At 49.6% G+C, this 126,786-nt stretch overlaps 3 protein-coding genes across 10 annotated transcripts; 2 read left to right on the top strand and 1 right to left on the bottom strand.

The window, feature by feature from the left end:
• The first annotated feature begins 16,288 nt into the window (after positions 1–16,288).
• On the top strand, positions 16,289–18,079 carry LOC306643864 (heterogeneous nuclear ribonucleoproteins C1/C2-like). Of its 2 annotated transcripts, none has more exons than XM_079110166.1 (2): positions 16,289–16,401; positions 16,448–18,079. In XM_079110166.1, the coding sequence occupies exon 2, from the start codon at positions 16,509–16,511 to the stop codon at positions 17,340–17,342; it is 834 nt and encodes a 277-aa protein (XP_078966292.1). In that variant the 5' UTR covers positions 16,289–16,401; positions 16,448–16,508; the 3' UTR covers positions 17,343–18,079. The 2 variants fall into 2 exon arrangements, with proteins under 2 accessions (XP_078966292.1, XP_078966293.1); XM_079110167.1 differs by having other exon boundaries at positions 16,295–16,825; positions 16,865–18,079.
• A 12,836-nt stretch (positions 18,080–30,915) lies between these two features.
• Positions 30,916–80,010, top strand: ATP6V1C2 (ATPase H+ transporting V1 subunit C2). 7 transcript variants are annotated; one of them, XM_079111561.1, is made up of 14 exons: positions 31,450–31,735; positions 32,784–32,938; positions 35,140–35,207; positions 55,712–55,797; positions 61,916–62,010; positions 64,943–65,034; positions 68,037–68,135; positions 68,732–68,800; positions 70,718–70,810; positions 70,919–71,012; positions 73,246–73,305; positions 74,199–74,296; positions 78,604–78,736; positions 78,998–80,010. In XM_079111561.1, coding segments are annotated over exons 1-14 (1,233 nt in total). In that variant the 5' UTR covers positions 31,450–31,734; the 3' UTR covers positions 79,088–80,010. The 7 variants fall into 7 exon arrangements, with proteins under 7 accessions (XP_078967683.1, XP_078967684.1, XP_078967686.1 ...); XM_079111559.1 differs by having other exon boundaries at positions 31,453–31,735; positions 73,246–73,383; XM_079111557.1 differs by lacking the exons at positions 31,450–31,735; positions 78,604–78,736; positions 78,998–80,010 and adding exons at positions 30,916–31,406; positions 75,528–77,527 and having other exon boundaries at positions 73,246–73,383.
• Positions 79,675–100,653, bottom strand: PDIA6 (protein disulfide isomerase family A member 6). Its single transcript, XM_079111563.1, has 13 exons — positions 100,514–100,653; positions 95,183–95,324; positions 91,935–91,992; positions 91,216–91,342; positions 88,050–88,156; positions 86,667–86,797; positions 86,175–86,289; positions 85,526–85,666; positions 84,740–84,824; positions 84,552–84,624; positions 83,397–83,555; positions 80,923–81,019; positions 79,675–80,144 (listed from the first exon to the last, which is right to left on the bottom strand). Exons 1-13 carry the CDS (start codon positions 100,530–100,532, stop codon positions 80,076–80,078), a joined length of 1,323 nt encoding a protein of 440 aa, XP_078967689.1. The 5' UTR covers positions 100,533–100,653; the 3' UTR covers positions 79,675–80,075.
• Between the last annotated feature and the right edge of the window lie 26,133 nt (positions 100,654–126,786).

Here is a 126,786-nt window from a genome sequence, read left to right as displayed (position 1 = left end):
TGGTCCAGCGCGGAGGCGCCCGCCAGTGGTCCCGGCTGCTCGGGAGACTGGGGCAGGGGGATCGTGGTTCGTGACCAGTCTCTGCAGCTTGGCGAGGCCCTGTCTCAAACTAAAATGGAGGGTGGGGGAAGGCCGGGGCGCAGCTCACTGGCAGAGGTTCATCCCCTGCACCGGGGGCGGGGCGAGTTAGATGTTCCTGTCGGTACTTAACATTCATCTACGGATGAAGCAAATAAAAGAAGAAAGCAAACAAAAAAGAAAATAGTAAAAAAAAAAAAAAAAAAAAAAAATTGGGGGGGGGGAAGTGTGTTTGAACCTGATGTCTTTTGAGGCGGTGAGCTAGCCCAACAGCACAACTCCTCAGTACCATATTTCTCATTTTCTGAAAGTGTTCACAAGCTTCTATGCTGATTGTTACTACATAGGGAACTGCCTCTTCTGTTGTCTAAATAGGAGGACTTGAGAATTCTTAGCTAGATGAAAACTGCAGGGGCAAGTGCAGGCTAGCATTAGGCCTTTTGAAAGTAGAACGGTACCCACTTACCTTATTAAGCAGGGTTAGCATTCTTCCAAATCATAGATTGGAGAAATGAGTGAATTCAAGGTTCAGTGTCCCAAAAATGCATGGTAGCCCTACTATTATATTGCTAGATTAGCCCTCACTTCAAGGAAAAAAGCATTGCTTATAAAAACTTGGTATGTCCAGATCCCAGTCAGCCCAACACCTAACCTGTCCAACTACCTTCCTCAGCTGAGCTCTCAACCTTCTACTGTGCTCTCTCTTGGTTAATTGTATTAGCAGTGTCTTCACTCCTGTCTCTGGTCCCCACACTCAGTATCTAAACGTGTCATTTTTAATTCTGAAATAGTCCTTCAAAACTCAATTCTGTTTTCACTCCTCCTGCCCAAGTTCAAATATCCGTCATTTTTGGATTATCACATTTCCAACTGATCTCCCTACATCCTTCTTTGAAAATCCTTTCACTAACATATTTCATAAAACCCAAGTATATCATTTCATCCCCCTTGCACCAGTATTAGAGTTTTGAATGAACTGTATGTCCTTTGTCCACATTCTCTACCCTGCCCATCCACCACCACCCAGTACCTGGCAATGTCTGGTCTTTATTAGGCATTATCAAATATTTACATTTAGCATAAGTAAGGATAAGTTTCTAATCTCTGTCCTTTTTACACAAATCCAAGACCCTCATAGTTAAGTGAATGTCGTTGGAAAAGGCAACATAATAGAAATGTGAACCCTCATCTGTTGCTAGTAGGAATGTAAAGTGCAGTCACTATAAAAGAACAATTTGGTTGTTCCATAAAGACCTAAATGTGAAATTACTATAATAGAACACTGAAGATCTGACTCTGGAACCAGTCTGGCAGGGTTCAAATCCTGACTGCCATTTTTAGTTGAATGACCTTAAGTAACCTCTGGGTGCCTCTGTGCCTGTGTAAAATGGAGATAACAGTATCCACTTCACAGTGTTATTATGAGGATGAAATATATTCTTTTGTAAAGTGCTTAGAGTCCAGTGCATGGCACATAATAATCATGGAAGTGTTTGTAAAATAAAGCTGAAAATAAATGCTATATAACTAAATAAATACAAAATCCATCCAAATGCCACTAGCATTTCCTTTTTTAACATGAAAATAATCTATTTAAAGCATACAGAACTGGGGATGTAGCTCTGTAATAGAGCTCTTCCCTGGCATGCAGATTCAATCTCCAGCAACACACACAAAAGGTATACAAAGTAATGAACTCTTGTATCCTCAGAGTTGTGCAACCATCACCACAATCAATTTTAGAACATGCCATATTCTATTGACACATAGCAGGGTAAGGACTTCTGGGCTGAGCGACTGACTGGTGATTAATGGGGCTGCCATCTGCTTTCTTCAGCAATCACTGACCTCACAGATTAACCTACATGCTCGCTCCATGTCACTCAAAAAAGTTTTTTTTTCCCCCTGTTATAACCATCTCTGAAGTTCCCATCCAAATTCTACCTTCTGCCTGAGACTTTCTTTGAGGAAGTCCCCAGGCATGCCCTCCATGGGGAGTCAGAGTGCCTTGACAGACCGAAGGCTCTGCAGGGATAAAATGGGCCTGTCAAACAAGGTGTAACGATAGAAAACACGTGTTTTCCAAAATATGCAGGATGACTTTAAAGAAAGCTTGAATAATTTTACACACGATTTTATTACTCAAGAATGTGTTGTAAAAGCCCACGGGACTACGAAGCACTTAGAATTGTGTTACTAAGTGCTTGCAAGTGTTGTAGGTGAGATTTCTAGGTACATCCTACTCCTGATTTTGATAATCAAGGGCCCCAGACCACCTGGCCTTACTTGATTCAATCCTATTTCCAAATCCATGGATGGGCCTGCTGCTTCATTCGTGGTAGTATCATCATTCAGGCTTTGAATCTTTGCTGATCTGGACCCTATAATGCCTCCCAGATGCTCCTACCCAAGCCCCACCTGTTCCTCGAAACTCGTCTTCTAAATATTTTACTTGTTATCTTATGCTTCCCTCCATAAATACCTTTATAGCAATTACGATTTTCCTGACTGATACGCTTTTATTACCGAGTACACCCTGCAAATGCACTAATAGTGAACTTGAAAGTAGCACTGTATTAAATGTCTACACTGGGTAGTTGCCTTCAGACACAAATGTTTTCTCAGGCCACCAGATCACCTCAAGGCAAATAAAAGTGTCATTTTTAAAGAGCCTGTAAATCTTTATTAGTCTTGGGATGGACTCCTTGAATGTGTCTGTCACTCTGTCACTTCCTTTCTCCAGCCTTTTGGTAACTATGGGAATGTAGGATGGTATCCCGCGCTCACACGTACCATCCGGGCTTCTGCAATCCACGCAGGACCCATCTTGTTTAAGAGGTTCCCTCACTACTCCCTTGTCCTTGGATTTTTTTGTTTCTTGTGGTACTGCAGGCATCCTACCATTGAGCCCCCAGCCCTTTTTATTTTGAGACAGGGTCTCACTGTTTCCCAAGCTGGTCTCAAACTTGCTATCCTCCTGCCTCAGACCCTGCCCACTCATCCCCACTCCCACCAGTCGCTGGGATGACAGGCATGGACCACATGCCCGGCCTCGCTCTTGGATTATTCTAGGTGATTTTGAAGCAAATCTGTGGCAGTTATCTTCGTGGATTACAATGTGACCTCTCTCCTTCATACAGAGTTGATGACAGGACTGGGCCTGTTCACTTCTGTGTGCCCAGTGCCTGGCATATGGGGCACTCTTAGTAAATATGAACCAGTGGTCGCCTTGTCTTAGTCCATTCTGGTTGCTATAAGAGGACACCTGCACGGTTTAAAACAACAGAAACTTCTCCATTCTGGAGGCAAGGAAGATCAAGATGCCTCAGTTCTGGTGTCTGACAAGGACCTGCTTCCTTCATAGACATCTTCTCACCCTGACCTCAGGGCAGAGGGGATGAGAAGCGCCCTTGGACCCATTTTATGAGAGCCATTCCCATTGTAAGGGCCCACCCCCAATACAATCATCCCCTGGGTTTCAAGACCTTGACACGCCTCATCCCAACCCTGCCTCACATTCCGTGTAGTCCAGCCTCGGTGATATTGAAAACAGCATGGCTCGGGGCCCATGGTTCCTTGTGGTGTCAAACACTTCTACTCTTGTCTCTCCAAGAGTGGCACAGGAACCACATCCCAGGGAACATAGAATTTTCTCCAAGATAAAATGAGTTGTTCTGGGTCCGAGAGCCAGAGCAGCTTCCTCTCCCAACGACTGGCCTGAGGGTTTGCTGCTGGGTTGCTTCCATCAAGGACAAGGCTGTAATGCAGATGTAATGTGTCTAGTACCATGTCTAACACAGCATCTGGTCCCCAGGTAGCAATGAACTTGACCATAGTGCGGACTAGATGATGCTCTTGGGGCAAGGTGCACCACACTGCCTGGCTCTGAGCACTGGCCTTGCCTCCTGTTACCTGTGAGAACACGTTAACCCAACTCTCTCTGCCTCTGCATCCTCATTTCTTAGATGAGGATGCTAAAAATACCCTCTTCAGAGGGTTGCTGTGAAAATCTAGAGTTTATGCTGCTAATTGCTGGGTCCAGGCTGTTTTTAACAAGCCAGAAATTAGGATGTGTCCTGTGTACCAGTATGTTTAATTGGCTGTGTTTTTTCCTCTAGTGGTATAGGAAGTAAGGGTCCATATTATAGTTAATGAACTTTTACTTTATTACTATTTTTAAAAGAGAATCATCTCACTGTGTTGCCCATGCTGGACCTGAACTCCAGGCTCAAGTGACTTCCCTGCCTCATTCTCCTGAGTAACTGGGACTACAGACACTGTCACTGCACCTCAGATTTTTAAATTTAGCAAAATACAGTACATTTAAAAAGACAGCATGAACACTATGCACACCTTGGTTAGTAAGGAACCAAAAGAAAAGAAAAAATTAGTAGTTTATAGATTCTAACCAACCCAAAATGTTCTGGTATTAGTTGCCCTTCCAGAAACCTTCAAATAACATTTAGGATTCCTCTGCGAGTTCTTTACCTCTGTGGACAGTGGGTCTTCAGATTCCGTTAACTTCAGACATCAGATTCGTTTCCTCTGCTCCCACTGCCACTGGAGATCTGGTGTGATCCCTTTTCCTGGACTTCTGTCACGAGAGTATCTCTATCAGGCAAGTCTGATCGTGGCACACTGCTACTCAAAACTCTTCAATTCTCCTACAGGCAAAAGAACACATATGAAGACTGGTGGCTCCAGATCCTTTAGCACATGGCCCCATCTTCCTTTCCCAGCCTGTGTCTCATGCTGCCACCTACCTCCTGCCACTCACCACACTCTTCCCAAATCAGAGTTACAACTTGGAAAACACGAGAGCTGGGCCTTGTGGAGCACACCTGTAATTCCAGCAACTTGGGAGGCTGAGGCAGGAGGATCACATGTTTGAGGCCAGCCTCAGCAATTTAGCAAGTCCCTAAGCAACTTAGCAAGACCGTCTCAAAAAAAAAAAAAAAAAAAAAAAAAAAAAAAAAAGACTGGTGCTATAGCTCAGTGGTAGAGCATGCCTGGGTTCCATCTCAAGTACCAAAAGAAAAGAAAGGAAAACCTTGAAACTCTTCCTCACACCCTTCCTGCCTTTCCTCCTGCTCTTCTGGCTACTATGAACACCCTCCCTGGCCAGGTGAGGTGGCATGTACATGCAGCCCCAGCTACTGGGAAGGTTGAGGCAGGAGGATCTCCTGAGTCCAAGAGTTCAAGACCAGCCTGGGTAGCATCTCATAACTAAACAAGAGACAGAGAAAACTCCCCCCCACCCACTTTACACACCTGGGTAACGCTCAGGCACCCTCCTTCCCCTCCAGGACCCCCAGTTGTCAGGGTCTCCCCATGTGTGATCTTACACCAGAGTTTTATAGATACATTCCCCAAATAACTTTCAGGGGTGTTTTTTTATTTTGATGTTCTTTTTTAGTAATTGAGATGTGCGAATCTGATTCTCTGCTCAGCCTTGTTCTGAGAAATGCTGCTGCTCGAATTCAGTGCCAAGCTCATATTTAAGGTTCCAGGTCACAGGTGTCACGTGCCACTACTTTTACCGTCTTGGCCCAATGGGAGAGGGTGATGGTAGGAACTAATGTCACAGGGATAAGTTTGAGCCAAGGGAAGTCAAATGATGTCACACCCCACTGTGCAAAAGAAGGTCTTGCAGTTGGCAGGGATGGGGTGGCAAGAATGGAATCATGAGCAGAACCCGAGCATGTAGGGACAGAGAAAGCGACTGCCTCTTGTCATAGCAGTGCCGCTTACTCATTTAGCAAAGAGGCAGCTGACCTTCATCAAAACAAGCCTGGACTCAGGGTGCTTCTGTGATGGAGCGCTTGCCCAGCGGTTGGGAGACCCTGGGTTCAGTCCCCCATACTGAAAAAAAAAAAGTGAATCCTTATATCAAATTAATTTGAATGATATCAGTTTGAAGTTTTAAAGTTTTGCTTTAAAAAAATCAATAAAGATTTTCTAGAAAATAATGTGTAATTTTGTTTAGGTTTTTATTAATGCAAGTGCTAAATTCATAGTAAGTTGTCTAGTGAAGTTTATATTTATTCATTTGTACGGGCGCTAGGAATTGCACCCAGGCTACGTGCACGCTAAGCACTGCTCTACCCCTGAGCTACACCCCCTAGCCCACATTTACACATCTTTAACAAATTACAAACCATCAAGTCTTTTTTTATTTTATTTGGTACTGGGGATTGAAACCCGGGACATTTCACTACTGAGCTACATCCCCAGTTATTTTATTTATTTCTTTCTTTTTCGAGACAGGATTTCCCTAAGTTGTTTATGGCCTCGCTAAGTTGGTGAGGCTGGTCTCAAACATGTGATCCTACTCCTTCATCCTCCTGAGTTGTTGGGATTACAGGCATACACAATTCAAACAATTAAGTCTTAAATGCAACATAGTGTCCTCTATTGGATCTCAGAACAGATAAAAGACATTAGCAGGAAAACTGGTAACCTTGGAAAACCTACACTTTAGTTACTAGAATTATGCCAGTGTTAATTTCTTATTTGTTTTGCTTTGGTACTAGGGATTGAAATCAGAGGCACTTTATCACCAAGGTATATCTTCATTCCTTTTTAGTTTTTGAGACACGATCCTACTAAATTGTTGAGGTTGGCCTTGAATTTGCAATCCTCCTGACTCAGCCTCTGGGTTGCAAGCATGAGACTGCAGGCATGTGCCACCGTGCCCAGCAAAGTTCTTTGTTTGGATAAATAATGCCATCTGACTTATTATGTTAACAATAGGGGGAGCGGAAGGAGGACAAAAGGAACTCTCTGCAGTATTTTTGCCAACTTTCATCTACATCTGCAATTATTCCAAAATAATTTTAAAGAAAGAGTTTAAAGAAAGAGTTAAGTCAACACTGACAGTCTAAGTTTTCTACTTACAAGACTGAACACTATTCAAGTCTGAAGAACACTATCTCATATTGTAATCTTTTATTTACTATCCTGCCCGTGGATACCCAAACCATTAGATCTGTCATCAGATTTCTGAAGCTGGCAATGCCTCACCCTGAGTGTATGTTAAGAGACTTAATAACACTAATAAAATAATCAGAGTTCATCGTGTGCACAGAGGCATCCTGAGTCAAATGTTACACAAGTTACCTCACGTAACCCGCAGCCCGGTCTCATGAGGGAGGTGATTTTAATTTTCCAATTTTGCCGATTAGGGAAATGAGACATGGGTTGGCAAATTAGAAACTCACCCAAAAACATTAAGCTTGTTAGGTCCAATAGGAAATACTATTTTCTCAAATTTTCCATAGGTTTGAAAGGTCACAGAGAGACACACTCATCCAAGTGTCCCCCAGACAGGCAGATATCCAAGGCCGGCCAGGTGACGTGGGCCCTTGCTCCTCCCCTCTCCCTGTCTCCTCCTCTTCCTTCTCTTGCCCTCCTTCTATCCTACGGTTACATCCCTGGCCAGTCACAGTGGTTGATTCAAAAGGAAGAAAGGAAGGTGTGGAAGGCATGCCGAGTGTCCCACGGACCCTCCGGGGAGGCTGAGAGGCCAGCTCAGAAACCGTGTAGAAACCAGGAGGCGGGGCTGCAGGATCTGATCTGCTGCCATCACCAAGACCCCAGCCTCCAAGACCCCGGCTTCAGGACAGCGCTGTCTTCTTCACCTGCCTTACTCCCACTGACACCCACGGAACATCCCTCCACCTCGCCCAGGTCACTGCCCCGCCTGCTGCATGGCAGCTGAGAAGCGAGAACCGTGTTTGCAGCATTTGCACTGAGATTCTTCTGTGGACCTTGGACAAGAGGGGTTCAAATGCTGGGCAGTCACAGGTGACAGTGTCCACTACACAAACATTCTGGGCTGTGGTCAGTGCACATGAGTGCTTTTGGCTCCCTTGCTTGTTCGGCACACTGTCCCTGGAGCTGCAGCTGCCTCCAGGGATTGGCTTCCTGGCCCAGCACTGATGAGCAGAGCTGGACCTGTGCCCTTTCCTGGAAAAGAGGTGGCGCTCTCATCAGATTCTTCAAGGGGTGGGGACCCAGATAGAGTCAGCACCCGCTGCCTGGCTTGTGGGCCTCAGGAACACGCCCTAGCCCACTCCAGAGGCCACACCAGCCAAGCAACACGGCTCACACGGAGTCCAGTCAGGCTGTCACCCAGTCCATGGATCTCCTTTGTCTCTTCTAGAACCTGCTTGCTTGCTTTATTTATTTTTGGATTGAACGCAGGGGTGCTTAAACACTGAGCAACATCCACAGCCCCTTTTAATCTTTTATTTTGAGACAGGGTCTAAGTTGCTTAGGGCTTTGCTAAGTTGCTGAGGCTGGTTTTGAACTTGCCATCCTCCTGCCTCAGCTCCCAGAGCCGCTGGGATTCAGGTGCGCACCACCACATCCGGCTAGAAACTTCCTTACCAGGCAGTATTACAAGAAGCTTATGGAAAGGTCACCCAGCTCATCCTTCACAGACCCTGGATCTTTCCTCTCCCTGATCTTCTCCATCCCATTAAATGGGATCATCAAACCTACTCACCTGTTCACCCTCCATGTCAGATCCACCAGAGTGCTACCTGCTTTATCTCCGAAGTAGACTTTCTGGATTTCCACATCACCACTGCCACCCTCTGGTCCAAGCCACCCACCTGCTGCCTGGCGGCTACCAGAGCCGGCTGGTTGGTCTTCAGCATTCACTCCTCCCAGTGGCCGTCAGGTCTCACCTCAGCCCTCAGAGCAAGCTTTTAAAAATAGTGCATCATGCTGGGTACGTGGCTCGGTAGTATAGCACCCACCTAGCATGTGTGAGGAACTGGGTTCCATCTGACATAAAAGGAAGAGATACAAATAATGCCCCGGAGCACTGGCCTTTAAATCTAAATCCCTCCCAGCACTGGCGTGAACCTACCCGGCCTGGCTTCAGCCTATCCGGCTGGCCTCATCCTGGTGGCTCCCTCCACCGTTTGCTAGCTTTCCATGCCACTTGCTGTTCTTTCTGCCCAGCAGCCTCTGACCCCAACTTTTCCATGGCTGGACACTATGCACAGTCCAGATCCCAGCTGAAATGTAGCCCCTCAGAGATGCCTTCGAGGACCAAAGCGTCCCCTCCCCCTCACGCAGCCTCTGTCATGTGGTGGGTTCTCTTGTCTTCCCCGCACTATTGATTGGAGATGACCTTGCTCTTTGCCACCTGCATCCTCTGCTCAGAGTCCTCGCCAGCCCTGTGCACAGGCACTTGGTCCATGTGAGTGCTGCCTGGGCAGGGCTGGGAGCAGAGCAAAGAGAAGTATTTATTGAGTGAATGCAAGACTGATGCTAATCGAGGTGGTCACCAAAGACCTGGTTCCTGTCCTTCAGACTCTTGCTGATCTCAGTCTTCTCCGTGCAGCTCAGACCCCGTCCCTCTGTCTGCTGTGTCTGATTGTCCTTGGAGTGCTGGAATGTCTGAGAGAACTGGCCAAGGCCTGCCCATCTAGGATACCAGGCCCACCCACCTCCATTTCCCTGAATCATCGCCTAACTCTGCTCGAACCTAAATGTTTCCCATTTCTTAAGATACTGTGCGCAGGGGGCTGGGCATGGAGCTCAGTGGTAAAGCACTTGCTTCTCATGGGTGAGGCCCTGAGTTCAATCCCCAGCACTGCAAAAAAACAAAAACGAAGAACACCCTGAGCGACTGGATTAGTTTTCTATTGCCGTGTAACAAATGACCACAAAGAGTAGCTAAAAACAACACCCATTGACTAGCTCACAGTTCTGTAGGCCAGAGCCCTGGCACCGCGCAGCTGGAGTCTCTTCTAGGGTACCGCACACAGACAAGCCAAGGTGCCAGCCAGGTGAGATCTTATCTGGAGAAAAATCAGCTCCCCAGCTCACTCTTGTTGGCAGAATGTATTCTTTCACGATTACAGGATGAAGGTCCCACTTTCTGGCCACTGTCAACTGGAGCCATGTGCAGCGCCCAGAGGCCGTCCTCTCATCCTTCCCACATGACATTCTTTCAGGTCAGCTAGAATGTGTCTCCGCCTCTCTTCCACACCCGGCAGGAAGCCCTGCTGCTGTGTTTGCGTGCAGTCCTGAGGAGTGAGCCCATTCTCAGTTCTCCCCATCCTTTTGTTGTGTTTTGAGAAAGGGCCTCGCTAAGTTGCTCAGGCTGGCCTCAAATGCGTGACCTTCCTGCCTCTGCCTCATGAGTTGCTGGGGTCAGGGTGTGCGCCACCAGGTCTGGTGCTGATTTTATTTTGGAGACCTGGTCTGAGCGTGTGGACCAGGCTTTCCTCCAGCTCCTGGTAGCCGGACCACAGGCCTCTACCCGCAGGCCCAGCTTAGTTCTCTCGTTTTCACAGGACGGTAGACAACGACCTCACGATCTACTTCTTTCCTTCCCTGACACTTGTACTTTCTCTTTCTTTTAAAGAACCAAACGTAGACTTTGCACGTATTGGAATAAAAGGCTGGAGAGAACACAGACCAGTCCACAGAGTTCTGGAGAGAGAGAAATTAGGCCAGGAAACGTGGCAATAAGTCAGCCAGAAGACCCCTTAGACTTGACAGTGAAGACTCCTCGATCCTGGGCCCCAAACCAAACCACAGTAAACACCTAACCCAGCCACAACAGAGGACGCCACCACATTCTAATTTCCTCCTTAATCACACATCTGTCAGCTGAATAAATAAAACCAAGTGCAGACATGTGCGTCTTTCCTGTCTACGAGGGGGAAGACATTGGGTTGTTTAACATACAGAATCCTTTGAATAAGAACATTGTCCGATATTTGCTGAGAATGAGCACGTGCTAACTGTCCCCTATGGCATACACACTGGCCACAAGGAGACAGCGCAGTCCCCAGGGACCCTTCTGCGGCCGCACGCTCTTCACAGCCTCTACCTCGTGAGGACGTTGCTGGTTAAGCTGTGTCTCCTTGTCGTCACTGGTTTTCACCACTGGATAATGGACTGTGACAGTAGTGAATGTTCAACCTCTCAGAGCATTTGTCGTGAGCGGGTTATAGCAAAAGACAAAAGCCATTGATTCCAGAAGAAAGCAAGTTGCTTCACAGGTGACTTGGCTGGGGCCTCCCATGCTGTTGGCTCCATGGAAACAGGCGATAACCAGCGTGTGAGGTGCCCAGGCCCCGTGACGGCACGGGCCTCTGCTCAGAGGGGCCCACACCTGGGCGAACACTCTGCCGTCACCATGGCCGTAAAGAGAAACAACATGAATGGCCTTCAAGAGGCATGGTTAAGAAAACAACTGGGGGACACACACACACACACAGAGATGGGAGAAAACAAAATATCCACCTGAGGAAGGACTAGTAGTCAGGATACACAAAGAACTCGGAGAACTCAGTAATAAGAACACGAATCCAATAGAAATACACTCGTGTACCAATAACCAACAAGCACAGGGAAATGTCCTCCATATGATCAGTCACCAGGAACATGCAAACTAGACCCACACAAGCTGTCCTCACACACACAGGAGAAGGGCTAAGATTTAAAATGGTGGGTATATAAAGAATGATAAAATTATGGCATTTGCAGGCAAATGGATGAAACTGGAGAATATCATGCTAAGTGAGATAAGCCAATCTCAAAAAACTAAAGGATGAATGATCTCGCTGATAAGCGGATGAGGGCATATAATGGGGGGAGGGAGGGGTTAGCATTAGGTTTGGGGTTAGGGTTAAGGAGGGTGGTAAGAATGGAGGAAGGAAGGACTGTATAGAGGGAAAAGAGGGGTGGAAGGGGTGGGGGGAAGGGAAAAAAATAACAGAATGAATCAAACATTACCCTATGCAAATTTATGATTACACAAATGGTATGCCTTGACTCCATATACAAACAGAAAAACAACATGTATCTCATTTGTTTACAATAAAAAAAATTAAATAAATAAATAAATAAAATGGCGGTATGCGACTGAGCACGATCACTCTGGAAGACTTCGGAATGATCTACATAAGCCGAGCAGCGTGTGCCCCACGACCCAGCAGGCTCCCTCCTCAATACATACAACAGGAACGTGTACGTGTGTTCTCCAAAAGGCGCGTACAGCAGCGTTATTCATCATGGCCCAACACTGGAAAGAGAAGCCCACCAAAATATGGTACAGTGCATCAGATGATGACAATAAAAGTGACTGTCACACCCAAGACCATGGGACCTCCCAGGCACAATGCTGGACAGAAGGAGCCAGGTCCTGAAGAGGAGATGCTGTGAGATTCTTTTGGGACAGGCAGAACTAATCGATGGTGGAGGTCAGGATGGTGATTTCCCTGGAGAGTGGGGAGGGAAGAGTGGCTGGAAGAGGGCAGAGGGGCTTCTGGCCTCTCGTAGTGCTCCATTCTTGACGAGAGTGATGATGGCTCAGCTAGGTGTGGTGCACATGCTTGTAATCTCAGCTACTAGGGAGGCTGAGGCAGGAGGATCACAAGTTGGAGGCCAGCCTCAGTAACTTAGTGAGACCTTGTCTGAAAAATTAAAAATATATAGGGCTGGGGTTGTACAGCATTTTGCTAGCATGTGCCCTGGTTTCAATTCTTAGTATTCCAAAAAAGAAAAGGGGTTCACAGCAAAATGGAGAAGGTGGTACAGGCTATTCCTATGTCCCCTCCCTCCCCAACTGTTGACTCCACCATTAGCACCTTTGTCACCATGAGAGACTTAGCTGACTTGTATGGTCACCCAAAGTCCATGCCTTCCATCGGGGCTCCCCTGGGGTGATGTGTTCTGGGGCTTCTGAGCACCGTGCAGCGGCGCCTGCCCACCACATGGAGTCACAGGAGCAGTTTCGCTGCCCTAACCTTCTGTGCTCTGCCGATGCACCCCTCCAGCTTTGGAAGTTAGACACAGTTCCGTGGGAGCAGACAGGCGCTCCCTGGAACATGCACAGAACACAGGCTTCTTCTTCTTCTTCTTCTTCTTCTTTTTTTTTTTTTTTGTGGTGCTGGGGATCAAACCCAGGGCCTTGTGCATGGGAGGCAAGCACTCTACCAACTGAGCTATATCCCCAGCCCCAACACAGGCTTCTTAATTTGGAGTTCATGACATGGCACAGTGGGGGGACCCCAACCAACCTCCCTTGATAATGTTGTATGAAAAAATCATACGTGTGTAATGTGCACTTTTTTTGGGGGGCGGTGAGAGATCAGAAGAGAATCAAAGGAATCTTAGGCGCCCCTCCAAAAGGTCTAAACCTCCAGTGTAGAGTAAGAGGGCAGCAGGGACACCAGGGACAGCAACATGTTAAAGGATAGAACACCCAGGAGGAGCCAGGGTGGTGACCACAGACACAGGAGGACGAGCGGATCTGGAGCCTCGGGAGTCACAGAAGGGAGCAGGCGGACTGGTAACAGGGACCCACCTCTCTGGGCTCACACATGGCAAGAGTGTCGTGAGCAAGGGCACAGAGAGGGCGAAGGGGAGGTGGGCCGAGGGAGACTCGCCCAGGCTGCTTCCCAGCCCTGCAGCCTCCGCACCTCTGGCCCCACATGGTCCCCCCCGTCCCTCTTCTGTCTGGGTCACTCTGAACGGCCTCCTCGGGAGAGAACCCTCATTGTTGGTGATTCCCCCGGCTGACACCGCCCTGCGATGCCCCTGTCTTCAAGCACCTTAGAGGAACGCGAGCCTTCGTCCTTCTTGTTTAACCTGCCCACTGGCCTCCTTGCTGCCTTCCACACCAGACCACCAGCTTCAGGAGGTCAGCGGCCTGGTCTGTGGGCCTGTGCCTGGCCAGCTGGGTGGAGACAGTGACCCAGGGCCTCCAAGGAGATGTGATGGGAGGGGAGGGGAGAGATTGGCTGGCAGCCAGCAGGGGTCTCAGGACCAAGCAGTAGTTAAGCTTATCTCCAGCTGGACAAGGGTCAGAAGAAGACCAAGGAAGTAAGCCAGGAACTGGGGGGATGGCAAGGATTCCGGGCCAGCTGCATGGTAGGGAGGGCCTGAGCATCCTTTGAGATAAGAAAAAGGGGAGGTTGGGGCACAGCTCGGAGATAGTGTGCTCACCAGCATGTGTGAGGCCGTGGATTCCAGCCCCAGCACTGTACCAAAAATTAATCAATCAATTAATCAATAAAAAGAGGTGATACGAACCAGCTCGGCTTGGTGGCGCATGCCTGTAATGCCAGCAGCTCAGGAGGCCGAAGCAGGAGGACTGCAAGTTCAAAGCCAGCCTCAGCAACTTAGCAAGGCACTGAACAGCTCAGTGAGACCCTGTCTCTAAATAGAAAACAAAAAGGGGCTGGGGATGTGACTCAGTGGTTAAGGGCCCCACTTCAATCCCCAGTACCAAAAGTAAAATAAAATAAAATAAAATAATAAAAAAGAAGTGATACAGAGTCTGATGCAATAAGCCATATGCATATCTGGCCTTTGTCCCTGGCTCCTGGCACAGGTTCCTCAGTGACAGGAGCATCTTTGGTTATGTTGCTCTTGGCCTTCGGTTCCCGACTCCAGTGCTTGTAAGATCTTAGAATCTCTTGGACGAGATGATCTTTGGTATGCTAACAAGATGACTTTGGGGGCCGCGAGACAGCTTCAGGATGGGCCTCTCACCAAAAAGATCCGCACTGGTCCTCCCTCTGCCAGAAGTGGGTGCCCCTCCTCGCCTCTGGGCGGGAGAGGTCGGAGCTCATTGCCTGTGGTCAGTGATGTAACCCATCAAGCTCTCACAGTAAAGCCTCCACAAAACCCTTCCAGGAAGGGGCACAGACAGCTTCCTGCGGGGTGGGCACAGAGAGGTTCTGGGAAGGCGGCGTGCCCTGAGAGGGAACGGAAGAGGTACGGCCCATCCCCCATGCATCTCTTCCATTCTTTTTTTTTAAATTTTTTATTTTTACAGACTGCATTTTGATTCATTGTACACAAATGGGGTACAACTTTTCCTTTCTATGGTTGTGCACGATGTAGAGTCACACCCTTCATGTTCCCTTTCATTCTTGACAGTGAAATGGTAACAGAAAGTAATCCGGGTTTTTTGTTGTTGCTGTTGTTTGTTTGTTTTCTGAGTTCTATAAACCATTCTAGCAAACTAGCCAGGCTGAGGAAGCTTCTACCGCTAACTACTTGGTTAGGAACCGGGGGAAACCTGGGGTCTCTGGCTGGCATCTGACAGGGGCCGTCTGTGAACTGCGCCCAGGGCGATGTTTTATCATCTTTTTCGCTACTGAGACCGAAAGACCCAAGCAAAACAAAAGTTTATGTGCTCACGGTTTCAGAGGTCTCAATCCATAGACAGTAGGCTCCATTCCCTGGGGCTCACAGAGCGTCATGGCAGAAGAGTGTGGCAGAGGGAAGCAGCTCACACGGTGACCAGAAAGCAGAGAGAGGTCTCCCCTCTCCAGATACCAACTATATACCCGAAGCCACGCTCCCAATGCCCCACCTCCTCCAGCCACACCCCCACCGCCTCCAGACACCTCAGTTAATCCCATCAGGGATTAATCCACTCATTAGGTTATGGTCGTGACCCAATCACTTCTCCGAACCTTCTAGCATGTGGGGGACACCACATCTAACCGATAACAGGCGAGTGCTTGGGGAGGTAAGAGCATTGACCAGGGGAGTCCTAACAGCAAAGGGGCGGGGCGTCACCTCCTGCGAAGACTGCACAAGTCCAAAGGAGTTCTAGAACTCAGACATGCTAATGATCATGTTAGGAAAAAATCGTAGGAGGCCCTTGTTCTTTTTTGTTCCTTGTTTTTCCATTGCAGGGCCCTCACACAGCCAGGCAAGCACTCTGCATGAGCTGCACCCCAAGCCAGAGAGGCCTCCATCTGAAGGAAGCTCCTGCACTGGGCACCAACAACCAGGCTTAAAGTCAGATGGAGTCCCTCAGGCTAAGGTTGCTGTCACCAAACCGAAACTAAACTGTTCATCCGACAGGGAAGCCAGGAAATGAGAGCAGCCAGCTTTCCCAAGCAGGCCTGTTTCAAAGGCCGTGATAGGAATTGCCCTCAAGCCTTACAAAAAATAACCTGAAGTAAACTGAAATCAACCAATCAGTTCTTTTTCTATTGTTCATCCCGCCTTACACAGAAAGTCACTTTGCAAGGACCATGGCTTTTGCTGTTTCTTCTCTGTCGGCCTTGGCTCGGAGAGGCTCAGTTGGGCCTATCCGAGCACAGACTCGATTCCATGGAATGCAGCGTTGCCTGGTTCTCGAATGGAAAATAAAGTCAATTAAGACCAATAAACTAGTTTGTTCTTTTTGTCTTTAGAACATTAAACCACCTTGGAAGGCTGAGCGGTTGCGGCCGCCTTGCTGACCTCGAGCAGCGGTCGGCTTCTTCACAGAGAATCTGGGAGTAGGAGATTCAGAATCGAATCTCTTCTCCCTCCCCGCTCCTGGTTACAAATCACTTGAAATATATAAGTTAGTGGAACTTTGCTTGAGTGAGATTTTTTTGATCTTCAGCTACATTCTTGCACCTTTGTGAAAAACCTTATCAATCACGATGGCTAGCAACGTTACCAACAAGACTGATCCACACTCCATGAATTCCCGTGTATTCATTGGGAATCTGAACACTCTGGTGGTCAAGAAGTCTGATGTGGAGGCAATCTTCTCGAAGTATGGCAAAATTGTGGGTTGCTCTGTCCATAAGGGCTTTGCCTTCGTCCAGTATGTTAATGAGAGAAATGCCCGGGCTGCTGTAGCCGGAGAGGATGGAAGAATGATTGCTGGCCAGGTTTTAGATATTAATCTGGCTGCAGAGCCAAAAGTGAACAGAGGAAAAGCAGGTGTGAAACGATCTGCAGCGGAGATGTACGGGTCAGTACCAGAACACCCTTCTCCGTCCCCTCTACTCAGCTCCTCTTTTGACTTGGACTATGATTTTCAACGTGATTATTATGACAGGATGTGCAGTTACCCAGCACGTGTTCCTCCTCCTCCTCCTATTGCTAGGGCTGCAGTGCCCTCTAAACGCCAGCGTGTATCAGGAAACACCCCTCGAAGGGGCAAAAGTGGCTTCAATTCTAAGAGTGGACAGCGGGGATCTTCTTCTAAGTCTGGAAAGTTGAAAGGAGATGACCTTCAGGCCATTAAGAAGGAGCTGACCCAAAAAAAACAAAAAGTGGACTCTCTCCTGGAAAGCCTGGAAAAAATTGAAAAGGAGCAGAGTAAACAAGCAGTAGAGACGAAGAATGATAAATCAGAAGAGGAGCAGAGCAGCAGCTCCCTGAAGAAAGATGAAACTAATGTGAAGATGGAGTCTGAGGGGGGTGCAGATGACTCTGCTGAGGAGGGGGACCTACTGGATGATGATGATAATGAAGATGGGGGATGACCAGCTGGAGTTGATCAAGGATGATGAAAAAGAGGCAGAGGAAGGAGAGGATGACAGAGACAGCGCCAATGGCGAGGATGACTCTTGAGCACATAGTGGGGTTTAGAAATCTTATCCCATTATTTCTTTACCTAGGCGCTTGTCTAAGATCAAAATTTCACCAGATCCTCTCCCCTAGTATCTTCAGCACATGCTCACTGTTCTCCCTATCTTTGTCCTTCCCATGTTCATTAATTCATATTGCCCTGCACCTAGTCCCATTTTCACTTCCTTTGACGCTCCTAGTAGTTTTGTTAAGTCTTACCCTGTAATTTTTGCTTTCAATTTTGATACCTCTTTATGACTTAACAATAAAAAGGATGTATGGTTTTTATCAACTGCCTCCATAATAATCTCTTGTTATGCAGGGAGTACAGTTCTTTCCATTTATACATGATTTCAGTAGTTGCTTCCCTAACTGCAAAGGCAATCTCATTTAGTTGTAGCACCTGAGAGCAGCTTTGAGTTAGAGGTATGTGTGTTATCCCCCACATAATAGTCCAGTGTGGGGCTGTTCAACACAAATGTAACAATGTATTTTTGTGAATGAGAGTTGGCATGTTAAATGCATCCTCTAGAAGAATAATTAGTGTAATGGTCTTTATTTGTTTTCTAAAGTTGATACTGTGGGTTATTTTTGTGAACAGCCTGATGTTTGGGACCTTTTTTCTCAAAATAAACAAGTCCTTATTAAACCAGGAATTTGGAGGAAAAAAAAAAAAAAAAAAGAACATTAAACCACCTTGTTTTCTATTTTCGGTGCTGGGGATTGAACCCGAGGCCTGGAGCACACTCTACTACTGAGCTACACCCCCAATTTTGTCTTTTGACAAGGATCATTTACCCATTTACTGTCTCCCCCACTAGTAGGAAAGTCCCCTTGTACAGGGACTGGGTTGTCTTTATGATGACTCATTCCCACAGCCTTGGACCGTCCTGGGTTGCGGTTGGTGCTCAGTGTGTGTTTGTCGATGGTGTGAATGGGTGAGTGGCTGAAGGAAGGGGAGGAGACTGCAGTGGTCAGCGCTGCTGCCGGGTCTTTCCCAGCTCTGCTCAGCCCAGAGTGAAAGCAAAAAGGCGCTCCACGTCTGACCTCAGGGAGGGCAGGATTGGCGGGGGAGAAGGGGATTCAGCAGCCCAAGATCCTGGGCAGAGGGAGGTGCAGACCATTATGGAGGCTCAGGCTTGGCCAGAAAAGAGCAGGAAGAGATGACATCCAGGGAAAGCAGAGGCAGGTATACAAACTTTTGAGAAGGAAGCCAATTAGGGGGTGGGAAGTACAGCAGGCTGTGGCGAGAGAGGGACACTGGAATTCAAGATTTCAGAGGTGGAGTAGTTTCAGGCAATGACAAGGTGCAGGGTGTGGCCCCAGGAATGGGCAACTGGAAGGACAAAAAGGAAAGGTCCTCTGGGAGCAGTGGCACACACCTGTAATCCCGGTGGCTCCGGAGGCTGGGACAGGAGGATTGCAAGTTTGAGGCCAGCCTCAGCAACTTAGCAAGGCTCTCAAAAACTTAGTGAGATCCTGTCTCGAAATATAAAATAAAAGGGCCAGGGCTGGGGGCTGGGGTTGTGGCTCAGTGGTAGAGCACTTGCCTCACACATGTGAGGCACTGGGTTCAATCCTCAGCACCACAAAAAAATAAAGAAGTAAATAAAGATATTGTATCCATCTACAACAAAAAAGTTTTTTTTTTTTTTTTTTTTTTTTTTTTTTTTAAGGGCTGGGGGGCTGGGGAGATAGCTCAGTTGGTAGAGTGCTCACCTTGCAAGCACAAGGCCCTGGGTTCGATCCCCTGCACCACGAAAAAAAAAAAAAAATGACTGGGGATGTGGCTCAGTGGTTAAGCATCTCTGAGAAATCCCTGGTACTAAGAAAAAGAAAAAAAAGAAAGAAAAGGTCCTTGGGGATGGAGCCCAGAGGCAGAGGTTGGGTACTGTCCACAGGACACTGAAGCACCCTTTCTTGGGCTAATGAAATACTGACCAGTCAGACGCCAGGGTCTTCACTGGGCGAGGGGAGAGAGCAGATGATAACTTTCATTCATTCGCTCACGATTCACGTGTTCAGTCGGGAAACACTTGCTGTGCATCAGCTGCGATGAGCCAGGCAGCCCCAGACCCTCCCCTGATGGCAAGTCATGTCCTGGGGACCTGACATCACACACCCGGGCTGCAGCTTTCATTTGTCCCTTTCTAGCAGGTGCAGATGGGTTGGCAGGAGGGCAGGACCCTTGGGAAACAGGGGCTTCTGGCCGGCCTGGAGGAGTCATAGTCAGGTGCAGAGGTGAGAGGGATCCAGGATTTGCGGTCCCTCGTGGTGTCCTCGGGCACAAGTCAGGGCTAGTGGAGGCCAGTGGTTGACGGTGAGTGTGCAGGTGGTGAGTTTGCCTCACTGGAGGCTGGTCCAGGGAGTCCTGGGGATCTAGGATGGGTGGAGGATCCAGCTCTGGGGCAGGCCCCACCCCCCAGAGCCACAAACACATTTTTCTTCCTGGAGAGATCTCACCGGTCTTCTAACATCTCAAAGTTCCATTTTGTGTGTTTGGAGCTGCTTCACTCTGCCAGTAGACTCAGCTAGCTCCCAGGAAGCAGCATAACTGCAGGAAGTGGGTGTATGGCTCCATGGTTAATTATCATTATTGTTTTTAATTTTTAAATTTATTTTATTTGTCCTAATTAGTTGTACTTAACAGTAGAATGCATTTATACATTTTGATAGATCATACATAAATACAGTGTAATCTCCCATTTTTCTGATTATACATATTGCAGGATCACATCGGTCATGCAGTCATAATGTTCATGAGATAATAATGTCTGTTTCACTCTACTATCCTTTCTAACCCCAGACCCCTTCCCATCCCTTCATTCCCCTCTACCTAGTATAAAGTAACTCTATTCTTCCCTATCCCCTGCCACCTTTTTGTGAATTAGCTTCTGCATATCAGAGAAAACTTTCTTTGGTTTTTTTGGTTTGGCTTATTTCACTTATCATGATATTCTCTAACTCCATCCATTTACCAGCAAATGCCAGAATTTGATTCTTTTTTAAAGCTGAGTGATATTCCTGTGTGTGTGTGTGTGTGTGTGTGTGTGTGTGTGTGTATCACATTTTCCTTATCCATTCATCTGTTGAAGAGCATCTAGATTGGTTCCATAGTTCAGCTATTGTGAGTTGAGCTGCTATAAACATTGATGTGGCTGCGTCACTGTAGTGTGCTTATTTTAAGTCCTTTGGGTATAAACTGAGGAATGGGATAACTGGGTCAAATGGTGGTTCCATTCCAAGTTTTCTGAGGAATGTCCATACTGCTTTCCATAATGGTTGCACCAATTTGCAGTCCCACCAGCAATGTATGAGTGTCCCTTTTTCCCACATCCTCGACAACATTTATTGTTGCCTGTATTCTTGATAATTGCCATTTGATTGGAGTGAGATAAAATCTTAGAGTAGTTTTGATTTGTATTTCTCTAATTGCCAGAGAGGTTGAACATTTTCTCATTATATTTGTTGATCAACTGTATTTCTTCTTGGTGAAGTGTCTGTTCAGTTCCTTAGCCCATTTGTTGATTGGGTTACTTGTTTTCTTATTCTGATGTTGCTATTTTGCTGCACTGAGGCTCAAGCCCAGGGTCTTGCACATGCTAGGCACGCACTCTACCACTGAGCTGCATGCTCCTTGGCTTTTACGTAGGTTCCTTTCTCATGTTTGTATCTAAAATTCTCCATTATCATACAATTTACAAATAGGTACACCTGAAAAATGATGCTGCAAAGGAAAGATGCTGTCTGTTCGTTACAGCCACGCCCACTCATCGGCGTGTAGTTCCATCAACAAATGCACTCACATTGGCGCAGATGTTCACGGTGGCTGCCGCGGTTCTAAAAGGGATCTTGGAGATCTCTTTAAGGAAATGGTGACTAGGAGCCGCCTACCTGGGCTGTCCTCCCAAGGTGCTGGAGTGAAGGGGGCGTGGCCTCTCCCTCAGCTGGCAGGAAGCTTTCAGTCGGGTAAAGGACAGGGATGACAGGATCCAACACATCCTCACGCCCCTGTCCTTGGCCTCTGCCAGCTCGTTTCCTCCCACTGGCCAGGTGGCTCAACCCACAGTGAGCCTTTCCCAAGGGCCCGTTTTGTGTGGGACATTGTGCCAATACTGGGGCACAGAGATGATTCAGAGACAGGACTGGATTTGCTGGATCGTCATCAGAGCTGGCTGCAGGCTGAGGACCCAGGGAGTGCACCAGAAGCTGGGCTGGGGGTCCAGTCCAGCGACTCTAGCCACCCACATGGTGGCTCGCTCCCCAGAAATGCTGGCTGCTCAGTGTTGTGCTCAGAGGTCAAATATTTGGAGATTCCCACACTCCTGACCTCTGAAGCTGTAATCAGGGTCTTCTCAGAACCTCAGTTTCAGCGATCAGTTGCTGGTGAGTTGAAGATACATTATTAGGATAGTAAGCAACATATTTATCAAATGAACACTTGACATATTTATTAAATTATTAAATATCATGTCTCTCAAAATAATTATGAGAATCCACTCATTATCAAGTGTATGCTGGCTACCTACTTTGCATCACACGCAGAACTGAGCCTGAATACAGAGAAGACTGTGCGACTTTTCCCTGCAGTAGCTCAGGGTGGGGCCCCAGGTCTGCACCAACAGCCTTGATAAGGACATGCCCAGGAATATGGTGTCAAAGGTAGGTCATTCTTGAGCTGGTTTGCTTTCTTTGTTTTCAGTAGAGAGCATTTATTGTTGCTTTCATTTTCCAGTTATTTAAAAAAAAAAAAAATTCAGTGCTGGAGAGCAAACCCAGGGTCTCACACGTGTTAGGCAAGTGATCTACCACTAAGCTATACCCCCAACCCTTCTCTCTCCCCTCTCTCTCTGTATTGGTGATTGAATCCAGGGGTGCTTTACATCTGAGCTACCTCCCTAGACCTTTTTTATTTTTAATTTTGAGACAGGGATCATGCTAAGTTACTGAGGCTGGCCTTGAACTTGCCATCCTCCTGCCTCAGCCTCCAGAGTCTCTGGGATTACAGGGGTGTGCCACCACATATGGCTGTATTTTTTTTTTTTTATAAAATAGCTTTACAGAGATATAATTCACATACTGTACAATTTACTAATTCAATGGTACAATTTAATGCTTGTTAAGTATATTGACAGAATATGTAACTGATCTAATTTTAGAACATATTCGAAACTCAAAAAGGAAACCCTGTACTTACTAGCTGTCACTCTCTGTGTTTCCCAGTGGTCTCCACCTTCAGGCAGCCACTAGTCTGCTCTGTCTCTGTGGATCTGCCTGTTCCCATTGTTCCATATAAAGGGGATCATGCACTCTGCTCTTCCCTTCACTTAGCACACACTGTTTTTTCTGTTCATTCATGTTAAAGAATGTATCGATATTCTATTCCTTTTTATTGCTGAATAATATTTTATTACAGGGATATGCTACATTTTATTTATCTCTTCATCTACTGATGGGTATTCGGGTGTTTTCACTTTGGGGCCATTTTGAATAATTTGCTGGGGTATGCCGCAGCTGTCAAGACTATCTTTAGCAAGTAAGGACTTGGGTACAATTCCCAGCCCATACACAACAAATTTCTGGATCTATGATTTGCAAAAAAAAAGTCCCATTCTGTGGACTAGCTTTTCACTTTACTAATGGCAACTTTTTAAGCACAAACTTTTTTTTTAAATTTTTTTTATGGTACTGGATATTGAACTCAGGGCCTCACACATGCAGGGCAAGTGCTCTACCACTGAGCTACATTCTCAGCCCTTTTTATTTTGAGACAGGGTCTCACTGAGTTAGAGGCTGGCCTTGAACTTGTGATCCTCCTGCCTCTGCCTCCTGAGTGGTTGGGATTACATGTTCATGCCACCAGGTCCAGCTCACACAGATTTTTTTTTTTTTTTTTTAATGAAGTGCACTTTATTTTCCTTTGTCCTTTGTGACTTTTGGTATCATATCTAAGAATTGTTCTCTATTGCTGGGTCACAAAGATTTGCTCCTACATTTTCTTCTAAGAGTTGCATCATCTCACCTCTTACATTGAGGCCTGCCATTCACTTTAAGTTAATTTTTGTAAATGGTAATGGAAGTTCATGGAGGTTTTCTGTGACTTAATTTTCTTGGGGAATTGAGAAGAAAAGTCCTCTGCTGAGGGGAAGCTGCAGGGAGAGCCATTGGATGGTTGAGGAGAGAAAGAGCAGACTGAGAGGCCGGGAGAGGGAATGGACCAGGGAAATGCTGTATAGCCTGGTTATTGGACTGTGTCAAAGGCTAAATTTAGGTTCTGAGTCATAAACAGGGCTTGTGAACTGTCAGTGTTGAGTTATGCTTTACCCAGCCCCTGCAGCTGCATGATGTGGGCACGGGGCAGCAGAGAGTTGGGTTTTACCAGGACTGGTTGTTTGCCATTGAGTCAAACAAAGAAAGTTCAGGTAAGAGAGTTGAGAGGACCATGCATCATGAGGAAGGGAGGGAAGGCATGAGGGGTGACAGACGGAGGAAGATGGATGGATTTTGATCCTGGTGGGTTGGAAACGTAGAGTACTACAGAAGGTAGAAAATGGATGTGTAGTGTTGGGAAAAAAATTAAAAATGAAATTCTCCTAACCCAGAAAACTCTCCCTAGAGAAAAGAAAGAAAGCAGTTTTATTTGGTGTATTTGTTTATGTATGTATGTATTGATTGATAAATACTGGGATTGAACCCAGGGGTGGTCTACCACTGAACTACACCCCCAGTCTTTTTTATCTTTATTTTTTTTAAATATTGAGACAGGATCTTGCTAAGTTGTCCAGGTAGGCCTCTAACTTGTGATCCTCCTGCCTCAGCCTCCGGAATCACTGGGACTACAGGTGTGCACCCACATGCCTGTCTCCATTTTATTATTTAATCATCATTAAGCCACACTGTAATGCACATCACAGGTGATTGCTGCTGAGCTTACAGACAGAAATGTCACCCTTTGGATGGTCAAGCAGAGAGAATCTATTACGCACATGTTTTCCGGGTAAACAAGCCCGGTCCTCGTGAAGAAGGACTTCCTTTGTATGTACTGCATGTGTTTTCATGGTTCACAGTGGCCATCTATGTTGGTTAATTGTCTTTATCTGAAGAATAAATGGAAGTTCTCTTCCTCTGTGGCTCTCAGGGACGAGGGGGAACAGGGTGTTGTCTTCCTGAAGTTTATATTTCTAAGCAGTGGCCCCAGACCCTTGAGTGAAATGTCTGTGGACTGTAGTGTTGGCTGAAGGTCTAGCTGGCTTTTTGAAAGATTTTAAAGGAGACAGTGGTGGAATCCACAAACACACACTTCTCCAGCCAATGCTCTCAGAGAAGGAAGGCCTCCTTCTCTTCTGGCAACAAGGACAGTTCCATTTATTCCATTATTTGTCCCGACATGATACACATACAAGGAGACAAGAGACGGGGTGTGGCCAGAGTCCTTGCAGTGTGCCTGACATCATCAAGCATAAGACGTGAGTTGGGATGGCAAGGGGGGTGCGCTAGGAGGAAAGGGAGCGGCTAGGGGGTCTGCAGGTTGTCATGAAAAGAGATGGCATGGCCGAGCTGCACTGTCTAGTGTGGCAGCCAGCACATGTGACGATGTACTTTTACATAAATAAAAATTAAATGAAATGTCGTGCTCCACTCCTTAGCTTCACTAGCCTCAGTGAAGTGCCCAATAGCCACAGGAGGCTAAGGGCTTCCTATTGGGTGGTGCAGCTGTAAAACCTTCCCACCATCCCAGAAATTTCTGTTGACCAAACTGGACTCTGCACTGCAGACTCACAGCTGGGTGGAGTGGCTGGTTAGGGTGAGTGAGGAGAAAGACCTGGAAATGACAAGAAGAAATTCCGACCAGTACTGGCAGGCAAGGGGTGGAGACGCCCCTTTACAGGGTCCTGAGCAATGGTTTCCAGCACACTGCATGCACCAGTGATCTGGGCATTGTTTTCTAAACATCACTGACCAAAATGGAAAGAGGACACCTTGGAGAAATGGGCGGTTCCACGGCCAGACCTGGGTGGAGTAAAGGCACAGGATGTCTTCAACTCACTCTTGAAAGGTTCGAAACAATAATACTGTAAGTACATAGAATGTAGCACACATGATAATTATGTTATTGGATGTTATACACACACATTTGTACACATAAATATATACCTACATCTTTCTCTTTATATACATGGTCCTACCATAGATCTATGTGTCTATGGGAGTTCTTAATACTAGTCTTGCAAATTTTCCATGAGGTGAAATGATATTAAAATAAAAAGTTGCCAGTCAACAGGAGGAGAATCTCCTTCTGCAGGCCTCCATTGGCAACTTCTTATAAAGCCTTCAATATCAATCTGATCCCCCTGCCTCGGCCTCCCAAGTTGCTGAAATTATAGGCGTGCACCACCAGACCCAGCTCTAACCAGATCTTGAAGTCCCCATTTTTATAGACCAGGGTAGTGGGGCGCTGAGAGATTGAGTAACTAATAAATGGCAAAAATGCGATTTGAGGTCAGATCCTCTGACTCCGAAGCCAGAGCTCAAAGTCAATGAGGTGGGGGTAACTCTTTGCGTAGTCCAAAGACTCTTCCAAAACACTGGTTGCACTTGACTTCCTTATTTTGCAGTTCTCTGCAGCTCAAGACTCTGATCTTGAGGCAGTGGTCCCTCCCAGCGTGGTTAACCTTCCAGGTTAGTGACATCAAGGTGCGTTTGAAGTGACTGCATGAGTGACAAGAGTGCCATATGTTTACAGGAGGAAAGAATCAGTACCTCCCTAAAGAACCCAGGCAGGAGAAAACAGAATTTGGAAATGAATAAAAGGAGGAAAGAGGCAGACATGGTGGAACCTTTAAAGGTAGCTTTTACTAAAGCACACCTTTGCTTATTGCTGAATTTAATTCCTAGGAAAACAGAAGACAGAAACTTTTATTTCCACATTTTAGAGCTAAAAGACTGTGTATGTTTCCTCAGTAAATGAAATAAAAGGCCCAGGAACCTAACTGCAGGCAGAGAAGTAGTGACTAGCTTTAGACAGGCTGAGAGGAATGGCTTAAATCTTTTTTAATTTTTTTTTTTTTTGTAGTTGTTGATGGACATTTATTTATTTATTTATTTATTTTCATTTATTTACATGCAGTGCTGAGAATCGAACCCAGTGCCTCACATATGCTAGGCAAGTGCTATACCACTGAGCCCCAGCCCCAGCCCCAGCCCCAGCCCCGAGTGGTTTAAATTTTTAGGGCAGCGGGCACTTGAAGTTCAAGTCCCAGGTCTACCACCAACTGTGTTCCTGATCAGATCCCTTAATCTCCCTGAACCTGTTTCCTCATCTGTGAAATGAGGATCGTGGCATTTTGTGAATGTTTATTCCTCATTCTTATGCAGGTATCACATTCTGCTGGTGTTTTGTACTCAGACCTTAGTGAGTTGGGGCTGCTCCTTGCTCTCCTGTTTACCAGACTTCCTTTGCTCTACTCTAGTCTGGAAATGGATTTATTTTTCTATGACCTTTTGTGCCTTTCAGATGCTAGGGAAAGAAAAAAAAAAACCTTGCTAAATGAGGGAACGAACAGAGGAGGTTTTCCCTGAAGTATCTCCATTTCCCCTGGCATTATTTTCTCCCATGTAAAAGTAACAACCAAGCTAGGCACAGTGGCCTGTAATCCCAGCTACCCAGGAGACTTAGGCAGAGGATTGCAAGTTCAATGTCAGCCTCAGCAATTCAGTGAGACCCTAAGCAACTTAATGAGCCCCTGTCTCTAAATAAATAGATAGATAGGTAGATAGATAGATAGATAAAGGGCTGGGGGTGGCTTAGTGATTAAGGACCCCTGGATTCAATCCCCAGAACAACAACAAAAACAAAATTAAAAATAAAAAGTGACAAGTGTCATGTTGGCTTTCCTAAAACCATAAGCATTTTGGGCTAAAAGAAAACAGAACACAGTACTTTGAACCCTTGAGAAAAATGATGTTTTTTCAAGGCATGACCATAGCATGTCACCCATGATGTGTAAAGTCCTACGCACGTCTGCAAAGGTGGGAAAATGAGAGGTGAGGGGAACTCGGACTTAGGCGCCCTCGCTGGGGGGGCTGTTCTGTCTCCTCCTAGCAGGGCTACAAAGTGAGCACAGATGTGTCCTTCTCAGATGGGAAACCTGAAACTCAGCAAGGGTAAGCAGCTTATCCGATTGTCTGATTCCAAAGCCTAATCTGTCCCTAGAACACCATATCAACTCTCATGGGACAATTCCACTTGCATTTCCCCCAGTGCAGAGCTGTCCCTCCAGAAAAACTTACTGGGTTCTTCTCAGCAAAACCTAGACAACTCCCTTGAAGCTGCATTTGGAAACGCACTGGAAATTCCACAAGCCCTTACGGTTGTGCGCGTCTGGAAAGAGCACCCTCGTATGGCTGGATGGCTGGCTGAACGAGGAAAGGAAGTCCAGGGGACGCCATTTGGGAGCGGCGGGAGAGCAGCAGACCGACGGGGCCAGCCTGGTCCTTCTGGTTCCCAAACCTGACAGGACTGTTCGCTCTTGCGCAGACTTCAGCCGGCTCAATGTGTGACCTGAGCCAACTGCAGAAACTTTTGGGGACTATCTAACCAGAGCCAAGCTCCAAAGAGACAGCGATGACTCAAGGCAGATTTGCTTCCCAGCCTTTATTCCAGGAAGACAGTATTCATTACACCCAGGCCCTTTATTTTTTTTTATACCCTGGGGAGTATAAAAGCAGTGACAAAGGTACATAAACTTTTAGTCTTTTAGCAGCAGATGTCAAAGACTGAGGTGTGGGAGGAGGGACAGAAAGTGGACAGTTTAATGCCATTTCAGGCCTATGTATGGAGAAGTGCCTGCCTCACAGTGTGGAAATGACACACCAAGGGAGCAGGCGCCACAGCTTTTGGTGGATTTCTCCTGATTCCTCTGTGTCACACTCTGATCTCACTTTATAGGGAAGCTTGAGACAAAAACCTCCAGTCAGTGCATAACTCTTAAACACATATGTGTTTCACTTTCAGAACAGCGAATCAAAAACCTCTTGGAGCCAAGGTGGCCCGTGCCTGTAATCCCAGCTACTTAGGAAGCTGAGGCAGGAGGATCACAAATTTGAGACCAGCCTCAGCAACTTAGTAAAATCCTGTCTCAAAATAAAAAATAAAAAATTCTGGGAATGTAGTAGCTCCATAGTAAAGCGCCCTTGGGTTCAATCCTGGGTACCTCAAAACAAAACAAAAAAACCCAAATCTCTGGGATAAGATATTCTCTCTCAAGATGTAAATTGCTCAAAAAGGTGTCTTTATTCGACTTTGAAATCTGATTCAAGTTCAGGGCTGCAATAAATTGCTGATGACACGGAATTATCCTTTACTGATAATATACATTTGGTAATTTTTAGTCTTTAAAAAGCAACCCAGGAGCTGGGTGGTGGCCCCGTGGTAGAGTGCTTGCCTGGCGTGTGTGAGGCCCTGGGTTCGATCCTCAGCACCACATGTAAATAAATGAATAAAATAAAGGTCTATCAACATCTAAAAAACTTTTTTTTAAAAAGCAACCACCAGTAGGATGCCAAACTTTATGTACAATATATAATAATCTGTCGTGCAAAAATATCATTCAAAAACTCCATATCCATATAATCAAATATGTATTAAAATTAACAAAAATAATTTATCAGTTGCAGTCATTCTCATATCATAAAAATTACAGACTATTTTTAGTCTTTATACTTTTTCATTTTCTAGTTTCTTCATAATAAGCATAAAATTATCTTTATATTCAGGAAGGAAGATTATATGGAAAAAGCCAAGTTACCTCTGGAGCTGTGGAAATCACTCATTATAAATTCAGATATTTAACAAGGAACTTAAGATGTGAAAGACCAGAAAACTTTCAAATTTTGAGAAGGAAGATTTGGGGGAGGACAAGGAGTTTTACTGTTTTCTTCAGCAGATGTCCAGGAGTTACTTGCATCTGACTTTTTTGTTTTTTTAATAGTACTGGGGGTAGAACTCAACACACAATCTTGCATGTACTGGGTGTCATCCCCAGCACAGAAAATATGCCGTAAGTAAAGTTGGAGACACCATTAAATGTGTTGCCAATCTCTGAGAAGTCAACGCAAGGGTTTTGAACTTCGCAGGGTAGAAAAATGTCAACCGAAAGAGGCAGCTCAGTTCCCTCTGGGTGATGCCCGTCTCCTGCAGACTCACTGGGAGCAGCGGGGAGGACCCACGCCTGGGGTCAATGGCCCGAGTCCCACTCGGCTCTTCCACTGACCAGTGGACACAGGCACCTCTGCACTTGTTTATATACTTCGTGGGGCCCCAGATCCACCATTCTGTTTTCCCTGGCTAAGAATGGCATGACTCAAAGTCCAAGACTGACACCACCCCAACTCTAATGTCCAACCAGGCCACTCCTTCCCTGGAACAGCCACTCAGCCCCTGTGCACACTGGGTTTCCTCATCCCTGGGTTTCAGGTGTCCTCCCTCAGAAGATGTTGCAAGGACTGACTAATGTGCATTAGTGTCCCAATAACAATGCCATGCAGTGCAGGTGCTGGGAGTTCCACATCCACAACAGCACCGTGGTGGTGACCGCAAAGCCTCCTTTGTGTCTTGGATCTGGGCTTTCCATCCCACCATTTGTGGTTCCAGCTTAAGTCTCAGATGATGTCACTTTCCCCAGGGACTGGAAAGCATTCACAAGGACAGATTGATATGGCAGTTTTATATAGTAGGGGAAGTCCATTCTTAGGAAGCCAGGGATGCCTTCTTCAGCATCCCCCTCAAAGAACAACCCCAGGGGTTCGTTGTTATTTTCTTTCCTTTTTGAATTGCTGCAGATCAAAGGCAGGGCCTGGGCCACTGAGCTACACCCCTCTGCCATAACCCTGAGATTATCTTTCCCAGAAACCACTGAAAACACTGCCCACTGTGAAGGGCACTCTAAAGTTTCCTCCTTTAGCCCAGAAAACACGCATCCTCAGGTTTTTGGGGTTTTGTCTTGTTTCTAACATTCGCACTCAGCTTCTGGGATTCCCGCCCTGGTTTCAGGCAGCGCAGGATTTACAGTAGCTTTATTTTAGGTATGTATGTATGATGCTGGGGACTAAACCCCAAAATAAATAGGACTGGGCTAGTTAGAACGCACTAGCTGCACTGAAATTGTATGCAATTTTATTAATTAACTTATTTGGGTGTTGGGGACTGAACCCAGCGCGCACGTTGGCAAGCCCTCTATCACTGATCCGCACCCCTGCCCAATCCTAGTAATTTTATATCCTGTCCATACACAGCGCAATTCGGAAGGTGGGTGGGGTGATGGGGGGGTTTCCTCGGTACCAAGTGACAAGCTCGCGCCCACACGGCCAGGAAAAGCCGCTCCTCTCCCAGGTGTGTGTTCCAAAACATCTGAACCTGTTGCGTCGCTTTCCACAGGTCAGCCCCGTCTCTCGTGCACCCGCCGGGAAACTCCTGCGAGCAGGTGTTTTCCGGAGACCCGTGCCGGGCGGCGTGGGGTGGGGGCTGCGAGGCTGCGGCGGCGGAGGGCGGAGTCCCCGCGCCGAATCCTTTCCGCGCTCTGCCTCGCGGGGTCGTCTTCACTCGCGGTGGGCTCCGCTCAGTCGTGGGACTGGAGACCGGGGCGCGCTCCCGGCATCCCCAGAGACCCAGCCCGCGCGCATCGGGCTCGGGGAAGGTTGGCCGGGTCCGCAAGGACCGCGTCCGCTCTCTGCCCCGGCTCAGGCGGAGCCCAGTGCCGGCTACTCGAGTCGCTGGCCCCCGGCCGGGCGCGACCGCGGGAGGCGGGCGGCCCGTATGCAAATGTCCGGCGGGGGCTCGGGGCCGCCTCCCGCGCCGGGATAAAAGGCGGGGCGAGGCGCGCGGGGCCGCAGAAGCCGCTGCCTCCCGGGAGCCTGCCGTGCGCCCAGGTCCCGCGCCCCTGTCCGCAGCCCCGACAGCGCGGTCCGCCCCGCGGCTCCGGGTAAGGACGCGCGGCAGAGCGGGGACACGAGACGGGGAGAGGAGCCAGAGGCGCCGACGCCGCGACCCTGGCGCTAGGCCTGGCGGACCCGCGTCCCCTTGTCCCCTTGATCGGGACGAGCCTCCGTGCGCCCGAGGGACCCTAGTCCGTGCTTTCCCAGTGGGAACGTGGGAAGCCGGCGCCCACACCGCGCTCTCCCGTACTGAGCAGGTGGCATCTCCCCAGGTGCCGTGCTGGGACAGTTTGTCCCCAGGCCATTGGCAGTCAAGACGGAAGGAACTGCGTTTGGTCAGCGCAGGGTTAGGAGGGACCGAGAGGATCTGACTGGAGTGAGTGGGAGTCAGGAGAAAGAGACCACAGGGCCCCTGATATTCCGAGGTTATTCTCCTGTCCCCCGCCCCCCAGGAGCCAGGGGACGCCCGGGAGGCAGCGGGCCTGGAGAAGCCGCCTAGGGGGATGGTGTGGGTGTGTACGCGTTTGAATGAGCAGAACGAATTGACTTTCTGGGCCCCAAAGCCGCACTGAAACTGCAGGCCAGGCCCTGTGGGTTACCAGCCCTGCGGAGCGGCCACCTCCTGCAGTCGAAAAGATTCTTGCTCCCCAGCCCGCTACCTCCCTCTTATTTAAAAAAAAGAAGAGCCCTCCTAAAGTCTGTTTGTTTGGTACTGGGGCTTGAGCTCAGGGACACTTAACCACTGAGCCACACCCCAGCACCCCCCTCCTTTTTGTATTTTATTTAGAGGCAGGGTCTCACTGAAGTTGCTGAGGCTGGCTTTGAACTCCCATCCTCTTGCCTCAGCCTCCTGAGCCGCTGGGATTACAGGAGTGCAACACTGCACTGGCCTAAAGTCCATTTTTGAAGCTAATACCAAACTTCAGTTTGGCGGTTAAGATCTGGGGTTTGTGATGGCCTGTTGTGAAAATCCCACTCTTGGCTCATTCCTTCACCCACCCATCCTGCACCCGCATGGTGCAATGTGTGAGGAAGAAAAATGTCCTAGAAAACATCCAAGTCTGACTTACTGTCCCCCAGTTTATGAAGGCAGGCAGCAGTTGTCCACGGGAGCCCTAGGAAGAATGAAAGCAACCTCCCTCCTGCTTAAAGCCAGCAGGAACCACCTGGGGGTGATGGCCTGTGAGTCTCCTGAGGACCTGAGTGCTTCCCTGGTGGAGATAAGCACCTTGGTTTGTGCATATGGGTGTCCTTGGAGCTCTAGAATCGCAGTTAGAAGGTCAAAGAGACAAGGAATGAGAAGCAGGAAAAGTGACAGATCCAGAGAGGATTAATTCTGAAGGCAGGGAGTGGTGACAATAGAGACATCTGACACATCTCTCCTCCTGTTTCTGTTTGTGTGTGTTTGCCTTGGTTCTGGTCAGTGACTGGAAAACAGAAGACTGGAAACATGTCCGAGTTTTGGTTGATTTCGGCCCCTGGTGATAAGGAGAATTTACAAGCTCTGGAGAGGATGAACACAGTAACCTCCAAGTCCAACCTGTCCTACAACACCAAATTTGCCATACCTGACTTCAAGGTAAAATTCCTGGGGAGGAAGAAGGACATGATGGACTGGTGGGCACGAAGCAGCCTCTGGGAAGCCAAGGAGAAAATAATAGATCAAAAGTGGGGATGCCGAGAACAAGCCTGAGCTAGGGGGTGGCTAGGGGAGTCAATGGGTCTACATGCCACAGCTCTGAATTAATTGTGGCACCTTGGACTTGAAACCCCAGGAGAGAATGAGGAGAGGACGATGGTGGTGGGTGTCAGTGTCTAAAGCTTCACGTAGGTGGGAAGAACGTGTGAACAGCGGTCCTCACCAGTGGTTCTGGGCTCTTCCCGTTTTGTCTGCAACATCTAAGACTGACCACAGACTTGAGATGTTTCGGTTTGCAGACCTTAGACCTGGATTGCACTCCTGAACTAGGAGCAGGGCAGGAAATCCAGGATCTTTCTGACTTTACTGGAAGGGAGAGAAGGGGATGTACAGTCAGCTGGCAGAGTGGCAGAAGGTTTGAGTAGTGCACAAGTGTCTGAGGACCCTTGTAGGGGACAGCAAAATGAAGACAAAAGGGTAAAGAGGAGGAAGATATATATACAGTCCTCAAAAAGAAGGGCTGGCGGTGTGGCTCAGTGGTAGAGGGCTTGCCTGGCATGTGAAGCCCTTGGTTCCATCCCCAGCAGGTAGACTGGCAGTATTTCCTAAGACCATAGGTTTCCAAGGGGAAGAAGTAGCTAAAGAATTCTCCGGGACCACACCAATGTAAATGCAAAGGGTGCCAACTACCCAGAGTCCTTATAATCAATCATTTTCCAAACCTCAGTTTGCCCCTCTGCCAAAAGAGCTGCACCATCCCCCTGAGTCGGTGATGCTGCTCTGTGTGCCAGCATTTATTGAGCAATGTGCTGGCAGCCAGGTCCTGTGAACAGAAGATTCCGTGTGCAATCCTCTCGAGGCTGGAGAGGGAGGCTCAGTGATTACTAGGCTGTGGGGCTAGCGAGCGGCGGCTGTGGGTTCCATATGCAGGTCTTGCTGCCTCTGTCGGCCCAGGGGTAGACACTGTGGAGGTGAGGGAACCCAACCTTGACTCATTCACTGAGCAAGGCTCCATGCTAGACTATGGAGGATACAAAGTTAAAAAATGACATGGCCCTGCCCAAAAGTTGCTTAAAATTAAGTTGCTTGAGAACTGACTCAGTGGCGCATGCCTGCCATCCCAGAGACTTGGGAGGCTGAGACAGGAGGATCCCAAGTTCAAGGGTGGTCTCAGCAAGACTCTATCTCAAAATTTTAGAAGAGAAGGGATATCAATGGTAAAAGCACCCCTGGGTTAAATCCCCAGCACCCCCTGCCCTCAAGAATTAATTTTCTTGAAAAGAAGCAATTTCACCAATATCCAATGTAGATTCCCAAGGGTTCATTATTGCTTGATTAGCTTTTTATATTTGGGGGGATTCTGGGGATTAAACACAGGGACTTGCTCATGCTAAGTATGTACTGAGCCATGCCCCCAGCCTCCCCAATGACTTTTAATGCCTGGTTGGTGGTATCATACGATGCAAACCTTTTCTTTCTCATTCTGTGAAAAGACCTTTCAATACAATTTTGTGGACACTGTAATCATTTCCACCCTAAGAAATATCATAAATATTCCACAAAGGAAAGGACCTCTAGGGGACGTAGCTTATGGGAAATCTTTTGCTTCACACATAGCCCAAGGTTCTGTCTCCAATATTGAAGAAAAACAAAGACAAAAGAAAGAAGAGAACCATTACAAATGGTGAAGTGGGAAGAAAAGCTGCCCCTTCCAGTCGAGATTAATGTCAGTAGCAGCAAAGAACAGAGAAAGGGGTGGCTGTCCTGTCTTAGGGAAGAAAGGCTTTTAGGAATGGTAACTTGTTTAACTTGCTTTCTGGTCTATCTCTCCAGCTATGGGGATTAATCTCGTGAATAGCAGACTGCCTCTCTCAGAGCAAAATGAGCTGAGGTCAGCCCATGACGTAATAGTCCTTCCTATGGTAGAGATATGACCGTTTATCCTGTTGGCCCCCAAAATAAAATAAAGGTCCTAAATCCATGGGTTTGGCTTAGGAGTTCTTCCCACTTTTCAGTCTGGCTGTCAGCCCGGGGCAGCCAACTCCAGAGGAAGGAAGGGTGCCCCACACTGGTGTCGAAGTGACAGCCCACTGCTCTGCCAGCAGGCACGTGAGCCTCTAATTATTTTATGATCTTTCCAGGTGGGGACCTTGGATTCTCTTGTTGGTCTCTCTGATGAGTTGGGGAAACTCGATACCTTTGCTGAAAGGTAAAGTATTTCTTATTTACTACACACAAGTGAGAATTTGACATTGTTGTCAGAGAACACAGTGTTCTTGCTTTGGCTGAACCAAAGTATGGACTTATCTAAACCTGGTTCCAGAAGTCAGCAGAGCGAGCAGGTGGGTCCCCTGGGGGTACAGGGTCAGCAGGAGCATGCTGGGCCCATCCTTGTTTTGTTTGCCAGAAGTAGCATCTTTTTTTTTTTTTGGTACCAGGGACTGAACCCAGGAGTGCTTAACCATTGAGTCACATCCCCAGTCCTTTTTTAAAAAATATTGTTTTAGTTGTCAGTGGATCTTTTATTTACTTTTATATGGTCCTGAATATCAAACCCAGGGCCTCACACATGCCAGGCTAGTGTTCTACCACAGAGTCACTACTCCGGCCCCATCCCCAGCCCTTTTTACGTTTTATTTTGAGACAGGGTCTCTCTGAGTTGCTTAGGGCCTCGCTAAGTTGCTGAGACTGGCTTTGAACTCCAGAGTTGCTTAGGGCCTCCACTAAGTTGCTGAGGCCGGCTTTGAACTCCAGATCCTCCTGCCTCAGCCTCCTGAGCTGCTGGGATTACAGGCGGGCACTACCATGCCCAGCTGGGAGGCAGCATCTTCTAAGGGGCTCCCTTCAGTCTGAAGATCATGCATGAAGCTGAGTCACTTAGAAAAATAATTGGTGCAGTTTCCCTCAAGGCTTTTAAGTTTGTTCGTTTTTGTTGGTAATCTATGTAAAAAAAAAAAAAAAAAAAAAAAAAAAAAACAACAGAGTACAAAAGGAAGGATATGGAGGGAAAATTAAGTTTTCCTCTGCTGTCTTCCTCTTTCCTGTCCCCTGTCCCCTCATTCCCCCTTTTGAGGCAGTGTCATAACTTCTAGGCAAACATTCCAGAGAGAGCCTATGAGTACAAGTCAGTATGACTGTATTTCATGCATGCTGTCCTAAAATGCAAACGACAGCATATGTCTTGCTTTTTTGTTGAATAGCATAGCTAGAGATAGTTCTGTGTCAGTCCATGACTGCACATTCTTTTGACTGGCTGTAGGGCCTTAATTAGATATGTCCTCATTTATTCGATTTCTCTATTTTGGACATTTAAATTTTCTAGTCCTTTGCTATCACACTCAGTGCCACGTTGACAGTCCTTTGTGCCCATGCAGTGGTGGAACCATTAAAAGTGGAAGTTCTGAGTCAGAGTCTTTGCCAGTACAGCTTACAGATAGGTCCCCACTACCCTGCCAAGAAGTTCCTTCCATTCACAAAGCCCCCTAAAGTGTGTGAAAATATCGTCTTAACATGACATTTCTTTTAAATAAATTTGTTACAAATTCGATACATAATCACTGGGAAGCAGTTACAGATCACAGAATAGCATGAAAAAGAAACTACAAATCACCCATGATCCTGAGTCCGGAGACAAACACTGTTACTTTGTGTTTGCAGCATGTGCCTCCAGTTTTCCCAGCACATATATTATTTGTATATACATAGAGTAATAAAAGTAAGCCCATGTTATATACCTCATACATGTAAATCATATTTTGTAATTTGCTTTTCTCTTCATATTTTAGTTTTTTCATTTTGTTTTGTTTTGTTTGTATTGAACCCAGGGGCACTTGACCACGGAGCCACATCCCGGCCCTTTTTATTTTTAATTTTGAGACAGGGTCTTGCTAAGTTGCTGATGCTGGCGTTGAGCCTGCAATCCTGCCTCAGCCTCCTGAGCTTCTGGGGTTACAGGTGTGCATCGCCACACCTGGGCTGCAAACCAGGCAAATCATGGTCTTTGAGAAAGAAAACTAACTTTGGCTTCCTCATCTATAAAGTGAGGTATAGTGACCATCTCTCTGCTCTCAGGGAGGAATGGAGGGAAGATAAATAATATTAAGTATCATCAAATCCCAGGGCATGTCCTGTGAAAAATCACCATCCAGAGGACACGGCTGGAGTCCCAGGTGCCTGCTTCTGTCTGAGGCTGCTGTGTAGCTGAGGAGGTTCGATGGGCCTTCTGTAGCGAGAGGACAGGTGCCAGTCAGATCATCAAATTGGAGGACCCCATCCAGAGCAAGGGCTCTGACAGATGCCACGCATTCTTGCCAGCCCTGGCAGACCACAGCACCGGGCTCTTCAGTCCGAGCAGAAACACCAGCCGAGGTGTGACAGCTGTTTAGCACTCTGGTCTTCGCCCTCTGTGCTGCCCACGTCCTTTCCCCACTGTCTCACTCGCCAGAGCCCAGCCCTGAGCTTCCGTGGACCTGATTATTGTTGTTGGTTCCACCTGAGTTTCTTTCTTCTTCTTTGTCTTTTCTTTTTTTGATTGCTTTTTTCTCCCCACTAGACATTTGCATTTTGTTCTGTACATATTTATTGTACGAGTTGCCTCTGACGGTATAGTGTATGTTTTTGTTGTTGGCGGCAGTGGTAGTGGTACTGAGGGGAACCCAGAGGTGCTTAACCATTGAGCAAATCCCCAGTCCTTTTTTTTTTTAAATTTTGAGGCAGCGTCTCACTAAGTTGCTGAGGCCAGCCTTGAAATTGCAATCCTCCTGCCTCAGCCTCCCAAGCAGCTGGGATTACAGGCACGCACCACCCCTACAACCAGCATGGTGTAGCTTATGCTTAAGAAACAAATAGAAAATGCATGCACGAGCAAGTTGTGGGCTCTTGTTGTGAAACACACAGCCTGTACAAATAAGAGTGTTTTTACAAACAGGGACTAGGCGTGGTTGAGAATGAAAATCACTGTGCACTATTTTGAGTTTTGCTTGTAGGTGTGAATTTCTATCGGGAGAGAAAGAAAAACAGCGTGGTCTGAGTGCCCTGGAAATTCTTCCAGCTTTGCTCTGGTCCAGGGGCTGGGGGTCCTGGCTTAGGGTTAGTCCTGGTGCGTGGGGTAGAGGAATGGGCTAGACCGATAACTGCCAGGTCCAGTTGGGACAGCCTCCCTGCTCTTTGAAAAGTGCTCCAGTGTTATTAGATAAATAAACCCTACCTGGATCTGTAACCCAGGCAGCATAAACCTGTCAGCACTGCTTCTGCCCAGGAGGACAGAGAAGGGACAAGAGTTTTCAAGGTGTATTGTTTCCCTATCCTTTTATTATTTATTTACTCGGGGACTGGAGTGTTTTTCCATGTAGCTGGAAGGCAGCCTTTGCTTAGAAGAGCTTTCCCATTATTTTTTGGTGTATTCTTTCATGCCACTGTGTTAATTTATTCTGTATTTACATTGTGATTCATGAACATTGGAGAAGCCCAAAGCTTTTATCTTTTTGAAAGTCCCCTCCCCCACCTTTCTGTGTGAGTCCATCGAGGCCTGAGGCCTGTCCCACGGTGCTGGGTGAAATATTACACTTCGTGGGCACTTGGCATTCACTATACCTCATGTTTCTACGGGGCCTGTGGACTGCCACTTGGCGGTGCCTTGCCTGTGTGGTGGAGTAGCTGGTGGCTGCCTCTTTACCCACGTGGTTCCCTGAAGCTGTCTGAGGGTTGGCTGATCAAAGATTACGCATCTGAGTAGATGTCAGCTTGGCCATGCCAGCGAGTTCTTGTGAGGACCTTCTGAATAGAAGTGAAATGGAATTGAAAAGAAGCACCAGGCTTCTCTTCTCCGTCCATGCAAGAATATCAGGTTGAGATCATCTGTGGATGTTTCTTCGGATTCAGTGGCCCTGAAGGGAGCAAGGGAGGCCTGCCTGTGCTCAGGCCTTCTGGAGTCTGCGAAGCTGCCTGCTGACCTTTGCTGTGTGTCACTGCCCACCCATGCTCTGCGGGGACCATTTCAAGCCTTTCCTGCACCCGTTCCTCCCCCACCCCACTGCCACCTCTCCCCAGCTCTACCGCTGCTGGTGGACCTGGTCTCCTTCTCCAAGCGCATGGTGGCTCCCTCCTTCAGGGCCTTTACCACCAGGGACTCAGATATTTTCTTCGGGATTTATTTGTTCCTATTTGTCGTCCCTGCTGGACTGTGAGCCACACAAGGACACTTAGTCACAGTTAGAACCCCAACAGCATCCCAGGGCCCCAGTTACCAACTGAATGAACAGAGGAGGGAATGGAAGAAGGGGTCCTGAGCCCCAGGCGGGACAGGCCCTGAGAGAGGAAGTAAGGCGGTCCTCCAAACCCGTTCCGCTGTCTGCTTCTGTGAGTTAAGCTGTTAAGGGTCCAGCTGCGAGGGCGCTGAGGCTTTCCTCTTTCTCTGTCCTCCTTGCTCTGAAATGTGAGCCGTCTGAACGCAGATGTGTGTCAAAGACACGTCACATTCGGAAGACCATACAGGAGAAATAATTTCAAATGTTTTGTTAAACTTTTTAATGTTGATTACCTGTTAAAATGATAACATTTTGGATATTAGATTAAATAAAATAGGTTCCTAAAATTAATTTCACCTGTTTTTGACACATAGTGATTACAAATTTTGTAATTACCTATGGGGCTCCTGTAATATTTTTATTGAGCAGCACTGGGCTATACCTCTAAGAGTGTCCCTCAGTGTTGAACATGTGAGCGCCTTGGGGAGTTTAGAACACGCAGGTTGTGACTTGGTGGATCTGAAGCCAGGGATTCTGCATTTCTTATGGTGTTGCTGGCCTGCAAACCAGACTTGGCCTACCAAGGCTTAACACTTAAACTTCAGTGTGCTCGAATCATCTGGAAGGTTTGTTGCAGCATGCATCACTGGGCCTCACCCCTGGAATTTTTGTTCCGAGGGGCCTGAGGATCTGCATTCTCCAAGTTTCCTGGTGACGCCGATGCTGCTGGTCCTGGCCCATGCTTGGGGAACAGCTGTTTCCCCTGCCGGTGGGGTGATCTGCTTTTCCAAGGCCTAAAATATGTCATTATGACATGTGCATTTTTAGAAGTGGGTCTTGGATAATACAGCCTTTTCCAGTACTGGTGTCTATTGATTTTCTCTTGGGGGAAGGCGTATTGATATAGGTCAGTTGTGTTTTTGTAGAAAAGAGTTGGTTCTGTGAACCGTTTCAGGTTATTTGTGTCGAGTCTACCAGCATCTCTTGTAGCTGCATGTTTCCTGCTGTGTTGGGTCTTTGTGTTTTCTTTGATTAGGGTCCCAGTGGTTTATCTGTGTTGCTTTTAAGAGAAGCAGTGCTTTCTTTCATTGATCGATTGTATCATTTTCCTGATTTCTAATATTTAAATTTCTGCATGTATCCTGATTTTCATCTTCTTGCTTTATTGAGCTTTGTTTCCTTCTGTAAAACATACTGATTGCATGCTTAGTTCATTTGTTCTCTCCTTCTCTCTCTCTCTTTGTACTGCTCAGGCAATGAGTTTTTCTCTGCATATTATATAACTTAAGTTTTTTTTTTTTTTAAATGTGGTGCTGAGGTTGGAACCCAGTGCCTCAAATGTGCTGGGCAAGCACTCCATCACTGAGCCACAACCCAGCCCCAATAACTCAAGGTTTGATGTGTGTTATTTTCATTTTTTTAAAAAAATTCTATCTATTCTGCCAATTTTTTTTGATCCTTTTCTTTCTGGAAAGTTGAGTTTTTTGCTGTTCTTCTTCCTTCCCTTTCTTTCTTTTGTAGTACTGGGATTGAACCCAGAGGTCCTTATTTTACCACTGAACTCTGCCCCAGCCTTTTTATTTGAGACAGGTCTCACTAAGCTGCCCAGGTCCTGCCTCAGCTGCCCTGGTAGCTGGGATTCCAGTTGTATGCCACTGGGCCAGGTTCATTTTTCACTTCTTAATTCTTTTGCCTTGTTAGAGAATGAATTGGGTGCTGTGCCTCTGCCTTTGGGAATTTGATATTTTCTTTGTGACCTCATCTATTGCTGATTTTTCTTTTTTCTCTTTTGGAACTGGAATTGAACCCAGGAGTGCTCTACTACTGAGCTACATCTCCAGTTTTATTTTTTTTATTTTGAGAGAGAATCTCACTGAGTTCCTGAGGCTGGCCTTGAATTTGTGATCCTCCTACCTCAGCCTCCCAAATCACTGGGATCACAGGAATGTGCTGCCAGGCGGGCCGTTGTTGAGTTGTCCATGGGTACTATGGAAAGGTGCGTTCTCTTGTTTCAGTGTACTGAGTTGATACGTGTTTATTGGAATGATATCATCTGTGATATTTTCTAGCTTCTGTTTTATATTGTAGACACCATGCTGTTCTTGCTGGGTGTAGAAAGGTCATTCTAACTCCGCTGAGGGCTGTCCCTTTGTCATTCTCTGGTGCCCCTGTTTCTATTCTGAGTTCCAGAACACCTGAAGTTTGTCACTTCCCTATTTTAGTAACTTCCAATGATTGATAGCTGACAGTATCGACACCTGAAGATGTAAGTCACTCGAGCAAGATGGGACAGTGGAGCGTCTGACCTTTGCCTTGGTCACCCTGGTTCCCCACCTTGGCCCTGTCAAGGCCTTGGTGGGTGGCAGTTAGTGCTCCCTCATCCTTCAGCTCGGCCCTGCTGGGACACTCTCTGCATTGTCTGGTACCTGCCAGGCTCCCCACTTTTCCCAAACCAGAAGCCCAGCTGCGCGCGGAGGTGGGAGGGAGGCCTGCTGCTCTGGGGCAGCCTGCCTGGAGCGAGGCAGCCTGTGGCAGCCTTGTGGAATCCACGAGAGGTCCTCGTCCTCGAGGTTGAGTTCAGCGTAGGCACTTCCGCCTTGGACCCTGTGGGGACTCGCGGCCCCAGGTTCCCCCTCTCAGCCCAGTCAGTTCCCCTAGCCCGGGCTGGTGCGCTGCACCAGGCCAACAGCAGCGCGTAGACCCTCCTTAAATGGCCTTTTCTGCCCTTCCGCGCTTCTGGATGGTCTCTTCCAAGGGCTCTCCGGCCAGGGCTCCTTGGGCTCCGGCCGCTGCTCACAGGCAGCCCCCTCCGTGCCTCCACCCGAGGTACCGGGAAGGACTGGATCCTGTGGCTCCCTGGCCACAACCTGCCCCACCTCCACCAGGCCTGCCCTGCTCCTCCTCACGTTCCTGACTTTGAGGACAGTCTCAGTTGCCTGCTGCTTCCCTTTCATCTGCTTCCTTCACAAGAACCAGGGGGATCCCCCCGCGCCCCCCACGTGGTGCCGGGGACCTTCAGGCATGCTGGCCAAGCGCACTACCTCTGAGCCTCACCCCCAGTGCCAGGGGATCTTTTTGTGACCACATCACAAGGCTCTCCTGTTTGAAACCCTCCCTCGGCTTTTCAGTGCCCCCAGTATAAAACCATTGCCCTTGACCCTGGCTGCCAGATCCCCAGCTTACTGTTCTGGGCTTTTCTTTTGCAGCAAAAGGACCCCTCCCCTCCAGCCACGCTGGCCCTGTCCTGCCTTAGGTGTGTTCACAAACGCCTTCCTGAAGGCTCCTGCCCACCACCCGCCCTGCGGTGGTGGGCTGCTTGTCATCCGTCTTGTTTAAATGGCACCTCCCGGAGGGGCTCCTCCAGACTGCTGGTAGACAGCCTGGTCTCTCAGGGACGGGCTCTTTTAATTTTGCACATGCTATATATCACTATTGAGGACCTTTCTTCCTCCCCTTCCCTCCCTTCCCTCCCTCCCTCCTTCCTTCCTCTTACTCCCCTCCCTCCCTCCCTCCCTCTTCTTACTCCCCTCCCTCCCTCCCTTCCCTCCCTCCTTCCTTCCTCTTCCTCCCCTCCCACGCCCTCCCCTCCCCAGGGCCTTGCTTATGCTACGCACACACTCTAACACTGAGCTACATCCCAGGTCCTAAGTACTTTTCGCGTCTATTTTTGTCTGATTTCTCATAGAATATAAGTCCCAGGAAAGGAGACCAGATTGGTCCCCTTCTCTGACCACATGCCGCCTCATGGCAGGGGCCCAGGGAATCTCTGCTGCCCACTCGTGCCTCCCCGCAGCCTGTCTCCCCGCGCACTGCCCATAGGACCCTGAGGAGCATTTAGAAAGTGCAGGTCCTCGGTCAGCACCTCCAGGCTTCCACTCGCCCGGGTCTGGAGTGGGGTCTAGGGATCTGCGTGTTAGGTGACTGGCGCCTGCAGTTCTGCAGCTGGGGCTCGGGGCTCTGGGAGCGCTGTGTCTTCACTGAGTCCAGCACACAGCCCTCCTCCCACCTAACCCTAAAGTACTTCCTAAGAGTTGGCCCAAGGCCAGGGATTCTAAACACATTAAAAAGCTTAGGGCAAGGTGCTGTGCAATGTGCCTGTAATCCAAACACTTGGGAGGCTGAGGCAGGAGGATTGCAAGTTCAAGGCCAGCCTAGGGAGACCCTGTCTCAAAATAAAAAGTAAAAAGGGCAGGGGATATAGCACTTGCCTAGCATGTGCCAGGCCCTGGATTCAACCTCTAATACTGCAAAAAAAGAAAAAGCTTATATTGCAGTTTGATTTTTTTGCCTTGAACAGGTAATGCATTCATATGTTTTGAAGATAAAAATGATATAAAAGGCTGTGCAAGGAGAAGTCTCCTTACACTGTCTCCCTGCCCCTTGCCCCAGTCCCCCCTAAGGAAGCCATGTGAGCTGCTTGGGTGCATTTCTAGTGCATCTCCATACAAACACAAGGCAATTCTGTATATATTTATATTTCCCCACTTTTTTTTTTTTTTTTTCTTTTTTCTGGTACTGGGGATTAAATCCAGTGGTGCTCTACCAACTAAGCTACATCCCCAGTCCCCAGTCCCCTTTTTGTGACAGGTTCTTTTTAAGTGGCTGAGGCTGTCCTCAAACTTGAGATCCTCCTGCCTCAGCCTCCCAAGCTGCTGGAATTACAGCTGTGCACCACCACTCCTGGCTCTTCCCCTTTACAATACAAAGTAGAATTCCACACGTGCTGATTTGCATCTTGGTTTTCTCCCCTCCATTTAACATCCTAGGAGGATGTTCCCACTGGTACGTAGAGAGCTCTTGTGCTGTTTCAGGTTCCTAGCATTTCACTGTGGTTTATGAGCTAGTCCCTTACAGATGGACTCTCTAGTGACGGGCCTTTGCGGAGAGGGGCTGTTACTAACAGCCCTGCAACGTATAATCTTACAGATAGGCCAGTACTTTATGGAGACATGCAGGTGTATCTGTAGGGCAAATTCTCAGGAGGAAACTAGCTGGGTCTGGGAGTCATGTGCCTTTGTTATGTTGATATGTGTTCCAGGTTTTTGTCCATTTGAGGTGACCATTGTGCATTTCCACCAGCAGTGAAGGACAGGCCCTGGTTCCCATAACTTTTCTAATAGAGCATGTCATCTGGCTTTTTTTTACAAGCCTGATAGGTACAAAGTGCTATTTTTTAAATGGTTTTATTGAGAAATAAGTAAATGGAAAAAAATAAAGTATATATTTGATTGTTTATCCATCTACCCATTGGAGGACATCAACATGGTTTTGGTTATTAAAAATAAAGCTGTCATGAACATCATGTACAGTCTTTGAATTATCACAGTTTCATTTCCCTGGAGTAAATGAGGTAGCTGGGGTCCTGGGTACCAGACGTGCAGGTACAGACATCCCCTTAGCTCTCGGTGTGTGGCATTGATTCCTTGCCCTGTGACGGACACAGCTTGGAGGAGGAACGCAGAGTGCACTGGGTCCCAGGGCAGATCATCTACGTCCAGGGCTCAGGATTTCGCAGGGAGTAGTGAGCTGTTGTTGTTTTGTTGTTTTAAGGAAGCACTGGTTCTTGCAAGTTTCAGATTCTAGGAGCGGACACAAGCGAGCAAAGAGACGGTCTTGACTGTCACATGTGCATGATGCAGGAATGGTCAGGGCCCACGTGGCCCAGAGGAGCGCTGGACCCCTGTCCTGCTCCACACCTCTTTCTCTTTTCTAACATGGACTCCTTCACCAATTTGTGTGCCATCCCCGTGCAGGGGTCAGACTAATCTCTGTGCCAGTGTTAGGACAGGTGCTGCCGAAGCCAGCACACCTGCTCACCCCTCAAGCCTGGGTCTAGCCGGCCTGCGCTGCCCGGGTTTGCATGCGCCTGGGCATTTCCCAGGAGCTGCCGTGTTCTCGCAGGAGCCTGGTGAGAGCACGAAGAGCTTCAGCAATCTCTGTTTCTTGCCCAGATGAGGAGAGCAACCTCTTGACGTGGCGGAGGGGTTTCAGATGGAGGCCTGGGGGGCGGGCAGCAGCGATGGTCTGGTGTGTCCGCCTGTTTCCCTGTGATGGTCCCTAATGTGTAACACTCCCTGGCACCAATACGTTTTCCTGGAGAGCCAGAAGCAGCATGCACCGTGCTGTGTGTCAGGGGTGTGCGGGGTGCCCTTGGACTGTTACAGAGGGTAAGTGGTGTCCATGTGGCTCAGGCTGTCCCGGGTGCTCCCAAAGTCTGGCTCAGGACAGGCAAGGGTGCGGGTGTGTGGCCAGAGCCAGAGCAGGACAGGCGGGTGTGTTCCTTGTAAAGTCTGCTAAGGGGTTTGAACATCAGTATTTGAACTCCTCAGGAAACCGCTATGGCTTCAGCAGTGCGGCAACGTGGCAGGGCGTGTATTTGGGGTGCATATTTTTTTGTAAGATCCCTTGGGCTGCTGGGGGAGGGATGGACAGGAGGGGCTGGTTTGGGGTCAGTGGGGAAAGCAGAGAGGAGGCGGTCGAGGGGGACGGAGAAAGGATAGTGACCGCAGTTTTGGTTGCTGTAAAAAACAGTTGTGATGATGGAAAGAAAGGGTTGCAGGTTGCCAAGAAACTTCGGAGATGTGATGAGATCCAACCTGTGGGGCTGAACCGGTTCTCGACCTTCCCGTCCAGACTGGTTCTCCACCGTGAAGCCAGGGGAGGACCAGGGCATTTTTCAGTTGAGCTATCATACACTCTCGGTAACGTCCCGTCTTCGAATGCATGTAACTCACCTGTTTCCAGTAGGTTTACAAAGTAATGCAACTGGCACTACCGTCTGGTTCCAGGCTTCCTTCACCCACTAAAGAAACTCTGTACCCCTCGGCAGTCACTGACCAGTCCTTCTGTCCCCAATTATTGTCAACCATTAGTCCACTCACCCCCTCTGTGGACTCATGGTGCAGATGGTAAACAAGGATATCTTAAGAGAAACCAGGAAAAGGAATACGTGCCTCCCAGACTGGCCAGGAGACACATGGCGATGGGCCCTGGACTCTGGCAGGAGGAGGCGGGCTTGGCTGGGGAGGCTTCTAGGGAGGCCCAGAGCCTCTGCAGAGTTGAGAAGAGGTTTGTCTGAGGAGTCTGTTCTCTCTTCTGGTTCACGAAAAGCTCCTGGTGCAGGCAGACAAAGCAATGGAAACGAAGGGCAGTTTTATGGGAAATGACATCATTAAAATCCAGTTTATGACTCTAAAGTTGAGGCGGGGACCGGTGAGCTGGCCAGGAGGGCTTGTTTTTGCCCTGGTCAGTCACTAAGGAGCTGTGTGTTCTCAGACAAGTCCCCACCCCTCCTGGGTCCAGAGGCCCTTTACCTGTGTCGCCTCCCATGATTCTGGGTCACGGTGTCTGTGACCGTCACACTTCTAGGCATGATCTGGAGCAGAGGTGGTAAGGAGGTTTTAATGGAAAAGGGCTCATTCTTGCTGTTTTGTTTTTTTTTTTTTTTTTAATATTTTTATTAGTTGTTGATGAACCTTTATTTATTTATATGTGATGCTGAGGATTGAACCCAGTGCCTCACACATGCTGAGCTAAAACCCCAGCCCTTGCTGTTGTTTTTAATGGTGATAACATGCATGTTCCTTTGACTACAGGAACTCACTGAAAAAATTAACTATCTCTGGCATTACTTTCATAATTAATTCACCTCTCTGTGTACTTTCTGGCTACATTTTGGGTTGTCCTAAAATTGCATCTGTAAATTGAAATTACAGATTCCCCCTGGGTTTGATCCCCAGTGACAAATACTCATGTGTCACACAGGGAATTACAGGTTCAAAGGACAGGGGAATATATTTAAGTGGTTGGTACATATTGCTAAATTGTTTCTACAAGGCTGCCCAGAGCCCTTTCCTCATACCCCTGTCAGCTAAGTGCCTTTAAGGAACTCTGCCATTTACCCAGCATAAGGAGCAGGGTGTGAGATTGGTTTAATGTGTATTTCTCGGATTCCCAGCCAGGGTAAACATGTTTTCAAGTGCTTATCAGCCATTCGTAGTTCCATTTTTGTGACTGGCCTGTGCCTGGCTTTGTTTAGGTGGCCCCCCAGGGCAGGCTGTGAGTTGGGCACAGTGGCCAGGCTGATTGGGGATTGACCTTCTGGCCAAGACTCCAGAATTCAAACACATATGTGCCAGTCCCTTCAAACCCAGATGCTTGGGAGTGGGCCCAGCTTTTCCTGAAAGGCTGTGGCACCGTGAGGCTTGGCATCACCCCCCTGGGACCTGAGTGCAGAATGAGGAGCCCTCCTTATCTGTGTCTCCCAAGGAGCAAATGGTCTCTGAGGGTGGGTTGGCTTTTTATTTTATTTTTTATTTTTTTGATAAGGGGTTTTTACTATGTTGTCCAGCCTGACCTTGAGCTTATGGCCTTAAGCAATCCTGCCCCAGCCTCCCAAGTCACTGGAGCCACAGGCACAAGCCACCATACCTGGCTCAATTGGTTTTTGAAAAGGACCAAAAATGACTCGCTGGGCCATGTGTGTGAATCAGTTCTGTGATGTCAGCTCGCTGAAGAGTTCCTTTTGACTGACAGGGCAGCTTGGATGCAGGTGGAATCTCACTGCAGGGTCTCATGATTCATCCCTTATTTTAACTTCCAGCCCGAGAGCCAGTGTTGGCATCTAAAGCGAGATGTGTCTGTGGCCAGAGCCCCCAGCATGGGGACCCTCCTGGATGCCTCACTGGACCTTTGGTTTTATATAAAGTCATTTAATGGCTCCCTGGTCACATTTTCCTGATGCGTTTGCTGCAGGGCTCGTTGATCTCATTGTCCTTTGGCAGAGGTGGAGGCAGAGAGACCAAGGCAAGAGTGAGGTCCTGGGCTCCAGGAGTCACATGCCCCACCCTTGCCGAGGCTCCTGGGCTCTCCTTGCAGGTGGTGGTCCTCCTGTGTGGCTGTCCCTTCTGGACTCACTGAGGACAGTCGGGCACAGAGGCCGGGGCTTCAGGTTATCCAGGGGGCCTGTTGGTGTCTGGTGCCATGGATGGAGCTATGCCGTGGGGCAGGGCTGTGGGGACAGTACTGCTGGCACTGCAGCTACCAGCACAGTGACCTGGGGCAATCTTCTTGCCTCACTGAGCCTCAGTTCCCTCTGCTCTCCGGGACTTTGTCTTGTTTGTCGAGGATTTGGGTAAATCCGTGCAAAGTGCCCTTCTGAGGACTGAGGAAGGCTTCTAGGTGGAAGTCACTGTTAGTCCTGCTTCGGGACCCTGAAAACTTCTCCGCCCAACCCCATAACCTCTTGACTCCTCCAGGCATCTGGGTCATTCCTAACAACCAAACCAACCAACCCTGTCTGGCTTTTGCCAGAATGATCCAGAAAGTCCAGGGAAGGGGTAGAAGCCCTCTCTTTCACATAGACTTACCCTCAGGAACCTGGAATCTTACCATCTGGAGGGAGCTGGATGGTGGACCCCAGTCCTTCCTCCCACAAGCAAGGGACGAAGCAGAGGGCACATAGCTCCTGGCTAAGGTGGGCCCTGGTGAAAGATTGGCTTAGAAAACTCTGGGAGAAGAGAAAATAAAGAAGGAAGAAAAGAAGGAAGGAAGGAAGGAAGGAAGGAAGGAAGGAAGGAAGGAAGGAAGGAAGGAAGGAAGGAGGGACAGAGGGAGGGAAGGAAGGAAGGACACACTGGGCTTCCCGAGTTTACAGGACAGCATCCCTGGAGACGCCATGTCCTAAGGCCATTTAGGAGGAGGCCTCCATGCGCTGCAGGACTGGTGACTCCAGGCACGCAGAGGTCAGCCCTGCCCTCCAGATCCCTCTGGTGCTTACAGCCTTCCTGGGGCTGGGAGGCTTCAGGTCACCTACCCGGCTGCCCCTCTACCCACATCCCAGGCCTGGAAGGGTCCTGAGGGCCCTGCTGGTAGGACTCTACTGCCTTGTGGTTGCAGGAGAGGGGGAACAGATCTCGGGAGAGTTCCTACCTCTAAGCCATCCTGCACCCCAAGGGCTGAGTAGCTGAGGACCCTTGAAGCCCAGGATCCCAACCTCAGCAGGGCTGAGAGTTTCTTTCCTAATTGCCTTTTCGTTTTCTATTCATGTTCATTATTTTTTAAAACTCCAGATTTGACTCCCGCAATCCCCTTCCTCAAGGGACGCCATTTCAACAAGCCTGCTCTACCGGACTCTCCTATGGATACGCAAGCAGGTGTTTGGCTTTTTATTTGCTTTGTGTGGAAACCTGTGATCGTCACTGTGACCCTCTTCATGACTTGCTCTTCCCCTTCGCTCTGTGAGACACAAACTTGCCTGGCAACCGGAGGTGACCTTTCTCATTCTCCTGAGGGACTTCTTGGTAATCCATTGAATTGGGGTGACATTGGGGTGGCTTCTTGTCTTTTATAATGACAAGTGATTCTGTATGGGCTTTGAGCACCAGAGCCAGTGTGGCAGAGGGACAGGCTCCTAAAATGGGAACTACTGGTCAAAATATCTGTGTTAAACATTTGGTGGATCTTAAAACACTCCCTGGCAAGTTGGTCCCAGGCGACACCCTGGGCTCCAGTGTGGCGGTGTTTCGTTCCCCTGAGGACTTGCCAGGCTGGAAATTAGGGATCTTTTCCGTATGCCCATCTGATCCGTGAAAAAATAACATTTCAGAGCGATGTGGCGGAGCCTCCTGCTGGTGTCCCGGGTCCATAGCTCTCCTGGAACCCGGGTGAGCGTTCCGCCAGACTCCCCGCCCGACTCCCCGCCCTTGGTGCAGTAGCTGTTCAACTTGGGGGAAGCCTGGCGTCTGGCCCTTGTTCTACTCCATCCTGAACTACTGAAACGGGTCTCATCCTACGGCAGTAGTTGTCCTGCTCAACTTAGGAATTTGTCCACCTTTATTTATGATTTTTAAAAAATGCATCCCTATTTCGGCTGTTACCATTTTCACCATTTTAAGTGTTCAGCTCGGTGGCGTCAGGGTTGCACATTGTCCTACAACCGTCACCACCTCCAACCAGGGGACTTTTCCATCCTTTAGAACTGCACGTCTCAGACCGTTCCTGCTTCCCTAGCCTGGAAGCTGGGCTGATCTTGCCGCCTCTGTGAACCTGACTGCTCTGGCTGCCTCCTAGGAGTGAGCCATACCGTGTGTGTTCTTTTGTAACTGGCTTCTTTCACTTAGCACAGTGTCCTCAAGGCCATCTGTGCTGTAGAATGTGTTGAATTTCCTTTCTTCTCTCTTTCTTTTTTTTTTTTTTTTTGTGATACTAGGGAATCTCACCCAGGACCTCACACATGCTGAAAAAGTGCTCTGCCAGTGAACTCCATCTCCAGCCCTTTTAAATTTTATTTTGAGGCAACCTCTTGCTGAGGCTGGCCTTGAAGTGGTGACCCTCCTGCCTCAGCCTCCTGAGTCACTGGTGTGCACCACCACACCTGGAAAAAGTCATATGTTTCAACAAATTCAAGCACAGCATTATGTAACTGTGTAGAAATTAAGAGTCCCACTTCATCCACACATGAAGATAATGAACAATGTTACTTTGGTGTCTTTCTTTCAGGCTTCTTATTTCGAATATACTGACATTTTTAAAGTGGTATTATTACATACTTAACATAGTTAACATTTTTAAAACTTTTCATTTTGAGCTAACTTCAAAGCTTCAGAGAGGTTGCAAGACTATTTAAAGAATTCCCAGATGCCCTTTACCCCTCCCTCCCTCCTGAGAGTGAGGTATGGACACAGTGTCTCTCCTAAATGTTTTAGTGTGTATTTTCTAAACACAAGGATATTCTTTTATATAATCTTAGTGTGGTGATCCAGGTCAGGACGACAATACTGATATTCTGTAGCTGTCACTTGCATACCACCATTGTCTCAATAGTATACTTTCCAACAAAAGGAAATCTTAGTTTCTTAGACAATGATGAACCTTGAGTGGCTTCCTGTCTTGTAATGAATTATCAGGTCTCTTTGGCCTCGTTCAAACTGGAACATGCATTCACACTTCCTTTGCATTTCATGACACCAAGTTGTTTTTTTGTTTTTGTTTTTTTTTTTTAAACTATACAGGTCAGTTTTGTAAAATGCTCCTTAATTTGCATCAGCGTAGAAGGGTTGCGGTGCTCTTGGTGCTCGCTTTGGGGGCACATGTGATGGCTTCCTGTGTGGGTGATGTTAACTTTGGTCACATGATTAAGGTAGTGTCTGCTTTAAAGGTAAAAGTTACATACAGCTAAATAGTCACATCTTAAGTGAACAGTTTGGTGAGTTTTGACAAATGTGTACATTCACGTAGCCAACAGCCAGATCGAGGTTTTGGTGTACTGTTTGCAATTGCTGTTCAAAAAAACATGATCTGAGCTGGGCATGGTGGTGCATGCCTATAATCCCAACCATTCTGGAGGCCGAGGCAAGGGGATCGCAATTTTGAGGCCCACCTGAGCAACATAGTGAGATCCTGTCACAAATAGAAGGAAAGCACTAGGAATGTAGCTCAGTGGTTCAATCCTCAGCACCACCAAAAAAAAAAAAAAAAAAAGTATATATATATCTATATATACATATATAGATATATATTTATATATGCACATATATACATGTATTTATGATATTTATGATTTTTACATCTTCCTTATGAGTTAATAATTATTATTGTCATGTGTTTTAGGGAAAGGTGCTAGAATTGACTTTTAGCTTTGAAGTGCATGGGCTTTGAAGTTAATGCAGATTTGTGATCGGTTTCTGGTTTGACATTTGTTTACTCTGTGAAATTCCTTGTTTACAAAATTACCTATTTATTATAGTACTTTTTTAATGTTACCTTTAGCCGAGTCTTAATTTTTTCATCTTTATTTACTCTTTCATGTGTCTGGTGCTGGGATCAAACACAGGGCCTTGCAGGTGCTTGGCAAATGTTCTGCCACTGAGCTACACCCCTAAGCCTTAATAATTACAGTGGGAATGTCACCTAGCGCAAAACATCGTCTCAAGAATTGAGTCTCCAAAACACCTTAGAGCTCATACAAACCAATGACATAGAATTTCAAAAAGAGGACAAGCCACAAAACCCTGGCAAAGGACATAGAGGTGTTATTCACAGAAGAAGCAGACAGCCTCTGGTAGAGTTCATAAGCATGAGGAAAGATGTCCAGTTGATCGAAGGCTGCAGATCAGGGCAATGGTGAGATGCAAGTTCTTCGCTGTCAGATCGGCAGAGATTACAAGGGTTCATGACGCCCGTGATGGTGAGGCTGTAGGGACACAGGCTGCTGGTGGGAGTGGACGTTGGTGGTGTGGTCAGAGGGAGTTTGTCCTTACTTCTTTAAATCGTAGCTGTTCATACCCTTTATTGCAGCCATTGCTGACTGACAGCTTATCCCACATATACACCCACACGTGGGCAACGTAAGTGTGTCGTTATGTCAAAGAGGACATCGTGGTGCGCACCTGTAATCCCAGTGACTCAGGAGGCTGAGGCAGGAGGATCGCAAGTTCAAAGGCAGCCTCAGCAACTTAGTGAGGCACTGTCTCAAAATAAAATATAAAAAGGGACGGGGGTTGTGTTCTGTGGTTACGCACTCCTGGGTTCAACCCCTGGTACAAAAAAAAAAAAAAAAAAAAAGGAGGCGACCCACGTGTCCGAGGAGGGCGTTAGTGAAGCACTGAGCATCCAGCGAAAGGCGAAGGAGGTGTATCAACATAAGGGCTCATAGTGACTGTAAGGTGAAAAAAGTGGATTTGATGAGTGTAGACTCTTGGGTTCCTTCCAATGAGAAAATGGTTTGGTTCCATCGCCACAGTGCATTGATGAGCATGGTGAATGACCACAGCTAAGTCGGGTTGTTTGTGTTCCGTGGAGCAAGAGCTGTTTCTAGCAGCTCAGCTTCATCAGAGCATGTCATTCTCGGACGTTCCAGATGTGAAGTACATGCCCAAGGGCCACACTGGCCACAGTGAGAAACTGCTCAGGCCTGGGACACGGAGCAGTGAAGAATCCTTGACGAAATAATGGGTGAGTTCCGCTTTTAGGTTTGTTTGGGAAGAAGGAAGGACATGTAACTGGAGATGCTGGGCACAGCCAGGTTCGTTATTCATTCAGCAAACACTGCTGAGCAGCTGCTGTGAGCCAGGCACTGTGGTCGGGGCTGGAGTTCCTGGCGCCGCCACACGAACAAATAATTACTGGAGTGTCATAGTAGATATGATGATAGGCGACAGGAACTCGCACGTGTCAATATAGTGATAAAAGAAAAAACATTGGCAGCTTTAAGATAGGAGTTCAGTGAAACAGGGACTTTGTTTTGTCTACAGCATCTCGAACAGTGCTTGGTGTACACTAGTTGCTTCATTTGTGGAAATTGCTGAATGAACGATTAAATTTATTGAGTCAGGATCCCAACAGAACAGAGGGCCAGTCATATAAGGATAACTTGAACCAGGTTTGGTGGCGCCTGCCTGAAATCCCAGCAACTCAGGAGGCTGAGGCAGGAGGAGCATGATTTAAGGCCAGCCTCAGCAATGTCATGAGACTGTCTCAAAATAAAAAGGGCTAGAAATGTGGCTTGGTGGGAGGGTACCCTGGGTTCAGTCCCCAGTGCCACAAAGGAAAGGAAAGAGAACCTGAGGAGGGTGGACTTACAGAGGGACCCAGAGCTGTGTGGGACTGTAGGGAAGCCGCAGGATCAGTGCAGGGACCCGAGCTGCGGGAGGGGACAGGAGGATTGAGGTTCCTCCAACTGGGAGGGACCTGGACTCTGCCTCCCTTTGATCCTCTGTGGAGTCCACCTGGGAACAAGGATAGGGAACCCCATAGTTTGCCTGGTCACCTGAGCATATCTTCGGGTCTCTCTCACAAAAGCAGGCCAGGACTCCAGCTTTGCATCCGTTGCCCCAGGCTCCACGGAGAACCTGTGGGGCGAGTAGTAGTAGTTCTACCTTCTAGCTCAGGATCCTGAGGCGAGTCAGGTGCCTTGGCCCAGGTTATTGGTGAGACACCGTAACCACTGTTCTCAGAGCTGCCGCGATGGGTGGAAATGTAAGACGGACCAGGCCACAATGACTGTCCAGCTGTCAGTGTGGCCTGGTGGCTGAGAGTCTTGCCTTTGAAGTCCACGTGCAGACTGGACAGGAGGGTGCAAATTACTTCTCCGAGCCTCAGCTTCCTCGTCTGTGAAGTGGGACAGTTCCCACCTTTTGGGGACTTTTGTGAGGATTAAATGAGACAATGGTTACAGAATGTTCCACACTCGGTAGGCTCTGTCAGAGGGGTAGGTGCTACCAGGAGACCTCGGCTCCCTTAAACTACACAGGCGTTGGGTGGGGAGAGTTTGTTGTTGTTTCTTTGTCCTGGTGCTGGGAATGCCACCCAGGGCCTCAGGCACACTAGGCAGATGCTCTACCCCTGCGCCCCCCACCCCTCCCCTGCCTCGTGGTTCAAACTTTACATTTGTGTTTTTCAGCTTTTGACCGTGAGCACACTCATTTAATAGTCGGGAAAACAAGTTGTTACCCTCCTTCCTTTCCTTGCTTCTGTCAAGGCCCTCTCCAGGTAGCGTCCTGCCTCAGTTTCTGTGTTTTGAATCAAGTCTCCATGCTCTGTGGCCATGCCTGTGACAGTGGAGACCCTGGGTTCCATCTGGGATTTGGTGACCTGGGTCCACTCTCCTGAAACACCACCTCCCTGGAGAGAGGGCCTGGGCAGAGCTTTGCATCATTAGAGATTTCAGATTGGTGCTCATTTGGCAATTGGATTCCAACTGGACTTCTCTTGGGTCAGCCTCCAGCTGCTCAGTGGTCACTGTGGTTAGTTATATCAACAATGATCCCACCCGTGGGGCATAATCCACATTTTATGGGTAAGAGAAGTGAGGCGCAAAAGAAATTAAACCAATTCAGCCAAAACCACACAGTTGGCACTTGGCAGAGCCATGGCCAATTTGAGTCCTTTGCTTCTAAATCCTGTACTTTCCTTACTTTCTGAAGTTTTCTGTTTTGTGGAGACCACGTTTTAATTTTCTAATATCAAAGCATTGCCAGGCTGTGGTAGAGAAAATGTCAAGTAGGAAGAAGGTTTGCACGGGTGCAGCCAGCAGCGTCCTGCGATGGAAGTTCACGTCTTGGGTTTTTCCACCAGACTTCATAATGCTGCCTTGTTCTGCGGAATTCAGAGTTCTTTGTAAACCTTATTTTCAATGGCTGCCTAATGATTCCTCGGCGGGATATACCATTACGCACTTAACAATTCCCTATTGTTGAGCCTTCTGGTTGTTTCCAGTTTTTACTGTCAGCAACAATGCTGCAAAGAACATCTTTTTATTCAGAAAGCTTTTTGTGTTTTTCCTGTTTCCTTAAGATGGTTTCCCAGAAGTGGAATTACTGGTTCAAAGGCTGTTACCATTTTAAGTCCCTGCTCGCAGATGGCGCGCTGCTCCCCCAAGGGCCGCGCCGCCTTCCCCTGCCCGTGCACCGTCTAGGAGTGTCCTGCGGCGGCTTCTCGCTCTCATCGGCTCTCCCTTCTCTCCACACAGCCTCATAAAGAGAATGGCTCAGAGTGTGGTGGAAGTCATGGAGGACTCCAAGGGGAAAGTCCAGGAGAACCTGCTGGCTAACGGAGGTAAGTGCCCGCGGGGCTGTCGGTTCTCGGGAGTGCTTTCCCACGCGCTGGTCACAGTCAGCCCTGGGGTTGATCGTTGCTTCGCAATAAATAGGAGACAGAACCGTCCCCAGAATGCCTTGGGTGCGTACTCCTGCGTGGAGTTTTGGCCTCCCTGTGCTGATGGGCTGCATCTTTAGATCCCGTGATGTTTGGGCCAGTAATCAGGCCTGTGCAATTTGTATGCTTTTAAAAGGTTCAAGACAAAAACTTGGAGACCTTGGAAACTTTAGAATTAAATGTTGAAATATCCGTGGAGACAATTAATCCTGTGACTGTGCATGCTTATGGAAAATGAGAGCATACGTTTAAAAAGTATATCATTTGTTATGAATAGAATATATGTACACACGTGTGTGTATGTGTGCGTGTGTATATATATGTTCACATTTTGTTCCTGCTAGAAACATTGTAAGGCTTTTAATCTGCTGGTGTGAGTTGACAGGTGGAAGTGCCCGTTCTTCCAAATCTGAGCTGGGCTCGGGACGTCTCCGTGGTCTAATAACCCCGCCTTGCTGTGTTGCAGGTTTGAAGGAGAACATGAAGTGTCTAAAGAGTAGGTCATGTGCTGTTTGCTGTGCCTGTGTTCAGAGTGATCTGCATGTCCTGGGAAGGCGGACTCTGTCTGATCGCGGGGTACAGCGGCCAGGTCATGGCAGTTTCTCGTGGCGTGGTCACTGTATCTGTAGACAGAGCCGCTGTTGCACCGCTATCCCCTGGCCCTCCTGGCACCTGCCCTCCAGGGGTAACTCTGCATGCTATCTGGAAATTGGGCTCCTGCTCCTTCTGCCTGTGGTCTGCTCCTGGCCTCGTTGCTTGTCCACAGAGTCTGCCTCCTGCTCTCTGAAGCCATCTGCTTAGTGGACATTGGCACCTTAAATGCCAGGCTTTGCCAGTCAGCCTTGAGGGGCACACACACAAGCAGCCTCCTGGGGTGGCACCCACACCTGGTGCTATTGCCAGAAGGAGCCATTTGCTCTGGGTTTTCTCCAGTCCGCTTCAACTGGTGGATGGAAAGAGCAGGTCATTTTGGGGCAACTAAAAAGCTTTACAGATTGAAAGTGACCAGTTGCCGTCCCAAATGCCATTGCTTGTCACACCAAGATTCTTGCTGACGGTAAGGTAGCCACATTTTGTTGAGTTGACCAGCTGATCTTATTTCCCAGCAGTTGATTCTCGGGCTCTGGACTGAAAGGGGACCAGGTAGAGTTACTGTTCTGCAAAACACCAGTGTGGAGGTGTGAGGATTTACACTTACATTACCATAGTGATCAGAATCTCCCATTCTGGGACTGGGGCTGGCTCCACCGCAGAGCCCTGCCTGGCCTGCATCCCCAGTAGGGCAGAAAGCAGCTGCTCAGTTAATGCTGCTGGAATTTAAGTGCCATTATTACATAGTATCCATCCCCAGACCTATGGCACCAATTCTGAGGGGCAGCTGCCTTCTCCAGAGGAGGAAACAGCTTTGTTTGTTTGTTTAAAGTGTTCCGTTACCTCCAGGCCTCCTGTGACTTGGGTCCCAACAACTTCCAGGATTAGATTTCCAAAGCATATTCTATAAACCATCCCTGCCACGAGACCTGGATGGTAGGGCAGGGCCCACAGTATCTGAACCTTCTGATGTACCTTCACATATTAGAAGCTCTGAAGTCCTGAGGCCAGAGACCTTTACAAACTGATTTTGACAGGCGTTTTAGCAATGCTATCCAAATGAAGAAATCTCTTTCTTCTGTAAGACCCCCGCAGATCAGTGGTTGACAGAATTAACCAGAGGAGCTCTTTGCTGACCCCCTTGTCCCTACCCCCAAAAGTGGGATTTTAATCTGGTTTCCTCCAGGGGGATTCAGGGCACTGTTCCCATGAAGGACCAACAGCTCTGACACACAATGTGCCTCTTGACCTTGGCCAGTCATCTCTCTGGGTCTTATTTTTCTCACCTGTAAATGAACTTAATAAGCATCGACAGGCCCTGAGCTTCGCCTGGGCACCTTTTGCTTTTATTTGTTCTTTGCCTGCAGCTGAGCTCTGAGCGTGGAGGGACACAGACATGTGTGAGTGCAGTGGAGAGAGTGCGTTGTCTGGCCTGGGTCCTAGAATGTCTCAGGAGGACGGAAACGCCAGGGTTCTCTGGCTCATCCCATGCAGGGCACGGCCTCTGTGGTCACCGTGCTGTGTGCTGGCAAGGCCTGGTTGAGTTTTCACAACAGGCAGCCTGGGTATGGTGAACCTACCTGGGTCATGAACTGGCCTCGCAGGCGGTTAGCCAGGCCCCACTTGCCTGCTCCAAGGACCAGGCCTCACTGACTGGAGCCCAGGCAGAGGAAGGGGGAGCTGCCTTTTCCTGAAGTGGAGAGAAAACAGCAGTCAGGAGGAGGTGATGGCAGAGGGCGGTCATCTAATGGTGTTCTCACTGGAGAGTGCATGGGGACAGGGAAGGGCCCTCAAATGTGTGACCTGGGGCCAGGGTCAGTGTCCAGAGCTGGCACGGTGTTCAGGGCATGGGAGAGAAAGGAGGAGCAGGGGGTCGTGGTCAGAAATCCAGAGGTCTCCTGAGGCTCCCACAGGGAGGTCCTTGTCCAGCACCATCTTGGGCGCTGCTGAGCATCTGTTGGGTTCTGAGCTCATGCTGGCCTTCTGCAAGTGACGGGCACAGCCTCGGCCTCTGAGTGCACACAGCCCTTGTGCCACATGGAATTCGCCTCTTTGGCGCGGGAGCCTGTGCAGGATTGCTCTTGGTGTTGGAAGGAAGGGGTGCCCTGGAGCAGTCACCCCCTGTGCAGGCAGAGATGGCGAGTCAGAGGCACTGCCTTCAAGGAGCAGTGAGCTGCTGGTAGCCCGTGTGTCATTGGTATCCTGGAACCAGACTGGCAGCAGGCGGACAATCAGGACAGCTTCCAGAAGGAACTGGCCTCCATCTAACCTGTGGGTTGGAGGATAAAAGCAGCAGTGGGAGGCAGGAAGAGTTGAGTGTGACTCATCTTGAGTGGAAGGTGGTGATGACAAGGAAGACTGGAGACGATCCAAATGTGCCTTGACATCTGACCGTGAGGCTGGCTCTCCATCTTGGGGATGGACCTGGGGCCATTGTGGGAGGTCAGCTCACATGATGCCCACAGTGGGTTCAGCTAATGGGACCCATTGCCCTTACTTTGGCTGGAGGGGTCCCCGTGACCTTCTCCTTCAGCCTCTGAGCATGTTTCCTGGTATCACTGGCACACCCTTCCAGTTCCTCCCGGGCGCAAATCCTTTCTACAGTGATTTCCCACCATGGTGTGTCAGTGCCAAGATCAAGACCAAACTCTGTCTCGGTCCACTTGGGCTGCTGTCCCCACATTCTGCGCAGTTGAGCACCTTAAACAACATTTATTTCCTCACAGTTCTGGAGGCTGAAGTCCAAGATCAAGCGTGCAGCCAGCACATTGTCTGACGAGGGCTGTCCTCCTGGCTTGTAGATGGCTACCTCCTCTCTCTGTCCTCATACCTTCCTTGCTGTGGGCATGTGGAGAGACAGTGTGGATGGAGTCCTCTACTGTCCCTTACAGAGACACAAATCTTATCATTTCTGACACCAGTGTTGTAAACATATAACGAATTCTCCCATGGACCTTTTTCAAATCTGGGGATTCTAGAAAATACCGGATTGTGGCTCTTGGGAAAGGGGCAGCGGCAGTATGAGTCTCCCCCTTCCACCTGCAGCTGTGTCCTGATAGTGGACACGTTGGGGAAGAGAGCGGAGTCTCCTCTCTTTGCCACCCAGGGTGCTGGGTGCTTTGCAAGTGTTTTTTCCTTTTATAATGGAGCTTATATAACTTGCCCTGTGCCAGAGTTTCCTCATGGAATAATAGTACTTAATGGGGCTGATTCATGTGTCCTGGCCCAAGGTAAGCCATCAGTACATGTCAGCTACCTTAATAGTCAGAATCATCCTCTGCATGATTTAAAGGCATTTCCTATCTCTTAAGTGCCGATAATTCTGCCAGCAGATCAGTTCCTGTCTGTGAGTTCCCTTTGATTTCCATCTGCTTCTTTGGGTCTTGCCACCCACATATCAAACTCGGCTTATCCTGGCTGAATCATCCCCTGCCCTCTGCCCCATCCCTGCCACTGCCCCTGAGGCTGCTCGGCTTAGTGTGCATCCTGCCCTCTACCCAGTCACCCAGCCTCGGAATCAGGGTGTCGCCTGGCCGCCTTCGCCCTTCTCTGTGTCCTTAGCTCTGCATCCTGTCCAGTGGGTCCTTCCTCTCTCCTCCCAGGGCTTCTTTGGCCCCTCTCAGCTTCATCTTCTCTGCTCACCACCACAGAGAGGTCTCCCACAGCGGATGAGAGTCCCTGGCCTCCTCTGTGTGCTTTCCACACAGCCTCCTGGAGGCTCGGTGGAGACCCTGTTCAGCACGCAGCTGTTGGAGTGCTCTGTGGTCAATTCTTGGCACATGGCAGGTGCTGAGTCCTGAGCTCTAGTATTGCCATGTGCAGGATCAGGTGCCGCAGGGCCCTCGTGCCTGGCCTGGCCTTCCTTTCCATCCCCATCCACTCCCGGCTCCATCAGCCTCACCCAGAGGCTCTGCTCGCCCTGAACACATGGGCTGCCAGTCCCCCTGGCTCCCGATGCCTCCTTCACCAGCCACACAGCTGGCTGCTCTTCCCTCAGCCCCTGCATGAGTCTGGGTCCTGGAAGCCCTTGCGCCCTCCCCAGGAGGAGCCGGAGCCCAGTCTCAGTCCCCCAGCACCTGCGTCCTGTCCCAGCTCACCAGCTCACCGTGTGCCTTTTCCTAGTTGAGTGCCCTGCACTCGGAGCACTGGAGTTTGGGCGGGAAGGGAGCCTGGCCTGTATCCCCACAGGGTGGAGCCCGACTGAGGAGACAGGATGTTGAGAGAGCGAGGAGGGTCCCTTTCCACATGCAGCAGGCTGTACGGGAAGCCAGGTGTGCAGAGCTGAGGTGGGGTCTGACCTCGGAAGGACCTCCTTGCTAGCGCTGGGGCATTCTGGGGGCCCCTGCACCCTGAAGCACCCACTGAGCTTCCTGCTTTGCCTCAGAGCAGACGTGGAACAGACGCAGGGAGCCCGGTGCCGTGGAGCGGCCTGTAGTCCAGCCGCCTGGGAGGCGAGGCAGGGGACTGCTTGAGCCCAGGAGTTTGAGGCCCGCCTGGGCGACACAGCAAGACCTCCCCCCACCGCTGAAAAAAAGAAAAAAGAGAAAGAGGCCTGGCAGCTGGCTAAGCCTCGGCGCTCTAAGGGTGCAGGACCATCCAAGGGGCACGCGCTCGGGCGAGCGGCCCGTCGCTCAGGTGGGACGCTGCCATGGCCCGCCTAGCTTGAGGCCTGGGGGCTCTGAGTCCCGGAAGCCTAAGCAGCTCCAGCTCTCCAGCCACAGCTGCCAGCGGGAGCCAGAAACACCCGAGGGCGGCAGGCGGTTTGTTATTTGGAGAAAAAAGGAAACTTAGGGAACATCAGTGTTCCTTTCAGCGGAGGCCATCGTGTGAGGGATGCGCTGAATGACGCGTGTCTGTCCCCGATGGAAACACGGTGGCGAATGCTGAAGCCAGCACTTGGCGAATGCTGAAGTTGCTTTGAAGTGGACTGCCTGGGTTGGACTTCCTGTCTCCGGCCTGGGCTCGGGAGGCAGGAGACTGTCCTCCAAGCAGGTGTCTCCTGTTGGCAGGCCACGGGCTCTGTGGTCGTCTGGCTGACTTGATGCTCTCTGGTGTGCCTTTGGGTGCACTGGACCGTGTGGGGAGGACAGCCCGAGCGGCTGGAGAAGGCAGTGGAGCCGCTGTGGCCTCCTGGGTCATTGCTGGCCTCGGGAAAGCAGGCCTCCTGCACACGGGTCCCTGGGACGGCGACGGAGCGCCCATTACAGTGCCCCTTCCTCTGGCTGCTGCGGACTTGGGATCTGGCTGGTGGCCCATCTGGCTCAGAACTCCATGCCCACAGGGAGTGCTTGTGTCCCCAGAGGCCGCACCTGCGCTGGCTTCTCAGGGACCACCCTGAGAATGAATGGCGTGAGTGGGTGAGCTTCTCGTGTCCTGGGAGACACGGACAGCGGCGCCCACTTACCATCCTGTATCTGTGTCCCTCCAGTTGACCTGACGTCCTTTGTGACCCACTTTGAATGGGACATGGCCAAATACCCTGCGAAACAGCCGCTGGTGAACGTGGTGGACACACTAGCCAAGGTGAGAAGGGACTCGGGACATCCTGCTCTGATGGGCCTTCCGGGCTTCTGAGGTGCGTCTCCTTCTATGGCCGGGCAAGATCAGGGCCAGGGAGAGAACGTCTTGCACCCTCGTGCCCCTGCTGCCCCGTGGTTTGGCTTCAGTTTCACAGGACAGTCAGCTCAAGGGCCGAGTCACTGGTGTTCTAGCCCCAGACCCCAGTCCCCTTGGCCTCACTGCCCCTGCCCCTCTTTACAGAAGTTCCAGGGAGGTAGCTTAGTCCCAGCCTCACCCCCCGAAGCACCTGGCACCCCAGGCCTTGGTGATTACTTACATGCAAAGCCACTTGCTTTAGTAGTTTGTCTTAGGAGCCCTAAATCCTCAGAGACGGTGTGGGAGCTGGTCACTGGTCCCTGCCACAGCAGTGAGTGGGTAAGTGTCACCCGTGACAGGCTGCTATCTGTGGAGCTGTGGCCTCTGGCTCACACTTGAAGATTAAAAACCGCAGGTCCGCAGGGACATTATGGGTATCTAGCAGCCATGGTGGCTCCTGTGTGCCTTCGGTGCATGCTGACTTGCTGTGGCCTGTCCCTCTCTCCTGCCACTAGCACGAAGCCACTGCTGGGCCTGGTGGTTGGAAAGAAGGTCTCAGACTGGCCAGAAACAAAACTGTCCTGCTCTCTACTGCAAGGAGCAGAGTGCCCTGAGTGTGGCAGGCAGTCAGGAGGGGAGACGGGCTCCATTCTCCTGGGGGTCTCCTGAGAACAGGGGTGAGGCCTGGGGAATCTGGGTGCGGTTCCTGCAGGCAACGCTTACATCACAAGTTCCCAGCTCCTCCCACGATAAGCAGGCAGGGATTCTGGAAGGCCCTTCAAGGATAGGCTGCCCTGGGTACCTGTGCCAGGTGTGACTTCCAAGAGGGTGCCGTGCACGTCCACCATGAAGCTAGAGGGTTGTGGGGCTGGGCCTGCCTGCCTTGCCCTGCTCTGTGCCAGCTTGGAATCCAGAGTCCCAAAGATGCTGGATCCAGCGGGGAGGCCCCTGCAGCACAGAGCGGGCAGCAGTTGTAGAGGAGACCTGCTTCTCTTTAGTCCAGGCTACCTGAGTGGCTTTGGCAGGACACCAGGGAGGGAGGGGGAGGAGGGCGCTGGTTTTGATGGCACTCCTGGGGCACCAGGAGCCATGCCAGGCTCTCTTACTTCCTGCCTTACCCCAGGAGTGGGTTCAGTTTCCTCTGGTTTCAAATGAGAAGTACTCAAGAGACCCAGGTGTGCCTGGTAGCTGTTGAGGTGCATGCTGGGAGAGGACACAGCTCTCGGGGCCACAGCCCAGGCGTTGAGCTGCGTGTGTGGCCTGAGGAAATCCTGGCAGCTCCTCCGCAGGGCCAGCTGGGGCAGACGCTGTGGGGTGTCAGCTCCCTGCCCTTCCTGCACCAGGAACACTTGCGTGACACCCCATTTCATCCCCATTTCATCTGACTCTGCCAGCCAGAGACATCCTACTCTAAGGAAGTCCCCATGTTGCCTCAGTTTCCTCAGCATCCTGTGGATCCGGGCTTGGAGAGGTCCAGGAGCTTAGTCAGGTCTCGCCGGTAAGAGCTGGTTCTCACTGTCTGGCTGGTGTCCAAGCACCCTGCAGCAGCTTTTCTCTGGCTTATGGTGAAATCAGAAAAATAAGGATAAACAGGGATTTTGTTGTTGTTCGCATTTCACTTGTTTTCGTGGCGCTGGAAATCATTAATCTTCTATTAAATCTTCTATTAAAAAGCAAGATGCAAGGGGGTCAGTTTCCTGGTTGTGACACTGCTCTGCGGTGTTCGCAGTAACAGCTGTTCAGAGGATCAGTGGAGTGTGATGTAGCTGTTGGTTGGGATGGCACGGCGAGTGGTGCACAGTTGTGCGGCATAGCTGTGTAGCGAGCGTAGCACAGTGTACATTTGTACATTTAGGTGTGTAGTTCAGTTGTACAGTGTGGCCGTAGTGAGTGGGGATCATCACCGAGTCCCGTGGCCTTCCTTCTGAAGGTCACTGGCATTTGATGTTTCAAGAGGACCCTCCCACACACATAAAATAGAGTTCAACTCAGATTGTCCACGTTTTGTAGCTAATGACTCCTGATGTCCCCATCTCAGTGGTGGCACAAGGTTCTGCTGCATTTGCTGATGTCCAGGCTCCCCCATGGCTGATGACCAGCTACCAGCGATGGCCTTGCACCACTGTCCCTGCCAACTCAGAGGAGGCCCAGAATGTACTCACTAAACCCTGGCACTCCAGAATAGGGGGTTCCTAACCTATCTGAGTGCAGCCTGTCTCTACACCGAAGGTGACTTCCTGCCCACACAGGCTGGAGATGGTGGCTGTGGGTCTGACCATGGCAGATCTCCATGGGGCAGCTGGCTGGAGAGGTGTGGGGTCCAGACAGAGAAGTGGTCTCAGAGTGTGATGCTGACAAGTCATTGTGACTTGGGCCTTGGTGCCTGTGAAGGTCCTGTAAAGAGGTGTATTGTCCCCTCCCACCCAATGCATGGACTGACCATAAGGCCCAGTTGCTGGAATGTCCAGGGAAACAGAGGGGAGATCAAAGCCCTCTAATTCCTGCCAATTAGCAGGTTGCGCTCTCTCTCTCTCTCTCTCTCTCTCTCTCTCTCTGTCTTTCTTTGGTACTGGGGATTTAACCCACGAGTGTTTTACACTGAACTATGTTCCCAGCCCTTTTTTATTTATTATTTTTTAAAATTTTGAGACAGGTTCTCACTAAGTTGCTGAGGCTGGTCTTGAACTTGTGATCCTCCCACCTCAGCCTCCCGAGTTGCTGGGGTTGCAGGTGTGCCCCACCACATCTGGTGGTGTCTGCTGCTTTTCTCAAATGCCCCATGAGAACGTGGTGGTCATTTGAAATGTTCTGGCACCTCCTTCAACACTTGGGGGTGACCGAGTGTTTCCTACCTACGCAGCAACTGGCACAGATCGAGTCGGACCTGAAGTCCCGAACAGCAGCCTATAGCGCCCTGAAGGCGACCCTGGAGAACCTGGAGAAGAAGTCCACGTGCGTACCCTTGCCCTCAGCCGCCTCGGCGATCCCGCAGGGCTCCTTGCTTGCCTTTCCCTTTGCTGGGACGCCCCCTAGTCTGCCTGAGCTTGAGAGTGAGAGCGAGTCAGACAGCCGTGGGAAGGGGAGCTGGAGCAGATGAGGGAGGAGGGGTTGCACCTGCTTCTGTGCGTGCCCAGCAGGGAGCGTGTGCCCCACAGCCCCGTCTTCCCTCTCCTCCACTCCTGGGTGGTACAGAGTGCCCGGGATGCCGCCCAGGCCCTCCCCCAGAGGCTGAATCTACTAGTACCTAGCCAAGGGCAGTGGGAGGCCAGGATGTCAGGGCCTGGCTCTCCACCAGGTGCAGAGAGGGCAGCAGGCTTTAGCCCAGGGCAGAATGGCCACAGGGACTCAGGCGCTGTGTTTGTCCCCCTGAACCACTGGTGAGGCGGTGGGCTGCTGGGTCCAGCAGACCAACGTGATACCCAGGTGCTATTGGGAGCAACGTGGAAGCTCAGTGCCACTGTGGCAGGAGCTGCCCTGGGCGAGCTAGTGAGCTCAGGGTCGAGGGGTGGAGGGTAAAGGAGCCAGTGGGCTCCTGCTGGGAGGCAGCAGGGGGCTCCTGGACCCGGCAGAGCGGGTGTGGGAAGCCTCCGAGTCTCCCGGGCCTCTGGGCCTCATCTGTTGGTTTCTGAAGATTCTCCAGAGGAGGGAAGTGACCCAGGGGCTCAGAAGGAGCTGAGAGCTGCTTCACAGTGGAGAGCCAGGGAATGTTACCTCCTACTGGGTTTCTCTCTGGGAAGGTCCCTGGCTAGCTTTTCTTGTGACAAAAGCAAATACGTGTTGAACATCCTTAATCTGAAAATCTGAAATGCAAAATACCCCCAAATCTGAGACTTTGAGTCCTGTGTTGGTGCCGTGAGTGGAGAATCCCATACCCGACCTCCTGACTCTGATCAGGGTGAAATGCAGAAGCATTTGATTTGGAATTATTGTAGAAAATGGCCCTTGGGCTAGGTGTGTAACTACAGGATGTCTGTTCAGGCATGGGCCCCTCCCCATGATGTCTCATTATGTCCCTGCTACCATTCCAGAATCTGAAATAGTCCAAAAGCCAAAAATAATTCTGTCCCAAGCATTTCAGAATAGGGATATTCAAGGTGTGGTTTTTAGTGGAAAATTAAGAACCAAAAAGAGAAATGTACACTTCAACTAGAAACCATCACTGTGGGCTGCTGACTTTGTGTCAGAACTACCTGGACATGAGCGAGAGAGGTGGGAGGCAGGTGGGGCATCAGGGCAGTGAGCTCTGAACGGTGACCTTGACCCAGGTTCCCGGTGGCATGATGGGCCTCGGGGCTGGAGCATGCTGAGCTGCCCCCTCGATGCACCACCAAGTGGTGGACTTCTTGATTGGTTGATGGCACACACCTGTTCTCAGCCACTTGCGAGGCTGAGGCAGGAGGATCACAAGTTCAAAGCCAGTCTCAGCAACTTAGCAAGTCCCTGAGCAACTTGATGAGGCCCTGAGCAACTTAGCGAGGCCCTGTCTCAAAATGAAAAAGAAAAAGGTCTGGGGATGTGGGTCAGTGTGGTTGAGTGCCCCTGGGTTCAATCTCCAGTACAAAAAAAATTGATCGGGACTTGGGCTAACCTCTTAAGTGGTGAAGTTCATTCTTTATTGAGTGTTCATTGATTCATGGCCACTTTGATGGATTTATTGAGCACATACACTGAGTGAAGGAGGCAGCATACGAAGAGAGGGGATGAAGCAGTCTCCCTCTGATACATCTTTTCTCCTTCTTCCCTTCCCTTCACCTCCCCTCCCCTCCCCTCTTTCTTTCCTGGTACACGGGAGGAAGGCCAGGGCCATGCACATGCTAGACAAGCATTTTACCACTGAGTTATTTTGAAACAGAGTCTTACTAAGTTGCCCTGGCTGGCCTCAACTTGAGATCTTCCTGCCTCAGCATCCTGAGTAGCTGGAATTACAGGCATGCACTACCCAGCCCAGCTAGCTTCTTTTCTTCTTTCAATGCACACTTTTAAGTGCCTACTGTGCCCTCAGGCCTAATACTAGGCCCTAAGGATAGAAAGCAGAATAAAATACAGTCTCTGCATTTGCAGAGTCACAATTATTCACTCAACAGACATTTATGGGAAGTCTGCTTTGTGCTAGGGTACAGAGGGAAATACATAAAGTCACCTAGCATGAGAATAATGTGTCTACTGCTGTAACAGGGTAGCTGGGTGTCTCTGGAGAGGGTTTGGGGGTTTGTCTGTGGCCATGCAGCAGGGGCAGGACGATAGGCGAGTAGGCTCCTGGGCTGGTGGGGTCTCTAGAGAAAGGTGCTTCCCATTGTCTTGAAGGTTTTGGCCTTGGCTCGGAGGTGACCAGGAGGGAGCTACAGTGCTTGCTGCAGCCCTGGTGCTCAGTCCCGGCCTCTGCTCCTCCTTCCTGGTCTACCTGGCTGTCTGGGTCTTGGTAGCTGCATAGTCGACAGGCCCACATGACAGCCCTGCATTCAGGCCAGGTCCACTGGGCAGGTACAAAGCTATTTCAGGTGAGTGTGCCCTGGCTGCTGCACAGAGGTCTGTAAAGTGACACGGAGCTCTATCTGAACCCGTCTCTGCCCAGGGCAGCCCTTGCAGCTGGCCGCTGTGTTGACACTTGAGTAGCCTCAGCTGCTGCTACCTGAGGTCCCCTCTGGATCGCCGGTGACTTGCACTGGGCAGCACAGGTCACCGAGGTGTTGGATTTAGCAGCCCCTCCTGGGACTGGTGACAGCAGGCCAGGCCATGCCAGCCTCTCTGTCCCTGGAGGGGAGGAGGCCGGGCTCCGGCTGCCCACACGAGCAGTGACAGTGGCCGTCTGTGAGGACCTGTGCTGTCCCAGGCCTGGCAGCCCTGTCCCCACCTCTCCCGAGCCTCCGCCAGTGCCTGCCCTGCGCTGGTGCCTGGCCTCATGGCGTGGGTCAGTGCCCCTTCCCACTGGTCACACCCTTCTACCTGCCTTTCAGGGGGAACCTCTTCACCCGGACACTGAGTGATATTGTGAGCAAAGAAGACTTTGTGCTGGATTCAGAATATCTCGTCACACTTCTGGTCATCGTCCCCAAGTGCGTGGGCCAGGGGTGGGGGCGGGGGGTGTCTTGGCCTGTGCTTGGGGATCGCAGAGGGAAGCTGGCACTGCCCAGTGGAGAGTGGGGGGCCTTCTGCTGCTGGCAGCCTTGCTCACGATGGTGCCGCGAACTGAGGAGGAGGACGCCCCTGCGGGTCCCGGTCGCTGACATCCCCACAGGGCTCCTGGCGGCATTGTGTCTGCATAACAGCAGCGGGCAGAGGGTGGCAGGGCAGAAGTGGCCATCCACTGGGCACCCGCTGTGAGCTCCATGAGTTGTGACATTGCTTTCATCCCAGGACAGGTCTGGGAGTCTGTCATGATTCCCGTTGTCCTGAGGCTTGTCAGCGGGCCCAGGTCACTTGGGACAGGATTAGGAAGTCATTTGTAAGCTGCGGACATCTGTAGCTGAGTTCCTGCAGGACCTTCTGTGGGAGCCCTGGGACCCTCTGGGGCAGGCTGGGGGACATGAGGGGCTGTCCCTGGTCCCTGCTGACTTTCAGGCCCTTAGGTAAATACTTGCGCAGCTTCCTGGGTGCTCAGGACACCCGGAGCCTTTTCTGCCAGCATCGTTGAGTGACTCTGCTCCCGCAGGCCAAGCTATGCACAGTGGCGGAAGACCTATGAATCCCTCTCGGACATGGTGGTCCCCAGGTCGACCAAGTGAGTGAGTCCCCAGCTTGGCCCGGGATCCCTGGGTCCCAGCTTGAGCCCCTTGGGCTGAAATTCCTTCTTGGTCACACGCCTCGTCACAGAGCAGACTGCCCTCTCTGGAAACTGCGTCCCTGGCCCTCTGGGAGGCTGCCCTGGCTTCTGCCAGCAGAGGGGCTTCCCAAGGGCCCTCTGACTCCCATTTGTGGCTTTCTCCACCTGAGGGTCAGGCAAGGACCTAGCTGGAGTGGCTGACCAGGGAGTGGCCAGAGGAGAGGAAGATGGGTCAGAGCAGGAGTGGTCAGTGGGCACTGCAGAAATGACAGGAGACGCCCAGCGCGGTGGCGCATGCTTGTAATCCTAGCTACTTGGGAGACTGAGGCAGGTTTGAAGCCAGCGTGGGCAACTTAGTGAGACCTTGTCTCAAAATAAAGATGAATGGGCTGGAGGTGTCGCTGGGTTGGGGAACACCCCTGGGTCCCACCCCCAGGGCCTCACAGGGCAGGAGAGGAGCAGGCAACCGGTGTCCCTCATGGAGAGCTACCCAGCGGGGAAAACCAGCAGCCAGACACTGGCATCAGCAGGGACAGAGCTCATGCTGAGTGACCAGGGAGGCCAAGCCACAGGGGCCACATCGTGCCCTGCCGTTCACTAAAGGTCTATAAGGAGGCGAGCTGGATCTCGGTGCCCTGGGTGCACAGTGCACAGTAGAATCTTGGGGTGGGTGGGGTGGGGATGAGAAATGCCACCTCTGGGTGGCTAGTAGTGACATTAGGACCCAAGCAGAGTACAGCTGGGCCTGGGAGCAGGGGACTCTCTGCTGGGTGGACATTGCTTGCTTTCCTAAGCTGGGTGGCGGATCCACAGGTGTTTGTTGTCCTTGATGCCTTTTGGTGTGTCTGGACTGGTTTGTGAGAGGAGCCCCTCCCCTGACCTTACCACACAGGGAGCTGCCCGTGCCCCTCCCCCAGAGGCCTCTGCGCCCTCATAGTGGGCAGCCCTCCAGGGCCACTAACTCACAAGAGATGGCCATCAGGAGCTAAATTGAATGGTGTAAGGAACAGGACGGACACAGCCTGAGGTCACAGGGGAGGTGGAGGAGTGAGCCAGGCAGTGAGTCTGCAGGGGGGACTGGCCTTGGAGCTGCCCGCTGGCTTGGCAGAAGCTCTGCTACTCTGATGCCAGGGCCCCAGGAATCCTGGGCAGACCAGAACCCTCTGGTCCTTCATTGTCAGAGGGTACCTCAGGGCCTACACGGGTGGTGATTCTGGAAAGGCGTGGAGCATGGAGTGGCCCCTTGGGTGTGAGCTCTGAGAAATGAGAGGTGGCCAGGCCAGCACGTCCATGTGGCACGCCAGAGCCCAAGCACTCCCAGTGTCGGGGGCTTCTGGCCAGTGGGATTTGGAGATACTTAGACCACTGGCCTCAGGACCTCCTGTGTTATTGGGGACAGTGACCCCAGCGGTCCTGCACTGAGGCATGCTGGGTATGCTGGGTCTGGCCATTTGGGACTTTGTGACATTGGAAGTGAAATGGAGCTTGTGGGATGGTTTCTGCCAACTGGAAATCTCTGCTTCCTCAAAACCAAGAGTGCCAGGACCCCCATGCCCAGCCTTGAGGACCGAGGCCCCAGAGGGACTTGATCTCAACGCCATTTGGTGAGCAGGCGACAACCCAGTCCTCCCCACTCCCCACCACTCCCCACCTGGAGGTTCCGAGAGTGGTGTGTGGAAGGGGCAGGCGGGAGCAACCAGGAACAAGGAAATGGCCAGGTCTGGGGTTCCCAGTCCCCAGTGGTGGCCAGGGCCCCCAGCATAGGCCACAGGCCCAGCTCTGCAGTGGCTGGCCCCCAGGAGTCCAGCGGCAGTGCAGTCTGGCTCAAGGTGATGCTGGTGGACAGTCTAGTGCATGAATTCTTCTCCCCAACAGACTGATTGCCGAGGACAACGAGGGTGGCCTCTTCACTGTGACTCTATTTCGAAAAGTGATTGATGATTTCAAAATCAAAGCCAAAGAGAACAAGTAAGGGGGCTCCCTGGGGGCTCCTCCAGGTTTGGTGTGTGTCCTGGGTTGGGGGTCTGCCTCTTTGGGAAGCTTCTTGTGACAACTGTTGTTTTATTGTTTTTTAAGGTTCACTGTTCGTGAATTTTTCTATGATGAGAAAGAAATTAAAAGGGAAAGGGAGGAGATGACCAGATTGCTGTCTGATAAGAAGCAACAGTATGTGAGTATCTGATGCAGGCGGTGAATTTCACGCAATTGAGCAGCCCCCTCAAGGTTCTTGGGGTGAGTGTCCACTTCTAAATCACAGCATCCCCTGGCCACGGGGCTCATGCATCAGGAACAGCTGTCTCAAGGGCCTCAAGAACAGGGTCTGGGGAGAGGATGGTAAGGATGAAGAGAAATGAACCCAGGCATCATGAACCGTGAGCGCCCCCCGCCTGGGCTGCACCGGCTCTCACCTGCCCTGAGCACTGCCCTTCCGGAAGCGTTATTAGCTCCCCGCAGATGAGAATCACAACTGAGGCGCTTCCTGGGCTAGAGGACCCTGCCTGAGCCTCCCTAGGGGTCAAGCAGGCCAGTGGGCTTTAGGCAGAAGCCTCTGCACAGCGTGGGCTGTGCCTTGCCTTGGAGTATGAATGGCCGCCGGCCATCTGTGCCTTGACTGTGTGGCTTCCAGGGCGTCACCAGCACCTGTATTTACCCCCCCTGTGTTCTTAGCGAAGAGTGGGTACTTACCTCAGACTTCCGACCACAGCCACTTGGAAACTGTGGGGGGGCAGCCTGGCTCATGACGGGGACGGGAGAAACTGGAGCCAGTTTTGGGGACGTTACCTCCTCTCTGGCGCGTTCCAGACTGGGTGTCCCATAGCTGCAGAACCCAGCTGAACCTCTCTGGATGAGCCTCCAAGGAGCCCATCTGGGTGGGAGGGTTCCTCCCCTTGTCCCCATCCCCACCCCCCAATTCAGCCTCTAGCAGTAGAGAGGCGGGAGGAGTGCGCAGCACGGACTCGGGCCGTGCAGAGGAGTCGGGCGCGGTGAGTGTGTGCTGGGAGAGGGCAGGGCAGCCTGAGTGCTCCACACGTGGCCGTGTGTTTCCCGGGGCCTCCTTCCGCATCAGGCAGAGGCCAGGGGGTTGCACTCATCCACCTCACCTGAACCAGTGCCCTTGGCAGGAAAGCAGCCACCCCTCTGGAGTGAGCATGAGCCGTGGAGCCCCTAGACTGGATCCTGGAGCCCCTGGGGTTTCCCTCTGGGAAGGAAATGGCCACTGAGGACACAGAACTCATTCTGGGATTTTTAACCCTCTCCCCTGAAGCAAAAGCAGAGACACGTGTGTGCCCCAAGCGAGCGAGTACCTGTGCTCCTCAGACTGAAAGTCTGTACCCCTGAGGTTGCTCTTGTCCTTAGAGGGGTGACACAGGCCTGGCAAACCCAGGCAGCCACCAAGATCGGCAAGCCCAGGGTGTTCTTGCTTAATGCCAGCTGGCTCACAGACGCCCTGCTGTTCTCTTGGGCTGAGCCTTCCCTGGTTGCTATGTCCTGCCCCCACACTGCCATGGTGTCCCTGGATAAGGCCAGATGTGTCCAGCTGAGGGCCCTGTCCAGAGGACAGGTGGGCCTTTGGCACCCACTCCATGCTGGCAGACCTGCCTGACTCTCTGAGTCAGGGTGACACAAGACGCCTGCCACCTGCCCCGCGGGGCTCAGACTGCCTGCCAGCTGCCAGACTGCTGTGTGCTGTCTGCACGAGGCGTGGACTTCAGCCCCGGAGAGGCCTCAGGGTCTCTCTGCAGGTGGGGAATGGAGCTCCAGGGAAGCCGTGCCAGTGGCAGAGCCCGGCTGGGGCTCAGCTCGCGGCCACCCTGCCGTCTAGAAATCTCTCTCCCGCCTTGGCCTGGTTGGAAATGGATACTCCCAGCATCTTCACCCCTTTCTGCTGTCTGTTGGAAGCAACCGTGAGGGCCTGAGGCTTCAGGGTGCTTTGGGAACACAGGGCAGAACTGTCCTGTTCCCACCTGTTTGCAGAGACAGGAGGCACAGGGTGAAACGACCTAGCAGCATGCCGCCTAATTTCTGCATGCTGTATGCTGGGTGCTCCACGCATGCCAAGGAGGCATCCTGCGGGTGTGGCAGAGACTGCCACTGAGGCTGGGCAGACCAGCTCTGCAGGCAGCCTCTCCTCTGCCTCCTGTGCTGTCCTGATGTGCCCGTGGTGGACAGTGGGCGGTGTTGACCCAGGCCAGGCAGGGCACCGGGGGTGGGAGCAGCCCCACTTGCTGGCATCTGGAGCCAGCTGTGCCTTGCCACATCCTAGTCCAGCAGCACATGAGTGTCTGGGGTGGGCCAGGATGTCCGCGCTTGCTGTCACGTGCTTTTCAGGCAATGAGAATTATTTCTGTGTGTTGGTGATACATGTTTGCTGAAAGATTAATAAATCATTTCTGTGCCTTTAGCAAACTTCCTGTGTTGCTCTTAAAAAGGGATCATCTACCTTCCGGGACCACAAGGTTAAGGTAACCCCGCTAGGTAACCCTGATAGGCCTGCTGCGGGGCAGACCGACAGAGAGAGAGAGAGTGAGGGCGAGGGCGAGGTAAGCAGCCCCCGGGAGCCCTGGGGGTCCCTGGTGCGCATCTCCCTGCCAGCTCAGGTGTCTTCTGAGAAACCGCATCCTTGCATTTCTGTTGTCTCATGCGGCTTGTGAGTTCTTAAATTCAACTGAGGAGCCCAGAATCACACTTTCCTCCCATCTGCAGGCCCCTCTGGAGCTGCCCCTCCCAGCAGGGAATGGTGCTTGTGGGCCAGGGTGCTTCTGCCCTGGCCAGGTGGCTGGGGCTGGTGATGGGCAGGGCCCTGGCGGGGGTGGTGGCAGCAGCTCAGTCTCCTCCTTTGGCTGCCCTGGCTGGACCTGCCCCTGACCTTGTTGGGCAGTTGGTGGTATCAGGTGGGAGCTTGAAGCTCCTGAGCTCCCCCAGAGGACCAGCCACACCAGTCTCAGTGGCTGCTGCTGTGGCCATAGATGGGGCTTGAGAAACTCTCGAGTGGCAGTTGGTGGATGGTGCCAGGACCCTGGGGGCAGTGCCTTCCCAGAAGGTGGGCTCCTTGGCTGGTCAGTGTCAGAAGCTGCCTGTCGACAGCCTTGAGGTCAGGGGCTGCCCTGCCCTGCTCGCCCTGGTCTGTGATGGCCCCTCGCATGTGCCTGGTGGCTGGCCCGCTGCGCTTCCCCAGCGCCAGGCGCCCGGACATAGTGGTCCTGAGCCTCACCCAGGCCTCTTCCGACTCTCCGCTTCTGCTGGTTCCTGGGCACTTCTTCTCAGCTCAGGGCTTGCTCTGTCAACACCTGAGTCCTCTCCTGGGCCGCTTCAGGCCAGCGGCTGGGAGGGTCATGTGGCTGTGCTGTCTCTGCAGGGCCCCCTGCTGCGCTGGCTCAAGGTGAACTTCAGCGAGGCTTTTGTTGCCTGGATCCACATAAAGGCCCTCAGAGTGTTCGTGGAGTCTGTGCTCAGGTGCGTGGGGGGGCGGCTGTCCCGAGGGTGGGCAGGGCCTGGAGGGGCCAGCTGTGGGCCACCAAGCTCCCGCCCTTCCCCGCCCTGCCGTGCTGCCCTCAGCTTGCCCTCTGTGCTCGCTGGTTCTTTCTTGGCAGCTTGACGTCCTCTGGCCAGTGAGGCCCCTGGGCCTCGTGCTGCCCCCATGTCTGCTGCTCCTTCCCTCCGTGCCAGGCTCAGGCAGGGTCACCTGGGCTTCTGCCTGCCCCACCCTCGCGCCCTGGGTGGCCTAGTGGCTCCTGGGAGACATCCCAGCCTGTCTCAGGCCAGCCAAGAGTCAAGGTGGCCCCTAAAGAAATCAAAACCAAACCATCACCAATGAAGTTTATCTTGCCTTATGTTTTTAAATAAAACCAAAATAGGTTCACTGTGGAATATTTGAAAATTATAGATAAACACAAAGGATGAATAAAAATCACCTGTACAGGACTGGAGGTGTGGCTGTTACCACCAAGGGCTTACCTAGCAAGTGCAAGGCCCTGGGGCTCCATCCCTAGCGCTGCTAAGGACCAAAGTGAAAATAAAAGGAAAAAAAAAAAATCATCTGTAACACACCCTGGGTCGTGCCCATTTGGGTTTTTGGTCGGTTTTTGTGTGTGCGCGCTGGGGACTGAACCCAGGGCCTCATGCTTGCTAAGCAAGTGCTCTACCCCCACCCAGGTGATTTTTAATACAGATAATTTTTATGGAAATTGTATCACCCAGAAAATGCCTTCCCCGCCCCCCAATGCCAGCCCTCTTTCTTCTGTTTTTAATTTTAAATTTTATTTTTTTTAAATTTAAAATTATACATTTTATTTTCTTTTAGATTTAAATTCTATTTTAAAATTTTGAGGCAGGGTCTTGCTGAGTTGTTGAGGGTCTCACTAATTTGCCAGTCTGACCTTGAACTTGGGGTCCTCCTGCCTTAGACTCCTGAGCTACTGGAATCATGGGGTGCACCACCACGCCTGGTACAGGAGATGTTCTCCGAAGCCTGCTTCTCTGTCATACTATGATTATGTCCTGTGCCCTGAGTGCTCTGGATAGGTACATGTTGGCTGCTGTGCCCTTCAGGCTGCCAGCTTTTCTGTTCCCTATGACCCTGTGGAACCTCCAGGGACCTCTCCCCACCTGCCCGTAGGGTGCCCCTGGGTCCCTCCTGGCCTCCACCAGCAGGCTGTTCCCACTCACCCATTTCCTTGGTCTCTAGGGTCTGCCGTTTGCTGCTGGAGGTGTTTCCTGGAGAGGTGGCTCATTTTCCTTCCCTCATACCTCCTCTGGCTCCCCTGGTTCTGCCAAGGGCCTCACCACCCCTTCCAGCCCTGGACTCTGAGTCTGGATGTCAGCTTGGACACCTGTCCTTACATCCTACCACCCTCTGCCCTGCACCTGTTGATACATGGCGTCCAGGCCTCATTCTGCTGCCCTCTCCTGGCCCTCCTGGCCACTGTCCTCTGCCTCTGTTATTCTTGGCCTCAGTTCCTCCTCTGCATGACGGTCAGGGTGTTTTGCCCCAATACTGATCCAGCTCTGGTTCCTTGTTCTTTCACCCCACACCCATGCACACACCCTGCATGAGGCACATATGGCCTCCTCAGAGGCCCACTGTGACACAGACCATGGCATTGAGTTACAGAGTGTACCCAGCCAGCCTGGAAAGCCCCAGATCACCCTGCTTGTGCAAGGGACTGGTAGTTCTCAGGCCTCTGTGGCGTGGCGTGTCCGTGCCACACGGGTTGCCCATTTGCTGGAGACAGGTAGAGACAGACATCCCTAATGAAGTCAGTAGACTTTCAAGTTTACTGTAAATGTATACAAAAGTAATTCTTTTCAAAACTATCAATGCATGACATCCTTTACTCCCTATTTTTCCTGAATATAGTTATAATACATACACACTGTAAAAAATTTCAAGTTTGGGGCTTGGGAGTGTGGTGTGGTAGTAGACCACTTGCCTGGCATGCACGAGGCCTGGGTTTGATTCCAAGTACAGCAGAAAAAATTCTTGATAATTTTTTTCTTTTAATTCAAGCACAAAAATGTGCGCTGTAGAAAGCTGAAGCGCCTTGGTTCTCAGAGCCCACGAGTACCACGGTTAATGGCTTTGTGACTCGTTATTCCCCCATTTATATTTATGTTCTATAACTTCCTTTATATTATACTCAGGTGGGTATGTGTAGAGCCATCGGATTCTTTTGGATGGCTTTTTCACAGCCTGCCAGAGATATCATAATCTAAGGGGACCAACAAGTCCTAGGAGCAAAGACATGTAGGGGGAGGAGTGAGCCACCTACCTCCCTGCCCTCACTTAGCATGTGTGGCTCATCTTCATGTCGCCCAGCTGCTCATGGCTTCCTTCCCCGCTGTGCTGGGAAGAGTCTGGCTCCTCTCTCATCTGTCATCCAGCCCAGAGTCAGAGCAGATGTGATGTTTCTTGATTGAATAAAATCAAGGCACAGAGGACACAGCCCTCAGTCGAGGTGCTGGCTTGCCCTCATGGATGAAGGGCACCAGGTGCCGCAAGGACCCGACACAGATAGAGCAGGTGCCATGAGGGACAGGCTGGGGGAGGCTGCTGCAGCCGGCTGGGAGCTGGATTTTGGTGGGGAAGAGGTATTAGGGAGCCATGGCAGCAGATTTGGGGATGAGATCACTTGGAGAGCCGCACGGAGAACAAGTGCCAAGGGGGAGCCCTGACATTTAAGGGGTGAGTGGGGGTCGAGAAGTCCATGGTGGGATGGGGGAGTGATCAGGATGAGAAGCTAAGGTTTCAGGCTTCCTGTGTCTTTGGCCTTTAGGAGGTCATTGGGAAAAGCTGAAGCGCAGTGGTTGAAGTGACGAAGGACTTTACTCTCAGATTTGGCTCTCGCAGGGCGCCAGGGCTCTGGAGTTGAGAGGTTCTCATGTCCAGTAGGTATGACGTCACTGAAGGGGCTGGTAGTGGAGAAAGGCGAGGCCCAGCAGCAGCTGGCCGGCCAGCCAGTGACCTGTCATCGTGAAGGGGCGCTCTTCTCCCAAGCAGGCCAGGGCAGCAGCCTGCAGCACCTTGAGACTGAGCAGCAGGAGAGCTGGCCAGCCCCTGCTGGAGGTCACCTTCTGGGAGAAAGGGGAAGGCATGGTAATCTATCTGGTCAGTGCCTCTGTAGGATGACAGGGACACCACCAGCAAGAGGCAGAAAGCAGAGACTGGATGGGTCTTGAAAGGGGGTGGGGCCATGACAGAGCAGGGTGGCAAATGAAAGGTTTGCATCCTGTAGCAGAGCAGGGGCCTTGCAGTTGCCTCAGGAGCCAAGTACCAGTCCTTGGCAGACTGTCACCTGAGGCTGCACAGGAGAGGCGAGCTGGCAGGTGGAGTTGAGGGTCGCAGTGCTTGATGCCACAGAGAGCTGATTAGGAAGGACAGAGGAGGCAGAGGGTAATGACACATCCAGGGTAGAGGGCTCTCCAGAAAGCGCAACAGCCTCTGTTCCCCTCCCCTGGCGAAACGAGTGCTTTGCTGACCACAGAAGGAACAAAAGGAATGAGGGGCAATCGGCTGGGCCAATCCTCTCACCTGGGACCTACCCAGATGCCAGCCACCCTGCCAGTCATGATAGCACCTGCCTCTGGGAAGTAAAGGCAGTGGGACGCTTCCGTTGCCTTTCTGCAGCTCTAACAGGAGAGCGCTGTGTGCATGAGTGACTGGGGAGGCCTGGCTTCCCAGGGGTCTGACTGGGCTGACTGATGCTGCCCTGTGGCTCCTCTCCATGGCGGGCCTCAGACTGGAAAGCCAATCCTGAGTGAATGTGAGGCACCAAGCAATGAATAGCTCAGAGATTTTAGCGTGGTCCTGGGACAGTGGTTTTTAAAAAATGTCCTCAGGCATACAACTAGGTAGAATTAAAATTTTTGTCCGTCCACCCATTCAGTATCAGTAATAAATCAGATGGACAAACTAGATTTCCCCCTGCTGCTCTTTAGTGGTAAGCAGCTGAGGCAGTTTTCAGCGCCCTGGAATTGCAAGGTTCAGTGCCACCGCCTCTGTTCAATGTGAATGCTCACTGTGGACCAATGGCTGGTGCCAGGGTTTGACCCTCGCCTCTAGTCCTAAGCAGGTTCTAGAACGTCATCTATGCGGAGATCTAGGAATTCATCTCATCCCTGACCCTAGACATTTTGCCCCGCTGAGGTGTTTTTTCTTTAAGCTGCACTGGTTGAAGCTGCTTACTCTTGGAACACCTGTATTTCTGCCAAGCTCTTCTCCCTGTGTCGTCCCCAGTAGCTGAAAGCCCGGTCTGTCTGAACAGGTACGGGCTGCCAGTGAACTTCCAGGCTGTGCTCTTGCAGCCTCACAAGAAGTCAGCCACCAAACGCTTGAGAGAGGTGCTCAACTCCGTCTTCCGGCACCTGGATGAAGTGGCAGCAGCAAGCCTCCTGGATGTAGGTATCTAACCCGAGCCAGCTGTGTCTCTGCAAGGCCTGCCTCTCTGCACAGTGGGTACTTGAAACAAACAAAGGGCACTTGCCAGCCTGTTAGAAAAACCTACCCATCACACATACCAAGGAGGGACTCGAGTGTGAGTGAAGCACTGTACAGATCCTAATGTGTGGTCAGTGCCTCCCTCGAGAAAACTCCCTCGAAAAGACACAGGCAAACAAACCATTTCTGTACTAAGAACACTGCCATGTCCTCTCTCCTAGGCGTCTGTGGAGATCCCTGGGCTACAACTCAGTAACCAAGACTACTTCCCCTACGTCTACTTCCACCTTGACCTTGGCCTTCTTGATTAGGAAGGCCTGTGGGCACCGCTGATTCACAGGCAGGCCGACACGGTAGATGCTGCGTCCTCTAAGGAAGAGGATGAGTCCTACGAAACTGGGATTTTCAGAGAAATTGCTCACAAAAATTAGTTACAGTGTATTTATTTTTTTAAGTTACAATAAAATGCTCAGTCCTTTGAAGTCTCTTGTGTTCTAACATAATTCAAAACTTTGTTTTTTGGGTTTTACATAAATCTGAATTTCCTATAACGTGGTAACCTGCTACTTTCACGTCTCAATGGGAATTTAAGGGAGATTAGTAGGAACATAAAAAACCTTGGGCTAACTATATAACCAGGTATCCTAATAAATGGTCACTGCTGACAGCCCAAAGGCAAATTTGGGGGTAGGAGAGGCAGAACTCATTTGACAGCCAGATTCCCTGTGTGGACCCTGCACTGTGCGCATCCCGAAGGCAGCATCTGAGTCAGCGTCTTGTTTTCCATTTTAAAAACAGTTCACAGGGAGGAAGAGCCAGGGTCATTAGTTCATAACATTAATTTACTGCTGAACATCAGACTCTGTATGATGTGGACACTAATATACATTTATCGGCATTGTCCAAAATATCATTTTATTCTTTAATGGAAAAAGCCATTGATATTCAAATGAAGAAATCACATTTAAAAAAAACCTATATATAAGAAACAGCCTCCAAGAACATTCAAGCAGCAGTCAGAGGGAGGGAAAATGTTTCTACAGCCCAGTTTTCTTCAAAATATTATGTGAGAGAATACAAACCAATTCACTGGCTACAACAATTCATAGAATTTTTCAATGTTTTCTTGAGATTCCAAAGCTCACTGTCGCAGTGTTTTCAAATGACCAATCAAGTGCTACTTCTTGGTTAAAAAGGCCACTGGTAGATCAGTCTGATTATAAAGAATGTTCCTTCACTGCTGGAAAAATCCATTCACTCCCAAGAAAAGAAACTGACCCGAAGCCTGGGCTGTGGCTCTCACAATTCATCCTTTTCCAGGTCGTCCAGCTCCACGTCGCTGAGGTCGATGTCATCCTCCACAGGAAGCTGGGGGACAGAAAGCCACGGTCAGAGCTACAGACGGCGGGCCCCAGAAAGGTCCACCCTCTCTAACACAGGAACAAATTCAGTTCTACAGGTCTCCAGCCTGCCAGCCCGTCCCCTGGACCGGCTCTTCCTTGTCCTCTGTGCCTATTACAATACAGACGGAAACACCGAGAACTGGCTGAGGCGCGATTTTAACAACACCCCCTGTTCTCTTCCAAAACTGAAAGCCAGGTGAGGGTGCTAATGCTTGTCTTTTGAGAAGAGGGACAGAATTGTATAGAAATTTGAATTTAAAGCTATTGTTTTACATTTCTCTGAGACAAAGTATATGAGTTCCAGGTTACAGGTTCACCTTATGGGGAACAATCAGGAAAGTGGCCTCACCACTGAACTTTTAAGTTGGATGTTTGTCAGACCCACTCAGATTTACAAAGATCTGAATTGTCTATTATTTGGTGAACTGCTGCTTCTGAGTGTCTCAATGGGAATTTAAGGGAGATTAATGAAACATAAAAACACTTTGAGCTAACTGTATAACCAGGTATCCTAAGAAATGGTCACTGGTGACAGCCCCAAAGTGCTGTGTAGCACTTTTTCATGTGAGAGGGAAAAGGGTCTTCAGGGAAAGAGCCTCTGAAGAGGCGCAGGACTCAGGACACTCAGGAGCACCAGCCTGGGCCTGGCAGATGGAGGACTTCATTTCCAGCTGCAGAACACACAGGCCTGCAGAGAGGACACAGGGCTCTTCAGCCGCGTGGCTGGCCTCGCCAGCACTCACCTCGCCGTCCCTGCCGTCCCAGGGCTCTCTGGCAGTGATGGCAGGAAAGGCACCACCTCCCACTGGTGCTGTGGAGCCACGCCCGAAAGACAGCTCCCTTGGGAAAAAGAGCAGAACACACACATTATGATGGACTACTGATGACTCGACAGTCAAAAAAGATCAAAGAAAGGAATGAAAGAAACACCCTCTGTGTCTGCCTGGAGGCATGTTTTTGCTACAGTATGTTCCTGAAAGGTAGCTGAAGAACAGCATTATTTTCCAGTCAAGGACCACGGAGCCAGAAAGGATGCTCCTGAGGCCTCTGCATCTGCTAAAGCCAGGCACTATGGAGTTCTTAAAGTCCTAGAACTTGCTAAGCCATAATAAAAGTACATAAAACTACCCAGGTTGATTTAGAACACGGGCTACCTGAGAATGATGTTTTCTAAAACTGTGAACTTGTACAGAGCATGTCACTCATTAGTGAGGGGAGTGGTTTTAGCAAACCCAGGGCTGCGGCTGGCAGAGAACTGGTGTACATATCTGCTTAGCAGTGAGGCGTGAACATTTTCACTTGAAAAATACCACAGGCTTCTTGTAATCTGGTTATTGGAAAACCAGAGCTAAAAATATTATCAGTGCAGTTACGTAGAGATCACCCAACAATCCACAGAAACTCAAGGTAACAGCAATGAAATTAACTGTAGAAGAAGTGACAGCAATGGGCCAGAATAAACAAGTCCAATTAGAAAAATACTAGAAAAGCAAATTCTATGAGATTTAGCTGCATTCAAATTCTAAAAATCCTAACTTTACGATTGAACAAATAGAATTCTATGACAATCACAAACTTAAGCCGTCCCCAAACTTTATATGAAAACACTCCATTAACTGACAAGAATGTATAGTCTCATTTGGAAATGAAATAAACCATAAAATCGAGATGACTGACAGTTCAAATCATTTAGTTTTTTAAGGTACAATAATAGTACTGTGACTAGTCTTGGAAAGCTGTCCTTTAGTGGTACATGATGAAATATATTTTTTGGCTGACATGGAGGGAACTTGCTTTCAAATACTGGCAGAGGAAGCAGATGATAAAATAAGGCTGACTTTAGTTGCTAGCTGCTAAAGTTGAAAACAAGTAGAACAAAAGTCCTTTAGTTTCTCTTTTTCATAATAATTGACTTTTTCCATAATAATTTTTAAAAATTAAGGAAAAAAGAGAAAAACCTTATCTTGAGTTCCATTTGTTACACTGCTTTGGGCAGATGCAAACTAAAAAGCTGCCCTAAAATGTCTACTTTGATGTCATGTTTATTGCTTCTTACATACATCTACCTCCCCCTTTGTTTAAATAATTTCTAAAGGAGCAGGTTTACAACAAACCCTTTAATGTAATACCTTCCTCTCCATTATTCAAATCATGATGGGTCTCATACTGTATATGGTCTTAAAAACAACAGGTACGTGTAGATGCGTGCTGTGTCCCTGGCACTTTCTTTGGTGACTACACAGTCACCAAAGTCTACATAGGAATCGTATAGGAGGTAGTACTAGTATCCCATCAAAATAAGTAAGGAGTTGGGGGTGTGTGTGTACAAAAGCTATGCCATGTGCCTAAGTCACAGTCCTGGCAAGGAATAACCAGGGCCTGCCCCCAAGCCCAGGCTGAAGTTGACCTCTCAGCTGGCCCCAGCTTGTCCCAGGCAACATTCAAGCAGGGCCGAGATGCAACCCCCAGACATGGACTCTGGTACCCACAGTTGTCACACAATGGAGTCCCCAGACTTCTGGGTCAAGAGTAGGAAATATGGCGGCAGAAGTGGTGCAGACTCTCACACATACTGACTATTCACTGTTCAGAACCCTCTGAGCCACCTTTTGAATGCTGAGCATAAGAAATGAACAAGGAAAGAAGCAGACTTGGTAAACAAAATCTCTTTGGGTCAAGGCTTCGTATTTGCCTAAAGGATGATCAAATCAGTTTTAGGATGAGTTAAATAGCAGAGGAGAGTCAGGTCTATAAATGGCTGTGAATTTGAGAATGCATGTTGTTTGCGAGGTAAAGGAGTAACTTAAGGAAGCACACCCATTTTCAAGTAACTACATTCCAAAGCCAAGTGCCCAGAAATGGAAACCACATTACCTGAGGTCAGCAGTACAAAGCACTCTAGGGTGGGAATGGGTGAGATAAGGCTGCCTGTAGCTCCTATGAGAACTGGAATGAGCCCAAGGCCAGGTGCACAGAAGGGTAACAAGGTGGCCTGAGGGGACAGTCTCATCATGCACTATGTAGACTATTTCCATGGAAAAAAGAATACAGCATAGGAAACTGATTTAAAAAGCCCTACTTTATAAAGAGAGAATTCTAAGTTTAAATGAAAAATAATTCCGCTTATTGCTGATTTATATATATTTAACTAAAATGAAAAACCACAACAGAACCAAACAGATCAAAACAATAAACAACTAAGGAAACAAGAAATTACCTGAGAAACTCATTAATGCCTTGTTCACTGAAAGACCCTTTAAGAAGAGCGAATTTCATCTTGCGTGCATTAATGGCTGCCATGGCAGGGTATCCAAACCCTCCAATACCCAGTGCATTCTCAAGTTCATATTGGGCTCCAGCTTCTGTCCATAGCCACCTAGAAAAGCAGACTGATTTTTAGGGCAAAGATGTCTTTTAAATTAGTTAGAAATCTAGCTAGTAAATCTTAATAAAGTCCTCAGAATTAACTGCTTTATTTTAAGATCGTTTTTGTCCCAATCTCCATAATGTCCACTAAACTATATGAATTTCCCATTTTTACCTGAAATCCCACCAATATTATTTGTATTTAATGCACCCTCTTGGGTTTGTAGGTATGTTTTTGTTGAACTAATGGAGGAGGGCAAAGTCATTGTGAGAGGGGCAGCAGAGAGCACTGGGTACTGGGGGAAAACAATGGACACTAAAGATGAGGGGCAAGAAGACAAACAGGAAGATAGAGACATATGTTGTTTTAAATTTGCCCTCACTCAGAAATGGGTAAGGAAGTTGGACATGGTGGTACATGCCCCAAATCCTAACAACTTGTGAGGCTGAAGCAGGACTGCTAAGTTCAAGGCCAGCCTGGGCAACTAGATAAGACCCTGTCTTAAAAATAAAAAGGTCTGGCGTAGTACTTCAGTGGTAAAGCATCCCTGGGTTCAACCCCCAGAACCAAAAACCAAACCAAACCAAACCAAACCAAACCCAACAAACCCCACAAAAGGTGGGTAAGGAAACTTCCTCCCTCCCTCCCTTCTTCCTTCCTTGGCAAGTGCTCCCACTGAGCTCTATCCCTAGCCCTGTATTCGTTATTTAGCCTTTGAAGGCAATACTACAGTTCAGTTATATCACTAATTTTTGCTTGCTAATAACCTGGAACTCGTTGCCACTGGAGCTAAAATATGATAACTATGAGAAAAATAAAATGTGTGCTGTGGGTCAAGAGCTGCCTCTCCCCCTCTTAGATGGCATGGCAATCATTTCTCTATCCTAAATAAAACACACAATGGGAAAGAGAGGAGCACATCCTTGAGAACACAGAAGGCACCGCCTTCAGGAAGTCCCACCCTCCCACCTACCCACACACACAGTGGTAAGCTGCACAACTCACCCCCACATTTTCTTCTTATATTTGTCTGCCAACTTGAGAAGAACTTCTAAATAAGAATTTCTGCCTGCAGCTCCTAATTTTAATGGACAAAATAAAGTCAAGAGTAAAAATAATATCGATCCATTTACAAAGTGTTTTCAGGCCCCTGGCATAGGGCAACCAATGGGAAGCAGCTTCTCTTGGCTCACCTGTGTCAAGGATATGGGGCAGCACAGCCACAACGCAGAGCTGGTGCTCCTCACACGTCCTCTTGGCGACGTCCTCGTTGATTATCTGTGGGACCCAGAAGACAAGGGACAGTTGCAAGGCTGCACAGCACAACACCAGGTAAGCTCAAAAATAAAGGCTCAGTGTCAGCACTCCCACTGCAGAAGAGACTCCTCTCAAGTAATGCTTCCTTGTACAGAAACACCAACAACCCTGTCTATGAGGTTTTTGTCATTTGTTCAGGAGCACCTACTCCAAGCATCTCTGAAAACACAAGGCCCACTTACTCATTTAAATAGCTCATACCCACCTGGACCGTTTTCACAAGCTTGAGGCTCTGGGCCTCAGTCTCCTATGCAAAATGGAGATGAATACAGTATCTACTTCTCAGCATTCATGTGAAAATCAAAGGAGAAAAACCTACATAAAAACACTAGAGCAGTGTCCCTTCTGTGATTAGGTACTCAATAAATGTTGGCTATCATTTTAATCATAAGTGAATAAATTCACTCTATTTTTAAGAAGGTTACGTGTTTTTACTCACAGTGTAATTATTTTAATCCTGATCAGTTACAAAAAGAAGCAAAATTTATCAGACATTTTTTTCCATTTGTAAGTTCAAAACTAGAGTATTTTAAAAAGGAAATAAAAAGCTTACATTGAAAAGACTAAAAACCAAACAAAACAACCCTGTCATTTCTGCTTTAACATTTCTTATTATCAGACCAGCAAAGCTTTCCTTACTACCAATGGTTGAAGTAGTTTACCTCAAGCAGCTCAGGAGGTGGGGCATTATCAGAAAACAAATCAAGGGCCCGGGACACTATGTCAGATCTTGTCCGCCCACCATCATAATCCACAGGAGATTCGTCTTTCTGAAATATCTTGATTGTAGGAAATCCCCTAATCTATTTTAAAAATCAAGTTAAAATTTAATTAAAAAACAAAAACAAAAACAAAAAAACCCAAGCAATCTTAATGGTTTCTAAAACATCATATACCATAGAAAAAATACTCTGCAGCTGCATCAATGTCAGACAGATGACTCTCAGAATTCTGTCAATTATGGAGTTTTAATAATCTGACTGCAAGGTTCAGTCAAATCTTATTCAAGCCCTGATATTTAATTAAGACAGTCTACATGCTGTAGAACAGACTGACCAACTTCCAGAAGCCATGTAAACAACTTGAGAAAGCAGAGGCAGCTGAAGCCTCCCATCAGCCTCCGGTTCAAGTGATACAAAGAACCCCCACACCCTAAGCTCCAGACTCCAGAGTCAGGATGACAAAGGGACTTGTCTCTTCAATGGTTCAACGTCTCTGCTCCCGCCTTGTAGGGAGGACTGAAGTAATGAATCAAGTAACGCTTGAAAACCTTGTGTATTTCCCAAAGCCCGAGTCTTAAGATGCACTCACCCCGTAGCGGCTGGCCAGAGCCTGGTTTGCGGTGGCGTCCACGGCCGCCAGCTTCACCTTCCCTTTGGTCTGCTCCTTTACTTCTGTAGCGGCAGCAGCCCACTCAGGCTCCAGGCTATCAAAAAATGTGCATCTCAGAAGCGCTTTTACCTCACAGCACAGGGGCTCTGACTGATCAGTGCCCTTCTGCCCAGTCCCTGTTTCACGTCACACCTGGAACATACCTTGTGCAGCTTCACAAAAGAAATGATGCTACCTTCACACCTGCTTCCCAGTCTTCACTGCCCCCTCAACACCAGCCAGCCCCTGCTGATCTACACAGATGTGACAGAGACTCTGGGCACTGCTGTCAACACTAAACACTCATTTAGAGTCCAAGTTTTCTGGAGAGCTCAGAGATTATCTGCTCTTCTAGTTCACCTCCTTCAAAGTAAGCAGGAAGAATGCACTGGAAGCACTGTGACGGACAGACGGCCTTGGGGAAGCACTTACTTCTTGCAGTGTCCACACCAAGGGGCATAGAACTCAACCATCCACACATCTTCACTGTCGAGGACGTTCTTATCAAAGCTGTCGTCCGTCAGCTCGATCACATCCTTCTTACTTGAACTATCACTTCTGCCCTGCAATTTATGGCATCCTTTAATCATAACATGGCCAAAAAGAACACCTTTCCTATTCCAAATATATAAGTATACACCCATATTAGCTTTACATCATAACAAAGTTTTATTCTTTATAGTGAATAAAATTGTTACTTGAATTGGGGTCATTCCTTATTATTTTTTTTCCTTGGTAAAGTCTTCATTTTCAAATAATTATGAATATGTTCAGTATAACATGTAATCTGTACCCAACTCTTTCACCTGCTGTATTTTTATAAAGACCAACCTAGTGATAGCTCAAAGAAGCACCACAACACTGTTCTAGTTCAGAATCAAGCACAGTTGCTACTTTGGCCCAGGACATCCTACATGACTAAAGTTCATTACATTTTCATATATAGTCACTATTATTCAAGAAAGCTAAAAAAAAAAAAAAAAAAAAAAAAAATTTATCCTTTCTCTTTCTTTTTTCTTGGTGATCCCATGACTTCACAGACTAGGCAGGTGCAATACTGAGCCACACTGCCAGACCTCCTGTTTTGTTCAAAGAATTTTCTCTGGCACTGAACCTAAGAAGCAGCCAGCAATGCTACATTGTTTTTTGTTGCCATGCTACTGTGTTTATCAAATACCTAAGTCTGAAATAAAAGGCTTGATCTTAGAATCTCTGGGTAGCTCTAAATCTGTATAGAGAAGCTAGTTTTATCAGTCTTCTAAATGGAAAACTTCCTATTTCATACAAGGGCATCTAAGACAACAGCCACTGGAATAGGAATATCTTAATTCTTCCTCCTCTTTCTAATAATTCATGTAAGATTTTCCATGGATTTCAGGCTGAATGCCACAGATGCAGGCCAAGAACTCATATAGACTTCATCAGTGTTTGCCCTCAGGCAATCTGGAGAGGAGCTGGCCCATCCCTTTGACCTCTGAATGGTGAAGGCTGTGAGATCTCAGGTGGCTCCCTTGGTTGGAGCTTGTTCTTCCTCTGCAGCCCAAATTCTCCCATTTCATGCCTGGGCCTAAGATACCATCATGGGGCCTTATTCTTGGTGACTGGACTTATGGCAAGACTGATTTTGAGGAGTCCAAATGAGCAGGCTGGGGGACGGTTCCCCCCAGGATCAGTTGACCCAAACCCCTATTGTTTTTTAATGGAAAGTTCGCCAATTTAAAATGTTAGGGGAGAAAAATCTACCTTCTACAAGAAGTCCACACTTAGGCTACACAGTCATGACACATATTAAAAATTGACATTATGCAGCCTTACTTGTTTTCCAGAACTATATCCACCACTCTTTCCCCCGAGGCGATCCTTCACAAACTGGCGCAGAGCACTAAGTGCAGCATCCACGATGGCTTCACCAGTTCTGCCACCTGCAGGACAGCAAAGGACAGTCAGACAATGCTTAGCCCAGCCTCCGGAAGTGTCTCTCCGTCACTATCTCAAAACTTCCACCTGATGGCAAAAGGCTCTAACAACACATGTATGTATGTCAGGCCTTTCTCCCAAAATACGCTCTGCACTGGACTTTAGACCTGGAAAGCCAATTTCTCATCCTCCACTTTAGGCTATTGATGTATACAAGATCTGCTGATCACCAGTAAATGCCGTCTACAAATGAGAACAGTTCACAAATGTCTACTGAATATCTAATGTGTACACAGATAAATAAGAAATGTAATCTAGTTAGGAAAGTGGGAACATTTCAAAATACAGAAGAAACTATTCTATGAGATAGAGGGCAGAGAAGTGTGGAAAAGGTAGGACACAAGGTGCCTTTGAAGTTAAGTAGCTGGAAAGTAATCCAGGCCTTTTCTCCCCATCTTGCATAAAAGTCAGCAGCTGAGTTACACTTAGTAAGTACAGCAGCCCCTTATCCACATTTTCACTTGCAATGGCTTCAGTTAACTGTGGCCAAATAGTAGGAAAGTATTTGCCTTGACTCTTTCAAGCGGGGAGACCTCATTTACATACCTTTTACTACTGTATATTGTAACTGCTTTATTCTATTATTGGTTATCATTGTTAATCTCTCAGGGTGCCTAATTTATAAGTTAAGGCACAAATGCATAGGAAAACCCAGTCTACATGGGGTTCAGTATGCTCCGTGGTTGCAGGCAACCCCTAGGTGTCTTGGAACATCAGTAAAGGGAGGAAAGGGACAGCCTGCAGCGACACTCAAGATGCGTAGGTGTACAGTGGATCCACGGCTTTCATTACCCAGTGTGTCCCTCACACCTTCACAACAGAAAGGCAAGACTCATCACAAACAGCCTTCCACCTCATCTACTTAAGATGGCTCCACCATCTGAACCAGGGCCCTTTCCACAATCTATTTGGAATGTGCCAAATCCACAACTGCACTAAGGAAAGGGAGGTTTTCCCCACAATAGATTCTGTAATGGGCCAGATATGAGCATCTTTAGCTTTGTGGGCTATCCTGTCCACTGCAACCACTCAGTTCTGCTGGGAAAGCAGCCATGGATGATGGTGTTCTGAAAAATCTTATTTACAAAAATAGCAGCAAGCAGAATGCTCTAAACATTTGATTTTTTTTCAAAATAGTCAAACTATAACAAATTATTATTCCAAAGCAGATGCTTACTCAGAAATATGAAACTGATCATTTCATTGAGTTTTGGAGCTAAGGCATTTAGAAGAAATGATGTATCTAGTGCCTTATCTCAAAGATTCTGATCTTCAGCTTGAGATGTACCAACTACACTGATATCTACCAACTATTTGTCTCCTATGGTTTGCATGTATGACTTCAATCAAACTTCTCATAGCTTAAAATAGGGTTTTCATTTTATAGATGAGGAGCAAGCTCAAAGGAGTAAGTCCTGTTTAGCTTCAGGCCCAAATGAGGCAAGGCCAGCAGTCACACCAGGCAGGGCTGCTTTCTGAGCTAGCTCTCTACAGATCCTGCACACCTGGCCTCCCCTGCTCTGCTAGGTGGACAGCAGGGATCACACTGACTCTGTTTTATTGTGATGCTGGCTCTCCCACTCAGCTCCACAGGCACATTCTGCTCATACACAGTAAAACTATGGTGGCAGACAAGCTCAGCCACTTTATGTCCCGTGTGATCAAATCTTTGAAAAGATTTTAAAATCAAATCAGCCATAATTTAAGCTTTAAATACATTATGACCAATACTTTCATTAAAACCACGGACCTTGGTCCAACCTAACAATTCTGATTATCTTAAATGATGCTTGTAATCTTCTTTCTTTCTTCCTTTTAATGGTGCTGGAGATCTATCCCAGCGCCATGCACACGCTGAGACCACACTCTACCATTAAGTCACACCCCTAGCCTGTTTGTGATGTCTTAAGTATCAGGGTTATTCTACAGAAGAACAGTGTGACTAAGATAACACGGAGTCTTGGGAGCCTGGCGCCAGAATTGTCATTCTAGTTAAATCAGTACCTCAGTAGAGGTCACAATTTACTCATCTACAAAACAGAGAATTTGGTTATCTATTTATGGTTATCTTTTTAGTTTATGAGACCAAAAACAGCTTTAATATTCAAATGCTATGTTTACAAAGCATACAAATTCATGGTCAAAACACCCCACAGTAATGTCAAAAGACAGTTTAAACTGACTTTCAGGTTACAGGGTCTTTCTCACTCTGATTTGCTAGCTCCTACTCCTACAGCAGTAAAGGGTAAAAAACATTTGTAGATCTTTACTATTAGGTAACTAATGAAAGACAGGAAGGTAGCACAGCACACTGATGCTCTCTCTACCACTGCTACGGTGGTATGGGCCTAAGCTAGCGTACACTGTTATGGTTTGGATGTGAGAAGTCCCCACCAAAGCTCATGTGTGAGACAATGCAAGAAGGTTCAGAGGAGAAACATCTGGGTTACGAGAACCTTAACCCAATCGGTGAATTAATCTCCTGCTGGGATTAACTGAGTGGTAACTGAAGGTGGACAGGGTGTGGCTGGAGGCAGTATGTCACTGGGGGTGTGCCTCTGGGGTGTATTTTTTCTATCTGGTGAGTTGAGCTTCTCTGCTTTCTGATCATCATGTGAGCTGCTTCCCTCTGCCACACTCTTCCACCATAATGTTCTGCCTCATCTCAAGCCCTGAGGAATGGAGTTTGCTGTCCATGGGCTGAGAACTTTGAAACCATGAGTCCTCAAATAAACTTTTCCTCCTCTAAAACTGTTCTTTTCACAGCAGCAAAAATAAAAATAAAAACAAAACTCCACAACTGACTACAAAACATGATAATTTAAAAACTTACCTGCATGACAGTTTAATATTCAGAATTGCCTCAGGGGGTAGGAATCTCTTTATACCTTTTATAGATAAGGGAACTCGGGAACAAAGAGGTTGAGAAACTTGTAGCAGGGCTGACAAGTTATAAAATCCCAGGTTCTCACAGGGAAATGGAGTAGTGAGGAAAAGTTCTTACCCTGATAATCTTCTGGTCTGTTTTTGTTGGATCCAAAAATCTTGATAGTAGGAAATCCCTGAACACCATACTGACCTCCTAGGGACTGATGTTTATCTGCGTCGACTGCACCAACTTTTACAACATCCTGTGGAAACAGAAAAGAATTAATCTGTTTTTCTTTCAACTAGAGCATCATCTGACTCATGTACACAAGAGAAAGGGTTGGGTGAAGTTGACAAATACAGTTACTAGGGTTTTAGGACTGAATACCAGGAGAGAATCTTAAATGGCAGGATGGGTGAATCCAAGCCCAGACCAGAGAGGTAACTCTGCAGCCCCCTGAACTAGTCTGGCCAATAGTAATCATGTCCATTAGTTGGGAAACAATGAACACAGACATAAAAACTAAAATGTGTATTTTCCTCTTCTCCCCTACATGATGTGAAAATCAGCTTCCTATTGTGCATTAGACCCATCTGTACACTCAGACACACACAGGTGAGTGCAGGCACCTCAGAAACTTATTTATTTTTTGGTACTGGGAATTGAACCCGGGGGTTCCCAGTCACTGAGCTACATCCAAAGTCCTTTTTTATTTATTTTGAGACAGCATCTCACTAAGTTGCTTTAGTCCTTACTAAGTTGGTGAGACTGGCCTCCAACTTGCCATCCTCCTCTCAGTCTCCTGAGTTGCTGGGATAACAAGCATGTGCCACCATGCCTGGACTGAAACTTACTTTTAATGCAGTTGCTGCTTTCTTCCATTCTGGTGTTAACCTCTGGCAATGACCACACCTTTTGAGTGAAGAAAACACAAATAAGGTGACGGTTAGTCTTTGATCTGTAATTCATAAAACATCCATCAGTGGTCTTACTGAGTATGATGCACTCAGGGTGGGAGCTTGCCCAGAGGACTAGCAATAAAACAGGATCGGTGATTGTCATAAGTAATAAAATGTCTAATAATTCAACAAAGGGCATTTCATTACTTATATATGTATGACAATCACTTTTCATATCATCTAAATAAAAAAGATTCAATAAACCAAGAATTCAAACAAATTCTTACTATCTTAACTCTATACTAGAACAGGCCATTAGAACTTACCAGCTCAATGGGCCCTTATGCATGGAGCTATAAAGTTGAGGCAACATGCAGATTTCTGGGCCTCACAAAGTCAGTTTTCAGAGAAGGAACCTGCATTTTGGTAAGCTACTGACCTTACCCCTCTTAAAGCTTGACACTCCCTGATCTAATTCAGCCTTCTCATTTTATTTACTTATTTTTGTGGTACTGAGGATTGAACCCAGGAGCAACTATGTCACTGAGTTGTGTTCTCAGTTGTTTTAACTTTTTATTTCGTAACAAGGCCTCACTAAGTTGCTAAGGCTGGTCTTGAACTTGTAATCCTTCTGCCTCAGCTTCCCAAGTAGCTAGAATTATAGGCATATGCCATTATATCTAGTTAGATATCACATTCTTAATCACTACATAATATCACTTTATAGAGGCCTAACCTCAGCCCCAATATTTGAAAGTCAGGATCTTTCAGGAAAATGCCTGAAATGCTGCTTTTACCTATTTACATATGGTATATTTTGTTGCTCAGATGAGATATTCAGAATCCAGTAGTCAAATTTTTTATAGGGCTTAGACTTCAATTTATCTAAGAAAAGAGGACTCAAACCAGAGACTGTCAGAGCATGTAGCCTCTTCAATTTGAATATTACGCAACAAGCAGACAAATCAAAACACTATTCAAATAAATCTCAATTTTCATTAACCTGTAAGTGAAACTGGATTTCCTTTAGTTGTGAATGTAAATAACATTCCACAGCCAAAGAGTACTTATGACTTTGTCACTAATAAAAACCACAGCTATTTTCATATCATCACATTATTTGCTGCAGATGTTTAAATCATTTATGCACACCATCATTTCAGAATTCGGGTAGTCGTTAGGCCAGAGTTACTGTTCTAACAAAGAAGTAGAGGTTGAGCATCCCTAATTCCCAAATTCGAAATTCCAAAAACTAAAACTTTTGATCTCTGACACAAGCTCCTAAGTTTTAGATTTATGGATCAGGGATGCTCAACCAGTAAAATCTAAACATGTTCTAAAATCTAAAAACTCCAAAATGTCAAACACTTCTGGTTTCAAGCATTTGGGGTAAGGGATTCTCTATCTATACTATGTTACCATATCAAGATTTATCTCATTATTTCGAGAGCCATGTTTCAACATTTTATTTTCCTTTGCAATCCCGTATGCTTTACCACCTGTAAAGCCTTTATTTTATGAAGGAATTCAAAGCCTTCACCAGTCTGTCAAAGAAGTCCAAGCGCAAAAAGGTTAAAGGCAACTGTTCTAGTTAGACATTTTTGTATTCAGAATAGTATGCAGTAAAACTCTGTCAGTGTAATAATAATAATAATCCACCAGATCCAGATCCTCTCTTCTTGGATGCAACTTTATTAATTTTTTGTGGTGCTAGGCAAGCATTCTACCACTGGGCTACACCTCCAACCCCAGACCTGCCTTCTCAATTATGCTGTTTATAGTTTTAGAATAATGTTCTCTTGTATTGTAGTTCTCAGAAACGAAGTAAACCACCCATGACACAAATGATAAAAGGTGAACTTGCAAAAATTGAATGGAGGTTTTAAACAACATCGATTACTATTTATACATTTACAAATACAAATGAGCTGGCCATGTAGAAATTAGCATCTGGATTTAACAAACAAAAAACAAAGGAGCCTTTAAAATAAAGGCAGGCCAGGCAAGGTGGTGCATGCCTGTAATCACAGCAGCTCCGGAGGCTGAGGCAGGAGGATTGCGAGTTCAAAACTAGCCTCAGCAACTCAGTGAGACCCTTTCTCTAAATAAAACACACACAAAGAAAAAGGGCTGGGGAGGTAGCTCAGTGGTTTAAGTGCTCCTGAGTTCAATCACCACACCTAAATAAACAAAATAAGGCAATAAGACAAACATAATTCACAATATGGTAGCATAATTTTATCTCAATTTGCTACACTGAACCATAAGTGAAGTACTTCATGAGAAGCAGTGCTGAGTTTCCCAAACTCAGTTTCATGGTGTACCAAAGGAAAAAAGTTAATTTAAGTAATATAGAAAAAACTTTTCCTGGCACATCCTAAAAATGCACCCATCAGATTATGAAGATCTGACAGTAATTTCATTTGCTGCCCCTTCTCAAGCTTCAAGGCACTATTCACATTTAAGAGGGTTCCTCTGGGGGTCAGCTCACTGTATAGTTCATCTTCACAGACTGCAGTGGCAGTGGTTTGTGTCACCTGTTGGGGATCTTGTGGCCTGCTGCTTGACAGCAGTGACTGTCCCATGTACATTTGCAATTTCCATTCATCTGTCTCTACTCTTTCATTTTATTTTACTTTTTGGCATTAAACACTTAACAATACAATCGGTGCAATACTGTACTGACTATATACAATTATGCACCATTAGTTCAATGATAATTGTATCTTTATCATCATAGGGTTTTTCCAGAAATGAGTGTAAGGCAAGAAAGAATTCTTAAATTAAACCAGATTTTCTAATTACATATTCCAGAAAACGATCCTCTTCAAGAGAGAAAATTAGTTCATCACTGATTCTTCCCTTTGCTCAAGATTCTTTCTTCATAAAATTGCTTCCCTTCCACCCCCATCTTACTAACCTCATTATAAAGACAGATATTTTAAAGAATTTTTTCCTTTCTTATTTTTTTGTAACAATTAGCTACTTCAACGCCCACCTCCCACAATTTTTTTTAACTGATTCATTCCCCAGGGCCTTTAATAGACTCAACATTTGCAGCTCCCCATTTCCCTCTCTTCTACTTGTTTTACACCAGCAGGATTTACATAAACTAGATGACTGAATAAAATCAGACACTTATACAGTATTTTCTCCAATGTATGAAGTTCCATAAATAACCAACCACTATTTTATTGACTTACCATGGAGCATAGAATTCTACGAGCCACAAGCTGTTACTCTGAATAACTTCTCTGTTGAAATTAGATGGAGTTAATTCAACGACATCGTCGCTAGAAGAATACAGACCATTCACTGCTAGAAAGAAGGTACAGCTCACCAGACCTAGAGTAATGACAAAAGCACACCAATGCAGGCACAGTTCCCGGCAACCAGAGTCCTCTTCAACCAACCAAGGCCCTTCACAAAGATGATGGCCTGGGCCCACCACTAGCCTGCTGCCCTCCCTGCTGTGCTGAAGTCTCTGGACTTCACCCCCAAGGGCTGCGCTGAGCAAGAAGGGAAAAGAGAGTCTCCACTCAAAATTCTTGAACTTCAGTGGAAAAAAACTTTAAGCACTGTTTTTAGTGCACTCCACAAATTGACCTTTTTACTCTTTACAACCATCCTACGACTGTTACTACCACTGTGTGGGCAAGGACGTGACATTAGGAAATTACATCTAGCTGCGAGACCTTGGACCATCCATCTACACAACATTTATTCCTCAAATTCTTCACCTGCAGTATTAGCACCCTACCTTTTAAATTTTTTGAAGCAAAAAATAATTGTCTCTCCCACTGACTGTGCTTCTTTCAAGGGCAACAGTTGTGGGGTGCTTAATCAATGAACCACATCTCTAGCCCTTTTTATTTTTTATTTCGAGACTGGGCCTTGCTAAGTTGTTAAGGCTGGCTTTGAACCTGTGATCCTTTTGCCTCAGCCTCCCGAGCCGCAGTCATTATAGATGTGCATCACTGCTCCTGGTATATTTTTGTTTCTACTTTTTTAGAAAAAAATTTAGCACAGTTTTAGGTACTCAAGATGTACAAGGGATAATACTGACTCTTTTTATTGTTAACAGCATAGCAACAATGTGGATCAAGTATATTTTTGTTGGCTATTCTGGGAACAAATGCAATTTTTAATAATTATATAGGAAAACAAATTCTAAACAAACTTACTTATATATTAAGAACTTTCGTTTTCTGAATTGCCAATACTATCAAAGTTTCACCATCATTTAATATATATGTAATTTTAGTTTTCAAATTATCTCCAGGACAATTTTAAATACAGAATATCCTTGGCTTGTTCTTGATCATAACAGAAATGTTTCCCATTTATATGATATGCTGACTTTGGGGCTGAAATAGATACATTTGTGCTGTTAAAAAATGTCTATTTCTGTCTTTTCAGCATCTGTGAAGATCATATGATTTCTTTATTCTACTCTATAGACACAGCAAATTAAGTGAGAATGGCCTGTCTTTTGAAGTAGGGTGGCTATGCCATCTCAGCCATGTTTTCGTATGCTGACTTCATAACAGGATTTGGGAGGTTTCAAGTAGAACTTTTTAGAATAACCCAACGGTTAATTTCTTCTGGAAGGAGTACACACCAATATTATTGTTATGTGGCTAAATCCTCCATATAGTACTTTCAATTTTCACATATATTAAAACACTTGATTTTCCCACAGCATTACTACTAGAAAGCAGGAATCATACTCATTTTGTAAATAACCAGAGGAAGAGGGGAGAGGTCCACCTGTGGTCATGCAACACAGTTAAGTGACTCCTATTTCCAAAGTTTTCCCATTAAACCATGCTGTCTTTATGTGCTCAAGATAAAATACTTTAGTAGACCTGGGCATGAATAAACAATTATATTATTTAAGTATATTATGCTTGAATTATAGATATGGCTAATGTGGTAAGAACTTGACAAAATAAAACTGCAGACTTTATGAGTCAACAGTGATGGCCCGTAAATTAAGAGAAATACAGAGTGGGCCACAGTAGTGAATGCTACTGGTGATAAAGCAGGGAAGACTGAAAAGTGCCAACTGGATTTAATGACGGGGTCAGGGGCACCTGGCAGGCGTGGTGGAGTAATAAGCAGCAGCCAATCTGCAGAGGACTGGGGAGAGTAGGCGGAACAAGTTGGAAAGAACAATACAGACGACTCTCTAGACGCTTTGTTATAATGAGCAGGGCAGCGCAAGCAATGTGGGGCAGAAGGTTTCTTTTTTTCTTTTTAATTTTATTTGCAGATGGACACAACACATTTACTTTATTTATTTATATGTGGTGCTGAGGATAGGACCCAGGGCCTCACACATGTGAGGCAAGCACTCTAGCCCTGAGCTGCCACCCCAACCCAGCCAGGAAGATTTCTTGGAGTGATCTGAGCATGAAAAAAGAAAAGGTGGAGTGGGAGAGGCTTGAGGCAGGGAGCCAGTCAGCGATGGAGGAGCCTTTCACAGGAAGACCCTTATCTATTTTAAGAGGTGGGAAAGGGTGAGTGTAGCTGAAGTCAGACCAACCAGTGGGGTTCCCTCAAAGACGGAGCTGTCCAAAATGGTACCATGAGCCACACAAGGCCACCCCAAACTGAGATGTGTTCTAAATGTAGAAATAATGTACTACATTTCAAAGACTTGGCAGGGGAAAAAAATACTGGGTAAATGAAAGTGTGTGTTGATTAATGAACGGATACTTTCTGAGAAACACACCATTTATTTATTTTTTCTGGTGCTGGGGGCTGAACCTAGGGGCTTGCACACCTTCAGCAAGTGCTCTACACTTGTTGTGAGCTACATCCCCAGCCCCTTCCTAAATTTTATTTTGAGACAATTATATAGGAAATAAGTTACTAAACTGCCCAGGCTGGCCTCAAACTTAAAATCCCCCTGCCTTGGTCTCCAGAGTTGCTGGGATTACAGGCATGTGCCACCATGCTAAAATGTGTCATCACTGTGCAAATATCATAGAACACACTTATACAAACTACAACAGTTAGGATTTCGTTAGGTGGCGTAGCCCTATGGGACTACCACTCTTTTTTTTTTTGGGGGGTACTAGGGATTGAACCCAGGGCCTTAGGCTTACGAAGCAAGCACTCTACCAACTGAGCTATCTCCCCAGCCCGGGACTACCACTCTGAATGTGCTCTACCACTAACTGAAGCATCATTATGTGGTACATTACTGCATTGAAGCTAATTTATGCGTTTCTCTTCACCTTTCAAAAGTATGTGGCTACAAGAAAACTTAAAACTAGATTACATATAATATTTACACTATATTTCTATCAGATAGTGCTACTTAATAATCTTTGTGCGAGGTACAGTGGTATACACCTGTAATCCCAGTGACTGGAGGCTGAGGCAGGAGGATCCCAAGTTCCAGAACAGCCTCAGCAACTTAGTGAGACCCTGACTCAAAATAAAAAATAAAAAGTGGTGTGTGTGTGTGTTCCAAAGAAACTAATCCCTAGTTCCAAAGAAAGCACCTTCTTTCTTGCAGGAGAAGTTAAGTATAGTAGAGTTTCATGTGTTTACAAAGCAAGTACATCAAGAACCTAAGCAGAGAGTCCTAACTCTAAATAAGGGTAAAATGAAGACTGACCCTGGATAATCCTCTATGGAATCCTACTACTCCACAATCATGGACTACTTCTTACCTCCAATGCAACCACAGTGGTGGAACCATGCTGCCCATCTGCTACTGGGTGGCTTGTTTTCAGGTTTTCACTATTAGTAGCTCAATGCGAAAAATCGTTAAACTGCCCCACCCCCAATAAATATGTCTGTTTCCTTAATGGCTAACATTCTGAGTAGCTGACCAACTACCATCCAGAACCGAGGTTCTTTTCCTTTTTATGGGACAGAACTAGCAATAACACATTGCTGTAGACCAGCACCACTGTCAACATTTTACACATACTAACTCAGTGACGAACTCCACGGGGTACATACCATCTTGTAGGTTAGGAAATGGAGACACAGAAAGGATGACTTGCTGAAAGTCACATAATTAGAACGCGATATAACAGGGTTATGTAACCCAAATTTCCGACCAAAGGACCAGAGAATGTAGTGGTGTGATCCGTGGAGCATCACTAGGTAGACCACAGCAGAAGAATTAGGTTCTTCCACTTGGCAATCAGGGACAGCAATAAATAACCTACTCTCCTCTGCAGGCTGGAGCCACCAAAGGGATGCGGGATTTTTCCCACACAGTCAGACTAGTGACACTCAGCATAATATGGACTTGGGTTACTTTTTCCTTAGTAATGGTGGAGTTTTGTTTGCCTTTAAATTTTAAGCGTTTCTCCTGTATACGTGGCTATCCAATGGTAAAGGTTGAGAGCTAAACTCCTTAAAAGGCAACATAACCTAGTGGGGTGAAAAGGAAATCAAACATATCATGGTGAACATGTAATAACTGACAGCATAAAAGTAGCCAATAACTGCTCCCTCCAGTCCTCCCTCAAAACAAAACACTGAGCTCCTTTATGACAAAGGAGGTCAGTAATGTTCTGTTTCTAAAATCTACATGCCATTCAACTCAGTGATAATGAACACCATCAGAAATTGAAACATCTGAGTGTGGGGACTCTGAGCAGATGGCTCTGCAGTCATGGCCTCCCGTTCCTCCCCAGCACCCAGGAAGGGATAAATTCACATCAGTAACATCTTTGCCCCACACTTGCTAGTAACTGTATATGGTCCCAAAGCAGTCATCTAGAATCCAAGAAGGCTCCCCAAAAGGCTATGTTCATTAAAAAAATGAATTAGCTGACAATCACTTTCAGAATCTAGTCTGCATTCACTCGTGAGAAACTAAAATCTTTTCACCTCTTCTACTCTAAAAATTAATACAGTAAGTTTTTGAATTAGCACTGGCACAGAATAGTTGGTAACTTGCTCCAGGTCACACAGGTAGTAAATGGGTGGCTGGATCCAGAGCTGCGTTAGGCACGGTCAGAGTGCCTGGCTGTGACCGAGGTCAGCCAGGGGACCACGGGACCCTCGACTTCGCCACTCTCGTAGCTAAGAAGGACCTTCGCCTAATTCCGGGGAGCCTGGGCTCCGCCGCGCTTTTCAGTTCGGCCCATCCAGAGTGCTCCTGCGTGGTCAGGCAGCACCCACGGCGGCCGTCGGGCTAGGGCTTCGGTGTTCGGGCCCGGAGCCGCACCGAACAGGTGGTACGACTGCATGCAGCAGAGGTCCGTACGCGCGAGCCGGACCCGAGCGGGACCCGAGCCGGACCGGAGGCCGCGACCAGGCCCCAGGGTTCGCCGCGAGTCCCCGGCCCGAGGGCCCGGCCCGGGCGGGGCTCCGCCGCCCCGCTACCCCGGGCCCCCGGCGCCCTCGCCCGTCCCGAACCCCCGCGCCCGCCACCCCGGAACCAGGCCGCGTGCGCGAGGCGGAGCCGGTCTCCGCACGCCAGGCGCGCTCCCGGACGCGGCCCGCCGAGGGGGCGCGCAGCCCCGCAGGCCGCTCCCGAGTCCCCGGCCCGCGCCTACCGAGCCCCAGGCGAGCCATGCCGAGTGCCGGCCAGTCCGTCCGCGCCGCCACCGCCTCAGTTCTGCCGCCGCGCCCCCGCGCTCGCGTCCCGCCCTCGGCCGCTCTGGCTGCGGCGGGACGGTCGGCGGGGGCGGGCCGGAAGGGCTCACCGCGCGTGGCCGCGGCTCATTGGCCCCAGAGGGCTTCGCTCACTCGCTTGACCAATGGGAAGCGGCCGGGTAGAGGGCACCGGTTCGGTTTTTTTTTTTCACGGAGGCGTTGACGGAGGACAGGGGGCGGGGCCGACGGGGCGGTGAGGAACTGCGGAGGCGGGGTCGCAGGGGAGGGGCGGGGCCGACGGGGCGGTGACGAACTGCGGAGGCGGGGTCGCAGGGGAGGGGCGGGGCCGACGGGGCGGTGACGAACTGCGGAGGCGGGGCCGCAGGGGCGGGGCGGGGCCGCAGGGGCGGGGCGGGGCCAGCCGGCCTCCGAGGCGGCCCTGGGTCACAGCCTTGCCTGAGCTTTCGGCGCCTTTCCCGGGAGTCCGGGCCTGGGGGTTTCTTCTCTCATTTCTTCATTCTTTTCTCCCTTGCCTCTCACGTGACCCTCCAGTCCCTCACGCCTCCTCGTCCCCATCCTATTTATCCCGGGAGAGAGGAACTCGCGGCCCTCGGTGTGTCTCCAACCTTATTAAATAAAAGACATAAGATGTCCTCGTGTGCCCACGAAGATTGTCAGAAGCCACTTGCTAAGCGCGTCGTATGTAAGGTAATCCAACGCATCAGATCTTTGTTTTATTGAGTTACTTTGCGTTCCTATGCCCAGTGCACACACGGAACCTCGGTCCCCATGGAACCCGGAACCCTGCGGGGCGGAGCTGCAGGATTCTTCCCGCGCAGGGCTCCCCTCTTGCCCTGGGTCGGGGTACTAGCGATGCGTTCACGTGGATAGTTGTTTTGTAAAACATGCAAAAGTAAAGTACTCTAGACCTCGCAAGTTAAGCCGAGACCACTGTGCCTTTCCATTCTGATCCCACTCCTGTGTTTGGAGTGGATGTGAGCATTTTATGTTTGTATTCGTAGTTTCTCTGTAGTACTTAGTGCGTGAAAGGGCTCAGACTTTGGCCAGAGCTTTCATGGGCAAAGGGATTCAGGAGTGCTGATGGCTGATTGGAGGGCTTCCTGGAGGAAGTGACCCTAGAACTGCGCTGAAAGTTCTGTCAGGCAAACCAGGCTCAGAGATGCCCTCAGCTGCCTGGAGTCAGGGGCCTACATCTTAGGCCAGATCTCCATTTGCAGCAGGAAGCTGCTTTTTCCTGCAACTGGAACTCTTTGCTCTGATACCCTAGGCAGCCGTTCTGCATGAAGGTGCCAGGAAGCCCAAGGAGTGATCCCAGGGCTCCGTGGAGTCAGAACAAAGGCTGTGGTCTGTGAAGACAGCCAGGCCTGGCTTTTCCACCTGGAGGGAGCTCCAGTGAAATGCTGCTTAATGTTCTGAGGCCTTTCTGTGCGTTACCCCTTTCCCCCCGAAATACGCTGCTGTGGAGGACTGAATGACAGTGAGGCCCTTCTCCTCTCCCTAGAAAGTCACTCTTTTCCTGCCTGCTGTGGGAATCCAATGCTTCCCACCCGCAGAGCCCCCTCATTTTCCTTCCCTCCAGTTCATGGCGCTGCCTTAATTGGACCCCAGGGACCCCTGATATCACAACTTGCACTCCCAGGTTGTGAGCTGACCCTGCCTCTCCAGGCCAGCTGTTAGGGTCACAGTCCAACTCAGAACAGAGCCAACTGATAGAGTGGCCAACGCTTCCCCTGCCTTCCATGACCTGTGTGGTCTCTGTCCCAGTCTGCCTTAGATCTAATCCTCCTGGAGAAACAGAGGCACAGGCAAGACTCCCTGCTAAATGTCCCCATGCATCAGTCATTCTGGGCTATGGGGTAAATGCAGGGCACCCCACGGGGTGGTGCCTCTGTAAAGCATACCCTATACTGACAGGCTTTCAAAAGCATACCAGGGTGGTTGTCATTCGTTTCCTTTTTTATTAAAACGAAGCACATACTAATGGCCTAATTATGCCAGGTACCGTTCCAGGCACCACCACTGGCCCAGGGAGCACACAGCCAGTGGAGAGGCCAGAGAAGACAAAGGCACATTATCCTGCAGTGTTCCCATCAAGAGAAGCTACTGGCACAATGGAGCCGAGAGAAGATAACTTCTGTGTTTGTCTCTTCTCTGTGGTAAAATATGCACGCAGTTTGTCATTGTAACCTACCCCCTCTTTATGCCCCACCCCCTTGTCATCGTGGGTCTAGCTTATTGACTGCACATAGTGCGTGGATTCAAGGTCCGCCCATGTTACAGCAGGTGGCTGAATTTCATTCTGTCAAGGCTGAATGCTCTTCCGTTTTATGACTTTTCCAGTCGTCTGTTGGTGGACGTTCGGGTGGTTCTCACCTTTTGGCTGTCAGTCATGCTGCTTTGAACGTGGGCACCCAGGAATCTGAGTCACTGTTTTCAATGCCTTTGGGCACATACTGAAGAGGGGGACTGTGGGTTCCTGTGACAATTTCACATTTAACTTTCTGAGGAGCTGCCAGCGTTCCTTAGCAGTGGCCTCATTTTGTGCCCCACCCGCGACGAGCCCCACGAGCAGCGTGGTTTCTCCACAGCCTCACCCATGCCTCTTTCCCCTGATTTGGATCACAACCATCCTAATGGGTTTGAAGAACAGTCTCTGAGTTTGGAAGGATGGGTAGAAGCAGCCAAACTAAGAATGGGAGAGGGAGAAGCCACCTGAGAGCCAGCTACAGAGGCAGGAAGTCCTGAGGGTCCTGGGAACTTGACGTGGAGTGGAGGGTGGGAAGGCCAAGTCTGCAGTGCCAGAGAGAAATGTGGAGTTCCTGGAGGAAGCGCCCAAGCAGGAGCCTGCTGAGAGCAGCAGGAAGCCCCGGGACGGGTGTGAGGGGCCTGGAGGCAGATAAACCTGGGGAGAAAAACCCTAGCCCCCTTCTCTCCTGTGTGTCCTCAGGAAGCTACTCCATCCCTCTGAGCTTGTCTCCTTGGTTGTAAACAGGAATATGACTGCATTTCCACAGCATTGCTGCCTGGTTTCAATGAGACAAGCCATGAAAAACACTCTGCATAGCATTAGGCTTGGGCTTGCACCCCCTGAGTGTTAGCCGTCGTCATGAGAGGGTGTCGTGATCGTCACAATAAAATACTAAGAGAGCATTTGTTTATTTTACAATAAAGGAATAACATCAACCCAAAGTAGAGGTGCAGTGTGGGGGAGAAACACCTTTATGACTGTAAACCGCTGAGATTAGGGTCCTTAGTTCTGCAGCGAAACCCAGCCCAGCTGAACTCTCAGCATCTAAGCTCCAGGTCTCTGGGGTACTCCTCTGAGCCTCCGTTTTCTTCCGTAGAAAAGGGTGTGATAATAGCTCCCTGGAAGGGCTCATTGCTTCACTCTGCACAGTAAGTTGAGTGCTGTACATCAGCACTATGCCCTATCCCCACGCACCTCACAAACAAGACAAAAGGGAACGGACAAGCAAACAATTTGAAGCTGAGTTGATCGCCATGGCAGGCAGAAGAGAGGCCCATCCTCCACCCCTCAGAACTGCTGAGTGTGTGGCACTATATGGTGGGGGAATGCAGCTGGCTGACGAAACCAAGGGCTGCTGGTCAGCTGTCCTTAAAATGGGAGATTAGCCTGGCTTGTCTGAGTGGGCCCCATAAAGGGTCCTTAAAGGGGAAGAGGAGGGGTCTGGGCCTGTGGCTCAGTGGTCAGTTAAGCACTCGCCTAGCATGTGTGAGGCCCTGGGCTCGAGCCTCAGCGCCACATAAAAATAAAATAAAGGTATTGTGTCCACCTATCACTAAAAAATGTATTTAAAAAAAAAATGGAAGACGAGGGCAGGAGAGAGGCAGCAGGGAGATGGTGGCACCAGAGGGACCCAGTGCTGGTGGTTTCGAAGATGGAGGGGGCCATGAGCTAGGGACCGCGGGTGGCTTGTAGCAGTAGGAAGCGCCCAGGAGGCGGTGGTGCATAACCAGCCCATGCCTGGAGCCAGGGGTACCCATCTTGAAACTCTAACCTGTGGAACTGCAGGATGGTAAATTGGCATTGTTTCAACTCGCTCAATTTTTGATAGTTTGTTACAACAGCCACAAAAAAAGATTACAATTAATAGTAAGAACAATAAAGGAGCCGATAGGAAATCAGGGGGACAGGGAGGAATAAAGCTCATAGTGTGGTCAGGAAGCCTCTGAAGACCTGCCTTCTAAGCAGAGGCATGGGGAGTGGAAGGGTGGAGAAGTTTCTGCACACATGTAATAAGTTAAGGAGGTAGAAACTTAGCTTGATGCATAGGACACGGTGGATGGCTGGTCCCGTGTTATGAGTTCTATTTACCTGCTTTCAGAAAAACGTAGCAGCTGAGAAAAAAGCCACCTACCTTCCTGCCCCGCCTGTGTCCACTCTAGAGCACCTTCCTCCTCTCGCCCCACCTGGGAAATCCCCTGCCGATGTGAGGCAGGCAGGACCAGATGACATCCCAGGTCCTTCCTCAAGGACATCTGAGCAACTAAGGAACATGAGAACGTCTTTCTGGGGTGCTCATTCCGGTCCAGCCCCACTTGACTTCCACTCCTCTGCCAGAAATGAACCCTCCAGTTCACTCCTCGGCGCCCCACCCCCATGTGAAAACATTCTGGGGGAAGTGCACACAAAGTCACGGTATTTTATCATCATTATGCGTGGTGGGGATTCCACTGGCCAAGAAAAAAAAATCCAAGTTTCCAGGTCATTCTTTCCTCTCTTTTAATTGCCCAGTTTACTCTTCTCTTTGGTGATCAAGCCTTTAAAGCGAGAAAAGGAAGAACAGTCCATTGTACTTTCCAAAATATTATCGTTGTCCCTCTGGCTTTTCCAGAAACAATGTCCTGGAACTGCTGTTTGGTGGTCCACTTTATAGGCAAGGCCAAGGGGATGTTCTGAAGTCTGCAATCCTGGTCACTTGACCCTGGCCCAGTCCATTCTTATTCTTATTTCTTGGGCATCCATAGAAACGTGCTGTCTTAGATTCCAAAGAACTTTGGTCATGTAGGACCAAATCTTCTGTTCTTAAAAGTGACTGGAGTAAAGAGAGCCGGTGGCCATGTCTGTCCCCCTCAGGTGGCTGTGGAGACTCTCTCGCCCTGTGGACTCCCCGGGGTCCACCAGGCACGCCATGCTTTTCCTCTTCCACGTCTTTGTTCACAAGCCCACCCCTTCCCGGAAGCTCTTCCACATCAGATCCCTCTCATGAGTGGCTGGCTCTTTTCCACTGGTCCCATAGAACTTTCCATGGGTACCTTTACTGCGGTTTTCAATTTACCTGCCCCCACATTAGACTGTAAGCTCCTGGGGGTCAGCAATGTCTTGCGATCGTCCCTGAAGCCCCAGGCTGAAGCACAGGGCCTGGAGTCAGAGGGTTTTCAGTAAATCCTTGTCAGATGAAGGAAGGAAGCAGGAGAGCGGGAGGAGTGGGCGCACAGTGGGCCTGCCCTTTGCTTGTGCCTGTGGCCAAGGCTTCACTGAACTTCAGCTTTTAACTTTGTGGGCTGAGAAACCTACTTTACGGTGGTGGAAACATTTCGTTTACGTTACCCTCCCCACAGTACCGAGGACATCATGGCCTTAGAGACTCCGCCCAACTAGCTCCACAGACCAATGGATTCTTCTGTTGTGCAGGACAATACACACCACCACACATTTTGAGCCAAATTGAAAGGGGAAAAAAGGATTGTTTTAAAATGAGCACTCCAGACAAGCGGAGTCTGGGAACAGACTAATGCCTCAAAGAACTCCCAGCCCCTGGTTTTGGAAGTACAGAGTTTATAAAGGCAAAATCCACAAAACCCACAAGGACAATTGGGGCACATGCAGGTCAGAAAGGACCTTGTTGAGACAGACATTTTGATTCCATGAGAGAATAGTTTTGATTATGCATCTCAGAGTCATTTTTGTCATACATCAGGGCCATCATCTGGGGCGTGGGAAGGTCCCACTGCACTGTCAGCACAGACACAGCTTCAGGAGGCTGAAAGGAAAACAATACAAGCAGGCACACATGGAGTCAGGTCAGAACAAAATGGTGTTACTTTGGTTCTTTTCCACTTCATTGTCACGATCTAACCTAATGCTTTGCTCTGAGCATTGCTTACTGAGCGACCTCAGGCCTGGGCTTTTCCTAAGCTGTATGTGGTTGTAAGGTACTTGCCAGAACAAAGATTTAAGCTGTAACACCAACATTTCATCATACACCAGGCATGGTCCAAAGAATGGAGGCCATTAGTGTTCACCCAGGAATCTAGATGCTTCCTCAGTGCCTCTCCCGACTGCTTCCTCGGGCTTCATTCTTAGGGAGTCACGGCCCCTCCTACCTCCCAATGTTTCATGCTAAAAATTTCCAAAAGAGTCAGGTGTGGTGGTGCACACCTGTAATTTGAGCAACTCGGGAGGCTGAGGCAGGGGGATCACAAGTTTAAGGCCAGTCTCAGCGACTTTTCCAGGCCCGAAGCAACTTAGCAAGAGCCTGTCTCAAAATAAAAAATAGAAAGGGGTGGGATGTGGCTCAGTGGTAAAGCACCCCTGGGTTCAATCCCTGGTACCAAAATCATCATCATCATCATCATCATCATCTTCTTCTTCGTCTAGTTCAGCCATTTCACTTTCCAAGGTCAAGCAGCTGAGCTTTACTTGGTGGGATCAGATCATGGAAGAGTTGAGGAGGGTTCCAAGGAGGCTCTTGAATTCAACCTTCGACTTTATGGAGGGAAGGTAGAGAGGATGGGAGAGACGTCACCTGACCTGCCCGGGAACTCTTACCAGGTCCCTGCTTGGCACGTTGCAGTGTTCTAGAAATGCCCTTCCTGAGTAAATGGCATGCCAAAGACCAGAAGCCAAGCTCCTGACTGCCTTGTGGCCTGCTGCTTGTGCAGGACTCTTGGATTGCCCCGTGCTCACGTTCAAGGTCCTTTGCTGCTGTGCGCAACGAACACCGCTCCCCCGTGGGAACACCCAGCCGCCGGGGCTCCAACCCGCAGGTGATCCCCTTTCCCTTCCACCCAGGGAGCCCGTGCGGTTTCTTGTGAGTGACATCGATGTTACTAACGTGCCAACTTGATTGCGCTCTAATTCAGATGAAGTAGCGAATGGTGAGCGACCTCTGTCCTGCAGATCACTAGCAATGACTCACTTGCCACACACCTAGGAGCTGCCAGTGACATGAGACTAGCAGCCAGAGACACGGCTGCAACCTCAATGCTTACGTCCCAGGGGTTCCCAGGCACCCCTTCTGAGCGCTGGCCACTCAGGCTTGCTTTCTAGATTGCCACAAAGAACTGTCCCCAAGCACTAAAGGGGATAGTGACTTTAGTTTTTAGAGTTTGTGGCAGAGACCACGAACTGACCTTCACAACCCGTACTCTTCTTCCTCCACAGTGACAGAACCCCAGCCGGGTGCGTGGCTGTCTGCTGCACTGCACCCCGTTCCCCCAGTGCTTGCCCAAGGACTTGCCCTAAATGGGGGCCAGAAGCGTGTGCAGGGCCAGGGAAGGCTGGTCCCCAGTGTTCTTTGATGGCCTCTGTGTGGTTGGGTGTTGCCTTCTATTTGGCGACATCTAAATTTATGCTAAACAAACATCTGGAAAGAGGCGGCTTTGCAGGAGAAGGCAGCCTGCCTCCCACGCCAGGGTGTTTCTGGGGCTTTAAGGATCTCGACAAGGGCGATAATAGATGGTTTTGAATGCAGCGCAGCAAACGGAGGTTAAGTGGGCATGTGCTTATCAGGAACCTTCCAAGGAGCGATTAATAGCAGCAACACCTCCGCTAGGGCTCAAAGGGCTGGATCAGGCATGGGCCCCCACCTCGAGTTACTCGCAGGGGCCTGGGTTTTCATTCCTGGAGATACTTCACAAGTCTTTCAGGTAAAGCTGAAACCAAAAAAAAAAAAAAAAAAAAAAATGGTGCCTTCTCCAAAAAGTGAGGCCTGAGCTTGAGCCTCTTTTATGAGTGCTGCCACTCAGGCCAGCTCAGACCAGCTTCAGGCAAAGCGTCCCACCCAGGTGACAAGGCCCCACCTGTCCCAATCCCCCCCACCCTCTTCTCCAGCTGGGCGCCAGCACAGGCCACACCTCCACAGCTGCCCTGGGGCTGGTGTCCGGTGGCCCCGGGTCTCGGTTGGTTTGTACTGACCAGGTCTGGGCTGGGCTGTGGTGGATGACCTCTGACCACTTTTCCCAGCACTGGGCACAGTCTTTAAGTCACCCTGACCAGTGTTTCCTGTGTGTCAGAGGTTAGCATCTGATGCTAGAGTCCTGGGGCAAAACCCAGGGGCTCATTCTGACGGGGTCAGCCCAGAGCCACAGGCTGGCCCATTACCACCCCTCTGTCAGCTTCCAGTCTCTCCACGCCCTGCGGCGGCCCCCGGGTTCCAGCGCTCCTTGGGACTTTGGCCATCACCTGGCAGAGCAGCCCGCAGCTCCCTACTGCGGTGGACGCTTGCTGGGCCACCAGACCCCCAGGAGGAAGCTCTGCCCCTCCCGTTGTGGGCAGCCTGAGTCTGATCCCCCACCGTCGTGCCCCTCCTGTCACTCAAGCTTACGCCTGCTCCCGGAACAGTCCTCCTTCTGCGGGTGGTTAATGGGGGGACACGAAGGTCGGCCCTTTTGTCCCCACTTGGGACGACTCTGAAGGACCCCCTGAGGCCATGTAGGGACCATGTCACTGCTCAGCTTCTCCTGCCCAGTCAGGAGTGTCTCCGAGCACCAGCTGCAATGAACTCCCTCAGGCGACACCGGTCTCTGGGTCCTTGTGCCTGCGGCTCCTCCCACGGTGTGGAGGGACAGACCCAGCCTGCTCTGGGATGGGGCCTCATTAGCTTAATTCCCTTGGCTGGACTCTCTCCCCGGCCACGGTGATTGGCCCAGAGAGGGGCTGGTCACCACCATGCACACCCAAGCCAAGTGGCCAGTGATGTTCCCAGGGTCATAGTAATTGGGTCAGCGGTGAGCATGCGACCTAACTGGGCCAATCAGAGCACCTTCCTGGTCAGGGTGTGTGGCTGGGGGGAGCCATGGTCTGGAGGGAAGCCTGGAGCCCCGGTGTCCCCCGAGGCCACTGGCACCCTGAGCAAACCCCACCTGAGCACAAGGCGGAAGAAGGGCAGAGCTGGAGAAGTCCCAGGGAAAGGGGACCCAGCCCTGGGTGGCCGGCAGGCTGCGGTCAGCTGGTCGTCCAGCTCCTAGAACTGTTAAAGCCTTCACCGGTGTCGCATTCCTAGCCGGGTTTCTGCCGGGTCTCACCATTGGGTGATTCTTGATGAAGTTTAAATTAGATCCTGCCCTTCTCCCTGCTTGACAGCCTCCAACGACCGCAAGGGACAGACATAGACAATCTGGGCAACCACGTACTAACAAGTGTTGGTGGAATTTAGGCGTCGGAGGAGAGCAAGTCTGGGGCAGGCGGAGCTGTGGCGCGCAGGGGCCGCCGCCCTGGAAACAGGCTGGCAGCTCCTAGGCAGGAGCCCGCTGACGACCCGAGTTCCACTCCCAGGTGCTAAGCCCCCCAAAATGAGAGCACTCGTCACACAAGGATTGCACACGGGTGTCCAGAGCAGCACTACTCACCACAGGCAGAAGGTGGGCAAAGCTCGTGTCCATCAACCAATGAACCCACCAACAAAATGTGTCAGACCCCGGTCGTGGAGCGCCATCCACCAGAGAGGAACAGACACTGGCTCCAACCCGGACGGATCTCGGGAACGCGGCGCTGAGGGGAAGAAGCCAGGTGCCACACCGCGTGTTACACGGTGCATTCCTAGAGAGTTCAACATAAGGACATCTGCAGAGACAGAGCAAGATGTGTGGTTGTTTAGGACTGGGGGCAGCAGGGGGAGGACAGACAGGTGGTGGCTGTGAGTACAGCCGTCTTGTTGAGGTGATAGGACATTCTGAACTGATCAGTGATGTTTGCAGGTATCTGTGAGTACACTAAAAACCATGCTTTAATTGGGTGACTTGTATGGCATGTGAATTATATTTCAATAAAACTATTGTAAAGACAAACAGTTCTTCAGTGATTTCCCATAAAACCCAGAAGAAAAATCTACCCTCCTGAGCAGACCTACAAGCTACCTGCCTCTGAGGTCATGTTAGATTTCTCTGCCTTCCTGGTTCTCCTCCGGTCACACTGGTCTTTCTGTTCCAGTCTTAATCTGTTTTTTGTTGCTATAACAAAATACGTGAGACTAGGTAATTTATAAAGAACAGAGATTTATTTGACTCAGGGTTCTGGAGGCTGAGACATCTAAAAGCATGGTGCTGGCACCTGCTCAGCATCTGTGAGGCCTTCTTGCTGTGTCATAGCATGGCAGAGAGCGTCATACAGTGAGGCAGGGCAGGCATGCTACCTCGGCTCTCCCTTCCTCTTCCTATAAAGCCACCAGTCCCTTCATGGACCCCCCACCTTCAGGACCTCATCTATTCCTAATTACTTCCCAAAGGCCCCACCTCCAAATACCATCAGTTTCAGAATTTGGGGATTGTTACCAAGATGTGAAATGTGGGGAACACATTCAAACCATGGCAATCCCTTAAACAGTATTCTGCTCTGGCCTCAGGGCCTTTGCACTGGCTGCTTCTGATGGTTACTACAGTCTGAGCTCATGTTTGTGTCACTTCCTCAGATCAACTGTCCTATAGCAGGAGTGACCCCCATACCACACACAGTCGGGCGGACCATTAAACTCAGTGCTTATTTTCTCCATAGAATTTCTAAGAATTTGTAATTATCTCAGTTTTACATGTTTATTTGTCTATCACCTGTGAGCTCATGAGGGACGGAGAGGGGCCTCATTGTGCTGTGACAGAATCTCAGTCTTCAGCAGTGTCGCACACATACTGATAAAGCTTCGCTAGTAACTGAAAATTTCATGAACATGTAGTTTCGAAATAATTATAAGAAAAAATGTTTTCTTGTGGTTTTTTAGAACCAGAGTTTAAAAAAAAAAAAAAAAAGAAACTCAAAGTTTTAGGAAGATTCAATCTTTTAAGTTTTATTTCTTGGGAGGGTATTTGGAATTGAACCCAGGAGTTTTTACCACTGAGCTACACCACCAACCCTTTTTATTTTTTATTTCAAGACAGGGTCTTGCTAGGTTGCTGAGGCTGGCCTTGAACTGGAGATCCTTCTGCCTCAGCCTCCCAAGGTGCTGGGACTCCAGGTGTACACCACCACACCTGGCCTGATTTTTACTTCATTTTAAAAATTTTAATGCAATTGTAAAAAAACAAGGTTTTAGTTGTTTTGTTTCAAACAGTTTTAGGTTCACAGCAAAATTGGGTGGAAAGTTTAGAGGATTCCCCATAACCTCCCCCCAACTGCCCCCATTATCAGCCTCCCTCATCAGAGAGGCCCAGGGCCACAGTGATGGACACCCGGACCCTGAGCCCACGGTGTTCCTCAGGGTTGTGCTGGGTCGCACCTTCCCTGGGTTTGGACAGAGGGACAATGCCAGGTGCTCGCCCTCACGGCCTCACGCAGAGTAGTGCAGACCCCTGGGCTCCAAGTATTCCCCGCCCCTCCCCCAGTCACACAGAGGGACAGGAGCTCGTCCTGGGGGCACCTGCCCGTCCCTCCTCTCCCGTCTGCACCTACCTGCCTGCTGCTGCTTGAAACTTTGCCCGAGTCCACAATCCCAGGGATGTTGACTTTGTGTTCTCCAAACAAAAGGTCCCGTCCTTACCAGGATCTGCCCTTGTCAGGAAGCCGAGTAGGGATCACACAGGTCATCCATTCACAGACCAGCCGCCAACCCTGCCAAGTGGGAGACCGTAGTGGCGTTTCTCCCCTCCATGGGAACAAATCCTGGCCCCGGCTTGACCGTCCCCGGCCCTGGGCGCCTCTGACGGCTGTCTCCACATTCCCTGCCACTCCTGCGTTCCACAGAGCCTTCTGAGGATGGAGCGAGGCCCTGGCCCTTCCTTACTTCGTCTTGGCCATACTGAAAAGCAAAGATGAGTCAAAGCAAGGCGACAGGCATTTTATTTTATTTTATTTTATTTTGCAGAGGTGGGGATGCAAAGTAAAATACAATAAGTCTATTTTATAAGATAATTTTATGAAATTATAAAATGCTAGGCAAGCACTCTACCCCTGAGCTACGCCCGCAGCCCTCTGATAGGCTTTGCATACTTACTTTTTTAATAGAATCAACGTTTTAAACTACAAGATATAATTTTATCTCGTTGTGCTGGCCACAGAGTTGCAGCATATGTGACATGTGACCTGGTGACAGGACACAGATTCAGGAGTCTCATGAACATGGCATGCTTTCCATCCTGCCAGTACGCCACACCTGGCCCCTCCCACCCATGTCACCCCTTCCAGGAAGCTTCCCTGGGCTGCGCTTCCCCACCCACCACTGACTTCTCGCCACTGTGTTTCCCTGTGTGTCCCCTGCAATGCTCAGTGTGCACTCGAAGACAATGACCACGACGATCCTCTCTGCTTTCCCACCTGTCACCGCGCAAGGAAATGAATGAATGCTCAAACGAACAGGAAAATACAAGTGAAGGAAACGCCACAGCTTCTGGGCTTCCTGCTTCTCCATTCGTTTGGGCCGAATGTTTGCGCTGGTCAGCCATTGGGAATCTGCAGGACCGCAGCTGCCAGTTTCCTGCCCAAGGGATCAAGGTCCTCTAAGTTCAGATTCCCCAGGGGTGAGGTTGTGGCCTGGCGGTACCATCGCAAGGACCACCAGGTGGCGCCAACTGCACTTGCTGGCAGGTTGTGATCCAGTCCCTGTGGTCTCCAAAGAGACCACTGCTTTTCCTGGACTGTTTGCTGGAGACCATCCTAAAGAAACAAAGCCCACACCTGCATCCAGCCCACAGAGGCAAAGCAGTTTTGTAAAGATATATAAATTCTGTGGAAGAAGTCAGCTAAGTGCATCTGCAGATGTAGCCTCAACTTAGAGCCCACCAGGCTGCCCCTACAGGGCCCATGGTCACCCCTGCGGCAGCCAAGGTCTCTGAGAAGGCGTGGCTTTGCCCCTGGACATACCTGGAGTCCACCCACCCAGTTACCTTGATCAGCTGGGTGTTCAAGAGGTAGATGGGGACTGGACTGGTCTCCTCTGGGCCTGAAGCCACTCAGCCCTCTCTGGCTGGGGATGACTGCCTTCCTACACAGGCCCAGACTTGCTGTCCCCAGCCACTGGCGTGTCTTCTGGGCTTGCTTCCTGAGGTTCTCCTGGGGAGGGACCTAGGGAGAGGAAGGGAGTCCACTTTGCTTCAGGTTCCTGAGGAAACCACCCCTCACCAGCCCTTTCCTTCCGGGATTTCCTCCCCTGAAGCCAGCTGGGGTGAGTCTCACTGGTCATGCTGGGGCTGTAGGTGGATTCTATGTGGTAGGGCGAGAGTGTTAGAGTTTAAGGTGACAGTCTTCAGCAGACTGACTGTGGCCACTAGCTCCCCACAGGCATAACCTTCTCTTTGACCCTGGCAACCCAGTGTGGCCCAAATCCAGGGCCCTGGTCCCCTGGGAGGCTATGCGAATGGCGCCCCCTTGTGGAAGCCCTTGGACTGGCGCATGTCTGACGGCTGCCCAGCCTGTGTAGCTGCTCAGCTCCTTAAAATCACCGGCCCAGCAACAAATATAAGAAAAAACGTTTGGCATTGTTAGCAACTAGGGAAATGCAAATAAAAAGTACACTGAATTCGGGCGTGGTGACGCCTACCGGTAATCCCAGCGACTTGGGAGGTTGAGGCAGGAGGATGGCAAGTTCACAGCCAGCCTCAGCAAAAGCGAGGCACTAAGCAACTCAGTGAGACCCTGTCTCTAAATAAAATACAAAATAGGGCTGGGGATGTGACTCAGGCGTCAAATGCCCTGATTTCAATCCCCTTACCCCTCCCCCAAAATAAACTACCCTGAGATTTCACCTCGCTGCGGTCAGAATGGCAGCCATCAAGAACTCGAACACCGGTAAATGCCGGAGAGGATGTGGAGAAAAAGGACCACTTTTACACTGTTGGTGGGATTGTAAATTGGTAAGACCACTACAGAAATCAGTATGGAGGTTCTCAAAGGACTAGGCGTGGAGCCACCATGTGACCCAGTTATAGCACTCTCTGTATTTACTCTAAATAATTAAAGTCAATATACTAAAGTGACACGTGCGCACCCACGTTTACAGCAGCTCAGTGCAAGATGGCCAAGCCATGGAGCCAGCCTGGGGTCCATCAGTGGATGGAGGGATGCAGGAGAGGTGGTATGTACGCACATGCGATCGCATTCAGCCGGAGAGGATGAAATTCTGCCATTTTCAGGACGATGGGTGGAATTTGAGAACCAGACCCAGAAAGCCAAGGGTTGTGTGTTTTCTCTCACGTACGGAAACTAAAGAGAAAAAAGGAAAAGAAAGGGTGGCGGGGGAATCCCTGAAACCGAAGGGAGATCAGTAGTGGACAGGGACGGACCAGGAGAGGGAGGCGGGCAGGGAAAGGGGAAATTCTGGGGAATGATAATGGCCAAAGGTCTTGTCCTATAGAGTGCACGTATGAATATGTAACAACAAATCCCGCCGTCATGTACACCTGTAATGCACCAATAAAAATGGGGGGAAGAGCAGCAGGCCCTGGCCGCATCCCTCTCCCGCCCTCTGGGCACTGTGCTACGGCCCCATGTCTCAGGGCAGGCCTGCGCAGTTGCATTCGATGCCTCACCAGGCGTGATGCACGCACACCCAGCAGCCTTCTACACCAGGGCGACCAGGTGTGGTGGAGCATGTTGCCCGCAGAATGTGGATTCGGAGATACCAGTATCTCCTCCGTGGTCTGACTCTCCTTGGGTCTGACAGGCCAGGGCCTGACACGATGGAGCCCAAGCAGGGGTCAGATCCTGGTCATCTCCCCATCAACCTTCCTGGCCCTGTGCTGTTTGTCCTGGGTAGTAACCGTTTCTCCTCGCTCTTTCCCAAACCTCACCTGATTCCGTGTGCCCCACTCTGCCGGGTGCTGTGTGCAGAGGGCAGACAGCCGCGGGCCTCGGGCCTTCACGGGACCCTGGTAGATACCCTGGTCCTAGTGTGGTGAGGTCAGCAAGCAAAGGCAGGCCGTCAAGGAGGCCTCACCAGGAGCCGGGTTCCCTGCAGCCCGCAGGAGGCGAGGGCGCGGGGAGCCACTTGCATCCAGTCAAGAGGCTTGGCCTCCTGGACTACAGGACCTTGTCAGGTCACAGAGAAAAGGACCGAGCTGAGCTGGGCTCCCAGGCCTGCAGTCGCAGGCTCTGCCTCCAGGAGAGCCAGCTTCAGGCAGAGCATGCCAGAGGGCTGTGTGGGTCCGCGTTTGCCACCGCCACAGGCTGCATAGGCACCTCCTCTGGGGAGCTTGGGTGTGGGGAGCTCAGGTCCTTACTGGGCCTCCCTGAGCCCTGTCATTCAATGCCACCCAACTCAGGTCTCCAAATCAAAGAGAGGGGCCGAGTGACTCTGTGGCTGGGCAGCTGGGCTCTCGTTGTGAGGATCCAAAGCTGCAATGTTGGATTCAGGGGAAACACACTGTTCAAATCCAAGCCTCATCATTGTCGTGGTCATCTTTATTAATTTGCCCCCAGGAGGAAAAAGCAGTTATTTTTCACATGATACATTAGTGTAACTATGTTACAAACACTTCCAAAGTTATAAAATAAATCCCTCTGCTGGGTGCGGTGGCACATGCCTGCAATCCCAGCTATGCAGGAGGCTGAGGGCAGGAGGATTGAGAATTCAAAGCCAACCTCAGTAATGTAGTAAGGCCCTAAGCAATGTCATGAGACCCTGTCTCAAAATTTAAAAAAAAGAAAAACGAAAAAAAGAAAAAGGAAAGGAAAGAATTCCCCTTCCCCCGCCCTCCCAGCTCACTCAGCGCAGCCAGCTGAGAATTCATTTCGAATGCAAGCCATTGCTTGAGCTCCGGCTGCATTCTAGCAGGGTCCCCAGGGATGGGGCCTTGAAGGAAGTACAAGACAATTCTGCCATGGGTGGTGTTGGAATGGATCCACACACCCTCGACCCAGGGACACAAACTCACCACGCAGGTACATGTGTCGCCTAAAAGGCAAACTGCGGACACCACCCCCTGTCCCCAGAAGTCACGATTCCCTGCCAGAGGGAGATTCTAGGACTGGGGGTGCTCCTGTGGTCCTAGGGTACCCTGGTGGGAGCAGTGACAGGGAATGGCCACCAGAGGGCGCCTCTGCACTCCACCTGTGCTGGTTGCTTGGTGTGATCCCCTGGAACTACCTCTCCGGGATGTGGGCTCTTCTCTGTGTTGTGCATTTAAAAATCTGGTGCTATGGTGGAGCTCACAAAGCCCCCTCTGGCACACAGGGTGGTCCTGATCTTACACCCTGGCCTGGTCGAACCCTGCTGTCAGTGTCTTCTGGTCCAGGGCCCAGGAGGTCAGGTCTAGGGAAGATCCCTTTCCCATCTCTGGCCAGGGGGCTTTCCCTGAGGGCAGGGACAGTGACCTGAGAGGTCAGGCTGTGCCTTGTGGGAGGGACAGGAGGCAATGAGGACCAACTAGGCTGGCCAGGGGCACCCGGGGGACATAGGAAAGGCAAGGCTGAGCCTGGACTGGGCTGGCTCCCTCCCCCACTGAGACCCAGCTTCACAGAAGCGGGGATCCTGGGGGTTCCCACAGCACCAGCCCTCTTCTTAGGGGGAGGGGCGGGGAAGGGGAGAGAGCCTGATTGGAGGCGCGCGCAGGAGACTCAGGCGCAGCAAGAAGCCAGGAGCACCCCCTCCCTTGGGCAGGGCTCCCCCAAGCATCCTCCTGCTCTTGGGACAAGGGTCAGATGCAGAGCCCTGGCTGGGTGGCGGGGCCAGCCCATGGTCAGGACAGCTCCCCAGAGGGCAGACGTCAGGTGGGCCTCCTGACTCAGCTCTGACCCAGGCCTGGGTCTCAGGCCCCTTCCTGTCCGGCATTTCTGGATCAGGACTGAGCCTCTGCTGTGCTGTCTTTCTCTGAGTGTGCCCCCAACTCCCCTGGGGGCTTCGGTCACTACGGGTGAGTACCAACATGTCTGATGGGCGACGCCCCCACAACCTCAGACGCCCTCAGAGGGCCCATTCCTGGCCTTGTGCTGGGTGAACAGGAACAAGCTGCCTTCTCAGAACATGTCCAAGCCCCTTCTCAGAAGCTTCCAGAATGCCAGTGGATCTGACTGGGGCCTCTGAACCCTTGTGAAGGGTGACAGGTCATTCTCACACTGATGAATGGATGTAGTCCCTGGAGGGCAGTGCTGGGGACTCAGGGCCCCTGGGTGGCCCCAGGCAGAGTGTCCAGCACACAATAGGCTCCGACAAGATGTATGGAATAAATGGGGTGGAAGTCGAGGCTGGAAGGGTAAAACGATGTCCCAGGTTAGAAGCCACCAAGCCTGGGTAGTGGAACTCGGGTGCCAGGATCCTGAGGAGGCGCCAGCGTCTGGCTGTGCACATGGGTGGCCTCCGCAGAGGCTGCGTCTCCACGTTCACTCGCCTCAGGGGAACCAAATTCCACGGCTTAGCCTCCCCCTCTCCCACCCCCACACACTTCTGAAGACTTAAACGGGCATTAGGAATTTTCTAAATAGTGCTGCAAAACCCCAGCCGCGGAGAGGCGAGCACAATGAGGTCTGAAGAAAATCCCCCGTGACTTTTATCTCTGCTCCGGCAGCCGCACAGTTTCAAAGGAGGGCAGCTCCTCAGCCTCCTTCCAACCTCCACTTCTGGGCAGAAATTAACAGGGTGAAAGCTCAAGCTGGATCAAAGGCGAGCTCCTGCCGCGGACGCTGCCCGCCACAGGGCGCCTCGGAGAGAAAAGCACTCTCAGGAAAGGGAACATTCTGGAACCTTCTAGGCTCGCGCACCTCCTCCTCTGAGAGGCTCCCCTCCCTCCCTGAGGTTCCTCCACGGTGCCCAGGCCGCCCAGAACGAGCTCTGGCAGGCATCCAGCCTGTGGTCCACTCCCTCCCGGCTGGAACTCCGTAAGGTGGGGCCTCCCTGGGCCCTGAGCCCTTGGCTCCGACCCAGGAGGTGCTCAGCTGATGCTTGTTTACGGGTGGCAGGGCAGAGCTCCTGAGGTCCAGGAGTGTCCACGACTTTGGGAACACCCAAAAGTTGGAGGCCAGCACTGTGGACACTGGGAGCCGGGCTGATTTCACAGCCTGGGGACGTAGCGGGAGTGTGGAGTGGGGCGGCAGCCCGGCCGCCAGCAGCGCTTGGTGCTGGCTGAGTGTTCATTCTGCGCAGCAGCGCCCCCCAAGCGCTTTGGGGGAGTGGGCCTTTTAGACCTGGCTGGCAGAGAGGTTCCAGACTCCCACAGGGCACGGGGCCAGAGGTGGGCAGGGTGGGACACATCCCCAAGTCAGTGGACTCCAGAGCTGGCCTTCCCGACCACACTGCCCTGCAGGGAGCCAGGGCCACCCCATTTTCTGAGGGGTCAGGTTGGCCTTCCCAGGAGTCTCTGCCAGGGCGAGGCAGGCCATGTCCAGCAGGGGACGCTGTAGGCCCGCCGGGAGCCAGGCTCTTGCACCAGGTGTGAGACATCAGGAAGAGCGTCAGTGAGAGGAGTGTGAACATCGCACACCCACGGGGACATTGGCGTGGGCCTCCCTGAGGTTCAGTTTTGCCTCTCCCCAGCTGTCAAGTGGGGACGGTGGCCTTGGTCCTGTTGCTCAGAGGGCCGCTGTGGGCTCCATGATGCTTGTCAAGTGCCACTGAGGTGTTCCTGCCATTAACCCAGGTGCTGTGGGCAGACTGTCACCTGGCCCGGTGGTGTCCTCCCCATTTGGCTGGCTTCTCTGTGACAGGACCTCTAAGGTTCTGTGAGAGGACATCGGCCATTTGTGGACAGGGACAGCAAGGACAGTCACTGAAAAGGAAATCTTGCTTCCCACTTCCCTGGCCTAGCTCTCCTATCCCAGGGATGCAGCCAGAGTGGCGAGAGACCTTTCTCCAGCCGGGCAGAGTCGCTGTGTCCCCCTGGCCTGCTCTTCCCGGGGGCTCTTTACACCTAAAACTCCTCTGTCACCAGGGGAGTGGCGGGACCTACCCCTGGCAGGAAGCAGATGCAAGCCAGCCTCCCCGTAGCCCAGTTACACCAGGCCACCGTCGCCAAGGACACGTCAGCGCACCACTCACGGGTCAGCTCCAGCTCCTCCCGTCAGTGGGGCCAGGCCTCAGTGCTGTACGGTCTGAAATGCACTTTCTTATGGGCTTTTTGTTTTTAGTTGAGAGATGATTCATATGCCATAAGTTTATTCTCTTAGGGGGAGGGGCAGGCTGGGGATGGAACCCAGGGCCTCAAATGTGCTAGGCAAGTGCTCTACCACTGAATGACATCCCCAGTCCAAATTCATTCTCTTTTTTTTAATTTATTTTTATTGTAAACAAATGGGATACATGTTGTTTCTGTGTGTACATGGAGTAACAGCATACCATTTGTGTAATCATACATTTACACAGGGTGATAGTGTTTGATTCATTCTGTTATTTTTTCCCTTCCCCCCACCCCTCCCACCCCTCTTTTCCCTCTATACAGTCCTTCCTTCCTCCATTCTTGTCCCCCTCCCACCCTCCATTATGTGTAATCATCCGCTTATCAGTGAGATCATTCATCCTTTGGTTTTTTGAGATTGGCTTATGTCACTTAGCATGATATTCTCCAATTTCATCCATGTGCCTGCAAATGCCATAATTTTATTATTCTTTATAGCTGAGTAATATTTCATTGTATATATATACCACAGTTTCTTTATCCATTCATCAATTGAAAGGCATCTAGATTGGTTCCATAGTCTGGCTATTGTGAATTGAGCAGCTATGAACATTGATGTATCTCTGTAGTATGCTGATTTTAAGTCCTTTGGGTATAGGCCGAGGAGTGGGATAGCTGGGTCAAATGGTAGGTCCATTCCAAGTTTTCTAAGGAATCTCCACACTGCTTTCCAGAGTGGCTGCACTAATTTGCAGCCCCACCAGCAATGTATGAGTGTACCTTTCTCCCCACATCCTCGCCAACACCTATTGTTGTTTGTATTCTTGATAATCGTCATTCTAATTGGGGTGAGATGGAATCTTAGGGTAGTTTTGATTTGCATTTCTCTTGTTACTAGAGATGTTGAACATTTTTTCATATATCTGTTGATTGCTTGTACATCTTCTTCTGTGAAGCGTATGTTCATATCCTTAGCCCATTTGTTGATTGGGTTATTTGTATTCTTGGTGTAGAGTTTTTTGAGTTCTTCATATATTCTGGAAATTAGTGCTCTATCTGAAGTATGAGTGGCAAAGATTTTCTCCCACTCTGTAGGCTCTCTCTTCGCATTGCTGATAGTTTCCTTTGCTGAGAGAAAGCTATTTAGTTTGAATCTATCCCAGTTATTGATTCTTGCTTTTATTTCTTGTGCTATGGGAGTCCTGTTCAAATTCATTCTTTATTTAAAGTGTCCAATTCAGTGGTCTTTAGTATATTACAAGTGTGCACAACTGTCACTACTAATTCCAGAACATTTTCATCACCACAAAAAGAAATGTACATCCACCACCCTCAGCCCCAGCAGCCACTGATCAACTTGGTTTTAATACTGTGTCTTTTTATGAATGTGTGTGTTCAGTGAGGATTTAAAAAACAGCTTGCCTCCTGTAACCGGGAAGGGACGTGCATCTTGCACACAAGTCCTTGACACAGCAGACAGGACAGGGGTCCCGCTCTTCCAGGATGGGTGATGGGTGAATAGGGGGAATGGTAAAATCCCTCTGACTCCCCATTTTTAGGGATTAATAATGTTGATGTGTCCTGCTTACCACAAGGAAATCCCACCTCTCAGACAAGTCTGCCTAGATTTGATGCAGGGAGAGAAACTTCTAGAGACGGCCGGAGTGAGGGACCTGTGTCTGTTCCTCAGTTCTGTCTTACTGCCGCTCTGACTCCCACTCTTGTGAGCATGGCCCCCAGCAGGCGGGACCAGGGCGGCCCAGCAGGGAGTGACAGGCATCCTCACAGTCAAGAAGATGACAGGGAAGGAGAGCACAAAAATATTTCGTTTATTTATACCCTGCTTAGATCCCCAAATTATCTGTGGCAGTTTGCGAAGACGCACTCAATATAACAAGATTAAAAAAAACCCTCAAGGACTCCAGAAGCGGTGAGCGGGGAGGAGGAGGCTGGGCGAGAAGAGCGGGGGAAATCCAGAGGACATTCAAGGAGCGATCGCGGCACACGGCGAGCCTGTCGCAGCGCCAGCGAACACACGCTCCTTTGATTCTCACGGTGACTTCCTCAGGCAGGGACATTATGGTCCTCGTTTCACAGGTGACGAGGCCCAGGCACAAAGATGTCAGGTAACTTTCCCGGGGACCCGCCACTCCGGGACACCAGTCACACCCCTACCCGGGAGGCGCAGCCTGAGCACACACAGCAAACCCAAAGTACCTGCCGAGTCCCGGACTGTGCATTTTGCTCCCAACCCCAAGACGCTCCTATGTCTACACAGCGGAATGTTTAAGATCAGCTGCGTCGCGGTCTGAGCTTCAGCTGAGGCCCCAGAAGGGGCTGAGCAGTCAGCGTGTCAGGTGGGCCTCAGCTGCCGCCACTCACCTCCAGGGAGGAGACCGGCTGTGTCTGGGGGTCAGGGAGGCTGGTGTGGGGTTTCCTCCAGCAGACTGGGGGTGCTGTCTTCCCTCCAGGGCTGCCTGGCTTCCAGGGGACCCACTGGGTAGGCTGCCATGCGTCTTTGGAACTGGAGGGACCCAGGGTCTGGTGTCCAGCTCCTTAGGAAGTCGTCACCAGGACGGGTTGTGGCATGGCCACCAAGAGCTGACGTGCTAGCTAAGCAGCTGGTGCTGGAGCCGCTACTCATGGGTCACTCATCCGCAAGAGCTGATTGAGGTCCTGGCCTGAGCCATGGACAGCACAGATGGCCCTGTGACCTTAGGTTCTAGTCATCAGGGTAACGTCTTCAGAGGGGCCCTGCCCAGGAGTGAGGGTGAGGAGCAGGGCCGCAGGCGAGGTGCGGTGGCAGGGGCTCTGCTGGGCCAGGTCCTGGCCTGGTCCCTGCTGCGGCTGAGTGAATGGCGCTGTGGTGTCTGCCCCTGTGCGTGTGGTGCCTCTGATCCTTGCTCTCAGTGAGCCGGGCACAGAGACACCACCGCGGCCCCAAGGCCCACACCTGCTCTTCCGCTCAGGGACGGCCTCCTCTTGACACGCTGATGAGCTTCTTCTGGTTTCCAAAAATGGAGAAGGCAGGAGTGGAATCTTTGTCGCAATCGGACGTAATCCTGAGTTATGTCTGTGCTCCCAGAGGACCCGAGCAGAGGAAGCTCCCCCTCCAGCTGTGAGGGGTGGGCTCAGGGAAGCAGCTCTGAGTAGTTTTCTCAACAGGTATGCCTTTTTTCTTGTGAACGGTTCCTAATGGTTTAGCTAAACGCGAATGCCATGGGGATTGTTTTCTTAATGAGCACTGCGGATCCTACGAGGAAGCAGTTTAATTAGAGGTGATTTTATTTCAGCCTGGAAAGCCACAAGATGATAGGAGGCCGCATCGCGGAGGTCTCTTATCCAGCTCAGATGGAGACTATGGACTCTTTCCCAGGGGGAAGCCGGTGACAAACCCAGATTAAGGGTGTGGCCAGAGGACACAGGAGGTGACAAATTGGGAAATCAGGCTATCTTAGTCTCTTCAGACTGTTATTACAGAAGAGGGTGGACTGGCAGGCTTATAAACAGTAGGAAGCCATTTCTCATGGTTCTGGAGGGGCGGGCAGATTGCGTGTCTGGCGAGGACCGTCTCCTGGTTGTAGATGGCCAGTTCCACTCTCAGAATCCACCTCCCGGGCTCCCTCCTGACTGCATCAGTGTCAGGTAAGGGTCTAACGGGAGCCGGGAAGCAGGCACAGAGCGGGTCAGAAGCCCCACCCCCAGCCCACAGTCCCGCCTCCTCATGCTGCTTCTCAGAGCCCAGGTCTGCAGTCAGAAGCTCTGGCTCCTGGCTAGCTCCTGGAGAGGCCTGGGTGGAGGTGCCCCTTGCAGGACCAGTCTTGTCCACCATAGAAACCGCACAGGGTCATTTGAGGGACAGCAGGAAGTGGTCTAAGGCAGCATCGGGTCTGACTCAACAGGTATTTTCCAAAACACCAATGGGAGAGAACAAAAATGCTGAATTTTAAGAAGAAAACATACACAAGGCAGGGTTTCTTTCAGGTGGTCGTTTATTTCCAAAATCCAATTTTAAAAAATACTGCATATATAATAGTATTCTTCACACCTGTATTATAATAAAGTTTAAAGTGCTAACAGGAAACAGATATTTACTATGTGCCAGGCACTGTCCTGGGTGCTGGGGACACTAGGAAAGTACAAAGGTGGGCTTACATTTTGCTCTGGAGATTACATTCTGTTGGGAGGGATGGTTCACAGACACAGAACAAATGTAACAATCTTAGATACAGATGCTTGTGCGGAAGATTATAAAATAAAGCCATACGGCAGGGGATGACCCAGTGGTTGGTCAGAGGGAGGAGAAGGAGGCCCATCAAGCATCTTGGGGATTCAGGCTGAGTGGAAGGACTGCATCAGCAAGGGTGCTGGGGTGACAGTGGTGTTGGTCTTGGAGCCCAGCGAACCAGGAGAGGGGTCAGTATGAGATAGGTGGGGGCTGCAGGCCATGGGCAGAGTGTGGACCCATCTGGGCCAGGAAGTCTCTGGAGGGTATCAAGCAGGAGCATGGAGGCAGTGAGGGGCTGGGGCTGGGGGACAGCTGGGAGTCAGGTGCTGGAAGTAGGATGCTGCATCAACCAGGGGCTGGTCAGGAGACAAACCGTACCTGTAATCTGAGTGGGGAAAAGGTAATTAAAAGGGTTATCAACTAGCCAAAGGTGTTGTTAAGGGTTGAACTTGTCCCTGGAAAAGATAAGTTAGGGTCCTCTCTACTGGTACCTGTGAAAGTGGCCTGGTTGAGAAATAGGGACTTTGCAGATGTAACCAAGTTAAGGTGGGCTTAGGGTAGGCCCTTATCTACTGTGATTGGTGTCCTTACAGGAAGAGGAGAGGAAGAGGTTGGAGTGGCCCAGCTCCCAGGACCTGTGGGGGGCAGACGCCTCGATTTCCGGCTCTAGCCTCCAGAGCTGTGCGAGAATGAATTTTTGTTGTTTTAGCCACTGACTTCTGGCACTTTTGCTATGACCACTCACAAGAGGTGAGCGACTGAAGAGGTACAAGAGGGCTCCGGAACCTGGGGGTGGCAAGCACAGGAGGTAGCAGACCCCCCCAGGGCTGAGAGGAGCATGCGAAGAATTAGGGAAGGATTTGGAGGAGGCCCACCCTCAAAAGGGCTGCATCTTTTGGAGGGGACATGGTGGCTTCAGGAGCAGGAACCTGCGGCTGGTGGGGGTGGGAAACTTGCTGGACCAGCGCCTGGGAACCCCAGGCCTCATTAGAAAGGGAGAGCAAGCCCAGCTGCTCCACAAAAGCAGTGCGCAGGTGACTGAGGGACTCCTGACTCCTGCACACGGATCCTGCTGGGGCTCGGCCAGGCAGGGAACTGCCGGGTCACACAGGAAGAGCTGCTCCCTCTTGCTGTGACCCAGTGGTGTCTCTCTGGCGCCCTCTATGGGCAAATTCTGGCATTGCACCGGCTGGCAAAGGGAAACATTTTCCCCAGGGCCCCGCTTTAATATTCCAAAGCAGGGCAAAGAAGGGTGTGTTTGGAGCAGAGGGATGCTAAACTGGCAACTGGCATAGGTGGCAGAAAGAAAGGCGAGAGACTGGAGTGGGAGGACGGAGCTGTGCCTCCCCTGTATTGCTAACAATTCTGTGACTTTACAAAATGGCATTGAAGTTTTTGTGAGAGGGATGAAACTATATCCTACACATAATCTGTGTCTCCTTGCCATCATTTACCTTCTTTTACCTTCTTAATCCTTGTGATTATTATTATCCCTGATGCACAGGTTGGTAGAGAGAAGCACAGAGAAATTGAATAATGTGCTTAAAGTCATGCCACTAAAAAGTGGTGTCACTCTGCCTCCAAGACTGTTCTTCCTGTTGCATTCTGCTGTCTCTCATGGAGAGGTGGACTTACTGAAAGCTCAGTGTAGCCCTTACTTTGTTCTTCTCTGGTGTCTTGGCTCCTCTGCTGCCCATGCGGGTCCTGACAACAGGGACACTGATTTTGTTACTCCCTGGCCCAGGGGACACACTGGCTAGACCCCTCGGCTCCAATGCTACAACACTGCCCATCTCAGCTCTGGGAGAGCCTGGGCCGTGGGCACACTGGGCACAGGAGGACTGGGTGTAGGTCTTAATCTAAGAGGTATAGTCCTGTTTTCAGTGGTCTGGTTTCTCCTTCAGGTGGAAGGATTTCTCCTTTGAAGGGGGTGACCCAGGGACATTCCGACAGAAGGCCTCCCCTGTTGGCTCCTTGCAAGCAGGCTAGGAAGGGGTGTGGCCAGGACAGAGACTGTTTCTCTATAAACAGGATCCTGGTGAGTGCCAGCCTGGGTCAGATGCCTGACCCCGGCAGGAAGTAAGATGATCTTCCTGGGGGGGGGGGGGGCGCGGATCAGAACTCCACGGAGAGAGACTGGGAGTTGCAGGCCACCCCCTGAGTTGGAGGTTGCAATTGTGCCCTCTGGGAAGGTACGCCCCTTGACTGAGCTCTAGGGTTGGGGGATGGATTTCTTCAGGGAAACTTGAGGAACCCTCCAGATCCTGTTTACCAAGATTCATGACACCTACAACGTGCTGGGTACTGTAGTGAGATCCTTCATGAGCTATTTTGTGAAGCAGGCACGATTGCCTCTGTTTTACAGATGAGGACTCTAAGACCCGGGAGGTTAAATAAGCACCCAGCAGTACCGCGGAAGACTGGGCTCCAGCATCCCTGCCATCAATGCTCATTTGTCCACGACAGGCCCGTCTCTTGGTCCCTGTCCACCCCACCAAGACCCTTGAAGGCCCCCCTCGGGTGGGCTAGTATCCTTGCTTGCTTATATATGGGATCTGCTTCCTCCTTCCCCAATGCATATGAGGTGTGTAATAAGTAGAGAGAGAAGAAAAGTGAACAAATGAAAAACCAGGACAAAGAAAACTGCAGAGTAGAAAGAGAACCCAGCATGGGCCACCCTGTGCACATGGAGTTACAAAGTCAGGACAGAGGTCCCTGGAAGCCAAACTAGAGAAACCTGGGTAGTTACCAGGCAAAATAAACCAATTGGCCTGG

This window comes from Sciurus vulgaris, assembly GCF_902686455.1.
Source record: "Sciurus vulgaris genome assembly, chromosome: 14".
Classification (NCBI taxonomy): Eukaryota; Metazoa; Chordata; class Mammalia; order Rodentia; family Sciuridae; genus Sciurus; species Sciurus vulgaris.
The sequence above is the reverse complement of the archived record's forward strand: the minus strand, read 5'-3'. Positions and strand labels throughout refer to the sequence as shown.

Excerpts from the sequence above, each read along its gene's own strand:
- PDIA6 (XM_079111563.1), bottom strand. Across the intron at positions 91,993-95,182 it reads GTAGAATTCTATGCTCCATG|GTGTGGTCATTGCCAGAGGT; the intron begins GTAAGTCAATAA and ends TTCACTCAAAAG. Across the intron at positions 85,667-86,174 it reads CTCTGGCCAGCCGCTACGGG|ATTAGGGGATTTCCTACAAT; the intron begins GTGAGTGCATCT and ends TTTTTAAAATAG.
- ATP6V1C2 (XM_079111556.1), top strand. Across the intron at positions 55,798-61,915 it reads GAACCTGCTGGCTAACGGAG|TTGACCTGACGTCCTTTGTG; the intron begins GTAAGTGCCCGC and ends GTGTCCCTCCAG. Across the intron at positions 73,384-74,198 it reads AGAGTGAGGGCGAGGGCGAG|GGCCCCCTGCTGCGCTGGCT; the intron begins GTAAGCAGCCCC and ends CTGTCTCTGCAG.
- LOC306643864 (XM_079110166.1), top strand. The coding sequence starts at position 16,509 with ATGGCTAGCAACGTTACCAACAAGACTGATCCACACTCCATGAATTCC.